Consider the following 140840-nt stretch of genomic DNA (forward strand, 5'->3'; position numbering starts at 1 on the left):
TGAAAAAGAATGAAAATCCCTGCCATAAAGGGTCAGAGACAACGCCAACAGCCCTAATTTAACACAAAAAAGAAAACATTTTCATGTAATATTGCATTGTCTGCCAATGACAAAATAAGGGGGCATTTGAGGGAATAGGAACATTTTATGAGGTAACAGAGTCTCTCCACTGGATTTGTCACTGATCTTCTACAATTACATAATGACAGGATTCAGTCACTTTTAGAAGTTGCTACTACTATATACTCTTTCACCTTAATTGCACTTAGTTTGTTGTGGCCAAGTAGATTGTAGATGTATGTAGAGGAGATCTTGTTGCACTTTGAAACTGACTGTAAGGTTTAATCCTGGGAGAGTCAGGTGCTTTCCTCAGCTGGTATGAAGGTTCATTTAATGGTTTTATTGTTCATGTGTATTGATCATGTCGAATTATGAGCCACAGCCTGCTTACTCAAAATGTCCCATGGATGTGCATTTCAGAATTTTACTCAAAGACCGATTACAAAAAAAATCAGACCTGATAGAACTCTTTAAAAAATGCACTATAGAAAATGACAAAAAAAAAATTAGTACATACATTTTAAATAACAATAGTTGTATTTAATAGTTTGCAGCTAATTCTTAAAAGTCACCTGACCGTCAGCTACTCAGGAGGTATATCCTTAGAGCTAGATAATAAGTTACTTTGTTTTCTTCGTTGTGTGACTGAGCAGCACTAAAGAACCTCAGAGATCACAGAGAGGGCACAATGTGCCTGTCTAAACCTTGGAAATCACTAACCAAGTTCAAAGCCTTCCCGGTGATACAAATGTTTGAAGAGAGGAGAGGTTAACTCAAGGACAGCCAGGCCCTGCCGTATTCAGAGCAGTCATGGAGGGTGTCGGGTTTGCCTGCAAGTCTAGGTCTGGACATTAAATCGCTGCTGTTTGTGTCCCAAATGTTACATCTTTCTCATCTGGGCCCTACAATATGCCTTCCCATATAGCATACAGCCTCTCAAGGGAGGCCTTCACTGAATCGTTTGTTCTTAACAGGCTCTTTTAGAAGAATCCATGATCACAACACATGTTCAAATTATACTAAACTACTTCTCTGTTTGATCATTTGTTTTATGAATGTTATTTGAAATATCACTGTTTAACCGCACTGAATTTTTTTTTTTGGCAAATTAAGAATGCAAACTCTAATAATCTTGTCTATGCAAAAAGAATGAAGAAATACAAGAACAACTGCAGTTCACCAACAATATCAAAACTCAAAAAGAGCTTCTGATCAGTCTCACCTGAAAAGTCGTGTTCACTTCTTTCAAAAGTGCTCTTGGTTTAGATGAACAGGTGTCCAGAAGAAGTTAAACCATTGTGGCTTTGACAAGCTGCCCTCGGTGTTCACTCACTAACTTCACTTTGCTGCTCAGGTTCAGTGTGCTGAGAGCTGCTAATACCTTCTCACCTTTTTACTTCCTCTTCTCTTAATTAATCTCCCTCCTTCTAAATGCCTGCTTTGAATGCAGCATCTCATGCTACAGGTGTTCTCTTTCACCTTCCTCTCTCTTGGTCCCTCCCTTCCTCCCTCTCTCTTTATCAGTCTTGTTTTATCTCCCTCTCCTGTTAAGACAGCAGCGTATAAAGCCTCACACAAACGCAGTCCAAGTTGAACATTAGGTCCAACCCAATGCAACATGAGTAAATGTTACAGCCATGTGACCGAAAGAGGGAGGGAAATCTGAGTGAACGACCTCATGGGAGCGTGAAGTTGGTTTAACATTTGCATGGTCAACCAAAAAGTTAGTCACCTTCCCAAATCAAGACCGACTGCAGATAAACCATTTCAATACAGTAAATATGCAGGTTAATTCAGGCCAGTTTTATTCTACATTAAAATAAAACAATAATATCTTTCCTATAACTGTTACAGAGGCCATAGTCCGCTCTCTTGGTATACCATGATAGATAGATAGATAGATAGATAGATAGATAGATAGATAGATAGATAGATAGATAGATAGATAGATAGATAGATAGATAGATAGAGACAGACAGATAGACAGACAGACAGATAGATAGATAGATAGATAGATAGATATAGACAGACAGACAGATAGACAGACAGACAGATAGATAGATAGATAGATAGATAGATAGATAGATAGATAGATAGATAGATAGATAGATAGATAGATAGATAGATAGATAGATAGATAGATAGATAGATAGATAGATAGATGATATGTTCAACCTGGTTTATTTGTATTCCATATGCTTTTCAAACTGCCAATGCAAAGGTCAGTGGTTTTTATTCACACATATTTTGTATTATGTGGTTTTTACATTAAAAAGGTTTATTTTGTTATTTGTTTATTTTTTTGTAAGTTTTTTTTTTTTATAACAACAGAAGGATGCTTGCCACCTGAGCTTATTCACAATTTCACCTCTGATGTTTAATTTCTCAACGCCACCAGACAGCTGATGCTTGCATTTGCATAATGTGGGGAAATCACAGACGGATACTGGATCCCCAGCTGAGATAGGAGCAGGTTTGAATGTCATTCAAAAAATATGAAAATAATGCATTGCCTATGGTTCCCCTTAACTGTTACAGCCATTGTGCTTCACAAGACCATTAAAGAGCTTAACCGGTTTAGGATTAAAATTCTGATTTCTTTTCTTGGCAAGGTGCAGAAATAGTCTTTGGAGTGATTAAAACAGCTCTGCTTGGAGTACAATATAAGTCTCTTTTGAAAGGCCTCTTCTGGGAAAGTTGGTTAAGTAGCCTATAGTGTTGCAGATGTTCATTGTCCAAGATATAGGCCTACATTCTCAGAAAAAAAAGGTACAAAAGCTATCACTGGGGAGGTACCTTTTCAAAAGGTTTTGTACCTAAAGGGTACATAGTGGTACCTTAAAGGTACATTAGTACCTAAAGTGTAAATATTAGTATACCTAAAAGAAACAAACTGTCATGCCCCAGTGACATCTTTAGTACCTTTTTTTCGGAGAGTGTACAAACCTTTAAAAGCAAGTAAAACAATCCTATCTTTGATTTTAACATTGCATAATAGTGTCACTGGCCTTTATTTCAAACATTAAACTATTACAGCTTTTCTTTCTTTGCTGATTTTAATCTGCTCTGTCAGAAAACAGACGGGAGGAGCCTCTTGTTGGAAACACCTGAGACACCAGTCATATTTACAGCCAAAGTCCCTTTGCCGAACACATTAGATAAGGTGAGCTGTGAACCGGCAAACAGAAAAATCTATATAACCACCTTGTTCAAATAAAACTGAGGAAAGAGCTGGATATTTACCATAAATGTTTGCACACAAAAAGTGTATGTTGAAATAGCCTACATTATGAATTCTGCAAGCAGAATTGTACAGTGTTGTACAATAGAAAATCAGCAAGTCTGATGCATATGCTGCAAGAAAAGCTTAAATTACTATTCCATGCAGTAATTATCCATCGCCAGGTCTGGTTATGAGTATAAAAGAATGTTTTTGTGTGTGTGTGTGTGTGTGTATGTGTGTTGGTTTCAGGTAGGTTTTTTGTGTGTGTGTGTGTGTGTGTGTTTTTTTTTTTTTCAGTTAGGTTTACTGTATTGAAACACACGTGTCAATATAAAGGAAGTCGCGCCATCTAGTGGTCTTTTTTTTTTTTACAGAACCAATAGCCTACGTAGGCTGCATACAGTACATGAACAGGTAACACTTATTCGAACTGTATCTATTCTTATTCGTAAGGACAAATGTATAATAAACGCATGGATTTACGCAAATAAATAGTCTAGAAGAAAAGCACAGTATTTAAGGTATCATATCATCATTGCAGCACGCAAGCTGAGAAACAGAATATGCTCTAAATTGTTCAGAAACAAAGATGACCAGCACTCTGTAATATAATAATGCATTTATTTTAATAACAGCAAGAGGTTGAGGTAGAAATGTAGAAAAGTGTTGAAATCGTCAGCGTTTTATTTTTTATTTTTTATTTTTTTACACCTCTGGTTAAGTGCAGGCATCTTGATGCTTAGACCTCAACAATCATAATCAATTAACACCACTTTTGCTAAAGCGCTAATACATAAGGTGGTGTAGAAAAAGATCCACAAGTAAAATACCGTAATAGATACACATACTGTCTTACAAAAACACATACAACAGCCTATGAACACAGACCAATAACTGAGGCGTCTGGGTACATCCCTCATCTTCTTGAGCCACTGTCATTCAGAAAATGTTGCTCTAGTCGTGGAAATTCACAGAAAAAAAGAAAGAAAAAGATTAGAAAACTGCTGTCCTGGTCCATTATACAGACAAAATGATTTGAGGCAGACTGCAGGTTGTCCACAGTATTTGTAACGGTTTTCAGCGATACATTTCTAACATTTCTATTGTGTTTAGATTAGAAACAAATCTCTGAATAGCATTTACACGGACTTTAAACTCTAAGCATTAAAAACATGGCAGGCTACTTTTATTGTTTCTGGATAAAACATTTAGCGTCGAAGTTGGCAATATATTCAAGATATAAATGATCAAATGTTTTTTATAATAAAAGACAAATTTGAGAACAATTCTGCTGTCTGTCGTTTGGTCAAAGGATAAGTCATTTCAGGTTTACCTTCTGAAAAGTGAAATAAATTAGTTTTTTTCTTTAATAATTATTAGGTCATATAAAAATTATCATGAAAAAACAAAACAGTTTATCCCAAACTATTTTAATAATATGAAATGTTTTATTGAAGGATATTTTCTGAAATGGAAATAATTATTTTACAAACATTTTAGAAATTAGTTTGGATTTGAAGCCTTGTGAATGTGATATATAATAACATTTAAATTATTAACCATTGAAACAGTGAATTTTGGAACATACATAAATGTAAAAGAAAAAGTATGGTAACTTTGCTAAGAGCTGTAGTGACTATTATTTTGGCGTTACAAGGAAGTGATTAACGGCTGCTCTATGCGTGTAGTTCATTGGTCTGTCAGCAGACGGTGCTTTTGACATAGAAGTATCGCGTGCGCTGATTGGTCAGTTGTGTATGTACGTGTCAGAGGAAATGTAAACTTGAGCTGTATCTCTTCGGTTTGATGTACAAGCATGGAGTCGTTTTAGTTATTCTTTTAGTAAAATAACGACAATAACGGTTGCAATGGAGGTAAAACAAATAATAACATTCTCTGGTTAAAATTGAATCTCACTGTTTTTTCTTGGTCTTGTAAGGTACTTCTTGTGTAAAGAAAAGTCAACATGCTTGTAGACACTGGCAAGCTGTCAAAATCATTTTAAAGAATATTATTGCGCATCATTGCATAGTTCTGTTCCTTTGTTAATTTAAAGACTGCATTGTTTACTTGCTTTACACCTGTATTTTTCTTCGTTTTTCCAGTAAGATTATAACACCATAATAATGTGCAAAAAGTTGATGTTATTGTTATTACAATGTGTATAATTTACCTTTGTTATTAAAATCCATTTAGCAGAACATCCAGAACCTCCCTATTGACATCCAAACCACTAAACTCTTGGGTAAGGGATACATGCATTTATGCATATTTACACATTCTTAAGCATATGGTTTGTAGTGATATTGCTTGTATACATGCACATTAGTTTAGATCTTGCACAAATATGTATTTAATATTTTGCCTTTGTCACCATCATTCAGACTGGTTGGTGGATCGGAGGCACTGCACACTGAAATGGCAAAGTGCAGTTATGACCATTAGAGAGAAAATAAATGCTGCCATTCAGGATATGCCAGAAAATGAGGAGATCAAACAACTGCTCTCCGGCTCATGTAAAACTTAATAATAATAATAATAATAATAATAATAAAATCATATTTCATGTTGTTTGTACGACTGTCATCTGTATTTTATTTCTTTTTAGGTATGTCCATACTCATTTATTGTTGCTTTTACAGATATTCACTATTTCCATTGCTTACAAATAATTGAAAAATTGAAAGGAACAGAAGCATCCACCAAAAATATTTTTGGCAGATATTCATCACAAAGGATGAAGGTGATGATGCATCTCTCTGCTGTTTAGTTTTCTTTTAAAGTGTAGTTTATCACTCTTAATATTGTATATAATAATAAAAATAATAATATATGCTGCACAGTGTTATTTTAGTTTTATAATAGTTTTATTAATATTTCGAATTAGCTTTTAGTTTTTAGCTTTAGAATTTAAAAAGCGTTTTAGTTTTCATGTTAAGTTAAGTTTTAATTTTTAGTTTGCAAATGTTTTATGTGCTTTTGTCATTTTATTCGTTTTTTTAATATATATATATATATATATATATATATATATATATATATATATATATATATATATATATATAATTTATTTCAGTTTTAGTTTTCATTTATTTCCAGTTAATAATTGTATACATGTATTTATTTATTTAAACACAAACAGGACTGGCAAGAGATAGTGTCCATGTATGAAAAAGACAATGTCTATTTAGGTAAGAAATCATCACAATTATTTGAGACAAAATTTACCTTTTTTTTTTTTTTTTTTGTTACACAAACATTGACATTATTGTGTGTGTGTGGTTTTTTTAACCCCAGCTGAAGTGGCCAGTATATTGATTCGTAGTGTAAGCTATGAAGGTCCTGCTCTAAGGAAGCAGGTGTCTAAAGCTCAGCAGCTTCAGCAGGAACTGAGCCGACGAGAACTGGAGTGTCAGAGTGGTGCCGCCGACATGAGGGAACGCTATTACGCTGCCTGTAAACAGTATGGGATAAGGGTGAGTCAACAATTCATTTTATTTTCAGTTATTCTAAGTTCAAAAGTATTTACACGTACTATCATATGACATATTTCACAGGGGGAAAATGTGGCAAGGGAGATACAAGCCCTGGTTAAAGATCTGCCTGTAGTTTTAGAAGAAACTGGCAAAAAAGCAGCCTGTCTGAAGGAAGCTATAGAGTTTTACTCAGTCTTCACAAACTTTGCCAGTGACTGGTGAGTGTAACTTCTAATATTGCATAAGTAAATGCCTGTTCACACCAAGGACAATAACTATAATGATAACAATATAGTTCTAAAAATCTTTCTAAATACTGTATAAAAGAATAGCAGAGTCCACACCACAACTATAACAATAAGTGCACAGAAAAGGATATCGTTGGAATCACTTTCAGAGTGATTTTTTCCAGCTGATGAATGATAAAAACATTGACAGCCAATCAGAATCCATCCTGCTTTAAAGAGCTCTAGCATTTAAAGTGGCAGACGACATAACCGCAGAATAAACAGAACGTTATCATGAGTTGTTGTGAACGCTAATATATTTATCTTAATAGTTACTGCTCTTAAAGCTGGTGAACTTTATATACCTGCATTCATGCTTTTGATTGATCTCCAACAGAAACCTTAAAATGTAATAATATGAATCTAAGTGTGAGCTTGTAATAATCGACTTCCTTTTTCAGGTCTGAGGTTGTATTGCCCATGCTGAGGTTTGTCCAGAACAAGGGGAACACTACTTTATATGAGTGGAAGACAGGAAATGTGCCCACGGTTGTAGAGAGACCTGTAATGGAGGAAGCCCCACCTGATGTTGTCACAGAGGAGACGGTAAGAGGAGACTAACATGACTTCAGGTTTGGGTTTTAAAGTCGGCATGAAACAAAAGTCGCGATGGTATTTTCCTCCCTTTTGTGACTGGTAAATGATTGGATCATTGTATGGTTGTGGTTTGCTTTTGCTGTGATCTCATGTGAGTGACAGGTTGTTGAGAATAGAATAGATGTTGTTGCAAGAGGGAGGGGAAGTTATTTTTATGAAAGATTATGAGGGCACATTAATTTTTCAATAAATGATATGCACGGATAAATCATAAATACGGCAATATTCCATAAAAAAAATAGATTTGCCCATTTAGATTTCATGGTGTTTGTAGGACATCTGTAAATTAAAGCAAACAAGGGATCAATGTTTTAACCTAGTATTTATCTGTAATTCTTGCTTTGTGCAGATTGACTGGGGTGACCTTGGCGGCGGTGCTGGTACTGAAGAGGTTAATTTTGGGATTTCTGTTGAGGATGGTGTGGACTGGGGTATTAGTCTTGAGTCTGGCACCGAGGTAAGTACTTAGTACAAATATTAAGATTATAACATTTTCAAACCCCTCATGATATGGAATTAACATATTCTACCAATCAACGTTAGGAAACAGTTGCGGGTGGTATCGACTGGGGAGAAGCTGAATCTACTCCTGTGGAAATCGAAGTTGTGGATGTGGGCACAGACTGTAAGTGTTGGGATTGACTGTAGTTGGGATAATTTTACTGACTCTCTTGTTCGATCTCGTTCATCAAAATGAACGAATCTTTTTTCGAGTCATTTCGTTCATTTAAGGGGCTTTAAATGTTATACTTTTAACAGGCAAATTCCCCCGAACACATCCACCTACGCAATCTTGATCATATTCTGAATTAAGAAATCATTATAATGCAGTCAAAAATAATTTACAGGGAACATAAATAATTTCTTTACCCTTCATTTGTCACATGACAGACGCAATGAACGGATCGTTCATGAACGACTCATCACTACTTGACTGAAATTAACTATTGATGTGTGTACATGAACATTGAGAATTTATGTTATACATTTTGGGGTCAGTAGGTTTTCTAAAAAAATGATTTTAATACTTTTATTTAGCAAAGATGTGGCTGTAAAGACATTTAGAATATTACGATAAAAAAAAATAAAAAAAATGTTGTTCCTTTGAACTTTCTATTAATCTAAGAATTGTAAAAAATAAAAATAAAAAAAAATTATAAGAATTCAACAAAAAATATTTAGCTGTACAACTTTTTTCAACATTGATAATAATAATAATAATGTTTCTTGAGAACCAAATCAGCATATATGTTAGAATGATTTCTGAAGGATCATGTGACACTGAAGACTGGAGTAATGCTGAAAATTGAGATTTGCCATCTCAGGAATGAATGACATTTTAAAATAATGTTGAAATAGAAAAGTTGTTTTAAATTGCAATAATATTTCACATTTTAACTGTATTTTTGAACAAATAATTGCTTCCTTGGCAAACATGAGACTTTTTTTCAAAAACATTTGTATTTATTTAACTTATTTTTCATCCCAAAATGTTTGAATGGTAGTGTAAGTTTAAATTAGAATAAATGAGTTTCAGTGCTTTATAAATATAAAAAAATCACAAAGAGCTAATTATGTTAATGTGAGATCTGGAATTGGTTCTAAGCAGGCACATTAAAACATATTCATACATTCTGTAAAAATCAATTGTGCAGAAGACAACACTCCAAGGTCTGCAGATTTGATCTGGGCCTGGTTGTAGGTCTCAGTACTTTTACTTTTGCAGGTCACTTATTTTTAATTGTTTTTGTCTAAGTTTGTTTTATTATGTTGTAATTATGATAATAAGTTTAAATTAAATATGTATCTTCCATGTAATAGTCGGTGATGCTGAAATGGCAATAAACTCAAAATACTACTCTTACTACTTTTACAGGTCCTGATGGTGTTGCCAGAGGTGAAGATGCTCTTTCTGTTCTGGAAAACTCACAGACACGTGTCCAGTTCATAAATGAGCTGATGGAGGTACAGCTGCTCATTCTTACAAGTATTAGACAGAATGTTTCATTTTTACCAAACTTTTCTTTTTCTTTTTTTCTATGGGTTAGTTGGAAATGTTCCTGTGTCAGCGGCTCAGTGAGATGCACGAAGGAGGTGACTTAGTGGCAATGAGTCAGTTCCAGCTCGCTCCCTCAGTAATCCAGGTCCAGACTCCCGAGCGTGTGCAGGCCATGCTGGCAGAGGTGCGTGACCTGCAGAATGGGCTCACCTCAGTACGAATGCAGCATCTCTTCATGATCCAAGCGTCACCACGGTAATTATACCCTTTCAAACCTTTCTAATGCAGAAATGCACTTCATATCTTTCATCTCTCAGCCAATATTACCACTTATCTTTTAAAAAATGCTGTTCAAGAACATGATGAAGCTGAAATCGTGCAGTCAGATAATGATACATCTGGTGTTGTGTGTGTTCGTGTCAGCTACGTGGAGCGTGTTTCCGAGTTACTGCGGCAGAAACTCAAGCAGGCTGATATCTTGGTGTTGAAGCGTGGCACGCTGGCTGAAAAGCGACAGGAGGCTTTAGAAGAACAGGCCAAGCTGGAGCCGCGCATTGATCTGCTGGCTGCGCGCACCAAGGAGCTCCAGAAACTGGTACAGTAACTTGTTATAATGATTTGTTTGTTAAGGTTTATCATAATGCATTTGACAATGATTTTGCTACTTCCTCTTTTACTTTATCTCTGCACATGTTTTTACCTCACATGTTCACACTCCCCTCCCTACTTTGTAAAAATGAGCCGATGCTTGACAAGTGTGTTGAATGTAAAGAGAGATGAGGTTAATAGAGCACAAAAGCTTCACGGTGGACATAACATTTACTGAAAATGAATTCCTGGACTGTCTGAGAATACATAGAAAGCTTCCTCTTTGTCTGTCTCTCACACACAGATTGAAGCTGACATCTCAAAAAGATACAACAACCGTCCTGTCAACCTCATGGGAGTTCATGTGTGACCAAGAAGAGTATTTACATGCTGCACAGATGTATCATTTCATAAATAAAATGTCTCTCATTTAAATAAGGTGGGTAATTGTTTTGTGGCGGTTCCTTTTTATGGTGGAATAAAATTGTTGCAATCACAACACCTTGAATATTCGAAGGCGGCTGTAAATAACTTGCGCTTGCACAGCTGGCCTCATTTGTTTGAAGTGCTGATTTCAGTAAATTAACTGTCTTAAGAAGCCAACATTTAAATATACAATTGCTAATCCTATTTTTTGTAAAGAACAAGCACACAGCGCCTTCCGTGAACAGGGTACAGAAGGGCATTAAATCTGTTTGTGTTTAAACAAAAATGTTTGTAAATGTACAATACAGTAATAAACATAATTTAAAAAAATAATGAAATATTAAATTGCTGAACTATTTTTTAAAAACAGGTCAGGAATGCAAATTTACCGGTCACTTAAGCAAGGGTTACTTAAGTTTGGAAAAAAATGCTGGTTTGTAGATGTTGGCCTATGCTCCTATGCTTGTAGATGTTGGCCTATTAGTCCAGTCATTTTCAGCCAAAATGGGGGTCAACCTTGAACAAATTGCAACAGAAGCAAACTCAACTGATTTTGTATCCTCAATATGTCCTGAGTAAGGGGAAAAAGACCCAAATATAGCCTATTCATTCTTTTTCTTACGTGAATAGGGTAACAATTTTAACCTTTAGATATCACCATGAAAATTACTGAGTTGATTACTTACATCAAGACTAACAAAAAATGTATTACAAGTTTTTGGAAATTGTTTGTTAACATGGACAAACGGTGCATAATCTAATTACGTATGTGCTAATTTGCATAATTACCACAACAGATCTAAACATTGGGTATAGCCAGGTGAAAATGTGTTGTTGAATCTTGTTGACATATAACAGTAAAATACTTCATGTTAAAGGGGTCATATAAGGCAATTTTTGTACAAGCTAATATGATTCGTTAGGGTCTAAATTAAAAGTTTGTAATATACTTTAATTAAAAATTCTCATTAGTATTGTAAGAAAACACTCATCTTACCTGGTCAAAAACAGCTGTTTTCAGCACGCCGTTTAAGTGCATGTGTCTTTAAATGATGATAAGCTTTGCTCACCCCGCCCCTCTGTTCTGTGCATACACCGTTTGTAACACAATAACCATAACGCGTTGTTCATTATAAACGTGGGATTATGAATTAAATCGAGAACGTTGTACATAGAAAACATGCCGTAATGTACCCTGAGTGTAAACAGCCACATTCATTGTGAAGCGTGCAGCAAGTGATTTGCAAAGATTAATATAAATATTAATATAAAGGTTAATAAAACGTTACACTCACTTCTTCTTCTGGAGGTGCAGCAGGAACACGAATAGTTGGTACCGATCCTTTTTTCAGGAGCAGCTTCTTAGCAAAACCAGCTTTATACTGACACTCGTTTGTAAAGCAGTCTGGTGTGTGAAATGATTTGCGCAACCATGAAAGCATTGACGTTGATCGTGGGGAATATTTCCTTCGAAAACAAACTCAGCCACTGAGCCACGTCTTCAGTGGTTCGGATTTAGGAACATCAAAATGACTGCTGTGTGTTCCTTATTACACCCAAGAACAGAACACCACAATCGCTTAGACGCCATTCTGCTCATAGACAGTGCTCTAGTCCAGCGTATCAACAATGACGCGCAGGCTATGATTGACAGCTCGCTCACGAGCGAGGGCGGGTCTGTGTTGAAACGCTGCTGTCAATCAACAATCGTGGGAGGGGCGTCGATTTTGTGACGTCACAAAATCGAACGGCTTGATTTGAGATGGGGGGGAAACATATAAGAAGATTAAAAAAAAAAAACACTGGATGGATTTTTATCATTTTATGATGGTTGTGTACAGGCACTGCCAACACACATTTCAGTACAATCAACTTGTAAAAGTGCATGTACCATTATATGACCCCTTTAAGGTCTGAATGGAACCCATTTCGGCTCCCCATGAGCATTAATACATAGTGGCAGGAAGAAGTACTTTAGAAACCAGCCTTTATTAATTTTTAAGAGATTGGGTTTGGGGCTGGGTCCGTGGGACTGTTTCTGGGGGACGAGTCTGAGGGAAGAACAGGAGACAATGGTAAGGAGAATGCAGAAGACAAAAGGTAGGCAAAATAAAAAGTGAATCCCCAGAAACAGTCCCACGGACCCATCCCCAAACCCCATCTCTACAATAATAATTAATAAAGGCTGGTTTCTGAAGTACTTCTTCCTGCCTCTATGTATTAATGCTCATGGGTAGCCTAAATGGGTTCCATTCAGACCTTAACATGAAGTATTTTACTGTTATATGTCAACAAGATTCAACAACACATTTTCACCTGGCTATACCTAATGTTTAGATATGTTGTGGTATTTATGCAAATTAGCACATACGTAATTAGATTATGCACCGTTTGTCCATGTTAACAAACAATTTCCAAAAACTTGTAATACATTTTTTGTTAGTCTTGATGTAAGTAATCAACTCAGAAATTTTCATGGTGATATCTAAAGGTTAATTGTTTTACCCTATTCACGTAAGAAAAAGAATGAAGAGGCGTATGAATAGGCTATATTTGGGTCTTTTTCGAAACTTTCCCCTAATGGGATTCTCCGGGGCTTTTTTTTCCTTACTCACGACATATTGAGGATACAAAATCAGCTGAGTTTGCTTCTGTTGCAATTTGTTCAACCTTTTTTCATAAAATGACTGGACTACTATGCTTTGAGGTGGAATAGGCCAAAATCACTATTTTCTATTCATATGTTCAGCACATGTTCTATTCATGAAATAAATTCTGGGGGAAAATGTAATATTTTCCTAAAAAATATTAAGCAGCACAACTGTTTTCAGCATAAAAAGTCTGGAGCACCAAATCAGCATATTAGAATGATTTCTGAAGGATCATGTGACACTGAAGTTCTGAGTAATGATGCTGGAATAAATCACATCAGCTTTGGTAAGCATAATAGACTTCTTTCAAAAACATTAAAAAACAATCTTACTGACCCCAAGCTTTTGAAAAGTAGTGTACATAACCAAAAATGTTTTGAAAGAATTCCAGTTGCAAGTATTCTAACAGATACAGTGAAATATTACAGCGTATGATTGTTATAGGAATTGCACCTCAACTAAGTGAGTCTCCCTTGATGCTTTATTACCATGTTGCCTCTGTTTTGCCCTGGGGCAGCTGGTTAAATCACATGGCAAAAACATATTATGCTCACAAGATTGAGGATCTATCTAATGGACATAATCTTTGCACACCCCCTGCATCTAATGCAAGGAACAGTGAAGCATTACAGCTCAATTTCAGACACAAGTTTTAAAACGCATTGGTATTGTAGACTTTGCGTCATTGATCATGGCGACATTTAACCAAGATAATATCCGTGGCTCATTCTCCCTTCAATGATTTGCAAAATGCACATGCAATCCATTCTTTTGTCTGTCTCCGCCTATCTCCTCCACTGTCTATGATGAAGCTATGATAAGTAGAGGGTGGCGCTCGGCCCGATCATTGCCTGTGCCATCAATCAGGCCAGACAGACTGCTGTTTACTGACACAGAAGCTTCAAAGAGCAGCCATTACAAAACACTTTGTTTTCCGCCCAGTCGACAAGAGCGGAATAACAAGACAAAGGTCCGTGCATTTTGCAAATATTCCACTGAAACATCATACTAATGATGAAATTAAGACTAAAATTGTCACTGGGTAACAGACCTAATCTATTTTTTTTTGTGGGGGGGGGGGGGGGGGGGGGGGATGGGGTGCCTAAAAGCTTTTTGCCTTTCATTTGTTTGTCAAAAAGCCCCCTCATCCCTGCAGCGGGCAGATGCTCTGAGGCGATGGCCAGGGTGAGACCCAGACTGCTGTGGCCCAGAAGACTGAGGTTGCCAAGACAACTGGCCCAGCACCCCTGCTGTTGTCACTCTGCCTGTGTCGCTCAGTCATTGATTCTCTCCATCTCACCAGCTCTCCACATGCAGCTTGTATTGTTCTCAATGGCCCTCATTGAGAAGGCATTGTGCACGACAATACACCTACCAACTCTCCCACGTCCATTTCATAATGTCACACATTACTCACCAAAAACCATATTGAGCAAAACATCTTTAAATAAATAAAAGCTTATACGAATAAGCATGCCTCACCCATTTGTGTTTTTGCTATTTAATAACAAAAAACTACATACATAAAGCGGTTGTCGTATAGACAAAACAACATCATCAAATAAAAAATACAATGTAAATAATGGTCACACCCTATGACCCTGGAACATCCTGAAATCCTACATCTGTTAAATACAAAGTATTAAAAAAAAACAGACGTTCACAGAGACACATCATTAATATCTAAACATCTCGATATCTAAGCGTCAACTGTGCTTGTAGCAGCCAGAGGCCTTTGTGAATGCAACATTTGGATTTATCTGGAATCGCTGATTTGCACTTTCACATCAGTAACGGCACAACCTTCAGCAGCCGAACGACTGCCACAAAAGATCATTGTGACTTTATTTGAAGACTATTGTCAATGCACATCAATTTCACTAGAGTCCAGGACTTTTAATCATAATTAACACAGAATAAGGCTAATTTAATGGAGAACACACAACTGATAATAACCGTATGTTTTAATTCTGGTCGATCATATCTAAGTGGGACATGGGGCCAAGTAGATTGAGACCTCTCGACTCATATTGGCCTGAGAGCGAAGGTTTCTTCCTCAAACTCTTAGCTTCGTTTTGCAGTTTCTGTCGGATGTAGCCCTTGATCTCTGCGTCGGTCTTAACAGGAAAGAAATACCGAACTGTTCCTGTATGGGAAATGTTTCAGGAAATTAGGTATAATACATTTGTGCAAGTGTAAATTTTAACACCGATCAAAATGACTGAAAAGCATCTTACTCAGGACTTCCTGGACCTCTTCGGTGGGCAGAGCAGGCTTGGGTTTGCCCTTTTTGTTGAACACGACTCCAGATATGGAGTGAGAAGCCAGGCATTCTCTCTCATAGAGTCCACGGAGCAGGTCGTTGGTCAGTTTTTGGGCAGTGGTGCCTGTGTTACACCTCTCCAAAAGGTCAGGAGTGATAAACTGAGAGGAAAAAAACCCAACTATATTTTCTGTTTAAAAACTGCTGCTGTGCATCTCAACAATAAAATAAATGTTATATATATAATATATATATATATATATATATATATATATATATATAGTGTCACACGACTGATGTGGATACCTGGAGCATATGCACTGAACTTCAGCACAAGACTGTCAAAAGTTTTTTTAAATCTTTCTCAAGCCACGAATATTTGAAGAAAAACAGCCACATTTTTGGCACTTTTGATCCATATACAGCACCTGCTGCAGTAAAACAGTGCAGACATTCTAACGCTTAATGGGAAAAACACTTGATGTATTAAAACAGTGATATTAAAAGAAAGATCAAATCAAATTCAGTATGCACCTTATTGATGATGCATGATACCATATACAGGCAAGCAGATGAGCCCAGAATTTTAATGCAAATGTGCAAAATGGTTAAGCGTTTTCTGTATAATGGTGTTCTATGAAAAAAGCTTAACAAGAAACTGTGTTGCATTTATATTCAGGGTTTGCCTGTACATAGTATGCATCATCATTAAGGTGCATATTAAATTTGGTCTTTTAATATCACTGTCTTTCTACATTAGTACTTAACACAAACCTGGTAAACATAACTGGCAGTCAATGGAGGAAAGCCTTGTTTTGCCCTCCAGGTAGGCATTCCTATAAAGGTGTGACGTCATCTCATATACACACACATAACTCAATCGGTTGTTTAGGGATAATGTTTATTTGCTGCACAACACAATCTGACTAACTCATATAGCCTACCTCTGTGAAGAGCCCATCCTTCAGAGCATTCTGAGTGGTCTCATGAGGTTTCTGTGGTCCTTGGCCCTGATTCAGCCATTGTCCATTCACAACAGCTGGAGGAGAGCGCACATCTGGTATCACAGCATCCGCCTCGGCAGGTGATTGTGCCGTGCCTCGAGAAACTGGGGTCCCGAGAGAGGTCCTGTTGTTCCCGTTTGACCACACTTGGGTCTTCTCGATCAGCGTTTCCAGGTTTCTTGCAAGTTTTCCACATGCTGTAGTGCGGAAATTGAATGTTAAGATTTGATTCATTCAATTCAATACATCAAAATACCTAGCAGACACAAACAATATTAAAGTGAAAGTGACACGTGACACGTGACATATTGACCTGTAAGGCACCTAAGTTGTTCCTTCATGTCCTCCATTTCCCTCTGCATGCACAAGACCATGGCAATGAGCTCCTTCTTCGAATAGGACTGTAAATAATGAGCCTCCTGCCACCATAAAAGTACACAAGCTCAGGTCTAGAAGTAAATGTCTTGCAAGCAAACAAGCAAATGTCTTGAATACTGAACACAAGTGACTCTCATCCTACCTCAGACTCAGAAGCAGGAGGACTGTCAGTGTAGAGGTCTGCGGAAGAACAATCCAGCTCATTAACCTGTCATGACAAGAAAGAGTCCTAATATTTTCTATTTACCCAGTCAGTTGTCATTGATAATTACACAACAGTTCATTTCGGTCCTCAAAACTGATTGCATTTGACAACAAGGAACAGGTTTTGAAAGTCAAAGCATGGATGTTTCCTCTCATTTCATGACCATTTAGACTGAAGTTACTCACAGATGATTAGCTGAAAAGGACCCAAAACCCCACTAAAACCAACAAGCAGTCCAGCATGGGAGACTAAAAGACCAGCAAAACAACTTGGGCCGATTTAAGACTTTGTCAGCAAAGTTAAGCCATTATTGTATTAAACAATAGAACATAAAAAAATTAAAGCTTCTGAATGTCCTTAAAATATTTAAATGAGAACACGTATTGTGGCTTCCCAACAGTCACAATGCTGGTATTTTCCATGGTATTTCCATTATTCCAAGTATCATGGTAAATTTGTATATTGGGTACCAACAAAATAATTTGAAAAGAAGATGCTTTCAAACTTTGTAAAGTTTCACATTTCAAAACTTTTAACTAGCTGGCGAGTTTTTACTTGGAAAATTAAAGGGAGTACTGGTCTTTAGTTGTGCATAGCGCCTGGTGAGCTTTCGATCAAATGGTGTATTGTACCATGCTTTACCCCATTGTTCTTCATTAGCGGACAGGCATGGCCGACTGCCCTGCCTCACACCACTCCTGCAGGATAGGAAAGCGTTCAATCTACCGCTTTACGGTGCGAAAAGTGCAGCAGTAAACCAACAACAGTCAATGATGGGTTAGATTGCGTAAAATGCTTATAACAGCCGACGTGGAACAACTGAGAGAATCATAAGAGAAATATTTCGCTGTCCGCCTCCTCCGTCGAAATGCATAAAAAACAACCATTAAACACAAATAATGACGAAAAAGCCCAAACCTTCATGTCTAACTTCTGAAGCCCGGCGTCGGATGAGCTATTTTCTTCTGCTTTTTCTTTGGAGGGATACATTTTTCTTCGTTTCTGTGAACCGTTCTGTTGGACAGTCGGGTTGACATAATACTAATTATTCTTTTTGGATCAAACATATGCCATTAACAGTTACAAACAAATAATGAGACATTAAACACTTAAAAAACGTTTCCGTCGATCTTCTTACACTGAAGCAGTCCGGTTTTTGTTCCTCTTCCTCATCCTCTTCATTTTCGTAATCAAGAATTCGCTGCGCTTTTGTTTTCCTTCTCATTTCTCTCCCATTATTTTATTTGCGAGCGAGAAAAAGAGGCTCCACTCTGCCTAATGCTGTATCAGACTAAAACAACACTATCGCTCTTCTTTAGATTCAGACGCTGCAGATCTACTACAGATGCCGACAACTATGTTCCTAGCGATTGTTCTACTTCAGCTCAAATACTTGTGTCAATCCATGGAAGGACAGCACTTTCCCGAGAAATGACAGGGAACACATTTGAGGCTAACGCACCGTAGCGTAACGTGGCACGAGCTCGAGTCCCGTCTAGATTCAATCTCCTCACAACAACAGGAAATCCCTTGCATTTTTTTTTTTTTTTTTACCATGGTAACCTTAGTTTCTGCCTAAATACCATAGTGACTGCGGTAAAATTGAAATAAAATCAATATAGATTATCTTTCAAACAGTTCAAGAAGCTTTTAGAATCTTTTTTTATTCATTTTTTATTGATGACACTGGTGCCAAATTCTAAATTGTAGTAACAGTAAATGCAGTAATTATCTTATGTCTGCGGAAACTATGGTAACCATAGTAAATATTTATAAGGGGTGCTCTAATAACGCATGTTTCCCCTCGATACGTAAAATATTGTATACGCGCTTATAAACAAAAGGAAAGGTAAGTTATCTCCACCACCGACGATCTTTTACACGTTTACAGAGTAATTAAACTGACAATTGAGAAAGTTAGATTCGTCATGCAGTTTTAAGAGGGGTTCCCCGAGGCGTCAAAAAAATTATAGTTTTCCCACAATAGTTCATCCTGTAACCTTGAAATTATTTTACAAAAGCCTTTATGCTGTATTAATTTCAGGAACAAACTTGTTTCTTGTTTCTGAACATCATTTTTAGAGTATTAATGCTTTAGTTTAGAGTATCCCATGTTCAATTAGAGCTTTCTGTATTTTGTAATTATTTGTAACATACATTCACATGTCTTAAAATGAGTTTCCAAAGTCTCAGAGAGTCTTAAGCCTGAAATAAATGCGTTTAGATTGATTTGATAAGGTGATGGAAGAAACAGTAGCAGCTAACACTATTTAGATCAATGCAGTCTCACAGACTAACTTCCAAGTATCCATAGTGTTTCCTAGAACAGACATTCTTTGAAATATTGTCTGTCTGATCCAGTGGTGCCCAAATGAGAGCTTGACGTCTAACAGTCTCCAAATGACATTTCCATTTCCAAGATTTTTTTTCTTTAGTAATCAATTGTAATGCTTTCCGCTTTTTCTTCTGCAACTCCTGACTAGTTCTGTTTTTGTTATAAGGCAATCAACTATGGTCAAACTTCAAAATGTAAGCATTCAGTGCCCCCTTTCAAGAGACCACAGTGTAACGTGAAAACTAATGTGCCCAAAAAGCTAATGAGCTTTTAAGAAAAACAAGATTTCTTTCTTTTTTTTTTTTGTTCTTTTTTTTTGTTGCATAAATATCATTTTTTATCTCAGAGAGAGAGAGAGACAGATGCCATTCAATTATCTTTCCCATTGCCTTTCAAGGCTGACTTACGCAAGCACTTGACACATAGAAGCATGTTTTATGTAGATATCTATTGAAGAACAAAATAGCTATATTTTAAATTTCTTCAAGCAAAAAAACGAATGTTACGATATGGAGGAAGTTATTCGGCCTGACCCACAGTCTATGGTCTGACCTATGGCCTGTCAAACAAATTCAGGCCTGTCAAACACGTTCAATGAGCGCCTTCCAGTGGCTAAAAGTAAATAATTTTTTTATAGTAAATTATTTTATTTTAAGTCAAGTTGTGTTTAAAGTGTTTTCATTTAATACAGTTTATTGATTACAATGTTTATTACAATGTCATTTTTTGAATAAGTTACTTTTTATGTGGTTTCTGATTTGTGTGCTTCTTAATAGTTTTAATGTTGAAATGTTGACGAAAAGCCTAGAATATGATATTTATATAATGGCAGTATAATAATAATTATTGTGACATTCACATTTGCAGTGTTTTAGTGATTGTCAATAATTTTGTGGTTTTTGGTAGGGTACCACTTTAGAATATCGAAAATATTACAAAAAAAGCTGATCAGAAAATGGAAGAAAAAGTTAAATCACTGGCTACAAATTTTTAATTATGTTACATAATTAAAAAATAATAATAATATATATATATAGTCTTATTTATTATAGGTTTGTATACAACTGGGAATTTTGATAAATGATCTCATTCCGTATGTGCACTAGAATATTCTACGCGTGCGCAGTGGCAGCATGTTTCAGCGCCTCAGTTTCAGCCAAGTTGTCGGCAAGAGGAAATTCTGCAAGTCATGGTGGGCCATTCAAAGCGAGAGGGGAGTGACAACCATAGAGAAATCTGAGGGAATAAGTTCGTAGTTAGTTAAAAGTGTTTAATGACAGTGGGCTGTGTATGCACGTGGAGACATTTTGAGTCATTTGTCAGTAAACTCTTCTTGAGTAAGTATGAAAAAGGACTATTTTGATGCTATGCTAGCGGGCTAAGTTAGCTATAGCTTTCGAAATTGCGAATGTGGGAGTGTGTGTCAGTGTGGCTGCTGCAAATGCACATGACAGCTTTGCTTGAACTGAAGGAACTATTTTTAGCGGTTAATTTTAACCATTAGACAGAACTGGGTATTTAATAAAAGTTGTTATTAGTAATTCTATGTCCCTGTAGAACCCCGCCAAGGCCCGCCTCCTTATTGGCTGTTGCTTGGAGAGAAAATGAGTGACAGGCATCTTAGCCAATCAGAGGCTGTTGCGCCACTTGTTGCTAACGGGCTGCTGGGCTCTGATAGCGGAAGTGTAAGAGGTCAATACTTCACAGTGCTTGGACAACTACAGTATTTTTAGATGAGGATTTAGAATGGTTAGATGAAAGTAGGCAGTGAATAACATTTGGCCGAAGCTCAGAATGGTGACGATCATGCGCGATCTCTTTACGTAGTTGTTATTTGAGGGTTACAGGGATGGATGGATTAATGTAAATGTGGGTGTGATTTTGAGGTGGGTGTATTTGGTGGGAGGTCATTAAGGCATTTATGTTTTATAGTAAGTTTCATTGTAGGCCAGTTAACTGTCACTGTCAAAATTGTATTTAGGTTGTGTTTCAAGCAGTTCGTTGTGATATTTGATGAGCTTTTGTCAATCCTGGTGTGTGTTAACATTAGAGTAAAAGTTGATTTGTATATCTTGCTAGGCTATGATGCAAGCATTTCATTGTGATCTTAGATGTTCTTTTAACTTTGATTAAGCTGTAAATACAATATTGAAAAGCATTATTTGCTAATATTTTTATTTATTTTGGTTAATTGTTCCTTCTTTTTCTATGCAGGCTGGTCAAACTTCCGAAGGTGTATGCTTATAGATATATAAGCTGGATATCATTTGGGCAAAAAAACGTACATCGAGGACCAAAAAAAGAGGATTTTCTATCATATACAAGGCTGACCATAACCTAATTTGTTTGTGTGCAATTTTTTGTTTTTGCTTTTTAGTTTCTTTTTGAGTTTTTTCTTTTTTGTTCCTTTGGAAAGAAATGCTTTACTTGAAAAAGTACTTCACAGAGGGTCTTATTCAGTTCACTATCCTCCTGAGTCTAATTGGGGTACGGGTGGACTTGGACTCTTATTTTAACAATCAGCTCCCCCCACTCCGTGAGATCATCCTGGGTCCCAGCTCGGCCTACACCCAGACGCAGTTCCACAATCTCCGTAACACCCTGGACGGCTATGGCATCCATCCTAAAAGTGTGGACCTGGACCATTTTTTTGCTACTCGTCGGCTGCTGAACCAGGTGCGCTCCCTGGACCATCTGCGTGTGCCCAGCACAGAGCTGAGTGCCTGGCTGGTGCATCGTGATCCTGAGACTGTGGTTTCGGCAACCAGTCAGTCAGGCCCCAGCATTGCCCTGGACAATGGGGGCAGCCTGGAGGACGTGAACAACTCCGAAGCCTCGGCCATGAGAGGGGCTGGCAGTGCTTCTGAGACCACGTACAGCCTCAGCGGAGAGGACAGCCTGGGAGCCGTGGCCCCTGAGGACAGTCAGGAGCAAGGGGAGAGAGAGAGCAGTGACGACCTCTCTAAAGAGGTACAGTAGCTGTGTTTTTAGCTTAGCAGACTGTAATTAGATTGACGTCAGTTTGTATTTGATTTCTTCAAAAAGAGAACAGTGTTATGCTTTTATCTCTAGCTATTAGATTAAGTGTATTGTATAGTGGGTGGTATTAAAAGTGTTATATGTGAGCTAGTAGTATTTTACTCTACATTATGAGCCTTACAATAGTGGCTGGACAGGGTGTGGTCTCATCGATAGAGCTTTCTATCTCTTAAAACTGTTTGTGTATGTTTCTAAGCTATTAGTAATATTAACACTACTTTTCTAGTGATGTCACTGCTTTGACATGTTGAACAAACAGTGCACTGAATTAAAAATAGAGATTAGTAGTAGTGATTTCAGTAGACTCACCCTTTAAATAGAGGTCATCTACTCTTGTGGTTGTCAGGATCTTACAGGATATGTAGCATTTAATTTTTTGAGAGAGAAGTGGTTCCTTTGTTATATTTTTATGAATATATGCTTGGAACAGTTAGACAAAATTAGTGTTCAGCTGATGTAATCTGCATCATGTCCCTCATTAAATGTAATTATTTGATGATGTTCTGTAATCTTAGACCTTTAATGACCCTCCCCTTTAATAAATATATTTCTAGGACATTGACCTCATAGACATCCTTTGGAGGCAGGATATTGACCTTGGTGCTGGCCGAGAAGTATTTAACTATAGCAATCGGCAGAAGGAGAGTGAGGCTGATAAACCTAATGAAGAGAACGAGGAGGCAGGTGGAAGAGAGGAAAGCTGGAGAAATGGACTTAATCTCCGAGCAGTGCAGAGCCAAGCTCATGTTGATGGAGAGACAGGAGAGAGCATACCTGAAGAGGTATGTGCTGTAATATGCTAGGATTACAGGAAGGTGTGAGGAGCACAGCAAGGTTTTGGTTATTAATGCTTGTAGATTATTCAAAAAGGCTGGTAGCTCAGTTGTAGATGCAAGTGAATTCTTGTCAACCTTGTAATTACATAGATTTTTCTTGTCGTATTTCCTAGCTTACCAGTCTCGGTGCTCAGACTTCATTATCCCTGCAGGAATGTCTGAGGCTTCTGGAGGCCACCTTTCCATTTGGAGAAGAGCCAGAGGTAGTGAAAATTCATATTAATGTGCATATTAAAACATGACTTTTTGTTGATTGTCATTTTATGTTGTATTCTACCATTTTTAGTTCCAGGCCACAGGATCCACCTCCCAGCTTAGACCTTCAACTGAGGAAACTCCTTCAACGTCACAAGGGATCACCCTACAAAGCCCTCTGCCACAGTCTGATACACCACTAGACCTGGAGCAGCAGTGGCAGGACATAATGTCAATTATGGAACTGCAGGTTTGTAAATTTATTACAATCAAGTCGATAGAGGAAATATGAAGTCTTAATTTATGTGTCAGGGACAATAATTATAATGAGTTTCTATGGTAAAGTAAAAAAATCAATATAATGACTTGTGTGGTGTATCCATTGAGTAAAAAGTAAAAACGTTTTCTTTGTCTTGAATATGTGAAAGCATCTTAATCATTATTTTAAAAATGTCATGAGGATCTGTAGGGTGCTATATGATATGATATAATTTCCTGTTTTTACACATGTTGGTCTTACTACATGACTGATTTGGCAGACAAATTCGTTTTTTAAATAATAATAAGCAGTGAAAGTGTAAATATTTTTGTTCCTAAGAATTAATAATAAAATATGTTTTTAACATATTTTTTTCTCATTCTTTAATAAGAATTAATAATAAAATATGATGCTAAACCACGTAATAAAGTTGTCCTCTCAGGTATTACATTTTTAATCAGGCATTTTAGTGTACTCTTTAGTAAATTAACAGATAGTACAACAACAATAATAATAGAACCCTATCTAACATTTATTACCTCTTTTTTTAGGACATGGAGGTAAACAATACTGCAGTAAACGTCAGCATGAATAATGACCCCAATAACAACAATGCCAGCACCACAGAATCAGTCACAATAGGAAGTTTTGAACTCCCACGGTCCACTCTCATTAACCAGGATGTTAGTCTCCACCAGGCTTCGCTGCCCAGCTGCAGCCAGGACTTTCCCACACTCTTCAACCCTGAGTTGGATTCCACTGGTGGACAGCGGCCTACCTTAGTCAGGGTCTCTTCCAGCAATTCCTCCAACATCAATTCAACATTTGGAGCTACTAACTTGACCGGACTCTTTCTTCCACCAGCTCTAAATAGTACAACCAACCTAACCACCACTCCGGTACTGCCAGATCCGTTTTCCAGCCTGCTGGAGGAGTCTATGCTGGATGAAATTAGCCTGCTAGACCTTGCGATGGAAGAGGGCTTCAGCCAAGCCCAGGCTTCTCAGCTCGAGGATGAGCTTGATTCAGACTCGGGTCTTTCACTGGACTCCAGCCATAGCCCGGCCTCTCCTAGCAACTCGGAGACATCCTGCTCGTCAGCCGCATCATCTTCATCCACCTCTGCTACATTCTCAGAGGAAGGGGCTGTGGGCTACAGCACCGATTCGGAGGCAGCTGCAGCAGAAACAGAGGAAGGAGCCGTCGGAGGCTACCAACCGGAGTATAGCAAGCTATGCCGCATGAGCTACCAAGATCCATCTAAGTTCCATGGCATACCGCAGTTGGAAAGTGTCAATCACAACCACACCTACAACCTACCACTGGCATCATCCTACTCTGAGCGCTCTCAGCTCTCGGCATCCTGCAGCAAGAAAGGCAGAGACAAGCAAATGCAGCAGACAAAGCTCCAGCCACCACAAGACTATGCTGACAGGCAGTCGAGCCGTGATGAACGTAGGGCAAGGGCCATGGACATCCCATTCTCCAATGAAAAGATCATCAACCTCCCCGTTGAGGAGTTCAACGAGCTTCTGGCCAAGCACCATCTCAATGAGGACCAGCTTGCTCTCATTCGCGACATCCGCCGTCGTGGAAAGAACAAAATGGCAGCGCAGAACTGCCGCAAACGCAAGCTAGACACCATCCTTAACCTCGAGCAGGGTGTGCAAGACCTGCAACGCGAAAAGGCTCAGCTGCTGAAGGAGAAGATGGAGTACGACAAGTGCATCAGACAGACGAAGCAGAAGGTTCAGAGCCTATCTCGGGAACTGTTTGCACAGCTGCGGGACGAGGAAGGCAGGCCCTACTCAGCCAGCGAGTACTGTCTGCAGTATGGCCCAGACGGCGTTCTCCTTATGCCTCGTAACATGACCACAGAACAAAGCAACAAGCCTGACAAGAAGCAGAAGGACAAAAAGAAGTGAGGAGCTTGAACTGCTGCCCTTTTATTTTTCGCAAAGGCACTACCATACAAAGTATTTCGGAAGGCAAAGGAAGCCTTTTTCTTTGAAACTATTGTAGGGAGGTGAAGAAAATTGCATCATTGATTACTCTTCCTGCATTGGGTTTTCTTTGTTCCTTTTCGGTTCAGAAGTTTTCTCTTGAAAGCGGCATTGAAGCAGACATGCTTTTTGTGGTACTGATTTCTCATTGATTTACTGAAAGATATGAGCGAAGGGATACTTTCAGATGCCAACTGAAGGAACTGTCAAGGAACGTGAGGTCATGGAAGGACACCGACAAGATGTTCTTAATTGAAAGAACTATTCGGTAATGCTCCCAAAAATGTAGTCGATGACAAAAATACACCATAATAAGATGATGTTGACTGTAAGGATACAAAAATTGTTACATTTTCAGCATTAGCCCATGCTGTATTTGTGTGTACCCTGGGATTTCATTGGTCATGGTGGGTGAGGAAGAACCCCTTGATGCTGCGAGATGGTTGAAAAAGAGTCTACTGAATGCTAGAAGTGAAGCCAAAAGAAACTCCAGGTATGCCAATACTAACCAAAGGTTGTGTTGCGCAGTTCTCTTGTCCTCATAATGAATCATACAGGTCACCCCGTGGATCTAAATTCCTGTTTTCACTTGGAAAAAGAACAAAATAAGTCTGTTTGTCTTGATGGACAACAAAGTCACCTGAAATTTATCTGGAGGGTGAATGCCATTTGCCAAGGAACTTGGACAGCGAAACAAATAGTGCTAAAGTGTGAGTATGAATTTAGCTTTGGCTTTAGGAAAAGCATTGGAGGTACAGATAGAGGATGGATACACACTGCATTACTAATAAATCCGCTTCTGTACCCTTTTCAGCACTGTAAATCAACACTGTAGTTTGCCTATAAGCTTTTCCTCTTCTGCTGGGGAAAGGGTCTCTCAGGCCCTCCTATCAGCTTTTAATGTTACTCTCTCCCATGTGCATAAACTTTTTAATAAGCCATCAGACATGGACATCAGTGCAGTTTGAATCATGTGATTAGGTCTGGTGTGTCTTGGTATACAGGATTAATTGAAGCGAACTGATTCATTTGCTTTTAAAGGTCATCTTTAGCCTTTGTTGCAGGTCAAAATGCTCTGTTGCTATTGCAACTTATGCCAGTGACTTTTTTTCTGTTGTAGTGGAGAAACATAACAAGGTGCTTTTGTTTCAGTTGTACTGTCACCTAAAAAAGGAAAAGAATGCGCACCAAAACCCACAAACAGTAGCAGGCACAGCACAGGTCATTCTTACGTTTAAACTACAAATTCTAATTAGCTGGGTCAGCATCTTAGGTTTGATGTGATGTGAACCTGAATTTGTTTTTTTGTTTTTTTTTACCAAATACACTACTTTTAGTAAAAGTAATTGAGTGAAGCCATGAATGATCTCCTGGCAAAAAAAAAGAGGTTAAGCTTGTGCCAATAACCAACTGGATCGTGCTTTACTTCAGCCTGAGGACACAGCTGACCTTATACACTGACATATCAATGAATGGGTAGGGGAAAAAAAAAACAGCAATGCTGATGTGAATGTCTAATTTACATAATGTTCAACTTCATCCTATTCTGTCAGTCTGTCGTTTCCATCTACACTGTTCATAAAGCACCATGAGACACGGTCAGTGTCCGTTTTGGCGCGACATGAATAAATATGCAAGAAAAAGTCATTTTTTTTTTGTCTCAGAAATGGAAAAGAGACAATCTTTATGTTACCGGTTACAAATACTTAGCATAGTTCAGGTAGAGGTAATGAAAAAAGATGAGTGATTCGTTCAATTAGATCAGTGTGTTCTCAAACCTACCCTTGTGGACCCCAAACACATTTTGGATGTCTCTCTCTTCGGACATACCCAATTCGGAGTCTTGCACTATCTACTAATGAGCTGGTGAGTTGAATCAGGTGTGTTAGATGAGAGAGACATCCAAAAGGTGCAGTGTTGGGGGTCCCGAGGACAGGTTTGAGAAGCACTGACTTGAGAATCCCTGTTACAATGTCATAACTACTTGCCATTAAGCACTGTTGTTTTTGTTCGTCTTGTTGGTTTTGTAAATATTTTTGTGTTCTGTATGTCTCTCGTCCTAATTGCTTGGTTCAGCCAGGCCTTTTTGCACCTTCTTTGAATTTGCCTGTTGAGTATTCCTATATGATTTATGTTGAGATGAGATTTGCTGGCAATCTGGAATTGTTCTTTTATTAATTATAATAAACCTTTGTTTCATTTCCTTGGTTTTCCTATTTGAAAAAGGCAGAGGATTTGTGATTCTAAATGAATGGCAAAAAATAAAATAAAATGGTTAGATTTGGTAATACTGCAAAAAAAACTCTCATGATAGCTATATAAATATGAGTCGTTTTGTCTTCTTTGCTGGTGAAGCTCAATTTCCCCTTATATAGCTTCTAAGGTAAATAAAAAAAAATTAATTACAATATTTACAGCATTCAATAATTAAAAATAAGTATACCATGGTCTGTCTGAATACTCAATTCTGATAGGCACGGGTAGTTCCTAGAGCCGCTGAAAAACTAGTTCCAAGTCAATTTAATCACTGTACTATATTAATGCGCTGCTTTCATTGAAGCACACACACACACACACACTCCAGATTGGAGATGGCGCTGCACACACAGAAACAAGAGCACAGAAGCTTCTTGTCAATGCTGCCCCGTGACTTTTATTAATAAATTAACTTCGCTACTCAGTCGGTACATTATATTACTCAGTAACATTGCTGTTTTTGAAGTAATTAAACTTGCAGCTTCATTGCTAGTAGAGAGAGGTTCACAGCTTCTCTCTCTCTCTCTCTCTCTCTCTCTCTCTCTCTCCACAGACTGATGATGCGTTTTAACGTTCATCAGCATCGTAAATCCTGCAATGTTTTTATATTGTCTTCTTTTTTATGTATGTACACTTATAACAGTTTACTTTGTATTACATTATCTTTGCATCAAATTACAAAAAAAAACAAAAAAACTAGTTAACGCTGCTGTGACGGTAAAATTGATATCTTTCTCTCTTCTGACTGCCGTTATCAATCTCAATCTTGAGATTCTTTTTTTTAGCAAATGGAAACACAAAGCATTGGCCGTTACATGAGCAATGAAGAAAATTATGATTTCTTTATAAACAAGAAAATGATTAACAATGTAAAAAAATAAAAAAAAATAAAAAACCTGTACATACATTCAGACGTGGTAAGATGTAAGAATATTTCTGACTTTAGTTTTATCCGCTGCCTGACTTGTTTTGTGGCAGGCTGCTACATGTTTTGCTGCTGTTGTGATCAAAATAGGTCTGAATTTTTCTGGATTTGGTAATGGCATAAAATTTGGTGCTATTTGTTGAAATTTTGTGAAGTAGCAGATCGAATGTTGTGATAGTGATGACAGTGCAGCAGGAAGTGTTCTTCTTAACAGTCTCTATCTTTCCCTCTCTCTCTCGAAAGGGTAATTCGTTCAAATAAATGTTATAATTCAATCATATACATTTAAAGCACTACTTTATCTCTGTGTCTGATTATAATACTAGATCTAAGGAGTGGTAGCTGACGAAAACAACCGTCATTTTAACCCTTAGCGCTGCAAACATCAATGACAGCTTTAGTTTGTCAATGCTGGCAAATGTCCATGGTATAAACGGGATAATCCACGGCTAGCTGTGTATTAAATTACTTTTAATGCAAGACGTGAAGGCAAAGAACCGCCTGATGCAAATGCCTCCGTGGATTATCACTTAATGCTAATTTGAAATATTATACACTATACCTTTCAAAAAAAATTTGGGGTCGGTAAGAATTTGTTTTTGAAAGAAGTCACTTGACGTAATTTATTTAATAAAAATATAAATTCAAAAAATACAGCAAAATAGTAATATTATGAAATATTATAAATTAAATTAATAAATTATAAAATGTAATGGCAAAGCTGAATTACTTCAGTATCACATGATCCTTCACATGCTGATTTGGTGCTCAAGAAATTTCAAAGTTGAAAACGGTTGTGCTGCTTAATATGTTTTTTGGAATAAAACAATGAATTGAACATTTAAAAAAAAAAATTTGGAGAAAATTCTTTACTGTCACTTTTTACTGATGTAATGAATCGATGTTATCCTTGCTGAATAAAAGTATTAAGTTCTATTGAATGAAATATTACTGACCACAAACTTTTAAATGCTAGTGTAAAGAAGGCTCATGAGTTAATACAATTTTAATAATTAAATAATAAAAATGCACAAAGTAAATCATTCAAAAATAAAACACTAACAAAGATTAAATATTTTAATTATTTACCTGCACATCATGTGACCATTAACCAGCATAAGAGGGCCATGAACATGCAAATGTTTTGGTAAATTATTCAAATCTAATATAATCTAATTCTTCAGTGGGCACTAAAGAAAATAATTTGTCAAAGGGGATTGTCCCTGTTTATGTAGAAAATATTATATACAATAAACTAATAAATTGACCTTATTGAGAGTATAAGCATAAATAAGTGTAAGTATGACCAGTTTTGACAGAATTACAACAAAGATTTTTATTTTTGAAAATGGCAATTCAATGGCAAATGCTCTGATAATATGCAATAATAACATGGTTAAACAAAACTAGCATACAATCGTTAAAGCTCAAAACATAAAAACATACTTCAAATGTCTTGAGGAGAAAAGGAGGTTACAGTTCTTCTACTTTGCTGTGTAACAGTAATAAGACAAAAGAGTACCAAAGTAAAAACCAAACTTCCGCTGACTGTACACAGTGATACTGATGTGCAAGGAAATGGTATATTTACAAACACAACTGTCAAGAAAGACCGTTAATATCCAATGGGGCTGACTCACAAATAGCACCTATGGTAAGACCAGACACGTAATAGTTCATGGGCAAATAAACACTGAAGAGTTAACAGCTGCTGGCATGACTTTATAAAACCAATCATATCAAAGCCAGTTCCGAATGTTTAATAAGGCTTATATCCTAAACCTTTTTCCATGGGCCCAGATACAGTCATGCATTCAATGACCACCTGCATTGACAGATGTATAAAATTGACATTTTCTTAATAATCTGTTAAGGCAGTAATATTTTAACATTAGTTATATATACATAAAATGAAGGATCATGGAATACATCAGGACGTTTTAGAGACAGCTACAGCATCAAATGAAACCGACCCAGTATGATAGACTAAACATTGTAATTACACAGGGTAGGGGGCATTTCTAACATGTAAATATGTTTGTTTTTTTAATCACATGTATGAATATCAGACTGTGATGCTTTTCAATATGTTGTATGAATTTAAATCTGAACATGATTTGAACGTTTTTGTCAATAGAAAGCATAAAGAGTACATTAAAGGTGCAAAGTCACCTTTCTAGTGTTCTATTCGCTTCATCTACGGCAATGGTGCCAAAACTAAAATACGCTGAAACCTATGTAGATTACAGTTTATACTGTTGCTTTTTACAAGTTTGTTTCTGACAATTTTCCTTTGCCATCTTTTAAAAAAAACAACAACAAAAAAGCTTATCAATGGCCACGACTGATATCGACTGTCCTTACATCAATTTTGTTTTCGTTGTTGTCGTTTAATTTTTGTCATCCTTCTTCTCTTCCTCTTCAGTGGGGTATGAATGCCAGGTGAGGCGTTCCTCGTAAAAGGAGATGACCACTTGTGGACACTTTACATTCGCCTCCTTGGCTGGTACTAGATCAGCTTCATCAGAGTTTTTCCTGTAGTATAAAAAAAAATACAGAAGACATTGGCAACCACCAGCTCAGCTATTTTTCATCCGAGATGGATTTCTAAGTTGAGGAAACCGAGGGCAATTGTAATAATTAAATTTTCCTTCAACTCACAGGCAACTCAAAATATACCAGCTATCTTTTGGTATATGAAGTGCATTTGTGCCTAAATATATTGTAATAATATCAAATTTCATACCAGAAGTCAATAACATTACAATTGTCCCCGTTATGGAGGTGACTGTAAAGGTATGAATGATTTTAGAGCATGCAAAATTTATTTGCAATGAAGTTTGGCAACAAGATTGGATGCCATTGTTTTTAATAAAGTAACAATTAAAAGAAATTAAAATATCCCATCTACTTCACTTTCCGCAAAACTCTATTCTTAGTATTTAAGCCAAGAGGTCAATTTTGTGACTAACATAATTAAAAACGTTGTTTTTTTCTGTATGAATGTGTAGATCACAGTTCACTAAACTTGAACTTTAGTATGCAGAGGAAGATGAAGCTTGCATTTCGCATTCACATGCGTGTGAATGAAAGTGAATGGAGTGGATAGTTCACTCAAAAATGAAAATTCTGTTATCATATTCACATTCTCATGTCATACCTGTATGACTTTCTTTTTTTGGCGGGATACATAGTATATATATTAATTATTATTATTATTTTTGCCCATACAATGCAAATTAATGGAATTCAATGGACCCCAATGTTCTGCTTTTGTGTTTCACAGAAGAAAAAAAGTCACAGGTTTGGAATGACATGATGGTGAGTATGTGATGACAGGATGTTCATTTTTGGGTGAACTACCCCTTAAACAGTGGTTGGGGGAAACTGTAACACAAATAACCCATATTACAGCACTAGCAAAGCTCGGTAAGTTCATGGCTTTGATTCCCAATGAATGCATAAACTTCTAAAACGTATAACCTCAAATATGCTGTATAGACTCTTTTTTTTCAGATAAGTGTCCAGAAAAGGTATTTGCCCCTTTATGATTTCCTTGATATTGCATATTTGTCAAAGTGAATGGTTCCAGATATTCATACAAAATTTGTATTGAATTATATTTTGTTTAATTAAAAACACTAGGGCGCCAATGGTTTAATTCGCAAGGAATAATATTATGTGTTTAAAGCAAGTCTAAATGGTACCTACACAACATAATTATAAATAAAATATTTTTTCATTATTAAGTGTGTGTTACTCCAGTCTTCAGTGTAACATGATCCTTCAGAAATCATTATAATATGCTGATTTGGTGATCAAGAAACATTTATTATTATAATCAATGTTGGAATAGTGGAATAGAGTAGAATGTATATAAAGTTTAAAAGAACAGCATTTATTTGAAATATAAATCTTTTGTAACATTATGAATGTCTTTACTGTCATTTTTTATCAATTTAGTGTTACAATTACCCCGACCTCACAGCTATGATAAAATGTTGCATAGCTACATACTATCTGTCATTCCTGTTAACTTTTAACCAACAACGTCAAGATAAAATAGATATGTTACAATATGAAGCCATCAAAACTTAAGATAGCAAAAGCAAAAAAAAAATCGAACAAAGTGATACAATCCCCCATATGCTAAATAGGTGTGATTGAAGAAATTTAGTGTGTTACAATTGCCCCCGATCTCTCCTAATGCTGCTCAGGAACTGTCCCTCTAATCCAATACTTGTTTGTACCTTACGGGTAACAATTTCCATACAAACCATTTCATGAGGAACATGAGTTCTCCACTTGAGTCTGTAGCACCAATAATCCTCTCAGGATCCAAACCACGTGCAAAACCTCTGAGTTTCTCAGGCTAAATTAAGAGAGATGGCATGTAAGACACTGTTTAGCCCATTCAATCTCTTTTGGTTTTCTAATGTTTTAAAGACACTTCCTGACCAGCTTACAGACATGGAATGATGTAGACATCTCAGATGCTCAGATCTTCATGGCTCTTACCTCATCCTTGCGCTTTTTGGTCTCCTTTCCATCTCCGTCAGACTCGGCCCGCCTCTTGCCTCCAGATTCAGCCGATTTCTGCGACTGAAGGAATTCTGCTATGAGGTCAGGACAGTCCAGGTTGTCCTCAGGTTCCCAGGTGTTGTCCTCACTGAGCAAAAAAATAAATAAGCACTAAGATTTACACCCAAAACCAGCTGAAATCTATGGAAGCTTGTTTTCACCACAGAATTTAAAAAAATGGTCAGAATCACCTAATTAATTTTTTATTCTGTGGCAGAAACAAGCTTCCATAAAAATCTAACTGCAGCTACTTACTCGGAAAAGCCTTTCCACTTGAGGAGATACTCCACTCTTCCCTTCACCACGCGCCGATCCAAGACTTTCTCCACAACATACTCCTCTTCTTCTTCTTCCACCACTTCCTCTACTTTCTTTTTGTTCTGTTTCTTCCCTGCTGTTGATTGTTTGGTTTCAGGTTGAGAAACTGGAGCTGGATACAAGAATGGCGGGTAAATAAATAAGCGTTCAAGTTAACCTAAATCATTTACCACAGTTTATGCCAAAATACCAAAGTTACTACAATTGTTGTTTTGGCAACAAAATAGTGGAAATATGATACTTGCAACTGCTGCCTTAAAAAAAATTAAAGGGACAGTTCACTCAAAAATAAAGATTCATCCATTTTATGCTAAATTAAATGTTAGGTAGAATGTTAGAGGCGGACAGCCTTTCCATATTTTTCTCTTTCATTTTATATTTTTCCATACAATGAAAGAGATGTCATTCTCCATAACAAAAAAGTAAGCCTACTGGTTTGAAGATAACACTGTACAATAAGATCCCATTAGTTAACATTAGTTAATGCATTAACTAACAATGAGTAATACATTTATTACAATATTTATTCATCTTTGTTGACGTTAGGTAATAAAAATACAACTGCTTGTTGTTATTTCATGTAAGCTCAAGTCCATTAAATAATATTACCAGATACAACTTTTGATTTTAATAATTGTATCGGTAAATGTTAAAATCATCAAACCATTGATTTAGAAGCATTTTTCACTGTTAGTTCCTGTAGTAAAATAATGTTAACGAATGGAACCTTATTGAAGATGTGCTACCGGTCTGAAACATGGCGGTGAATAAATAATGGGTGTACTATCCCTTTAAACGCTTCTTATATATACGAATGAGATGTATTAATAATTTATAATGGTTTTATAGCAATAATAAAAACTATGGTATTTTGGTTTCCATTGCAAACTAATAAAAAAAAAATCCAAACCTTCAGTCACAGCAGCATCGGCTGAAGGCTCTGACGTTTGGCTCATATTTCCAAGGGCTCTTAACAGCTGGAAATATATAAAGATCCTTATAAATATGAATAAAACAAATAAAAAAATGGTATCAATTAGATATATAGATCAGAAATACTTCGTAAACACACTACACTCATTTAATTTGAACGTGTGTTGGTTTACCTAAGGGGTGCAGCTGTACGACACATCTGCATGCATAATATATGGCAAACACTAGGACTGTTATGCATTAGCGACTGGAGGCCAGCGCGCGCGACAAAACCCATTCCGAATAAATGCATTGCATGCTTCACGCGCTGTGCTCGATAGGATGGATAGGGCAGGACGCCACTCTTTTACTGAATTTTGTTCCTCCATGTTGTTTTAGAGGGACAATCACGCTATTCAATGTCTGCTGTGGTCAAAACATCTTGCATCCTTTGCCGCAGCACATTTGATCGCTGCGATTCTACCACAACAAACACTATGTGCACGAGCCCGCATATCGGCGGTACCCAGAAACAAACGCACTTACTTGTATCTCGCGGAGATAAAGATGAAATAAAGCTGATCTGCATATATTAAAGTCCGAAATGAATAGGTTGCAGTGATTAATTATGGGACGTATACAGTGATGTGATGCTGCTGAATGTGGCTGTTATTCACGCCCACTTCCGTATTAGAAATGAGACAAAACGGTGACTTCCGGTGTATTATATCTATGGTTACTTTCATCATAAAAGTAGATGTTTTGGAGGATTAAATTATGACTGGTGTTGATCAATACTTGTCTTACAGCTTAATACCTACCAGTTAGTCCATTGAAAATCCTTTCTCCCCATGTTGCTTAAGCAGCTTTACACAGCCGTGATGCAGCATCGGTGCCGCCTTTGCAGTGCAAAGGTGTTGGATGATATTCTAGCTTCGTGAATATCAGAAGGGAATGTGTAAAATGTAGACTTCACACTTTGAACACAGCAGTACATTGTAGTTTTGGTATTTACGTGTCTTTCTTTACTCATTTGACTGAGTTAAGTCTGTTCTGAGAGCATATGTGACGCCTCCAAATGAAGACACAATGCTTCTTTGCCTCTGTTTAAATGATGCTGAATGCAAGCTTTAATTTTATAGTCACAACCGTTTATAATTTCATGTTATAATATCCATACTTTCATATTTAAAATGTTACTTTCATTACATTATTTTGGGAAATTGTATTATGTAAATGCATCTGTGCCACATCTGTGAAGCATTGAACTTGCACGTGTAAATGCACTTTTTTGTGGTAGCCTATAAATATTCAGCTTCACATGCAGCTTTGTTTCTGTTGGAAAACTCTTTAAATATGCAATATTATGTAGGCAGTTTCAAGCCCATAGGAGTGAGTGTTTTGTCCATGGAAATTATGACAGATCAACCAATGAGAGAAGGAAAAGCACACCCAGAAACAAGGACCCACTCGGTCCAAGTCCAACCCAGTGCTTGCCTTGCTGCTGTTTATCACTTTATCATTATTTAGTCAATTAGAGCTGTTCAGTTTAAAGTCCAAAACGTAGCATTTTAAATTTGTGAGTTCCAATGGAAATGGTCTTGCTTTACTACTGAAAGTGTTTTACAGCCTAATGGTGGATACCAAGAAAAAGTAAGTAGTGATCGCAACATGTCGGCCCCACTGATCTATATAGAATGACATTATATAGATCAGTGGTCGGCCCCCATTAGGTGACTCACTCCTTGTAACATAAAACAGTCTTTATTAAGCCACTGATTTGACTGGACTGTGATTTTCTACACATATTTTTCAAAATTATTGTTCATTTTCGTATGTAAAACATTATTATTATTTTTTAAACAGTTTTTAATTATATTTATGTTGCTATATCATAAACTTACTTTTCGTAAAAAAACAGGAAAAATAAATAAATAACATTTTTAGTAAATAGTCTGTGCCGTTACCCGCTCCGTCCTGTAGGTGGCAGTGATAAATACCGAGTGTAGTGCCGCTGTCATTTACAAGGCAGAGAAGTGGGTGTCGACGGTGTTGTTGACATTGCCCACTGCCGACTGCCCTGGAGCACTATAAAAGTTCTCAACAGTGATATGGCAGTATTGTCAACCGCTTCAAGTAACTTTACATGTCTTCAGCCGGACAGTTGAAAACACAGAACCGTCAGATGACTGTGCACTTCGGCTGATTTGTGGAAGTGGTTGTGAGTACATTCTGTTTTTCAGGGTTGGGACAAGACAGCATACGAGGTCAATGATCGCAACGGCTCGTTTCTCAGAACAGTTAGACTGTTTGTCTTGCTCAATTACTACTGAAGTTAGCTGTTATTTCACATGTATGTGGGTATTACGCTGATTTATTATTTGCATTTTGATGCATTCATTATTAAAAAACAAGGGAAGTGATTTTTATCATTTACTTTTTGATGAATGAATTACTAAATCACTAAGGAAGTGATTGTATTTTGCTTCAAAACAAGAATATAATTATTCAGAATATATTTTTAAACGATGTATTTTGATAGGGGTACTCATTTGTCCGCTGTAGTCGACACCATTCATTTAGGGTTGAAATGTAAACATATATAACCAGTAAGAAACTAGTACAACTAGTAAGAAAGCATGTCCGTTATAATAATTAACTTGCAACATTTATTATGAACATGTAAAATAGCATGCTATAATGAATTATGATCGATCCTGAATAAAAAAAGATTGCAGATTGTATCTGTAGGAATTTCACACATACACATACACAAACCCCCCACCACACATGCACGTGCACACGTCCTTCTTGTGTACGTGCTGTTTCCTGCATGTCCATATTTCTTTATTTCCACAAAATAATAATAATAATACACTTTATTCTATAAAGCGCCTTTAAAAGCAGCTTCTCAAAGCACTGGAGGCGCACGCAATATTGTTAACCTAAAACAATTTTATTTTTAAAAGATATTTATACATTATACTTACAAATACTGGTGAAACATTTTAAATACCAATACTTCTACTAATAATAATACTTTATTATTATGATTATTTTTAAATAATGATTTTAACAGCCACAGTAGAGCTTAATTCTTTCTACCTTCTCTTCACTCAAGGTAAATAAACATGTCTGTTTTAGGTTATCAGTATGACTCGCGATATCATTCTTGGAGATGAGCTGCCTGACTGGGTGGGGGCAAAAGAGTTTTATCAGAAATATGATCCCAAAGAGGTGATTGGCAGGTGAGTATTTGTACTATTCAGCAAGCGTTTTAATGTAATTTATTGAGATGTCTTTACTAAACTGTCCCGTGTGCAGAGGTGTGAGCAGTGTGGTGCGCAGATGTGTCCACAAACACACAGGACAGGAGTTTGCAGTGAAGATCATTGAGATCACTGCAGAGAAAATGACAGAACAGCAGTTAGAGGAGGTGAAGAGCTCCACGCTGAAGGAGATCCATGTGCTTACTGTGGTGAAGGGCCACCCGTCCATCAGTGAGTCTGAATGCTACTGCTTGATATGATGTGTTCAGCCCTTTCTGAGTAGCAACTGACCTTATTTGTGCTTTTTCAGTCACACTTATTGATTCTTATGAGTCAACAACCTTCATATTTTTGGTATTCGACCTGTAAGTATATTATATTATTATATTATATTTACATCGAAAATTCCAAACAAAATTCACACACAACTTTTCGTTCAGCATGAGGAGAGGAGAACTATTTGATTACTTGACTGAAAAAGTCACTCTAAGTGAAAAGGAAACCAGGTGAGTTTTTTTTCTCAAATCTTGTTTAAAGTTTCTGTGGTTGCAAATTTTTCTTCTCGTACTATATTTTGGCTGCAAATGTTCTTATTTTAGGAGTATGATGCGTGCTCTTCTGGAGGCTGTCCAGTATCTACATTCTCGAAATATTGTACATCGTGACCTCAAACCTGAAAATGTGCTGCTAGACGACCATGGACACATCAAACTTTCGGACTTTGGCTTTTCGGTCCAGCTGGGGCCTAATCAGAGACTAAGAGGTGAGAAAATCAACACTGTCCTTTAACAGCGACAAATCACATCAAAGCCCATTTAACTGAACAACATACATTGTTTGAACACTGGGCTTTGTCAATTTCCCTTGTTAGAGTTGTGCGGAACACCAGGATATCTGGCACCAGAGATTCTGAAATGCTCCATGGATGAGACGCATGAGGGATACGGGAAAGAGGTTGACCTGTGAGTAAATAACACTCATATTCTGCTATTAAACCTTTCTTTTGCGTCACAAAAGCATTGTGGATGGTTCATCGTCCCATGTTTTCCCACAGGTGGGCTTGTGGTGTGATCCTGTTCACCCTTCTTGCTGGGTCTCCACCGTTCTGGCATCGCAAACAGCTGCTGATGCTGAGAATGATCATGGAAGGCCGGTACCAGTTTAGTTCTCCAGAGTGGGATGACCGATCTGACACCGTCAAAGACTTGGTGAGATGCTTTGCATTGTCTTAAGGCTGGTTCACACGGGACGATTTTTTCCAAACCTGAGAGACCCCACACACGGAGATAAAAAATCACGGGTCTAACAGTTTTGGTCGTACAGTGTGTGGTGCGCAGCCACACGGCAAAATCAACACATCACACACGAACCGATTTGACTCCCGAGCATTCCCAGATCAGACGGGAAATCGCGCAAAATACCTCGAGAAGATCAAACGTGACTTCAGAGTAAACAATCATGGCGGACGAAGAGGATGCAGTGGCAATAGTTTGTAGTTTGTTTTTAACCGAAAAAAAACGTTATCAAAAGAAAAGGCGATGATCTCTGACGTCCACCGGACTTTCTGGTGCGCCATGCCGCCAGCTGTTTTGATTATATTTCCCGGTGTTTCCTCGCCGCCTCGTCACCTCGCTTTCTGATTGGCTACACTCCACAGTCCATAGGCTGCGTGCTCGGGGGACACCACACACGAGAAGAAATCGGGCCAAATAAATCCAACATGTTGGATATCCCCGATTTGAGATCGGAGCGGTCCCGACGTCCTTCCGAGCAGACGAGAGCAGTCTTAACACACCACACACGGCAGGAATATCTGATCAGATTATTTTACGATAATCGGAGCATCCTTAAGATTGTCGGAAGGGGTGAATCGGGGCTAAAATCGGCCTAATTATCCTGCCGTGTGAACCAGCCTTTAAGGCCAGTACACACCAAGGACGATGACTATAAAGATATAGTTCAAAAATTAATTCTAAATATAAAAGAATAGCCGGATAAAATAAAAGAAATTTTTTTTTTTTTCAGCTGATGAATGATAAAAATATTGACCGTCAAATCAGAATCCATCCTGCTTTAAAGAGCTCAAGCATTTAAATATATAAATACATTTTAAATGCATAAATAAATACATTAGAATAAACTGAATGATATTGTCTGCTGGTGTGGATGCTAATATAGTTATCTTTATAGTTATCGTTCTTGGTGTGAACGGGCCTTTAGCATACAGGCTTGCTGTCAATATTGAGAAATGTACCCATGTGTGCGTTACACTCTTTGCTTAAAAAGTTGAAATTCCCTTAGATCTCAAGGCTTTTAGTGCTGGAACCCACACTTCGCCTCACGGCCGAGCAAGCTTTAGCTCATCCTTTTTTCCGTCAGTACCAAAAGGAGGATGTGCGGATCTTTAGCCCCAGGAGGACATTTAAGGTGTGTTTTTTTATTTTATTTTTTTTTTTAGAAATCATTCTAATATGTTGGTTTGCTGCTCAGGAAAGGATTATTATTATCAATGTTGAAAACAGTTGTGCTGCTTAATATTTTTGTTGAAGCCATGATACATTTTTTGGGGGATTCTTTGAAGAATACAAAGTTCAAAAGAACAATATTTATTTGAAATGGAAAGCATTTAGAACATTATAAATGTATTTACTGTCACTTTTGATCAATCCTTGCTGAATTAAAATATGAATTTCTTTAAAACAAAATGACTGACCCCAAACTTTTTAACTGTAGTGTATGTTTATTTATTTATTTATTTATTTATTTATTTTCTGGTTTTTGTTGGTTGTTAGAATTACAAATGCAGTCTGGCATATATAGTATGTATTTTTTTTTAATTGTGTCCACTTGTCATTACAGGTTCTTCTAAATTACAAAGAAAAAAAAGACCTAAATCTTTTTTGTGGACAACAGTATAATTATACTATGCAAGTATAATTCTAATTGTAATTCAAAACTGTTCTTTGCATCTTCAGGCCCTGATCTTGACAGTGTTGGCTTGTATACGAATGCAGTGCTGCTGCTACCGAGCCAGACCATTAACAAAGGAGCTCCTAGCAAGAGACCCTTATTCCATCCGCGGTGTGCGCAAGCTCATTGACGGCTGTGCTTTCCGCATATATGGACACTGGGTCAAGAAAGGGGAGCAACAGAATCGAGCTGCTCTGTTCCAGAATACTGCTAAAATCATTCTACTGGGCCTTGAAGACTTTGAAAACTAAAGGTCATATTTTTGTTTCTAAAGATGTCCCTCATCTGTCCATTTACAGTTTTATTGTTTGTTGTTTGTATGTTTGTTTTTTGTGGTTATAGCCTGCCTGTCAAAAAGGCACACAAAACACAGCAGTTTGATTTTTTTTATAGATTTTTTATTTTTTTCTTTAAAGAGGGATGGTGCTTTTTGATTTAAACAGCATTTTAACCTAATTTTAACTACTCACTGTGGATTTTTTATTTTTTAAATGTATGGGCAGTGGTATCTTCTAATATTGCTTATTATATGGACCAACTCGATTATGAAGAGAGAACATTTTTTTTTAAAAATGACTAGGATTTACAATTAACTATCAGATTGGACAGAGCTTGTTTCCTAGTCAAGCTCTTTAGCCTTTGTCTGTTATTGACACAAAGCAGATTGTATATTTGAATTTATTATTACTGTTATACTTCGAAAACAATTCCAGGTTGTTGAAGCCTAAACCATAGATGGACAGGGAACATTTAACAGGATTTTAAGACTTTCAATACAAAGGATAACATACTTGAAACATCGCATTACTACTGAGAGTTGTTTTAAAATCCTTACAAAATTGTATGTACAGGTTTTATTCCTTTTTAACCTCTACATGTGTTTTACCACTTGTTTCTTTTTATCACAGTTGACTAGACATTATCCATTCATCATCAAGGTACTGTAGTAATTCTAAACAGGTATACATAAATTAATAATATAATTCATGTTTTTTGTGCGTTTTTACTTTTTGAAAGGAGTGGTTTCAAAACTAAAGATGTGGAACATATTTTCTTACTTCTTAACTTGAATCTTGGCCTCCAGTTAACTAATGGTATCATTAAGTTGATCAGCACTGTCCTGCAGACGTTGTTGTAGCTGATCAGTCAAGCGCATCACTTCATCCCTCACTTCTTTTTGAACTAGGGACCTGAGCTCAGACTTTTAAGAAGAACCTTGTGGAAACAAAAACATACATAAACATATACTTTTATTTAATTTGTGGTATGCAGTGAGTATTACATATTAGAGCATGCAGTCTGGCATAAATACGTAATCTCTATTTAAAAAAAAAAACTACAAAAATACAATTTAGTGTACAATGGGCACAAAGGTATAATGCCACTCAAACATTTAAATGTTGCTTTAAAATTTTTATATATATATATATATATATATATATATATATATATATATATATATATATATATATATATATATATATATATATAACAAAGAAGATATTAACTAAAATGTTACATTATGCATAAATAATAATTGGTAACACTATACATTAAGGTCTTGTTAGTTAATATTAGTTCATGCATTTTGCTATCTTTAACAATGGGCAATACATTTGTTAGAGTATTTATTGATCTTTATTAACATTATTTAATAAAAAAATAAATACTGTTCAGCTGTTCAATGTTGGTTCATGTAAGCTCAGATCCATTATATAATATTAACAGATACAACTTTTTTTTTTATTAATGTATTAGTAAATGATGAAATTAACATTTATTGAGATTTAGAAATGCTTTAGAAGGGTTTTTCGTTGTTAGTTCACGTTAATTAATATAGTTAACTAATGTTAACAAATGGAACATTATTGTAAAGTGTTACCTAATCATTTGTCAAGTGGGAGGAGAAATGGATGAACTTATACTCTGATTTGTACTAACAGAAATAGATATTTAGAGCCTATGCCTTATTTATGCGTGCTGGTTTGTTTTTTGAGTTGTCTTATTTACTTAAGGAATTAAATTAAACCAGTTGAATTAAAACATGCCGGAATATATAACTACCTTGGTTGGGAATGTCTGTCTCTGTGGTCTTCATTTCTGGTAGTGCAGCACTTTGTTGAACTTCTCCATCCATTTCTGTCTCCCTTTCAGTTTCTTTTTCTCCATCTGCAGTACTTTCTTTAAACAACAGATGACAGTATATACTTTCAAATATCAGTTGTATGTATGTAACTGATAGATATATATATACATACATACATACATACATACATATACATATACATATATACATACATACATACATACATATATATATAGATATATATAGAGAGAGAGATTTTATCAGGTGTGCATTAGTACCAGATTGGGCAGTTTCCTCTGTGTTGGTGTCCTCCTCAGGTATTCCAATATATGACAAGGATATATCCAACTGTACCTTACCATGCAAGAGGATGAGGTCATAATGTTAATTGTTCTGTCAACATAAATTAGAATTTATTGCTAGTACTAAAGTATCTGGCTTGACAAATCCATAAACTCACCTCTGGAGTAAAAATGTATTTGTATAAAAAATAATGTCTCATATATGTGTTGATGAAATAGTATAAAATTTGCGTCATTTGCTCCAAGCTGAAAAGGTCGATACTGAAAGGAGGCCTCTGTGTTTAATAGGGGAAAGAACAAAAGAGGTTTGAGCACAAAAACATTTGTTAACTTCCCAACAGTTATTATTTCAAAGCAGATATATGATTATTACACAACTGTTTAAAATTTGTGGTTATGTTCACCAAGGCTGCATTTATTTGATTAAAATACAGTACAAAATTAAATAACTGTTTTCTCTCTTTATACATTTTAAAATGTAATTTTTCCTGTGATGGCAAAGCTGCAGTTTCAGCATCATTACTCCAGTCTTCAGTGTCACATGCAGAGGTGGACAAAGTACACAACTTCCTTACTTGAGTGAAAGTACAAATACTACACGTCAAATATTACTCCGTTACAAGTAAAAGTACAGAAGTATTCGTTTTTAAAAGTACTTAAGTATCAAAAGTAAAAAAATGTCAATGCATTGTTTTATTATTGTTGCATTGTTGTAATACAGTATCTTATGCCTCTGAATCTATGCCTGCCTACCTACCCTCATATCAATATCAAGTTTATTTCTAGAACACAGTTCCAGTAGTGGGATTGAATGTGAGATTGAATAAGTGCACTCAATAACGTCCACAATGGTTTCGGACACCCAAATGGCTGTTCCCTCAAATAGTACCCTATTTAAAGTTTGTTGGCTTTTAGTATGAACTAGTGCAAAATGCCCGTGCAAAATCAGTTTGTGTGTGTGTTTTTAGTAATTGTTGGTTTGGTGTGTTTGAGTGCTCATTGTTACAATTACACAGCAAAAGTTCAGTGACATTTTTATTTGTGCATGGTAGAAAGCACACAGTGAACTCTGAGAAAACGCTATGCTTGAGCAAACAGTTTGTGAATAGGCTACTACAAATGATGCCCGTGAAAGAGACTGTGAACGCATTGAATAGGATATGTTTAGTTGGTGAATAGCATAGGCTACTATTACACAGTAGCGATAACGTTAAGCGCACCAGAATGAAATATAATATTCAGAAGTAAACAGCATAGCTGACTTACAGATTCAGTTAACATCCACAAATGAATAAGCGCGTCGATTCAGGGAGCAGTGCAAAAGTGCCCGTGCAAAATCAGTTTTTGTGTGTGTTTTTAGTAATTGTTGGTTTGGTTTTCTAATCCAAACAACGTCAAACTTGGCACTGCACTTACTCATGCCTGTAGCAAGACACCTGTCAAGTTTGAAATCCATCGGACTAACGAGAGATATGCGAATAACACACACACACACACACAGAAATACGTTCCCGTAATTTATAGATAGATATAATATACAGAAGTAAACAGCGTAGGTGACTTACAGATTCAGTTAACATCCACAAATGAATAAGTGGGACAATTCTGGGAGCAGGCTACACAGTGAACTCCTAAAAAATGCTACGCTTGAACAAACAGTTTGTGAATAGGTTACTACAAATGATGGCCGTGAATAAAATATTTAGAAGTAAACAGTGTAGCTGACAGAGTGTTTATGTCAGAATGTTTATTTTTAAACCACAACCTTCTTGGGGCTTCTTTTACCGATATATTTACCGATATCTTTAGCATTTCTAATCCAAACAACGCCAAACTTGGCACTGCACTTACTCGTGCCCGTAGCAAGACACCTGTCAAGTTTGAAATACATCGGACTAACGGTTCGAGAGATAGGCTATGCGAATAACAGACAGACAGACAGACAGACAGACAGACAGACACACAGACAGACGTTTCTGTAATTAAGTTGGCTTGGAAAAGCCAACTTACTGATATTGTACTTAAGATTATTATTATTATTCTTAGACTAAATTTCTCCACGTAACTCCTCCTAAACTGTTCAAGGTACAACCACTAAACTCAGACTAGACCTTCAAACTGTTCTTACTCGAGTTAATTTATCTATTTAGACTAATCAGACTTGCTGTTTTCCTAAAATTGCTGATAAAAACGTGGAAAAATCCCATAGACTTTCATTGCGGAATGTTCAAATTGAGCCAAGACTATTCAAACTTCAACTGTATAAATTCAAATTTTTACAGTTGGAGAGGTTCATTAGACTCCATCAGCTGCCATTATATGTACTATTTCTAATTCATTGAGACTCATTTAAGCTTTCTTTCTTTCTTTCTTTCTTTCTAACTTAAATTTCTTTCTTTCTAACTACAAACTAAATTCAAATTTTGACAGTTGGAGAGGCTCATTAGACTCCATTAGCTGCCATTGTACTATTTCTAATCCATCGAGACTCATTTTCCATTCTATCTAATATTTCTAAACTGAAAACCTAAACTAAAACTTAAACTAAACTAATTAAAACTAAAAACCTTCAAGCTTTTAAAAATTCTTCAAACTTTGGTATTAAACTTTCTTTCTTTCTTTCTTTCTTTCTTTCTTTCTTTCTTTCTTTCTTTCTTTCTTTCTTTCTTTCTTTCTTTCTTTCTCTCTAACTTTATCTATCTATCTATCTATCTATCTATCTATCTATCTATCTATCTATCTATCTATCTATCTATCTATCTATACACTACTTTAAACTTCAAGCTTTTAAAACTCAAACTTTGGTACAAACTTTCTTTCTATCTATCTATCTATATTTCTTTCTTTCTTTCTTTCTTTCTTTCTTTATCTATCTATCTATCTATACACTACTTTAAACTAAGCTTTTAAAACTTCTTCAAACTTTGGTACAAACTATCTTTCTTTCTTTCTAACTAATTAATCTTTCTTTCTTTCTAACTCCAAACTAAATTCAAATTTTGACAGTTGGAGAGGCCCAATAGACTCCATTAGCTGCCATTCTATATTTCTAATCAATCAAGACTCATTTAAGCTTCCATTCTATCTAATTTGTATAATCTATCTATCTATCTATCTATCTATCTATCTATCTATCTATCTATCTATCTATCTATCTATCTAACTAATCATTCTTTCTAACAAATTTTCCCTTCTTTCTTTCTTTCTTTCTTTCTAACTAATCTTTCTTTCTTTCTAACTAATCTTTCTTTCTTTCATTCTAACTCCAAACTAAATTCAAATTTTGACAGTTGGAGAGGCTCATTAGACTCCATTAGCTGCTCTTACTAATTCTAATCAATTGAGACTACTTTTAAAACTATTAAACTAAAACTTAAACTAATTAAAACGGAAAACATTCAAACTTTTAAAACTACTAAACTTAAACCAATTAAAACTAAAAACTTCAAACTTCCAGCTTTTAAAAATTCTTCAAACTTTCTGGCAAGGCTTTTTCATGCCAACTTAAAGTTTGTCTAACTTTTTCATCTAGTTTATAGATTGATGTTTTATCCTTACTGTTATCTATAAGCTAGTGTGCTCCATAACAATGACAAAATTCGCATTTAGAAGACCAAACCCAACGTTGAAAATCGGGTTGATGTCAGAATCCAACGTCAGATTGACGTTAATCTCCAGTGTTGGACAGACGTTGTATTGTGGTTGAAAATGAAAATCGGGTTGATGTCAGAAACCAACATCAGTCAGGTTCTTACGTCAACACGACTTTCATTTCCAACCACAATGGATGGTGACGTCAATATGACGTCGGGTTCTGACGGGTATTGTGGTTGAAAATGAAAATCGGGTTGATGTCAGAAACCAACATCGTCGGGTTCTGAGGTCAACACGACTTTCATTTCCAACCACAATGGATGGTGACGTCAATATGACGTCGGGTTCTGACGGGTTCTACTCAAGGACCTTGACAGAAATGTAGTGGGGTAAAAAGTATGATATTTGTCTTTCAAATGTAGGGAAGTTAAAGTAAAAAGTTTCCAGAAAAAAATAATACTCAAGTAAAGTACAGATAATTAAAAAGTGTACTTAAGTACTGTACTCAAGTAAATGTACTTTGTTACTGTCCACCTCTGGTCACATGATCCTTCAGAAATCATTCTAATATGCTGATTTGCTGCAAAAAAATTTTTTTTTTTATTATCAATGATGAAAATCATTGTGCTTCTTAATATTTTTGTGGAAATACATTGATACATGTTTTTTTTTTTTTTGGATTCTTTGATTAATAGAAAAAATATTTGAAACACATTTTTTGTAACATAAGTGTTTTTATAAATTTGTATAAATTTGATGACTGAATTAAATTCTTAAATTGATTTCTTCCAAAAAATAAAATCTTACTGAGCCCAAACTTTTGAATGGTATATTTACATACCCTGACTGAATGGCAAAGCAGAAGTTCACTGCAGTAGGTCAAACAGTGATCTGTGTTATTGAGGGGTGTTTCTGAAAATATTTTACAAGAATGTTTTAATATTATATATTAAGTATGAGAATATTATCTTGTACAAAATTATAAAGATATTGTTAATTATACAATAACATTATTACTATGGCTGCATCACCTGTGTTGAACTGATGCACGTTTTTTATAATGGAGATGAGAACAGAAGTTTGTTCCCTGTTGAAATGTTTCTCTCTGCAGAACAGCACTAGATTTGTATACAACTCAAGAAGTACTCCCTGTCTTGGCTGAGGCACATCAGAGATCAATAATGCACGGCACAAAATCCTAGAGGGGAAGCAAACAATGTGCATTCACGTAAGATCAAGCAATGTCATCAATTATGATTAGCATCATTCCTGTTATGCAGCACCTTTTGTAATTCAGGGTAGATTTTCTATAAAAATGTATTTGGTCTATCTCAGGCATTTAAACTTGTTAATTATAGCTTGGTTATTTACACAATGGTAGGAAAATTAGCAGGTTGCCTAACAAGATAAAAGAGGTAAAGTTAGCCACGGTTCACCGATGGACTTAAAAGATAGTTTTGCCTACACTGTATAAATAAAAGGTGCCTGGAGGAACCTTTTGGGGTTCTTCACTTTGCCACACCGACGGAACCGTCTGTAGATCCTCTAGGCACCCTTTAAAAAGGAGTGGTTCTCTGAGGAACCACACAGGTTTCCTGAGGAACTCTTATATTAGGCACTGTGTGGAACCACTTTGGGTGCCTCCAGGAACCAAATTTCTCTTTTTTTTTCTTCATGTTGTTACTATGGTTACCTTTGACTTCTATTATAATAAACAAATTGAACCAAATACAAAATAAGAATTGTTTATTACATATTTGATATTCATTTTTATACATACACTTCCATGCACATGGGGGAAAAAAGCTAACTATAGATTAATATCAATGAATACACAAAACAATTGTATAATACATAAGCAACATGAATAATCAACCATGTATACACTCACCTTAAGGATTATTAGGAACACCATACTAATACTGTGTTTGACCCCCTTTCGCCTTCAGAACTGCCTTAATTCTACGTGGCATTGATTCAACAAGGTGCTGAAAGCATTCTTTAGAAATGTTGGCCCATATTGATAGGATAGCATCTTGCAGTTGATGGAGATTTGTGGGATGCACATCCAGGGCACGAAGCTCCCGTTCCACCACATCCCAAAGATGCTCTATTGGGTTGAGATCTGGTGACTGTGGGGGCCATTTTAGTACAGTGAACTCATTGTCATGTTCAAGAAACCAATTTGAAATGATTCGAGCTTTGTGACATGGTGCATTATCCTGCTGGAAGTAGCCATCAGAGGATGGGTACATGGTGGTCATAAAGGGATGGACATGGTCAGAAACAATGCTCAGGTAGGCCGTGGCATTTAAACGATGCCCAATTGGCACTAAGGGGCCTAAAGTGTGCCAAGAAAACATCCTCCACACCATTACACCACCACCACCAGCCTGCACAGTGGTAACAAGGCATGATGGATCCATGTTCTCATTCTGTTTACGCCAAATTCTGACTCTACCATCTGAATGTCTCAACAGAAATCGAGACTCATCAGACCAGGCAACATTTTTCCAGTCTTCAACTGTCCAATTTTGGTGAGCTTGTGCAAATTGTAGCCTCTTTTACCTATTTGTAGTGGAGATGAGTGGTACCCGGTGGGGTCTTCTGCTGTTGTAGCCCATCCGCCTCAAGGTTGTGCGTGTTGTGGCTTCACAAATGCTTTGCTGCATACCTCGGTTGTAACGAGTGGTTATTTCAGTCAAAGTTGCTCTTCTATCAGCTTGAATCAGTCGGCCCATTCTCCTCTGACCTCTAGCATCAACAAGGCATTTTCGCCCACAGGACTGCCGCATACTGGATGTTTTTCCCTTTTCACACCATTCTTTGTAAACCCTAGAAATGGTTGTGCGTGAAAATCCCAGTAACTGAGCAGATTGTGAAATACTCAGACCGGCCCGTCTGGCACCAACAACCATGCCACGCTCAAAACTGCTTAAATCACCTTTCTTTCCCATTCTGACATTCAGTTTGGAGTTCAGGAGATTGTCTTGACCAGGACCACACCCCTAAATGCATTGAAGCAACTGCCATGTGATTGGTTGATTAGATAATTGCATTAATGAGAAATCGAATAGGTGTTCCTAATAATCCTTTAGGTGAGTGTATTTTGAATCATAAAATGTTGAAGTCTGGGATGCCGTTAGACTGGAGACTGTAATGTACACTATGGCTTTTGAAAAGCTTAAATGTGTGACTTGAATCAACAGTGTTCATAAATGGTTGTTGAGTATTCTCATGAAACAAGATAGAGGAAGTAGAAGTAGAGGCTTCGACCCGGAAACACTATTAAGGTGCAGTTAAATTATCTGTTGTTCTGTGAATGTTCACTGGTGAATTCCAGTCATTTCAATAAGAATCCACACGATCAGCGATTTGGTTTGTGGCAAAAAATGTCACTATGGGACCAAGTTGGTGTGAGGTTTAAGAGTTAGAAAAGTGAAAAGGTACAGCAGATTCGTTTTCCGTTTGTTTTTCCTCTTTTCTGGTGGATGGTCCAGGCACTTAAATGATTTTCAGGTCTACAGGAGGATTTTTATTCTTGTTCAAACTTGTATTTCAGCTTACCGAGATCCCTGCAAAGTAAAAAATGTACCGTTAGTAAGGTTATTAAAGTGATAGTTGTGAAATTTAAATAATTTCCTCAGCCTTGTGACGTTCCAAACCATTCACCATTCAATTTCACTGCATGAAACACAAGCAAAAAAAAAATGGTGTAAATCATTCATGAAACCATTCTTATGTACACTTGTCTAGTTCAATTCAATGCAACAATTTATGTAAAAATGGTTAAGCTCCAAAAATGTCCCAGAAAAGATCCTAAAAATAATCAATGAGTTCACAACTCATGTGTTATGGGTTGTGTTGTAAGTCTTCTGAAGCCATATAATAGCTTTTTCCTTCTTTTTTTTTTTTTTTGAAAAAGACTAAACTTGAAGTTATAATTCAGAGTTAAAATGTCTTATATTCAAATGCAAATGATAAAGATATAAGAACAAATGCATAGCATTATTTGTGAACCAAACCTGTGATATTATTTTTCTGAGTAACATGAATGAGATTTGAGAGCATGAGGGAAGATTTTCAGAGAATAACTGATTAAAAAACACAAGTACACAGTCATACAATACAATTTCACACAGAGAAAGTACATAGTAATAAAGTACTTGCATGTGGTGTAGTAGGTAACTTACTGTAATTCAATGTTGCCACTGAAATGTTCAGATTATTTTAGAAATGTACTGGTTGTTCTGGGGAACAAAAGAACAAAGCTGATTATTCACAACATAATATTTATTGACCAGTAAATGGCTTTAAAATGGTATTTGAGAGAATGAGGGCACCTGTAGTAAGTAAAGTTAGGCTAAACAAAAACAGACCAAACTATATTAACCTGCTTTTGTTATTCATAACAAACACCAATGACGACAGCAGGAATCAGCTAAATTAGTTAGGCTATATCAGCAATTTGAAGACACAGTTGTACAGAATATATTGAACTGAATGACTAAATCAATCTAAGACAATAAGTCAATAATTTCCATTTGTTCATTAGATCAACGTAGTTAGTATCGCGGCTAAAACCTTCATACCAGATATACTGTGCAATAAACGAGTGGTAAACACTGTAAAAACGTAGTAATGTATAATACATTTAGTTTATATATTTGTGTGTTTGAATATATAGTGAGTAGACTGTATTTATATTTATTTGGCGAGTTTACAAACCTTGTAACGGAGAGCCGAACAAACGGCGGAAGCTCTGATGAGAGGAGCCGTTACTTTCTCTCCCGATGACGTCGATCAGCTGAGCTTTATTGCGCGCGAGCATCACTGAAGCGACGACAGCAGAGGAACAGCAGCAGTTTCGTGACAGAACAAAACTTCTCTCCTCCTGGTTCTTCTTCTTCATATTATTAATATTATTATTATTTAGTGTTGTTGTTTAAGGTTCAAATTACTTAAATTACTGTTTTAATTATTCTTATTTCTTTTTATTATTTTAATTTCTTCTGTAAAGCACTTTGAATTGCCATTGTGTATGAAATGTGCTATATAAATAAACTTGCCTTGCCTTGCCTTACTTAATAAAATAGGCCTATACTAAATAAATGTAAGCTACCCAACTGAAAAAGACGTAGGCTAGCCTACTGTTAAATGTATTAAAAATGCATTAAAGTATATTTGTATTGTAGGTCTACTAAAAACACACTCAAGTACATTTTTAATACATTTAATAGTACGTCTTTTTCACCTGGGTATGTATACTGAATCAAACGTAAGTAGCCTATAATAATAATAATAGGATAATAATAATCTTATTCTGGCCTCACTGAACCATTTGGTTCCTCCAGATGCTGGCTTTACATAAGAGATCTTCCAGGAACCACTTAAATGTTAAAAGATCTTCCAATAACCCTTTTATCGCATTCAAGTTCCTCTATTTTCCCCCAAAGCACTTTGAGGTCTCATGGTAATGAAAAGGTGACTCCAGAACCTCTGAACTAAATACAAAGTGTTTAAAGGATCCCATAAGTTCCAGCAAGAACCTCAAAGATTGTCAATGCTCCTCCAGTAACCCTACTATCGGAGAAAGAGCTTTGAGGCACCTAAATTACATTTTGAAGTTCCTTGAGTATCCGACTGGATATTTGAGGCTCCTTTAGTTTTTACAGTGACATGAGGGTTTCACCTTTAAGTTAATCTTGATATTTTTAACTATTATATTTTATAATGTCACACTAATTTATGTAATAGTATAACATGACTGACTGTTTAAAATTAAATAATAATGTAGACGTTATTCACAGCAGCGCCATCTTTGATAAATAAATAGGCCTAAATAATTAAAGCGAGGCTGTGAGGGATAAGTTAGACATGCATCTCGTCAGTGGTGGGTTTTTGGATTGTTCTGCTGACGAAATCCTGCAAAATATCTTAACAAGAAATTTCAGTAGACAAAAAACTCCAAACAACATGAGCTGTGGAAAATGATAAGTGATCTAAGAGCTTTATTCAGCGGATGCCATTGAAAACACGGCAAGTTTATCCCTCCCTCACAGCCTCGCTTTCTTACTTGTCATGGCGCTGCTCTGAATAAGGTCTATAGAAATGAGCATAATATACCAATATTTGTAATATAAATGTAACTTGTAAACCTTTCAATCTCAGGTATGGAATTGGTCTTCTCAATCTCTTCCATATCACTGTGTTTCAGATCTGCCCTAGAAATACAATCAACAAGAATAATTGAGTATGTTTGTGTCTAAAGATGCTGAAAAATGCAAACTGCATTGGATTTTTTATTTATTTAACGTAATTTTTTTTGTGGGACCTAACGTTACCATAACAACACCCGTGCTCTTGGAGGCTGGGTCTCCTAGAAAAGATTACAATTAACGTACAAAAATGTATATTTTACATAAATGTATATATATCACAAGTTATTCCCGATCTCTAGATTCCATGAAAAAGTATAGCTTTTACCTTAATGTTCTCAAAAGGCATAATTTCTCCCCTCTGACAGCCTCTGAAAACGGCTCTATAAAAACATTAATCTAAACCACCTGTGTTGTGTTACATCGTATCCTAGCAACTACATTTCCCAAATCCGAGCCGACGTCACAGTTACGTCACGGCGTTAGCTGGTGGCAAAACAAAGGGAAAACTGGAGGCGGCTAACACAAACCAGCACAGATTCGGCTACATAATAAGGAGCTTAAATTATTATTATTGTTATTAAATGTCATCTTGTTGTGTTGTTGGGTGCAACCGTGCAAGAATCGACGGATTATTTGCGAATCATCTATGATTGTATACATTGTTTTGATTGATTGTGATTAGACTTTTTGAAGAACCTGGTAAGAAAGGGTAATCAAATGCATAATTAAAAAATGAATATGCTGTATCTGGAATTTTTATTTCTCGAAAATATTCACATTATTAAAATTGCACCGTAATGTCACTCTTTACATTGTCGTCTTCTGTCTGTCACTCAACCGGAGGTAGCTGTCAGATCGTCGTGGACGGGTCAAAATACTTTACGTTAAAATAACTTTTGCAAATAACAATCGCGTTCCTGGACAGTGAGTGACCTTGCACATTAAGATAAAAACGGATTTTCTCCAGTCATTATTAAAAAAACAAGCTAACAAAACTGGCAAACTAACGTTAGTGAAGCGGCCAGAGGGATCGTTCTGCCGCCACCTAAGCTCCGCCCACAAAAAAACGTCACCATGTTTACCAACTGAAAGGGGGTACCACTAACCACTGATCAGTCCCTCCAACTTAAAAGCCACGAAAACTTCACTGAGGATGCACGTTATTATTTTTAATATGACATTGAAACTATCAAAAATAGGAAATAAATGTAAATATTGTTTTAATTTCACGTGTTTTAAACAAATCAATGAATAAATTAATATTAAGAACAACATTTAAGAACTTTTATTTTCACACTGGGATGTAGAGGAAGTGACGTAAAGTATCAGACTAGCACGAAAGAGTCCACTACCAAACGTTGTTCAAATAGCTCACTTCGAGCAAATACGTCTGTGATCACAACAAATGTCTAAAAAGGTATGAGTGCTACAAACAAAGTGTTTTACATATATGTTAGGGCCTGTCTATACCCGCTCACTTTTATTTTGATAGACAAAAATGTGTCCTGTAGTGTCAGTGTTCACATATCTACTGTTCTTCCTGTTTTCCGGTCGGAGCAGAGGTTTGTTTCTGGTTGCGAAAAAGTCACTAACACAAATCTATTTTAATACACGTTTTTAACTGCGGAGTACCTAAAACGTTGTAGTATGACGTGCGACATATAGTTCTAACATAATGCAATTTATAATGTAAAAAAGACCCATGCTTTTGACCGTTGTATCTCGCTTGCTAGGCTTTAGCTAGCATCGAAGCTAAACTCACTCAAAGCGTCACTGTTGCCTTAAATTAATTGGAAAAAAGTTTTACTGCATAAATATGTGCCCTGCGTATTATGACTATGAAATCTTCTTTATAGTTTGTTTCATTATGTAATAATCCAATAAATATGAAATAGATCGAAGACGTCCGCCGTGTTAACCAGCATATGACAGAAAATTTCAAAACTGAATTACACCATAAGTGTTTCAGCTTAAATCTTCTTATTGTTATCGTTAAATAATATTTTCAATTTTATGCCAGATAGAAATTACCTGCGCAAAATCTCTTTAACGGTGGTCTTTGTTTGATATCGTCAGTACTAATAGCTGTCTTGGAACTATACAATGTAAAATTATTTAGTTAAAGTGATAGTTCACCCAAAACTAAAAAATATCAATCACTTCCTTTTCCTCACCATTATGTTCAAATATGTATGACTTTCTGGTTTTCTTTAGAACATAAAAGGAGATGTTGTGCAGGCATCTTTGTTTTCCCCCATACAATGAAAGTGAATGATAACTGAGGCTGTCATTCTGCCTAACATCACTTTGTTTGTCCCACAAATGAAAAAAAGTCATACAGCTTTGGAACAACATGGGGATTAAATGATGACAGTTTGGTTGAACCTTTAATTTAACAAAACTGCCTGTGCTTTTTAAGAAATTGATGCTTACCCTTACATTTGCATCTGTTGTAGTTCTGAATAATATAATAATAGTCTGTCTAACACTGTGAATTTTGTAGGGAAGCATGTCTGGCACAGGGGGTGGGAAGCGCCCCTCAGGAGGGGATAGTCCTCCTGGCGCACCTGAAAAAAAGATGAAGAAAGAGGAGAAGACTACCACCACTCTCATTGAGCCCATCCGCATTGGAGGAGTTTCTTCTACGGTATGTTTCATGTACCAAAACAAAATGCGTTGTAGCTGTTGGGTGCAGTCTTGCAATATTTTGTGTGTTTTTAACATAGACATCATTAAAAACAATCACCCTCAATTAGGGGTGTATCGATACACTCATGTCACAATTTGATGCAATTCACGATACTGAACTCATGACATGATACTATTGTGATACTTTAAGCCAAAATAAAGAGTTTTTATTACATATGGTAAAAAGTTACAATAACTTTTTTACTGAATTTGTTATTTAATCAGAGGTGAACTTGACTAGGATTAGACTTGGTCTTGGTCCCCAATGCACAGGGCAATGGTGACACCAGAATAAAAATATTCATGATTCTGAAGCTAAAAATAAAGAATTGTGTTAGACACACATGCTTGCACTCGTTCACGGAATAATAATAAAAATAATATTGGCCCCTTTTTAAAATCAGACATTTGGCATTTTCAGCACCCGCAAATATTCCACCATTGCATTATTATACATTATATATAGTAGTTTAATGTAGTTCAGTCACTGAAACTCCATAAAGTTTCATTTTTTTCTCATGCAGTACTACACTTTCAGTTTGATCTCTTACACAGACAAGCAGCGCACACACAGATACTCCTGATAGTTCCACTATGTCCTGTCTCTCAATACCACTTAAATTATAAGAATAAACTATCTAAAAGTCGTCATACTACAAAAACTAAAAATGTGATATGGTGATTTAAATGATGTTTGTGCTTTCACTTTGAGGAGTGTCGCTCCAGCACATAAACACCCCAGATGATCAATGCTATCAATCACAGTTCTAATCGCAAAGCATGTCAAATGACTATTCCCCAACTTTAAATTGTTTCTTAATTTATTCACCCTCATGTCATTCTTTCACGTCATACTACTTTACTACAGTATGTGTGTTGATCAGTTTTATTATCAGTGTTGAAAACAGTTGTGCTGCATAATATTTTTATCAAAACCGTGATATTTTTTTTTCCAGGGTTCTTTGATGAATAGAAAGAACAGCATTTATTTGAAATAGAAATATTTGAATCTTTTGTAAAATTGTAAATGTCTTTACTGTCACTTTTGATCAATGCATCCTTACTGAATAAAAGTCTGACCCAATACTTTTGATTGGTAGTGTTTTTTAAACATTCTGTCATAACCTTCAAAACCTTTGTAGATAAGATTGACTTGTGTCATTTTACCCCAAATATTTTTGTGCAGGAGGAGATGGACATGAAGGTCATTCAGTTCAAGAACAAGAAGCTCTGCGAACGCCTTGAACAGAGGCAGGCTTTGGAGGATGAGTTGAGGGAGAAGATTGAGAAACTGGAGAAGAGGCAGGCCACTGATGACACCACCCTGCTTATCGTCAACCGCTGTTGGACTCAGGTTCACCACTCTTCTTTTCTTCCAATGCTATACAATGACAATAATAACAATACAAAACATGAAAGAATCAAAATATACATTCCATATATGACATCTATTATAACAGACTAGTGCAAAATGCCCGTGCAAAATCGTTTTTTGTGTGTGTTTTTAGTAATTGTTGGTTTGGTGCCCGTGAAAGAGACTGTGAACGCATTGAATTCAGGGAGCAGGCTAGGTTACTACAAATGATGGCTGTGAATAAACTATAATATTCAGAAGTAAACAGTGTAGCTGACTAAGTGTTTATGAATACCACAACCTTCTAAGTGCTAGTGCAAAATGCCCGTGCAAAATCAGTTTTTGAGTGTGTTTTTAGTAATTGTTGGTTTGGTGTGTTTGAGTGCTCATTGTTACAATTACACACATATTTGTGCATGGTAGAAAGCACACAGTGAACTCCGAGAAAACGCTATGCTTGAGGAAGCTTGTGAATAGGCTACTACAAATGATGCCCGTGAAAGAGACTGTGAACACATTGAATAGGATATGTTTAGTTGGTGAATAGCATAGGCTATCGTTACACAGTAGCGATAACTTTAAGCGCACCAGAATGAAATATAATATTCAGAAGTAAACAGCATAGCTGACTTACAGATTCTGTTAACATCCACAAATGAATAAGCGCGTCGATTCAGGGAGCAGTGCAAAGTGCCCGTGCAAAATCAGTTTTTGTGAGCTGATCGCCGTCAAAAAAGTTCAGGAGATATTTCTTAGTGATGGCTGATTTCAACAGTTTCAATATGATAGCATTTTGAAAAAAAAGTGTCTTGAATTTATTGCATTTTTGGGGGAAAAAATCCGTTTTTATAATAGATCTTTGAAAATCCAAATCTGGATTAGAATTTTTTATGATATTATAACCTAAAGATACTATGTGAAAGTTTTAAACAGAAAATAGTGTTTTTCATCTTGCCACTTTCTTGGTAAAGAAAACACATTTTTACTCAAATTAATCAAAATGGATTTATCACATTCTGGAACCAAACTATAATATTCAGAAGGAACCAAAATATAATATTCAGAAGGAACCAAACTATAATATTCAGAAGGAACCAAACTGTAAAATTCAGAAGTAAACAGTGTAGCTGGCAGATGTCAGAATGTTTATTTTTAAACCACAATCTTCTTGGGGCTTCTTTGACCGATACAACCCTCTAATGTCAGAATGTTTATTTTTAAACCACAACCTTTAAAAAAATGATATATTTAACAATATCTTTAGCATTTCTCATCCAAACAACGTCAAACTTGGCGCTGCACTTACTCGTGACCGTAGCGAGAACGGTTCGAGAGATATGTGGTTAACAGACATACACACACACAGACATACAGACGTTAATTTATAGATAGATAATAGTAATATTGTAAGGACTTATTTGAACTCTGTTTTCACAGCTTGAGGAAAATATCCATGAATTGCTGCAGCATGTAGAGCCCAAGGATGCCCCAGCTCCTGTCCAGACCCCTGCCACCCCTCCTGTTCCGGCAGACGTCCCAGTTCCTGCTGTAGCTCCATCTCCTGCTCCTGAACCTTCTGCTCCTTTGCCGGCCCCAATGGAAGTGGATGATGGCCTACCCCGGCCTCCACCTGAGGGGGTGGAAGAACCACCACAACAACCAGTGCAAGAAAAGGAACAGACACAGGAGCAAGAGAAGCAACAGCAGCCGCCTGACTCTGAGGAGAAGCTGGCTGATGTACCAGTGAAGGATGGAATTCCCGGTAAATATACTGAGTTAGGCTCCGATGCCATTTGCACAACATTTAAAATAAAGAGTTTATTCATAGTTTATACCAGTGTTACTTAAGTCTTGGTCTTTTTTTGAAGGTCTCGTTCTTGACCACATTTGTACTTGGTCTTGTCTCGGACTAAGAGGACTTGATTTTATCTCAACACACATCTGTGTTTCCTTACTGAATGAATCAGCTGCTTCGAACAAATCGTTTGAATATATGATTCCGTGACTCATTAAGTGATTTGCCGCCACCTACTGGCGGGTTTAGTATCATTTTATTTTTCCATCATATTTCTTTATTCAGAATGTTATTTTTAAAACATCTCAGCATTATTTATGCAGTTGTAATTGTACCAATTCAGATGCAAACTTCTGTTTATTCTTACTGTATGTATTGAGTAACTATAATACATTTGTCAAGCAGTAAATGTGGACCTTTTAAGATGAAATTTAGGAGTGCTGGTCTGGTCTTGGTGTTGACTCTGTCTCACCCTGTCTTGGTCTTGGTTTGGTCTCGACACACGCTGGTCTTGATTTGGTTTATGTGGTCTTGACTACAACACTAGTTTATACATTTATCCTATTAACCCTATAAAACTTACTGTCCAGGAAAAGCTTCGGCTGAAAGGAAGTAAAAATGGCACGATTTTCTATGGATGCAGATGAAATGATAATACAAGCTTTTGCTTTCTGCAACATCTTTAAAGGTCAGCAAAACATTGGTCTCTTATGGCGGAGAAAAAAAGAGGAGAGCCCTTGTTGCAGCCTGGGCATTGAAAAAAGCAGTTGGTGTCCACCTGAGTTGATGTCATTTGCCACTGGTGCTTTTTCAATGATGTACGACTGGCATTGATCGTAATATCTGATCTGTCAGCTTATATGGCAGATGCAAATGCTCGTATCCAATTCATATCAGATTTATTTCCTCTTATGAATGAGGCCTAAAGCCAATATCAGAATCCGTGTGCTTTTTTCCTGCTTAAGGCCCGTTCACACCAAGAACGATGACTATGTTAGCGTCCACACCAGCAGACAATGTCGTTCTGTTTATTCTAAGCTCTTGCTCGTCTGCCACTTTAAAAGCTCGAGCTTGTTACAGCAGGATGGATTCTGATTGGCTGTCAATGTTTTTATCGTTCATCAGCAGGATAAATTGTCCTGAAAGGGATTCCAGCGATATAGTTTCTCTGTGCCTTTATTGTTATAGCTGTGGTGTGAACTCTCCTATTCGTTAATATTGAGAACGATTTTTAGAACTATAACTTTATTGTTATCTTCATAGTTATCTTCCTTGGTGTGCACGGGCCTTTACACGTTTGTGGGTCATATCCGATCTGTGCCGTATGGGAGGAAAAAAACGGAATTGGGTCACTTGAACCATGTAATGTAAATGCGGCTATTGATTTACATTACAATTGGTCAGAATTTCATCTTATTTTTTTGGGCCATAACAGCAAATGCACCAAATTGCATATTTTTGCTCCGTTTTGGCCTCCGAGTAAAATTTAGATTCTCTTCGAGTGTGAGCTCCATATTCTCATAACATAATACTTTATAAGCCATAAAAGCCTCATGTATCAAAATAAATACTCAAGATACTCAGACCATAAACGAAACAATAATGCATCTAGTTTCTATTAGCCTGCCTATAGCAGCTTTTACCATTTACATTCATATTGCATTTGATCTGTTTTGTAGCCCCTCCACCTCCACCACCTCTCAGCGTGAGCGCAAAGGCTTTCCTGGCAACTCTGGATAATAGCAGCGAGGAGGAGCTGACACTGCAGCTACAGGACAGGATGCAGTTCAGCAAGGGTGGTGTGGCCTGCATGGTCTGCATCTTTGACCGCCTGCATAGCAGCATTGACGAGCTGTGTACTAGAGTGGAGTCAGCTGGTAAAATAAGAGTTCATTTGCTATGATTTTCAAAGCACAAAATGTTTATTCCAGAATAAAGTTTTAGTTTGATCACTGTTTGAACAAACACTAAACTATCGCTCTTGTACTTTACGTTCTAATCAGTTTGTGAAGATGACAGTCAGCGAGAGATAATTGCCACAAACCGCACACTTCTAGAGGAAAATATTCGACTGCAAGACCTTGCTTCCTCCCTTCAAGGGAAACACCACAAAATGTCATTAGAGGTATCTGATAGCCTAGTTTTGTTTGACCAAATTTTATTTACAGTATATTTACTTAGTTATACACTACCATTGAAAGGTTTGGGGTTTGTAAGATAAAAAAAAAAAAAAAACGAATTTAAACTATTATTCAGCTAGGAAACGTAAATCCTTAACGTTAAAATGTAAATATTACATTTATAATATTATTACAATAAAACTGTTTTAAATAAATGTTATTTTTTTAAAACTTTCTATTCATCAAAGAATCATGAAAGAAATGTTATTGGGTTTCCACAAAAATATTACACAATACAACATTGATAATAATAAGAAATGTTTCTTGAGCACCAAATCAGAATAGTAGAATGATTTCTGAAAGATCATTTGATACTAAGAATGGTTGCTGAAAATACAGTAATGTCTGCTGAAAATGAAAGTAATAATATTACTGTTCTTACTGTACTGTTCAAATAAATGCAGCCTTAGTGAACATAAGTGACTTCTTTCAAAAACATGAATAAAATCTTACCAACCCCAAACTTTTGAACAGGAGTGTGATATATGTGATATGTGTTTTGCACCCTTTGCACTGTCCTTAAGACCAGTCTTTGCTTCCACAGTATAATGAACTGGTTGACAAAGTTACGAGTTCTGAGACTAAAGTGTCTGAAATGGAAACGGCTGTGGAGGACCTGCAGTGGGACATCGAAAAACTCCGTAAGAGAGAGCAGAAGCTGAATAAACACCTAGCAGAAGCTCTGGAGCAGGTCAGCTTTCCCTTTATCTCAGAAATCACTGTTTCATCTTGTTTAATGCTGAGCAATTAATTTTATTTAGCTTCCCTGAATTTGAAATAGAACAAACATTTTCAGTTTTCATGCAATGTATTTCTTTGCCATTCTTGATCCTTCGTAGTAATCAATGTATTATGTGCTGTTTGCTCATTTAGCAGTACTTCCTGTGAGTAAGGAAATTGTATTGCAGGAAATTATACTAATCTTGTTTCATCATTAACTGTAGACACAGTTTAGTATTACTAGCAATACGATTGTTATTTATTCATTGCTTGAATATGTGTGTTTTGTTCCCCCCAAATTAGCTTAATTCCGGTTACCATGCCACTGGCAGTTCTGGTGGGTTACCAGGTGGTCAAATCACACTCAGTATACAGAAGGTAACAGTGTTGTTATTTAATAAATTATATAATGTATACATTTAGAATTTTAGCTTTTATCTTTTTATATATTTTTTTAGTTTTCCTTATTTTAAAGTTTGTATTATCTTTCTGATTGTCATTTTTATTGTTTTATATTTCTATTTAACTTTTCTTTTTATTTCAGTTTTTGAAATTTTAGTACTTCAACTTATTTATTTCAGTTAGTTGGCAAGGCAACATTTCTATTTTTCATGTTATATATATATATATATATATATATATATAATTTTTTTATTTTCACTTTATTTCAGTTGTCTAAAAGGATTTATGTTAGTTTTAGTTAACCATAACAAACAATTGTGTGAATATATCATGAGATAATTTTGATTAATTAGAATGATGTAGACCTGATTGCAATCTGGGATTTGTACGTCAGTTTGTCTAACGAGTAATTCTCTACTATCAGTTTGAATCTCTGAATGCCGAGTTAGAGCAAAACCAGGAACTTGCCAACAGCCGCATGGCAGAGCTTGAGAAACTTCAGCAAGAATTACAGGAAGCTGTTCGGGAGAGCGAGAAACTGAAGGTGGTAGAGTTCAATGAGAGTTCAATAAGAGTACAAAAAAAGGATTACATTTTTTACTGACCTCTACATCCCTTTGTAGATGGATCTGAGGAATATACCAGAGGAAGTGTTGAAGGAGACGCCAGAATACAAGTGCCTCCAATCACAGTTCTCTCTGCTGTACAATGAGTCTCTGAGTGTGAAGACCCAGCTGGATGAAGCCAGAGCTCTGCTGCTGACAGCCAAAAACGCTCACCTGCGGCAGATAGAGCACATGGAGGTGAGAGGGATGATTGGACAAATGATTGGACAAATGATTGCTGGTAGTCATATCTGAGCATGTTTTTTGTGATTGTTTGAATGTCATTCTCTCTGTTTGTAGAGTGATGAGTTGTCTCTTCAGAAGAAGTTACGCACTGAGGTCATCCAGCTTGAGGACACGCTGGCCCAGGTGCGCAAGGAGTATGAAATGCTACGGATAGAGTTTGAACAGAATCTTGCTGCCAATGAGCAAGCAGGTAATGTCACTGATACAAGTAATTTGATTTTATTCTTTTCGGTTGCCATGCCCTGCGGGTGAGGTGGGATTCCTTAGTGGTGAATATTTCCAAGGCCCATTTGCTTTACAGTAACCATGACTGTAGCGAGGAAGTCTGTGGGGGTGGTGTATCCTGTCATCACTTCTCTGATTGTTCAGTTTTGGCTGGTGTTCACTTTTTATCTAAGCATCATGAGCCGAGACGTCTGTAATTGTATTAGAATGACTATCAGCATACCCATCTCTCTCTCTCTTTTTTTCTTTTCTTTTCTTTCAGGCCCAATAAACAGAGAAATGAGACACTTAATCAGCAGTCTGCAGAACCATAATCATCAGCTGAAAGGGGATGTGCAGAGATATAAGAGGAAACTACGTGAGACACAGATGGAAATAAACAAGGTATTTCTCATACTGGTCTTCGTTGACAGTTTTCCCACGATCATAGAATTTTGAGTTGGAAACATACAATTACAAATATTATTTTATACCACTAAATCACACACAGATACATCTCTCTCTCTCTCTCTCTGTATATATATATATATATGTGTGTGTATATATATATATATATATATATATATATATATATACAGTGAGGAAAATAAGTATTTGAACACCCTGCTATTTTGCAAGTTCTCCCACTTGGAAATCATGGAGGGGTCTGAAATTGTCATCGTAGGTGCATGTCCACTGTGAGAGACATAATCTAAAAAAAAAAAAATCCAGAAATCACAATATATGATTTTTTAACTATTTATTTGTATGATACAGCTGCAAATAAGTATTTGAACACCTGTCTATCAGCTAGAATTCTGACCTGTTAGTCTGCCTTTAAAATGTCCACCTCCGCTCCATTTATTATCCTAAATTAGATGCACCTGTTTGAGGTCGTTAGCTGCATAAAGACACCTGTCCACCCCATACAATCAGTAAGAATCCAACTACTAACATGGCCAAGACCAAAGAGCTGTCCAAAGACACTAGAGACAAAATTATACACCTCCACAAGGCTGGAAAGGGCTACGGGGAAATTGCCAAGCAGCTTGGTGAAAAAAGGTCCACTGTTGGAGCAATCATTAGAAAATGGAAGAAGCTAAACATGACTGTCAATCTCCCTCGGACTGGGGCTCCATGCAAGATCTCACCTCGTGGGGTCTCAATGATCCTAAGAAAGGTGAGAAATCAGCCCAGAACTACACGGGAGGAGCTGGTCAATGACCTGAACAGAGCTGGGAACACCGTTTCCAAGGTTACTGTTGGTAATACACTAAGACATCATGGTTTGAAATCATGCATGGCACGGAAGGTTCCCCTGCTTAAGCCCAGCACATGTCAAGGCCCGTCTTAAGTTTGCCAATGACCATTTGGATGATCCAGAGGAGTCATGGGAGAAAGTCATGTGGTCAGATGAGACCAAAATAGAACTTTTTGGTCATAATTCCACTAACCGTGTTTGGAGGAAGAAGAATGATGAGTACCATCCCAAGAACACCATCCCTACTGTGAAGCATGGGGGTGGTAGCATCATGCTTTGGGGGTGTTTTTCTGCACATGGGACAGGGCGACTGCACTGTATTAAGGAGAGGATGACCGGGGCCATGTATTGCGAGATTTTGGGGAACAACCTCCTTCCCTCAGTTAGAGCATTGAAGATGGGTCGAGGCTGGGTCTTCCAACATGACAATGACCCGAAGCACACAGCCAGGATAACCAAGGAGTGGCTCTGTAAGAAGCATATCAAGGTTCTGGCGTGGCCTAGCCAGTCTCCAGACCTAAACCCAATAGAGAATCTTTGGAGGGAGCTCAAACTCCGTGTTTATCAGCGACAACCCAGAAACCTGACTGATCTAGAGAAGATCTGTGTGGAGGAGTGGGCCAAAATCCCTCCTGCAGTGTGTGCAAACCTGGTGAAAAACTACAGGAAACGTTTGACCTCTGTAATTGCAAACAAAGACTACTGTACCAAATATTAACATTGATTTTCTCAGGTGTTCAAATACTTATTTGCAGCTGTATCATACAAATAAATAGTTAACAAATCATACATTGTGATTTCTGGATTTTTTTTTTTTTGGATTATATCTCTCACAGTGGACATGCACCTACGATGACAATTTCAGACCCCTCCATGATTTCTAAGTGGGAGAACTTGCAAAATAGCAGGGTGTTCAAATACTTATTTTCCTCACTGTATATATATACACAATAGAACAATAGACAAAGAGAAAGTCACTCTTTGCAACTTTTTGTAACTAATTGTAAGCATTACTCTGTATTTATTTTTAAAATGAAGACTTTTCAGTGTTATTTAAACATTTGATTGCTTTAATTTCTGTAGTATTTCTTACCCAAATACTACCGTTAGACTCACATGAAAAACTTTAAGCAGTGTTTTTGTTTAGTTTTTTTCTCTTTTTTCGATTGTACTTATTTGTGCTATATAGCCTCCCTGTGCTTTGTGTATGCTCCTGCAACAAAAGTACCCAAATGATCAAATTACCATATTTATGAAAGCCCATCTTCCCCCTTTATTCAAATATATTATTCAATTTGTTAAAGATTTTGTAAGAATATTGCATAGTTGTGGAGTCAGTTGTTTTATTTGTGATATCACAAAGAAATTATGAACGCGTGTAAAAACAAAAAGAGAAACAACAAATGTGTGTGTATATTTATTATTAGTATTATTTAATATTTTTGTATAATAAATTACCATTCTTCATTTGTAATTCTCTTTAAAAAGTAATTTCTAAATGTAAAAGAAAAGGCATGTATGATTCCCCCCCTGCCCCCCTCAGAAAAAAATATTTGACTAGCTAATTTACCATTCAGTGCACTTATGTTATTGTATATGTGAGCTGTTACTTTCCTCAAAGTCATTTAATTTTCACTAAATATTGTTCTCTGTAAAAAATGTCACTCCTGTTGTTTTTCAGTTGAAGTGCCAGAGTGGAGATACAGGTGCACTGATGTTGGACGAAAGCGTGGGTGATGGAGGACTGGAGGTAAAGAAAGAGGAAGATGAGGACCAGGAGGAGGAGGAAGAGAGGAGGAGAGAGCTGGAAAGACAACGGGCGCGGGAGAGAGAGAGGGAGGCGGAGAGAGAGAGGGAGCGAGAAAGAGAACGGGAGAGACAGCGCAGTGATGAGCTGAAAAGGAAGGACTCTGATGCGCTGAAGATGCTGAGAGGAGAGCTCAAGTACATCTTTCAGCCTTAATTATAATTCTCAATACTGCTTGATTTAATATTATCTGCTATTTTATCAATCTTGCTGGATATAAATGGACAATCATAATTAATATACAGTGGCCCCAAGAAGTATTTGCTCTTACCTAAAAATTAATTGCATTACATAACAAAATATCAATGCAAGTCACACACACACACACACACGCGTTTTCTTTTTTTATAAATAATTAATAATAAAACATACAATTTAAAAAGAAGACAAAAAGCATTTCACTTTGTGTTGTATTTTAATGTGCTTTATTTTTGGCAGCTATAATATCGTCTTTTAAATGCTATTATATAGCATTTAATGAACTTAAGATCTGTCACCTTACCCCCATATCAATTGCGTCACACCAACAGAAAAGCTCAGGAGTCTCAGAAGGAAATGAAACTACTGCTAGACATGTACAAATCAGCCCCAAAGGAGCAGCGAGACAAAGTGCAACTCATGGCCGCAGAAAAGAAGTCCAAAGCAGAGGTACGTGAGCCCACAAAGCCTTGTTGTCTTTCTGTGAGGCAAAACCATTAACATGCAGTTCACTTAGGGTGGTCCTTCTCTTAATTCTAATATCAACATTGTCTGGTAGGTGGAAGAGTTGAGGCAGCGAGTGCGGGAACTCGAGGAGAGGGAAAGGAAAGAAAGCAAGAAACTGGCAGATGAAGATGCCCTCCGCAAGATCCGTGTGGCCGAGGAGACCATCGAACACTTACAGAAAAAACTGGCTGCTACTAAACAGGTGGTGTGTCTAGTTGGTAAACCTAGTTATTGTAAACAATTGTGTTAGAATCTTTCTAGTTCAACAACCTCTGTAGCTTTAAAGCTAGTGCACTGACAGTGCCCGTGTGGACCTTTCAGGAGGAAGAGGCTCTGCTGAGCGAGATGGATGTGACGGGTCAGGCGTTTGAAGACATGCAGGAGCAGAACAGCAGGCTCATGCAGCAACTCCGAGAGAAAGATGATGCCAACTTTAAACTGATGAGTGAGAGAATCAAATCCAACCAGATTTACAAGCTTCTGCGGGAGGAAAAAGAGGAGCTGGCAGACCAAGTGCTCACTTTCAAAACTCAGGTGTGCAAGAAAAAAAGCCATGTGTCCAGGCAAGAATTTACGGATTAACAAAAACAAACATGTTCTCATAATCTACTTGTTGGTGGGTTTTATGAAAAACTAGTCTACTAGGCTGCGTCCAAAAGCTTAGAAAGCTTTTTTCAACTGTTTTTGGACAGGCCTCTGAAGCAGTATAATGGTCTAATGATTTACAAAAACAATGTTTGCCGTTCTTTTGAATAGCTGTAGGGAGCACAACAGATGTCTCAACTTTTTTTTAATTTGCAGTATTTTTTTAGCTTAATGTTCCTCTTTACTCAAAAATACACACATCTGTCCTTTAAAAATATCCTTAAAGTTTTCAAAATGGAGACCAAAGTACTGCAACTAAAAAATAAAGCAAAAATCTAGATAAACTAATTGACTAGTTGGTTTATAGTCAACTAGTCGGCCCATCCCTGCTAGAATGAAAGCTAAAATTGATGGGGCCTTTCCATTTTTGAGGGAGTAAACCTGCATGTAATATGTTTAATAACTTCTGTTTTTGCAATAATGATTTAGTTGCATCATCTGCTCTTTTTACTGCCCTTCCCAGGTGGACGCTCAGCTGCTGGTAGTCCAGAAACTAGAAGAGAAGGAGGGTGTCCTGCAGAGCACACTGGCCACTCTGGAGAAAGAGCTGGCGCTGCGCACTCAAGCACTGGAGCTCAACAAGCGCAAGGTAAAACCGGAAAGATCACAGACGCCCACCTCTGTTCTGATGTCCATGACAACCATGACTCAGCTTAGCCAACCATTAGCATGTTTTTCCAGATGTGTGTTTAATGCTGCTTTTTCTGCACAATGGCTCAGGCGGTGGAGGCGGCCCAGTTGGCCGAGGACCTTAAAGTGCAGCTGGAACACACTCAGAACAAGTTGAGAGAAATCCAAGCCTCAGTACTAGACAACCGCACTGCCCGTGAAAGGGAGAGTGCCAACCTCAAGAGAGCACAGGTACATGGACACGTGTGTTGTAGATATGTTTGGGATACAAATGAGTGGGAACAGTGTGTGTAACTCTACAACTATGCTGTTTTTTGTTTTGTTTTTTAGGAGGACTTGTCCAGGCTGCGGCGTAAGCTGGAGAAACAGAAGAAGGTTGAGGTGTACACAGATGCTGATGAGATTCTGCAAGAAGAAATTAATCAGTATAAGGTGAGGATTGGCTTTTCAAAGATTATTTTCATGTAGACAACCAGTCAAACATAAACTAGTGCCCTCAGCTAGTTCTTTTACTGGAGTCAGTAGGATTCTCTTGTATTCAGCAAGGATGCATTAAATTGATCAAAAGTGACAGTAAAGAGATTTTTACTATTGCTGAAGATTTCTACAGAAACTTTCTGTTCATCATAGAATTCTCACCAATATTCAGCAACACAACTGTTTTCCACATTGATAAAAATGTTTCTTGAGTGCCAAATCAGCATATTAGAATGATTTCTGAAGGATCATGTGACACTAAAATTATGTAATGGCTGGTGTAAATTCACAGGACTTCTTTCTTTTTTTTAAAACAGTTATTCAAAATTGTGATATTTCACAATATTACTGTTTTTACTATTATTTTGAGCAAATAAATGCATCCTTGGGAGCATGAGACTTTCCAAAACAAAGAAAAATCTTACCAATCCCAAACTTTGAACAGGACTGTATATAATATTTATTAATTTAAATATATAAATTAAAAGATTAAATATATATCTCTGTGTGTGTGTATATATATGCACACATGTATAATATATATTCTATATTGTAAATTATTATTTTTTTTTATAGAATAATAGTGAAGTCATCAAAATACTGAAAATAGAAATGGAAGAATGAGAAATTTGTTGTTACCAAAAAGCTATAATATAATTTTAGCTTCTTCAAAGTAGGCCTGCGTTGCGTAGATTACACACTGTGGCCATTCTTTCAGCCATTCTTTCAACCATTCTTTCATCTTGAGGAATCCAGCTGGGATGGTGTTTTTTTTAAAGGAGTTCCCATGTGTGCTGGCCACTTGTTTTCCTGTACTATTTAGTCCAACTCATACTTTAAAATAAAAAAATTTAAACAAAATTTTAGTTTTATGGAGAATTTGTCTATGAAATAATTTTCAAACATTTGAAATTGACTGTTAGAGTAGCTTTATAAGTGTATTATTTGTGCCTGACCTGACTGTTGTCTCCATTCTAGGCTAAATTGCGTTGTCCCTGTTGTAATACACGAGATAAGGAGACTGTCCTCACCAAGTGTTTCCACGTCTTCTGCTATGAATGCTTGAAGACTCGCTATGACACTCGCCAGAGGAAGTGCCCCAAATGCAATGCTGCATTCGGAGCAAATGACTTCCACCGCATCTACATCACCTAATTTAGAGTGGACTTCTTGATGGACTGAAAACAATAGATGAGAAAAGAAGGGATGAAAGTGGACTTGAAGCACAGGATTACCATGCTGTGGTATTTTTAAATGCTCTAAAGGGCCACTTTTGCCCATCTGTGATAGGTGGTGCTAGTGACCAAACAGACAGTGACAGAATGGAAACTGTTGTGAAGTAGTCATGGTCTATAGCACACACGCAGTGCTCCTTCATTGCAGAGGAATCCATTGAGTTTTTTTTTTTTTTCTCTTACTTTTTTCTGTTTTATACTTGCATTTTTGAATCTTCATGAAAAAAAAAGACTGTATCTGCTCAAATTTCTAAATATCATAAACGTCATAATACCACAGAATGTGACAGACTTTTAAAGTTCACAGAAACTGTTTTGTTTTGACAATTATGGCCTTATCCGTTTGAGTCATACAGTAACTCTATCCAGTAATGTAGTTAGTCAGTCAGTCAGTCAGTTTCTATGGTGACACTCAATGTTATTGAAGCCCTTAAAGTTAGTAATGAACAGATGTGATGGGTACTGGGTGGACAGAGGAGAGCTGCAGAATTAGAAACATAAGATTGTGGTGCAGTGACTTTAAAAACACAAAAAACAGAGAGACCAAGAAATATTCATGCAAAAGAAAATTTGTCTCAACTGATTCAGCTTTAGACAGGTACCATTAATGCCCAAACACTCAGCAGATAATACATCACCAACATGTCAATAACTATTGCACATTTTCCTTTAAAAATAAAAACTGGATACAAGTATTTGTGAACTCAGCTCTTTGCTTTGATGTCAACCTATACACATCTTATAGAGTCATTACGCAATGTGTTTAAGCATTGTTTTCCCAATGCAGTTAAAGCTATTGTTAAGTGTTTGTTTTGATTTTGCAATGAATTGGGTAGATGAAGCTGAGTTTTCATTTTAACAGTGATGTGAAAAAGATGAAACGGGATGTTCCATGGACATACCCTGAAATATTACAGTCCATATGCTTTCTGCCAATACAATCCTATTTCCGTAATGCATGTTGATTTAGTAACTTCAGATGGTTTAGATATGCATAGTTGCATATGATTAGGCATCAGAAGAGGATAACAGGAGAGAGAATAAACCTACCCTTTGTGTATGTTTTTTTTTTTTTTTTTACTGCAAATTCTTGCCCGGAATATGTATGTAAATATTTTCCATTATATTGCGCAATTGACCTTATGTTATTCCCCACACCCATGCTCTTGCTGTTCTGATCGTATTAATAATAACTGTCTTGCTGCTTTTCCTCTCAGTCTGCGTTGTGTGAGTCTGCCTGCCAAACACCGAACTGTTGTTTGCTCCCTTGGACCAGAGACAGTGAATTACGTAGTTGGGTGGGGTGACTTTAATGTGCTCATTTTGCCCAAACATACTTTGCACGGGGAGACTGGGGTCTCTCGTTTGTGCTTTTACAGAAAGTACTTATTTTTCACATATTGTCTTCGTTTAAACTCTTATTCCTTGAAGTAGTTTTTCCTGGTAGATCTGACATCAGATATTTACGTCAGTAAGATCACCAATTTTATAATGGCGGATATTTCCTAGTAATAGAGTTGTACTCTTTCACGTAAATGTAGCTTCTCTTGGAAGTAAAAACGAAACTGTTCGCAGAGAACATGCTGTGTTGTTGTGCGTCTCTACCATCATTGACTGTTTCATAATCGTCGTGCTGAATACAGAGATTCAGTGGCCGTGTTTCAAAACCTAGCAACTACCCAGCAAAAAAAAAAAAAAACGTTTTGCGAACCTTACTCGTCATGAAATGTTCTCTGAACGTTCAAATCATCCAGTTAAAAAAAAAGAAAAGAAAAAAAGATTGGCTGTGCTAAGGTTAAACCAACGTTCAATTGAATCATTTTGCAAACATTGTGAGAATGTTACTTTTGAATGTTCTCTGAACATTCTGAAACAATTAAGTGACATTTAAAAATGTTAGAACGTCCAACTAAGATGTTTCGGGGGGGAAAAACCGTTACATGAACGATCTTTGTGCTGACGTTTTGAGAACTGTCTATCTATTACGTTACTGTAATAATGTTTGTTCATAACTTAACATAACATTTAAAGTTAACATTTAAACTCTTTTTTTTTTTTTCAGGAAGAAATATTTTGGAATTCTTATCCGATGCAATGGCCTATAGGCTAAAGTTAACATTTTATTCATTCTGATTAATTCAATAGCCTAACAACTGCGAATTTTGGTTAAAAGAGAACCGATTTATTTCGCAGGGAAAGGACTCGGCGTCATTCGTTTTGTGAATCTGATGCACTAGTATGACTGGTGGTCAAGCAGTATGGGTTTGATTCACTAAAATAACAGACTTGGTGTCTTTCCATGCTCAAAAATGACAGGAACCGGCTCTAGGTCGCAACTCGAGCTGAATATTTCGCATGCTCTGTGAACAGTAGGCTATGAATTAACAACAAACCGGATCTCAGCCCTGATTTTAATTCACACGGATGTCCTAAACGCGGTCTACATAGGCAGCACACGGGCTTCTGGAGACACAGCCATGAATCTCAGTACAGTACATAGGAAATGACTCATAGAGGAGTTGAACCCAACGCGTGGGTGTGGGCGCTATTAAAACAAGACTGAAAGTTTGGGGTGGTTCATTCACACGCGCGCTCTTGCTATGCTATAAACCCGTTTGTGGCTTTTAATCTTTTGAAGAAATCTTTTTGATTTCAATATAAATAAAGATCAATGGATTCCGGTGCGCTGCGTTGCATCTATTGGATTACTCTATTGGTCGCCACGCTTATTAATGGAATAAACGCGGATAAAAGTAAGAATATTCACATTTACTTGCTTAATATCTTCATGTAATGACATAGGCTAGCCTAGCATATGTATGACGTATCTTATGGATTTTCCGTGGCCGAAGAAAGTTCCAAACTTTTGTCTCATTTGTCCTCTTGCTATGAACATGGGAAGACGTGGAGTCAGTGGCGTTAATGACGATGAACTGCCTCATTCGTAATAGCTTCCTTTACCAGTTGCAGTTCCCACCGGTTCCGCATTCCAATGCTCTTATTTCACTCCCACCCACTCCATGGGTTGTATTGTGCCCAGCTGAGAACAGTGCAACACAAGAGGCTTCAGCTTTCCATGAGGAACATGAGGCTTGTAGTGTCTTTGTTACTTTGGCATGTGTATGTTACTTCTGGAACAGTTTTAATTATAAAAACACTTGCAGGAAAGAAAAAAGAAGTGCATTGTCTGCTATGGGAAACTATTAGGCAATGCATTGGAAAGCGCCCATATGCCCTTGTTATATTCAGTGGCTTTATAGTTAAGCAGTAATTGAATGCAGTCAGTAAACTGTTTCATGTCATGTCACAGTTACATTATAAGAAAAAATTAGATTTAAAGTCTTATGGATTTAATCATGCACATCAAAACATGCTTAGATCATCACAGAACTACTGTAGAAGTTCTCTACAGGGGGGGGCTGAGGCCCAATAGGGGGCCTCAGTAAACTTTTAAGGTGCCCTCAAGATATCATCATAATTATTTATTTAACAAATAAAACATGAATTATTTGAATACAGTCAGGAATTTACACATTGCTCAGCTCACCACCAGCTATACAAACTTAAACATTTGTCCGTTTTGTTTTCTATTTCATCCCCACAAATATTTTATGTTTTATTTTAAATGGGATTGGCTGGAGCGGTGTGTAGTGAGTATAGCCTATACTTTATATACAGATATGTAATCTTCAAGAAGTTAGAAAAAACAAGCACCTCTCATTTCAGCAGAAGAACAAGAGGAAGAACCTTAGCCTGGGGGCCTTCAAATATTAACTTTGACAATGGGGGTCCTTGGATTACAAAGGCTGAGAGCTAAAGACATTGCAATCTGAAATTCAAGTTTATTTTTACTGATAATTAAGCTTGCTATGCTAAAACATGCAAGGCTTTGAACATATTATTCTATTTCTCAAGTGTGAAGTTGTGATGGGACCATGATTTCAGTATTCCTCTGTATCTCCACAGTCTATCTTTATATGAGCAGCCCACATTCTCAACCTCAACCATCAGATAAGAATGCACTGAAGTGTAAATCATTATACCCTGTACAGTTTTTTTTTTAAATTATATGCAAATGTATGTGCTGTGCTTGAATGTATGACATGCATGCAGTGAAACACTTGATGAGTCATGCATCCTTAAAAGTCTTGTCAGATTATAAATCAATGTGAGCAGTGCACATTGTTCTGCTACGTCCCACGACACCTCAAAAAAAGATGTGACATTCAGTAGGCTATGCGGTTTCACTCATTTTAATTTGGTTGCTAATACCAATCATTTACATTTGATGGCATGTAATCAATGGCTACTACACTTCACAAGGATTAGACATCAAGACGTCCCCTAAGAAAGGTCTTCATTAGAATCTTCAGTCACGTCACATAGTAGGTTACTGCAGCAGGTGATATTAGCTTGCAGATGTTTATCATCTAGACCGCAGCTGTGAGTTTTTCGTGAAAGGCTTTCTGTGGTACCTGCCTTGCCGCATTTTCCCTTATGTACCTCCCCTGATTGCAAGCATGTGCGCAAGACAAACTTCAACTCTCACTGACGACACACCGACCCATTAATTCTCTTAAAGTCACTTTTCCATGTCCTCAGTTCTCGCAGTGGGACACTTTGCATGCACTCAGGGCCACATCATAGTCTGGCCGCCAGCTTAGACTTGCTTACGCACACAGAGCATGAGTAATATCGTTTCCCCGCGAGTGCACCACCACATCACTTCAACGGAATTTCCCATCTCATTTCATATGAAAAAGAGGCAGAGCGAAGAAAGCCCTTGGATCTTTTCCAGTAGTAAAACATAATAATTTAACCATGTGCAAAACCCCTAAGTTATCAGGAAACCTGTGCAGAGAGGTTGTTTTTGACCGTTTCATTGTAATGTGGTATCGCTACCTGACACCTTTTTGTGTGCTTCTTTGTTCAGCCCCCTGTCAGAAATCTGAATTCTGGAATAGAGATGTCTCAGTGTGTGTACCTTGTTCTGAATGCAAACAGTACCCGAAAACTCCATCATGTGACACATGTGAGTATAATGTAGCCTGTCAAATTTAAAATTGTTCTGAGAGTAGCGATATTTATCGCGTTATAGCTAGGCCTATCACGTGCGATAGGCAAATTAACGAACGACTCATAATTTATCATAATTTATATTTGGTTGCATTATGATTTCCCTAATTCCTAATATGATCAAGATTGCATATGAAACGGAATTTGGCTATTTAAAATAGGTTAACATTTTAATTAAAATCTGCTCAAGTGATTCAAAGTTGGTAAGCTTGTTCAAGTTGGTAATATGGTCTGATCTTCCCATTTGGCTATTTAAAATAACTCCACTCAAATGAATGAGATAACTTGAATAAAGAGGAATTAATTTTGCTGAACAAGACTCAAATATCCAAATCAGTAAAATGGTCCATCCTTCCCATCACGAATGCGTTTTAACAATCATGAGAATGCATTGTAAGTAGGTCTACATGGTTTTGCAATAGGTCAGAGCTAACATACAGAGAAGGAGTGGCCAGATTCTTTCTGTATGATCTGAAGAGCTGGAGGACTTCCAGTAACATTGTTCTGTGTTTTTTAAGGCCCACCCATAGAGCCTTCAGATTCCTGGAGGGTGGCAGCAATTACAAGTTTGTCTGTCCTGGCAGCCGTAATTGTTTTCGGAGCCTTGATCATTGGAGTTCTAGTACATCAATGCAGGTCAAGGAGGACCTTACGTGGTGAGATGTTAACATTATATCCTCTTTTTAACAACAAAAATACTCTTTCAGAGCAGGACTCAGAACTTACCCAACTTTTTCTGTCCACAATTCAGAGCCGATTGAAGAGACAACAGGACCCCTCTATCCAGTATAGGTTCTTCGAGAGGTAAGAGTGGAAAAATGCAACGCATTTTAGTATGTTTTGAAATGCATTAAGGAAATTAATTTTCTAAATGTTTGCAGCTCAAGGAATTCAAGCTGACAGCATATGAAAATGGACTGTTACTCCAGTGAATTAATGCTCCAGTTGGTGGAACACTGGCTGGTACCTCAACCACAGTGTTCTGGGTAGCATCTGATTTGCCTAATTTATTACATTAGTAAGCTATGTCATGCATAGTGAATGGTTATGCACAAAAGCTGCACTGAGACATTGTCGTTCACTGTGCAGAATGGGTTTGCAAACCTTAGGTGCTAAGTGACATCCTATGGACAGCATGATAGCATATTTTATATTCCATTGTTGGAACCCTTAAAATGCTACACTGTTTTTGTAGAATTTAGTTTGAGGCTATTAATTTTGCACTTATGGTGCATTGTAGATGCATTCCCACTTGAATATCCAGTTAGATTAGTTAGATTTGTGAACGTGATAAACACAAATAACCTTAACCTGTTTAATATAGTAGAATTAGTCAAAGATGATCCTTTTTACACAATTATGCCTCCTTAACAGATGTAGTATGGCACATAGCCATTTGAATGTATTTGTAATAATCGTTTGTACAGTTTATCTATTTTTATAGTGTTGGAATACTACGCACTGTATAGATGTAGCCCTTATAACAATGTTGACACCGACTGGCTCAGCACAGCAGCCTGTCAATGGCAATGATGAACGTTCTGGAGATGTGGGGACACTGAAGACCATCAAAGACACAGCAGCCAATTACCCGAAAGAGAAGAGTCGCCAGCTGACATTAACTAATTTTCTAAGAGCCGCAGGTGTCAGATTAAATTTTCCTGGCTTTATGCGCATAAGAGATTAGATAGTTTAGAGCGATATTTACATACTTGTATTTCAATACATTTAATATCTAGTGTCTAATCAGTTCATCTTAGTAAAACATTACTAAAGGATAAAATCACCAATTTTAGATGAATAGCTAGCAATGGGCATTAAGAAATGTATATATTTATATACAGCGGATGCTAAGGAGAAAGTTACTTGTTTGAATGACTTCAAGCACATTTAGCAAGAGTAAAGGGGTGAATCTCACCAAACCTGATAAGAACATGAATATTTTGCTTAAAGAAATTATGTTTTCTTTGCATTGTTACATTGTTTCCAGGAAAACTAAGCACATTTTACACCCCAATTCACAAGAAGACTACGTACCTCATTGCGAATCACTGCCATGTTTGTCAGAAATCTAGAACATCAAGGCCTGGTTTCACAGACAGGGTTTAGATAAAGCCAGGATTAGGCCTAAGTTTAATTAGGACATGAGTAGCTTTTATAAACATGCCTTGGAAGAAAAAATAAACATTACTGATGTGCATCTTGAGACAAAACAATAGCACAGACATAGGTTAAGATATGTCAGTGCAAGTTGCTTTCAGTTAAAACAGCTCAAACATGCATTTTAGTCTGGGACTAATCTTAAGTCTTGTCTGTGAAACCGGGGGCAAGAAACTAGTCCAGAATCTTGCTAAACATAAACCTGTGAAGCATGCACGGCGCTGACAGTCTTGAGTAAAGTTGGTTGTGTATATGCCTTTACTCATTCACGATTACTCCAACAAGACTGCAGAGGAAACTATGCATTGTAATGCAATAAAGATAACTAATGTATTTTATTAATGTGTTGACAATTTATTTTTCCTAAATGTGTTCTTGAAAGCATCTTTTTTCAGCATTCACACTTTAAAAGAAAATATGAAAGCAAAGCGAACTCATTTCTCATTTGCATATTCTAAAGTAATCATGTCATGCTCTGCAACTGCAAGGGATTCAAGTGTTACAATAAAGATAAGGGAAGGCAGAAAAAGAAGCCAAAACACACTGTTATATTGTTTTTATTCAGTTCAAGAAAGTGAGGGTATCAACACCTACAAATAAACATCATCTGCTTATTAAGGTCCCTACTTGAGAAAGAAACATTGATCATGTGAACAAAAATAAATAATTTATATTTAAGATATATGCATCTGATTACAAGGAGTCTCAATTGTCAGTTTAAGTTCTAATGAAGCCATTAATACATAAAGGTTTGCAACTCCTACTCTTAAATAATCAGTAAGCACTGATCTATAGGCTTAAAAGGAAACCATCTAACACATAATTCTAATCCAAGTAGGGTGGTGATATGAAATGGCACATTGAAATTCAATCTGGCATTAAAGACAGACATAGAAGCCTTGATGCCAGAAGCATCAAGCTAAATGTATTTTCTTACATTGCGTCTAGTAAAGTTGCAAGACCTGAGCATTTAAAAAAAAAAAAAAAAAAAAATTGTTGCAAAACGTTTAGTCTGTGAATTCCTGCCCTAATTGAGCCCGACCGATCATGGATTTTTGGGTTTATTAATTTTTTTGTGCTCCAACATCTTGTGAAGAATATACTTCCACATCATAAAACATTTAGTATAAAAGTATGCGCTAAGAAAACTGAAATATTTCTGTTGTTCTTTCAAATACACTGCTGTGAATGCTTTTAAAGAGGTAAAGAGGTATTTCTGAAGTGTTTACAACCATTATCTAAAATACCTACGTACTCAACCAATCTAGCATTTATCACACATTTAATACCATGCATAATGTGTACCACATTTAACAGTAATAAAGACAAGAAATATGCTTAAGGTATAAATGGTTATTTTTAAATAAATAAATATCTTTGAGATTTTCTACAGGACAGGCCTTAGGGTAGGTTGCTGTTTGACAGCTTTACCAGTGTCATTCATTGTAAAACTGCAGGAACATCATGTGTACAGTGGTCTTAATGAGAAGATGACGTGATAACAGCAAATTTACCATGAGCAGTATGATAACCTGAAAAAACGGAAGCACTTAATATAAACATAATGAGAAGGATAGCACATATCCTTTTACCCCCCATAATACCCTTCTTTAAAAAACAGAACACCGTATTCTGTTCCCCCTCCGATTACGCCAACTAATCGGTCGGACTCTTGAAGGCAGCACTGGGTAAGAGTTTGGACAGAAATACTCATCCAAGCTCTCAGTCTGAGATCTATCATAGTACCATACAATTTGTGCACTGTGTGGGAACACAAAACAAATGAAATAAAATAAAAAAATTCTAAAATGGTCTCTGACAGGCACTGTCACTTATTCTAAAATGTCTACAGTATTACTGTCCCTACCAGAGGTAGTATCTTATCAATGCCAGCTTTAAGTGTCCTTTGAATAACTATATTTAAAAACACAACAGTAAAAGAGGCAAGCCTCGCCGAGATTAGCATCTGTGTGCAACACCATCTGGACAAGCACAGCAAAAAACCTGATGTTGTACGATTATTGGCATTAGGCCTTGGGTGGAGAGAGTCTTCCTCTTGTAATAGAATATTGTTTTGAAATCTTCCCTTGGGGTGACAAGACTGAACTGAGGCCTCAGAGGAAAGGGTCCACACCCAGTCCTATTAATGCATTATCATCCATATTGAAGGAGGACTCGTAGGTCTGTTGGGTATTCTGATGCATCTTCTGATGGTGCCGGAGGTTAGACTTGCTAGAGAAACGTTTGTCGCATAGGAGGCAAGAGAAGGGCTTCTCTTTGGTGTGGATGCGCCTGTGGCAGATAAGCTGGGTGGAGACCCGGAAGGCTTTGCCACACTCCAGGCACTGATAGCGTTTGGGTTCTGTGTGAATGCGTCGGTGATTCTTCAGTGCCATGAGATTGGTGAACTCCTTCTGACAGACCGAGCAGAAGAAGGAGCCGGTCTTGTGGCTGTTCTTGTGGTTGAGCAGTGAACCAGCGTGGCGATAAGTGCGCCCACAGTGCTCACACACGTGACTCTTCTCCTCCCTACCGTATTCCTCACTACTTTCCTGCTGGTCTTGCGGCTCAGGGAAGCCATGTACTCGGCTAAAAGCTGAATCGATCTTAGGAAGGCTCTGAATTCCTATCTGCTGGTCCAGTGTAGAGTCCCAGTCTAAATCCTGCTGCATCTGCATACCTTGCTCATGGTGCGACTGCCCTTGTAAGCTGCCATGGAGCTCCTGGTGCTGCTGAAAACTAGCCAGGTTTGGGAAGTTCTGTTGACATATGTTGCAGTAATAGGGGAGTCCCTTACTATGCACCTCCATGTGGCTCTGCATGTGTGAAAACTCACAGAAGGTTTTCCCGCAATCTGGGCAGCAGTGGCGAGCCATTTGAGAGTGGCTCTTTAAATCCAGAGGATCTGTGAATGTTTTGAGGCAGAGAGTGCAGTGCAGGAGGTCAGCAGAATGAGTCTTCTTGTGGTTGAGAAGGGAACCGGCGTGTCTATAAGAGCGTCCGCATTGATCACATCTGTAACAAAGGACAATACTGGCATAAGATACAATGAAATTATGAAGGATTGAAAAGGATAGGTGTTTAGATAACATTTAAGAAACAATCTGACTCACGTATAGCATTTGTCCACACCATCTTGATTTACAGTAGAGTTCGGATTTCCGTTTCGGTAACAGCGATGTCTCTTTAGCCCAGACTTTCCCTGGAACCTTTTACCACACGTTTGGCAGCTGTAATGAGTTGCTCCCCGTGCATGGATTTTTTGATGGTTGTACAGGATACTGGAGAGACGAAAAGCTTTACCACAAGTAGGACAGACATACTTTTTCTTCTGCGTGTGAATGCGTGTGTGGTTTCGTAAAGCCATGGGATTGGAAAAGGGCTTGGCACAGAAGGAGCAGGTAAAATTGCCTGTTTTGTGAGTGTTCTTATGGTTCAACAAGCTACCGGCGTGACGGTAACTTCGACTGCAAATGTTACACTTGAATGGTCGTTCCTCTTTTCCTAGGGCCGTACGGTCTACATTTCCTGGGGGGACAGAATCAGAGACAGTCTCTTTGCAACAGGTGTGTCCTTGAAGTAGTTCGTTATCTGGAAATACAAGACGGCAAGTCTTGCATTTTAAATCCTTTTGTTTGTGGCCCCTGACCTTTCTTCTTGCTGCTGCATTTCTTTTAGTGGTCGAACAAGTGTGGTTGAGTAACTGTTTGTTTCCTCTGAAGGCCTTTCCACATTCTTGGCAGCGGTATCTTTTGACGGCAAAGTGTATTCGTAAATGGTTCTTCATTGCTAGCTGGTTGGAGTAAGTGTTGTTGCACAAAGCACAGTAATATTCACCTGTCTTGTGTGAGTTTTTGTGGTTGACCAAGCTTCCCGCATGCCGATAGCTTCGCCCACATTGATCACAGACAAAAGGACGAGGGTCCTTGGGATCTCCTATCTGGCCCTTCGGATCTCCTATCTGGCCCTTCTTTTCTTGGCTAGACTTATCACTGTTAGAGGTCTGCCGTTGCTTATGGCGTCTGCTCATTCTCTTTCTGCCGAAATTAAGTGCCTGCATTCCACTCCCTGAGGCATTTCCACTCATCTGCATGAGTGTCTGAATTTGTTTGTTGAGCTCTTCAATCTTAGCCTTGTTTTCTTGATGTACCCTCTGGTGGTTCAATAGTTGTTTATAGATTTTGAATGCTTTCCCACATTCTGTGCAACTATGCCTAGAAGAGAAAGGGAATAAAAAATCAGATAAACAAGAACTTGGCTAAAAAAACAGTACAGATGAAGTATGATACTTTTTGCAAAGCAATCAAATTCAGAAATTTTATATACTTACTTCTTAACATCGAAGTGTGTCCTCTGGTGATTCTTGAGGGCCAACAAATTATAAAAACGCTTTTGGCAAACAAAGCAGCGAAACACTCCAGTTTTGTGAGACTTCTTATGATTGAGCAAAGATCCAGCGTGTCTGTATGAACGACCACACTGGTCACACTTGTACTGTCGTTCTCCATCATGTTGACTCTCCTGTAAAAGTTCTTGTTGAAATGCATTTCTAAGAAGCGGTTTCTCCTCACATTTCTCCCCCACTTGTCCATCTCGTTGTCCTGTGCACTTGTGGTTATTGAGGTGATAAAGATCGCTGCAGCTTATGCCACATTTCCCACAAATAATACCTTCCATTTCCACTTTTGGTTTGAGCTCATTCTGGTGGTCTGTTACAAATTGATCTGGCGTATTACCTTCTATATTGCTATGCAAGAGCTGGTGGGCTTGTAGGTCTTTTTTCTTTGTAAAGCTCTCTCCACAAGTGCTGCAGATAATCAGACTGCATTCACTCTGCTGATTTTCACACTGTTCATCTCTCTTGACCTCTAGAGAAGACACAGATGACGGGCCAGATGCTGAAGGTGCAGCATGGGTTTGAGTGTGACCTCGGAGATGGCTTCGCAGTGCACGCATGTTACTATAGTGATTCCCACAAACTGAGCACTGATACATCTCTCCATCATCCTCTTCACACTCAGCTTGATCTTCACTGTCACTCATTTGTCCATGAATGTTGTCATGAAAGGTCTGCTGTCTAAAATAGGCCTCAGCTGCACTGCCATTGTGTTCCTCAAAACCAATATCCTCACCCGACTCTCCTAAGAAATGTTGATGCTTTGTGTTTTGAAAGTCCATGTGACCGGATGAGTCGTTCGTCATGGTCTGATACTGCTGAATCAGGAGGGGACATGTGTGTGACTTGATTCCTGCAATATCAGTAAATGTCTTACCACAGTCTGCACACATGTGCCTCTCCATGAGGTGTTCGTCCTGAGGTAGGTGCTCATCTGGGAAGGAATTGTCAAACTGCTCATGAAATTCAGTAGCATTTGTCTCGTCCACATACTCCTCGTCTGATTTATGCTGCACAGAGTCTACCAAGTCATGAGGAAGGTCTAATATTCCACTTACATCTCCCTCATGTGATGAAAAGCAGCCCTGTTGGTTCTCATGTGTTAAGGGTTCTGAGGAAAGCCAGTCACCCTCAGAACTAGCAGGCAAAGATGTGGGTCTTCCCTTATGAATCCGAAGGTGGCTTCGCAGAGCCGCCAAATGTGGGTAGCTCTTGCGGCAGATGGAACACTGAAAGATCCCGGTTTGATGGGATCGTTTGTGATTTATAAGACTGCCTGCATGCCTGTAACTTTTGCCACAAATGTTGCACCTGAAGCGGCGACCAGAACCGTCATCATCTTCTACTTTGATGTTATCAGGACATGGTTTTGAATGATCAGGGTTGAGGTCCTCTGATGGTAGGGCCATAGGCTGTCCCTGAGCATGTACGGTCAATGAATTGTCATCCAAAGGGTTAGGTAGATACATTTCCCCATTTTCCATTGGCCCATCTGATTGGTCATAATCAACAACTTTATTGAGTAACTGAGGCAATGGTGGAGTGTCACTAGTGGGGGGATAAGGATTAGAATCTGGGGAATGAGTAACACTTTCATTGTACGAGAAATTGTGCTCCTCTGACAAACTGGTAGGGAGCTCAAATGACACAGAAGAGGAGTTGTGCAACAGAATATGATTTTGAAACTCATCATCATTAGCAAAAGTAACCTGACAAAGGTGACAAAAATGTATATCATCATCACCATTCTGTGGCATAACTTGTGGGGCAAGTTCTTGCTTGCACTCTGTGAGGGCAGCTTTAGAGTTCTGTCCACTGAGACGACCTCGGGTTTTACTATGGATTCGCTGGTGACTATTAAGGGCAGCAAGATTGTTGAACTGTTTAAAACAGAATGGACACTCAAATATTCCCATTAGGTGAGTTTTCTTATGATTTATGAGGCTGCCATGATGTCTGTATGTCTTGTCACATGAGTCACATTTAAACGGCCTGTCTCCAGCATCATCTTCAGCTGCTGTGTCACTTTCTGGGGTTGAGTTTGAAATGTGTTCGGACTCTGCATCATTACAAAGGCTGCTCATTGGAGCAATATTCAGCTTCATGTCTGGCTGCAAATCTGGCATAATGTCAAAATCCACATCATCTAGATGCAGCAACTCGTCATCTTTATAACCACTTTCAATATGACTTTTTGCAACATCGTTTGTCATGACATGAGACTCTTTATTGCGATGGACCTTTTGATGGGTGACCAGCTGAGTTGCCAGACGAAAAGCCTTTCCACATTCTGTGCAAGAATATTTCTTTCTAGATGTGTGGATGCGCAAGTGGCTTTTGAGAGCCAATGCATTGGAGAGCTTCCTGGAGCATATATGACACTGAAAAGAGCCAACCGTGTGTGTTTTTCTGTGGTTAGCCAAGCTACCAGCATGCCTGTAGCCTCGTCCACATTCCTCACATTTGAACTTGCGTTCCTCTTCTGACTGATGAAAAGTGTCTATATGCTCCAAACGACTGGGCATGCCTGGATCTTGCATAGCCATAACGTTATAGTATAATAAGAAATGTCAATAAGAGCCAGCTTGAATGAGTGTGAGGGACACACCTGTCCTAACTATTATCAAAATGGCTTGTTCGGTGAGGCCTGAACGTGAAGGCAAAAAATTAGCTGAGAATACATTCTGTTCCATTCCATTGAAAAAATGTCATTGGGAGGATGGTGCAAGTGCAGGCAGTGGATGAAATCTGTAACAGGAAAACCCATACATTATTTACTATTAAGTTCACACAAGGCAGTAGTGCAACAAAAAACTAAAAAGTCAATCATGATAAAAAGCAAACATTAGCATTGCTTTCTCTAATGTGACAAAAGCTCAGAGTTGACAACCAATGAGTCATTATATAAAATAAGTAAGCTAATTAAACAAAATTAAGTATTTTAACATTACTGTACAATAAAACACTGCACTGATTCATAGGGAAAATTCATGCAAACATAAAAAAATGATATCATTATTTACACTCATGTTGTTTAAAAAAAAGTCTCACATTCACTTTAATTGTATGGACTAAATGGTCATTCTGCCTGACATCTTTCATTTTTTATGCTGTTAGGAGAAAATCTTTCCTACAGGTTTGGAACATCATGAGAGTGAGTAAATAGGACCCTATGATTTAAATGACGAAAAAAAGAAGAAAAAAAACACAGATGAAATTGCGAAATCCAGTGATTAAATATACAGTAGTCAACATTTGAAGAGGATCAAAAAAGTTCATCAAAGTTGTCCTAAGACAAGAACAGATAGGTCAAAATTTATGTATAACTTTGATGGAAGGTTTTGATCCACTTCAAATATTGACTACTGTATCAAGCACCTTGGCAAACTGAAATAATTATCAACTGAATTAATAAAGCAAAAGTAGGCCTGTAGAATTAATTAAAAGTCAAACAATGTTGTGACTATGACTAGTGCATGGCTCATAAACTTCGGTTCTGGAGGGCCACAGTCCCACAGAGTTGAGGTCCAACCCCTAACAAACTCACCTTCCTGTAACTTTCTAGTAATCCTGAAGGCTTTGATTAGCTTGATGTGCTTAATTAGGGTTAGAGCTAAACTCTGAAGGACAATGACCCTCCAGGACAAGAGTAGAAGAGTCCTTGGCTTGAGCCCTAGTGTTTGTGATTAAACCACAAAGAGACAGCTGTTTAAATATAAAGTGTGAATGATGTGTGCAACTTCATCTACACATACTCAAAATAAATTAGGACAGAATTTGATTTCCACAGTTGTTGATAATACATTTTTAAAAATTTGTATTACATAATGAAAACACCAAATAACCAAAAATTGAATATTTGAAAATACATAAAACAGATTTCATAGGCCTCTATTATTGTTAAAACTTTTAATGAATTATTCATTTAAGTTTTAAATGGAAAACAATTAAACCACAGAATTTGGGACAAAATAAAATGCATTTCAAAGGGCTCTTTGTAAATAATGACTTTTCATGTCAGGGTGAATTGCTCCTTTATTAAACAAATATGGTTTAATTTAAAAGAAGTGTCCATTAAGCATAAAACACAGGCAAAAACACCTGATTTTTTTTTTTTTTTTTTACAAACAACAATTAAACCAACTTGAGGTGTTCTATAAAATCAAAGTACATGGAGGGGTTTCTATATCCATAAAGACCATTTACCATCCATCATGAATCTTAAACGTTAAGTTAGTTGGTCTGAGTTCTAGTTTTTAATCTAATAGTAGGTCTAATTTTTAAATATAACATCATTCCACAAAAATAACGCGGTATATCTATCGGAATCCGACAGCATGAAGGATCAACTGACTGACGGGCTCCAGCAGTTAGATGACAGGCTACCTCACACAATGGAGCTCTATTGACACACCAAACATTCTCCAGTACATTAGCTTAACAGCTAGCTACGCAAGCACAATCTCGACAGTGTATTAATCGATCGTTGTAATAGTCCTCTAGTAGTTGACTAATTTAATATATGAGACAAAACGCTGAGATAAGAGGAATAAAATATATTTTTGGGAGAGGCAGTAGCATCCCACTCCACTGCGAGCTTGTTAGCAATTGGCGGCTAGAAACTGCGGCTATATCTAGCCAACTGATACAGCAAAAAATAACGTTAGGAGTACACATACCGAATGTTGAGGTCTCCCTATGTGGTGTTGGTGCATGTAATGTTGGCACTCCGTCCACTTTATTTTAGTTTCAGGACGGGCGTGTTCGTCCCCCCTTTTCTAACAATTGTCTTTTCCCCATCCCACTCTCGACTCACTTCCTGCTTTTGTTGCTAGGGAACAGGAAATGTGCATCAGTGAAAAAAGTCCGTACGTTTTCCTCTCAAGAGCGGTTTTCTTTTAACATACGTTTTTAAATAGTTAAACGTTGCTTATGATATTATTTATACCCCATCCGCCACTTCTAAAATGTGTTCAACCATTAACATGAGCCTTGTTTGTTCATTCTTTAATGCTGCCATTAATTTTAATGACAGCTTGCATTTTTAAAAATGTTCAATTCGACTGTATTTGGCAACTCTTACAATAAAGTAATAGCAATAATTTTTTTTTTAACAAGCATAACCAGTTACACGTTATTATAACCACACCATTTTTTTTTTGGTCCCATTCACATTTTTGTTATGTAACTTTATGCACAAAACAAATGAACATCCACATTGAAGTGAGCATGCATAATTTCCCCTCCCACAGGTTTTTTTTTTTTTTTTCACTCCACCCCATTCTTTCCCTCTTACCATGCACGGTAGTCAGCAGAAACTCTTCAGCAAGAATACCAAAAGAGCAGAGTGATGAATGCGAGTTAATGTTGTAGGCATTCCCCAGGTGGAGAGTGAGGAAGTCATGAATGCTAACATCTACGCGTTCGCAGGATAATTTCGTCGTGGTCCTAAAGCCGCCGACCTTCTGCTGAGATTAAACGATTTGCAATTCATTGTCAAAAATACAACCGTCTCTCTTGGTAGCACAAAAGGTACGTAACGTAAGCCATCTTTTTTTTTTTTTTTTATTCTGACGAGATATAAACGGACACGTATTGTTAAAAATGCAGCGATTATGATGAAGTGACAGAGGCATCCGACTGCGAATTGCTTCGCATCTTCAGCGGTCCTAAAGCCAGCCATTTTGTGTTATAGTGCTTGCTGAAATAGTAGTTGTATGGGTTAAAGGCATGGTTATAAGCTCTTTGAATTGCATTTGCATTGCTTCAATTTGATCATGGTTGTTATGTTTAATTTTGCTTAACATCGAAATGTTATTCAGTTATGTACATTGGCAGTCCAGATGGCAACTTCCTTTGAGAACGAGCGTCTTTCCTATTTGTCCCTGAGGTCCTAATGCCGGCCATTTTGTGCTGCCTTCCCCATCCTTTATAAAATATTTACCGTGGTAATAGTTTCTGCCAAAAGGCTATATACTAGTTTTACAATAAATGTGTTAACTTGTCATTCACCACCATTGTCATAAAACATTAAAGAATTATGGAATTTGGAAAGAATTGATTACCATGGTAAAATTATGTAATAGATTACTTACCTGCAACTACAAATCACTTTTTTTTTGGTCAATTGTAAAGTGCAATGGTCAAGTTTAAGAGTAAAAAGAGTAGGATATTATTGTTAATTTTAATTTATTTATTTTTGCAAATTCTTAGTTATTGTTTATAGAAGTATTGTTTATTAAAAGAAAATAATTAAAGAGATGGAAAAATGTAACGACGAACAATATAAGTTACAATAAATAAAATCCTCTGTCAAATGCAAATTTGAACTCTAAACTCTAAGTTAAAATATAAATTCAAGGCACTCATTTGTGTATTTTGTTGTTCTCCCCAGCATTGTCAGGATGGCTTCACCGCAACCAGGTAGCCCACCGACTGCAGAGCAGTATACTCCACCTCCTTCTGAGACCGAGCCCAACAAAGAACAAGACAACATATCAGAACAGCCTACAAGAAGAAGAGGCAAAGGGAGACTGCCAAAAACTCTGCACACTTTTAAATGCTCGACATGTCAGGAGGTCTTTGACAGCCCTTCAGCTCTACAGAGCCACAAGCTGTCAGTACATGGTAAAGACAAACAGCAGCAGTACACCTGTGGTAAGTGCACTAAGACGTTCTCCAGCCGAGCACAGCTTTCCAAGCATCAGCGCTCCCACTCTGTTCAGCGTCCGTTCCAGTGCCCACAGTGCCATAAGGCTTATAAGACTCACTCAGAGTTGCGCAACCACAGCCGTTCACACACAGGGGAGAAACCATTTGTTTGTTTTGACTGTGGCAAGGCATTTATGCAGGCCATTTGCCTGCGTATCCACATGACGCAACACAGTGGCGAGAGGCCCCACTCCTGCCCTCATTGCTCTAAGAGTTATCCCACATTATCGAAACTCAAAGTGCATCAACGATCACACACCGGGGAGAAGCCTTACTTTTGTTCCGAGTGTGGGAAGAGTTTTGCCGACCCTTCAGTGTACCGCAAGCATCGGCGTAATCACCAAGGCCACCGGCCGTATATTTGCGGCGAGTGTGGTAAATCGTACACCGAGCTGAAGGACTTGAAGAACCATCAGCGCTCGCACACGGGCGAGAAGCCTTACCTGTGCTCTGACTGCGGCAAAGCCTTCTCCCGGTCGTCCTCTTTGGCGTGCCACTTGCGAATCCACTCCAAGAGCAAGCCATACCAGTGTGAGCAGTGCGGCAAAGGTTTTACTCAGCTGTCTTCGTACCAGTCCCACCTTCGTACCCACTCTGGCGAAAAACCCTTCTTGTGTCCACAGTGCGGCAAGATGTTCTCAGATCCCTCTAGTTTCCGCCGACACCAACGGGCGCATCAAGGATTCAAGCCGTACCCTTGTGATAAGTGCACTAAGAAGTTTCGGCAGCCGGCGGACCTTGCTGTGCATCAGCGTGTGCACTCCGGTCAGCGGCCCTACAAATGCCAACGTTGCGATAAAGCTTTCGTCGCTTCTTGGGACCTGCGGCGTCACATGCTAGTGCACTCCGGGCTGCGGCCTTTCTCTTGCACCGAGTGTGGCAAGTCGTTTACGGAGCGCTCCAGTCTGAACAAACACAGAAGGGTGCATTCAGGGGAGCGTCCTTACAAATGCCAGCTGTGCTTCAAGTCATTTGTTGTGTCATCAAGTTTGCGCAAGCATGAGAGGACACACTTATCCGAGAGACCGTTACAGGTCCAGGCCACTCCTGAATCAGCTCAAATGTTTCCCACCACCCTTCCTCAGTTCTCCTGCTCTCACTGCGATATGATATTCGGGACGTGGGAGGAAGTACAGGCCCATACCAGCCTTCACACTATCTCTCCACCGTCTGATTCTACAGTTTCGGCTTTACCTAACGGCCCTTACGTTTGTGTGACCTGCCAGGCAGAGTTTGCTCAGGTGGCTGATTTGCAGGCACATGAGAAACTGCACCCCAAGCCACGACCCCACATTTGTGACCAGTGTGGTAAGGGTTTTCTGAACAAAGCTGGGCTTCGCAAACACCAGCGCATCCACTCAACGAGTCGGCCACATTGTTGCGCTGTTTGCGGAAAGGCTTTTCTTTTTGCCGCCTACCTACGCAAACACTTTCGTACCCACCGTGACACAGACTCGTCATCTTCCCTGCCTCAGACAGACATAGCGCCCAGCCAACCCCTGCCATCCCCACCAAGTGCTGCGTCACCGTCGGAATCTGAGCCCACCGCTATTTCCCTGACTGTTCCAGTGACTGTGCCGGTGTCTGCATTTCAGACAATGCCAGACCATGTATATATGGACAAGGAAGAGGGGCTCTAAACTTATTGCTGACTGTGTCGGCTGCTTTGAACACCTGGTACTGCTGTTCTATAATAACACAAAAGAGAATCTTGCAAAAAGCCTAAACACCAATAAAATTTCATTTTTAAATAGGATTAAATGCATCAGTGCATTAATAGTAAAAAAAAAAAAAGATGCCTTTAATTTGCCTTGATATTGTAGGAAAATGTATTTATCTTTAGATTTGTGCCAAGATTGCTGAAAGGATTTATTTTTTATTTTTAAGGTATGTCTTAGGTATGTTTAAGGTATGAACTGAATCAAAGTGTCAGTTCATGTTGCTCTTCAGTATCATAATCACAGATTTAATCTGATGTCATGTTTATACACTTCAAATCAGTGTAATATTTGAATGCTGATTTTAATCACAAGACCAATGACTTTAAATCAATAAATCTTTCTCCATAAACTGACCAATAAAGTTTATATATTATTTTATTTTTCTTAAACAGTTTGAACAGCTTGTATTGTTTGAATAGTTTTTTTTAAAAAGCAATAAGCCAGTGAATGTGGTGGTAAATATGACAGTGATTCTTCTTGGACCTGCTATAATGCTCTTATGGTATACAGTAAAACAACAATATCGCCTCTTGTTCTTTATCTGTACCCCCAATGTCCTATAAGCTAAATTATAGGCTACTTCATAGATTTTTGGCAGTTTGGTGTATTTTGATATTTATGATAGGCCTATTTAAAAATGGTTTCATTTACAATACCCAGTCACAAGTTTGGACACACTTGACTAAAGTTTTGATTCCTATTATTTAAAAAAAATTTTATCTAGTTTTGTTGACAAATATAAGTAGGCTAGTACCTAGATATGCTTTCTACACAAAATTTTAATTTTCTAATTTATTTATTGTAATTACTTTTTATGATTAATTAAATGTATGAGTAGGCATGGACAATGAAAGAAAGCAGCCAACAAGTTCCATATTTTAAATTACTTTGATTGTACTGTTTATATAAATTGTGGGGGGAAAAAAGTAATTAAATTAGTATTATAAACAAAATAGTATGTGTGTCAAACAATTTAACCAGTGGTGAAAGCCCTTGTATTCAAAATTTACCATTTAAAGTGTTAAAATTATAGTTCTAGACAAAAACTTGCATTTCAGATCTTCGGCCCTAACCCTAAGTGAAGAAACAAGTTAACTGTGGATAAATGTGTGAGAAACAGTTTTTGATGACACATACAGTTTAGAAGGCTATATATTCAGCGAAGCTCAAAATGACATCAACTTCCGCATTGGACAAACTCTACATTCCCTCTAAAAAAAAGGTATGTTTGGTTTATGTTCTTTTAAAAAAATTCTGCACTGCTGTTTTGAAATCATGTTAATGTTGTATCACACAATGTACCAAATAGAGTATTTGTAATATGACTGTAATTGAAAGTTTTCCTATTTTGTGTGCAGATACATTCTTATTTGCATTAAGAAGAATCATCCACCCGAGAGCAATGGCAGCGATAGTTACCGGGCTCATCCCAATCCTCCGCACTGCAGTGGATTCCACCACCTCCTATAAAGGTCGGACCATGTGGTTCGGCTTGCTCTGCATCCGCCTGGTGACCATCTTTCTGGCTCAGTTACCATGGAGAAGCCTAAATGAGGATTTCCACTGTAACAGCTCCTTACCGTTCTGCATTAAAGCATGCTTTAATATACATTTTGACAGTTCTATAGTGATGGCATGGCATTTCCTCTTCGTCCTTCTTGTGCTCTCAGTCCTTCTCATGGAGCTTTTTTCTTCCCATCTTCGATATTCATTCCAGAAGAAGAAAGAGAGAGAAATGGCACCTCAAAGCGAGCAGGGAGGTGTCGAAGGTGATCCCACCATGACTGTTGGTGGTAGGATGGTGATAGACCTCCACAAGAGCAAAAGCAGTGTGGTGGTGTACCTGTTGACCGTGGTGGTGCGGATTGCAGTGGAGCTTTTCTTCGTATATGTCTTAGTCTTCTGGGTTCTGCCTAAATTGGATCAGCCGTCATATGTTTGTGATGCAAAAAGTTTTCAGGGATGTTCAGTAGAGCAGTGTGTGGTCCGAGGAGCAGCAGAAAAGAAAATGTCTGTCCATGGACTGCTGTTTATATCTGTCTTGGTTATTATTACAAGCAGTGTGTTTTGTCTCTACTCAATAGGCCACTATCTCTGTAATGGTTAAAAAAAGGTTCTTGGTGAACACAAGCATATTTAGCAGCATTAATGCAACCGTTTATAAATTATGCCCTTATGATTTTTTTCTGAAATGCTTTATTATGGCTTACTGTGTCCGATACTGTAATCAATATGATTGTATTTTTAGTCCCAATTTATATTAGGCGTCTTTAGCTACTTATGTACTAACATTTAAATGAATAATTTGATACAATGCACTTATTGTGTACATACATAATTTTACATTGGACATATTTTAAAAATACCTGCATGTAATTACAGCTGTAATTACACTGTTGACACTTCTCTTCGCCCTTAACCCACCCTTAAACCACCTAACCTGTCCCTAACCTTACCAGTATCCCACCTCAATAGCAGCGCAATACAATATGAACAGTAAATTGTACTTTTTTTTTTTTATGTAGCTTCATGCGTATTTGAAGAAATAAGCAAGATCAACTTAATTTTTTTCATTTACGCATGAAGTTTACTACGTAATAATTTTAAGGCAATGGTTTTTCTCACTTTTTTTAAGTTAAGGCAACTGATCACTCTAATATAAGTGTGCCCGTATTTTTATTTAATGTGATTGAAATTGTAATTTTGCAATAACTTTGGAATAAATCGCATACATTTTTGAAATTTTTTTTAAGAGGTGTTTTGAAGAGTTGTTTTCAAGTACAGATATCTAAACATTCTTAAATCATGATCACATTTGGAGAAGCAAAATGACTTGATAAGAAGAAAAAATGATGATATTATGATAATTAAAATATTTCCCAGTGGGGTCAGAAAATAATCTTGTTTTCCCTTTGAATTCATTTTATTTTTCTGACCCCACTGACTGATAATTTTTCTTGTTTTAACTTTAAAACTTTAACTTTAAAACAAAACAAAAACAGGACTTTATAGTAATTTTGCTTAAGTAAAGGCATCTTGATTTAAGAATGTTTAGATATTTCACTGAAAAACAGAAAGGAAAAAAAAAAAGAGTAAGAAAAATATTTTTTGCAGTGCTAGGACAAAAAAATGTGTTAAGAAATTGCTTTTTGGTTTTGCATGGTGTTTTTGTGTCTGCAGTTTTGTGTTGTTTGGGCTGAGAAGTCATTTTTTATGCATCATGTGTGAATGCTGAGTGAGCTGTTCTGTTCAACTTGTTCTTTTCAAATCTCTGACAATACACAACAAGATTAAATGTTTCATAAAACACAAAGAGTCATCTTTTTTACCCCGCTGGTCAGAATTTATTTCTTTATAATATATCTAATGACATATATATACTAAATATTATATTAAAGACCATTAATATATGCTAGCTGTATGTTTTGAGCATTTTAAGTAGCATAAGATAATCACAGACCAAATTGTAAAATATATATGCTGATAGAGCAGATCAGTTGCAGAGGTCTGTTGTGCAGCAGCTTATCTCCACCTGAGGAGGCACATCTGCAACACACTCCGTAGCTTTGGCACATCTGCGCACCTCACCGTCTACAAAAAGAAATACACACAATAGCTTTCACAAAAGGCTTGGGTTGAAAATAGTAGACTTCATCAGTTTATCATTAAGAGCCCCCTGTATCTCAGGTTTAAACATGAACTGTAATCTGCAGTACTGGCACTATCCTATGTTTTATGTTCTGAGAAAATGAATATGGTCAACTCACAGGCTGGAGCGTGCATTTTGATCTTAATGCAGGAATCGAGACCACTGGTGCATTCTATCTCCTTTATCTCATCACAGTCGGGATTCGTTTTGTCGATCTTGTCGCAGTGGTTGCATCTCAGTGCCTGTGCAACTAATAGGATCACAATTTTGAAATGTATCTTTGTTATCATTGTGATGGGAAAAAGGTTAAGAAAAGCTTCTGTTGTGTGCTGAATTCATTGCAAAAAAACGAAACAAAAAACGGCTAAGCCAAAAATAGCTAAATATTTAGTAACCTTTTAGTCGTCTTAACCATTTTGATCACAAATCACTGGTCAGGAAATGAGCAAGAATTGTACAAATACTGTAGATAAAGTAACTTAGAATATCCTTCCCTAATTTGCAGACAGCTTTTTACTGGAAGACGAGTCAGTGTTGTTCCACTCTCTGTTAATGGCTTCAAACAGTTCAGTTGTTGAAAAATGTCTCCCAGTTCCAAATCTGGACTCTGAACAGGACAAAAAATGAGCCTGATGGACTTGTTCTCAAGCTCCCGGTTGTCTTTGCAGTGTGGACAGGAGTATTGTCTTAAAATAACATCTGATCCTCATTGAAACTACTTTTTCATAGGAAGCAAGCCATCATGCAATATTTTCATGAACTCCAAAGCATTAAATGCCTTTTCACAGTTAAGTAGCTCACCAATACCAGCAGCTTAAAAGGCTCCTCACATAATAACACCTCTCCCTCCATGCTTCACTTGGGTATGCATTAATTATTATACTTCTCACCAGATTTTCGAAGACACCGTTCTGGAGCATCACCATGCAACTCGTGTTTCATTGTGATTTATCACTCCACACTAAATTCCCATATTCTGCTAAAAACTTCATTCTGTCTTTGATGTTTTGAGACCGCAATGGCTTTTTAAGTAATGCATTTGCTTAAATTTTGCTTATTTCCTGACCAATAATTTTTTATTAAGACGATTAAGAGCGTAGTGTTTAGCCACTTTATGGAAATCATATAAATATACGTGTGTGTGTGTGTGTGTGTGTGTAAGAATGTCTATATGTAAATGATGTTCTATCTAAATTACATACATTTAAAATATGTACATGTATTTTAACATATATATTTTAATATTACCGGTTACCTAATATTATAAAAAAGCACAACCAGTTTACTGTAATTGAGAAATCCAGAGAACAATGATCTGAAAAATGCACTCACCACAGAGGGCACCTAAAATCATGATCAGAACCAATGTGTGGGATCCCATCTTTCTTTCTTTATTAAACTGGCATAAATGAATGATAAATAGTTATTAAATACAAAAACATAAATAAATGTAAAATCAATATATTTATTTATGCATTAAGACTAAAATGACTGTAATATCTGATAAAATATCTTTCTTACCTTCTTAGTCTGTATAGTGTTGCTCAAGAATGAATCAAGGAGATGAATACAGCATGTATATATATATGTGACACCTGATAACAAGTGTCCTCCTCCCTGCCCTAACAATAACTTGCTATGGGGTATAACATGTCCTATGTACCATTTAGATCCTCAGTTTAAATAAACACATAAATGCAGTCGTTATGACAATAAATGAAAATCAACTGTATAGTATAATAGAATGTTTTATTTCTTTTAGCAACAGCAGTTTTATTACAATTACCCTGTGTATTTGGATATTTAATTTACTTACATTTAAATATAGGCTTTTTAAAATATATATTTAAAAATGGATTATTATGTAATACTGATTGTCATCTTACATAAAAAACAGCATATAATTAAGAACGATTTGAGTTTTAAGATATGAAAGACATGAATAATGAGAACAGTATCTCACACATTGCCTCAGTATTGAGGTCATTTGCTTTGTGTGCACAACAATAGTGAAATATAACACTGTCACACCCTAATGTTCCATGTCCTTTCTTACCCAATGGCTAAACTGAACAAATGAGAAAATTCAAAGTCACATGCACAAATTCTGAGAATCAAACAAAAGTTTATATCATTTAAAAATTATAAGAACAGGTTCAAATTAATTTGACTTTTCATAAACAAACAAAAAAATAAACAAAAAAATAAAATAACACATCTGAATAACAAGGAAAATCAACAATTAACTGTCTTACAGGATTTAAAAAAAAAATCTGTATAAAACAATCAAATACCGTACAGAAAAATAATAATCTCATTTAAAAAGACATCAACAAAACATCAAATTTATGAATGAGAGAAAATGAATACTTGACGTTTTCCCCCTCACTGATCCTGGTCATCTTATTTTAAAACTATGTTGTAATCCACAGAATCCTGTTTATACAGAGACATCGAAAGGACCATACCACATATCTGCAAAAAAGAAAGAAAGATATTTTTCATTAATGAACCATCCATGGTTCAACCATTCAGTTAACCATTAATCATTTAGGCCTGATATCTAACAATAGCAATGCCCTCAATTATTGATTTCGGTCAAACATTGCAGATTCAAATGCTCGGAGTCTGGGATCAAGGATGCATGAATCTTAAAACCATACACTAGGCTACTATTATAACAACACAAACAACATATACCTTGCCAGTATTCCACAGTGAAATCTCTGTGAGGGAAGATACAATTAAAAGTAACCACTGAGACCTTTGTACAATCATATTCTGTTACTCTGAGCTCACAAAACAAAGTTACAAAGTCACACAAAACAAAGTCACTGAGCTCACATAACCAAAGTCAATCCTGTTAATTAGTTGCTATGTCATTTCCACACCAAGTAGTATCATGCATTAGCTATAACAAAACCTATTACACAGCACTCTAGAATGCTCGCAGCATTCAGTGGCAAGAAATTTCTTAATATACACCATCGTCCATAGCAGCTCCGCTCATCCGGGTAACTCATATTAAGGTGCGATCACAGTCATGTCAACAGGAATCCATTTTCATGCAGGGCAAAAGTTTTCCTGAGAAGTTCTGTTGTTCATATGAATGCGCCGCATTGAATGCAATTCGGTGTGAGCTGTGTTTCATACATTGAGAACACACAATGGATATTTTTTACCCATGAAATTCCACTAATTTGATCACTCTCTCTGTTTGTTTCAAACAAATGCAACTAACGCAATCTTGAGACGTAACAGTTAGGAACTTCATTTTAAAATAACTGTATAATTCATTGCAGTGTTCGTCTTACTGCTAGGCCAACTGAGTTCCACATTGTAGTGTACTTTTTTCCCATAATGAAAGATTTAAGATTATATACAGGTATAAAATAATTTTTAATCAATATTTCATCTCCATGCATTTTATATTTGCGAGGAGCTGTGTAATAAGTGTTATAATGTTTACTCAATATTTCGTTATTGCAAAATAAACCCATTAAGGCTGGAATACACTGTTGTATTCAGAACGACTTGAAAGTTTGGTAGTGTCTGGTAATCTGGCTTCATATGATGCTCGTCGTTTAGTGTATGAAATCCAGTTTTTCTCTGTAACCATTTACAAAGTTGGCATGTGTATGATGCCTATTGTTTTAAAATTGGTGCAGTGTATTCCAGCCTTTATGGGTGATACAAGTGCCGACTGTACATTATTCCTCCATGCAAAAATGAAGCACTCAACCACATCACACTAGTCACAAACAGAGACCTGGAGAGCTGAACATGGCTGCCATGTGACTTTCTAGGGCAGCAACGGTGTGTGCGATTAAGACAACAGTAAGATACGAGGCAAATCCACTGTAGACACTATGAGACAAATGGCCAGAGGTGGTAATTAAAACATTCAGCAATTACACCATCAATTCCTTCCATTACACTTAATTTATTCTCATTAACACTAAGTTTGGACAGTGAAAGCTTGTACTTATTTGCATTATCTGAATTGGGTTTAATGTGTTTGGTGACAGCTTGTTTACCTCCACCAGACAAATGGCCAAAATAACCCCCAAAATTAAGAGGAGATTTTCGTTCAGCCATTTCGTAATATGTTCACTGCAACCCTATGAGAGAGAGAAAAGAGGTACAACTCAATTCATTTTGTTGGAACACAATTTTTAAAATGATTACAGGGCAGAACTGAAACCGTACCTGTTTATAAATCCTGCATGTGTGGTTTGAAATGGAAACATCTGAGAGACATGGGTGACATAATTTTGAAGGTTCGGAATACGTCGAATTGACAGTGGCATTGCCTGTGTCGAAGCAGGAGCAAGGTAAATGTTCCCAGTCTTCTTTCCCCTTCCAACCACAGCATTTTTTCTGCAAAGATAATAATGGAGGTGATATTTTGTTTCAAACTTCCCAATGTAATTGTCAAAGTTTGCTTTCAAGTTCTACTGATATCATGGCATATACTAGGCATGTAGCACGCTTTATGCATTATGTACACGTGGCATGTATTATGCTGATAATTTTATCTAGAGCTTTACTTTAGAAGTATTGCATCTTCATGAAAGCTACTTTTGTAATCAAACATCTTCTCTTAAAATGTTTTAAGCTGAATGGAATGTCCTATTATCCAAAACTGGGCCGAAACTGTCCGGATCCCTGCATATACACTGGGAAAAAATATTTTTGCTGCTTGTTCAATTAATTAAAATGAGCTAAAGCAAAACAATTGCTTGATTTCATTTTGTTTAGCCCACTTACATGTAAAATCAATTTGTGTACGTGCATAATCTTTGTCGCATTAATAATAATAATACATTTTATTTGTAAAGCACTTTACATCAATTCAATGACCTCAAAGTGCTTTAAAGTGCAATGACCTCAAAGTGCATTAAAGGGTTAGTTTACCCAAAAATGAAAATGTTGTCATTAATTACTCACCCTCATGTCGTTCCAAACCCGTAAGACATTTGTTCATATTCGAAACACAAATGAAGATCTCTTTAATTAAATCTGAAAGCTTTCTGTCCCTCCGCTACAGTAGGCCCATTTTCAAGCCCCAGAAATGTAAAGTAAGTCATGATTCCAGTCATTTAACCTCAATTTTATGAAGGGACGCGAGTGCTTTATTTGCGCAAACAAAACATAATTTAACACTTTATTTAGAAAATATTAATCTCAAACGCGTGTTCAACACGTGTCAACACAACACGCGTCAACACAACACGCGTGCGCGTTTACGAGAGCACCACGACGCATGCGTATCATGTTGACGCGTTTTTTTTTTGCGCAAACAAAGCACTGACATGGCTTCATAAAATTTAAGTTAAACCATACACTGTAAAAAAAATAGGGTTAAACCACTGGAGTTACATGGATTACTTGAATGATGTATTTACTACCTTTGTGAGGCTTAAAAATGGTAGTTTACTTTGATAATACACTACATTTCTGGGCCTTGAGAGAGGTAGTTGTGTAGGCTGTCAATGGAAGGACAGAAATCTCTTAGATTTCATTAAAATTATCTTTATTTGTGTTCCGAAGTTGAACGAAAGTCTTACGGGTTTGGAACGACATGAGGGTGAGTAATTAATGATAGAATGAGGGTGAACTAACCCTTTAACTGAAACTGCATGGGTTGATCTTTAGTTCCCAGCATGCTTTGCATATGACTGGATTGGGAGAGTGTTGAAATTAAGTGTTATTTTATGCAGTTTTGTAAAGACAAAGATTTGTTCATGTTTAATGTTCCTGTTATGTTGGATATTTAAAAGAGTTTCTGGAGTTGGAAGGTTTTGGTTACCATTGTGCTGAAGAGTAAAGCTTGTGAATAGGCCTAAAATGTCTGAGCCCGTATTCATAAAACTCTTAATTTAGCTTAAAAACTTTAACGTAGGAGTCTTAGCTTAAGAGCAATTTGGGACCGAGCTGAGAGCAACTCTGAGTAAGGAAAAGACAAAAACTTTCATCTTAGTAAGGAGGCGGGGTTGACCCCGTTGCTATGTATGACACAATCTTTTGACGACTGTGATTGGTTGGTTGTCCAAGAAGAAAAAAAAAAGTGCTTTTAAGTATAGGGTCTATTCTAAGCCTTCACTTTGAAATTACATGCGTAATTTTTCCTATTTGACCGTTCTCTCTCACACACACACACTCACACACACATTATATATGTGTATATAAATCCTTTTTATTTTTATTTACCATGCTGTTAATTTCCTATAAGGTATTTGCTTGGCTTAGAATGATAAAAATTGTTCCACTCTTTCCAATTACACTGATTGCTGGCATGTCTATTTAAGTGGTGGTTAGAATGTTGGTTTTAATGTATCAAATATGGAATTTTCCCAGTTGCCAAATATCGTAATTTCTGGCGCTATGGCATATGCGCTGTATCGGAGATATTAGAGTGTCTCTAATAAGATCTGTCAAAAACATGATCTCTGCATGATCTAATCTATAGCGTCTTATTAACTCACTGTCATCCATTGTCTGCAACACATTTCTTCTCCCTCTTCGTCTTTCTGACATGTTCTCCTCTGCTAAAGAAACTCTTAAGCCTCTTAAAAGTCCTCGTCCGTGCTCCTAACAATTTTGACCTGAAGACCTCTTTTAAGGGTTAAGATGCTTTCTGAAGTACTTTTTTCTTTACTAGGATTTTTTCTTTAATTTTAAGAGTAAACGCCCACATTTCTAAGAATTTTCTTAGAATTTTGTCACTAGGAGCTACTCTTTGCATTAAGATTCTTTATGAATACGGGCCCTGGTGTTTGTTGCTACATTTAGTGCACACAGCTGTGATAATATCAGTTAAGTGACAAACTATAACCGCCTAAAATTAAGATAGCATTTGAAAAAAAGTACTTATTCAGTTTGTTACTTGTATATTACTTAAATCCATGTGTGAAATGTACTTGAAAAATCTGATTGCAAAAAAAAAATTGGGTACATTTTACATCTTGTTTTCTCATATATAGTTTTCTTTTTGTTGTGTACTGTACTGTTTCTCTCACCTCCACCTGAAGATTCTCTTTAAAATCCTTGAGATTGGAGTTATTCCTTCCAAATGACTCTATTAGTTTAAGAGTATGCACCCCTAGTGAACCGAGCATCTGATTAAGGGGGACAAGTTAAAGTTATTTTGGTCATGATTTTATCTTAAGTATTAGCTTCAGACATATAACATTTTAAAAACAGAAATCAATCAAACTGATTAAAAACTTGACACCAAAGAGGATTATTTATAAGTAATGTGCTAGATCTGTATGAAAAGCCCAATGCCAAACTGGGTGGGACTGCAGATCTGCATGCTTGAGTTACCTCAGCCTTCTGAGTGTAGAAAAGAACCCCACCCACTATCTGAGCCGCAAGAAGAACTGTGAGCAGGATGAAATACTGTAGATAAATAAAGGTTATTTTAATACTGTTACAGCTCAGTGGAGCAGATCGACTTACTGCTGCATTACAAACACCAATACCAGGAACATGCACAATTCTCAAGAGGTTGGTGACTAGTACTAGACTCTTAACATTTTAGGGGTTGTCCTAACAAGCGTATGTTAAATGGCGCAAATCTCAAATCCGTCACATCAATGGCATTTGAATCCCATCAAGTTTTGTTTTTCTGAAAACTCACAATTGCCAGCAGGCATCTGACAGTCTTCAGAGAACCCAGACATCCTATGAAGCCTAGTCCCATGGTCACAGAGCCACTGATGATCAGCAAGTAGGAGAAGAGAGAGGTGGACATGTAAGGAGAGGGTACTGTAGAAAAACATGGAACAAATGCTTTAATAGTTTGCAATAGACGAAGAATCCAAATAGCACTGTCTGTGATTTCCATACACAAAAAAATATAAAACTTACTGAAAATGTTGGCCTCAGTAAATTTTACCCATAGTCCCAAAGATAAGAGGAGGGATCCTAAGAGCTAAATGAGAAAACCACAGTTCAACAGCAATCTGACATGTACATTGTATATAATGTAAAAGTTTTGCCTTGTTAATCCAAAAAGGGAACATATATTATACAGTAGGCTATATGACTGCAAGGAAAGTGCTGTTATATTTTTATATTCATTTCATTTCGGGTCTTAGGATTAATATGCAACTTACAAAGAATATCAAGTTGAAGAGAAAGAGGAAGTATTTGGTGAGACTGAGACAGAACTCAGATGCCATATCTGTAAGCACAAAATCAAAAATAAATGAATATTGAAATCATCTACTGAGAACCATTGAAAACAAGAGACAGGATGAGATGCAGAACATATGCACTATGTTCCACTTTTATTGTTCACAGAACTAAGAATCAAGTTGGTTTCACACAGTTCAGTGCTTTTTTCTTTAAGAACATGTGTGTTTTATTTGTTTTCGTATTTGTTTACATGGATTTGCTGCTCAAAAAAAAAGAAAAAAAAAAGCACAAAAACAGAACAGGGTACAGGAAGTGTCTTGTACTCTCGTATTTCCTTGCCTTTGGTAACGAAACCAAAGATATCGTTTTACACAGGCATGCATTAACTATTCAAGCACTAGCTAACACATGGGACAAAAGTGCTTTGTTTGCTGTTATGAACATTTGAGAATATATCCTTCGGGGGTTAGGTAAATTCAGGTTTTTTAGGACTACATCATGTTAGACGGTTCAAACAGCCAGTGATATATTTGTATTTATAATGTTTAAACAACAGAAACTATTATTGTTAACATTTATGCAATAAAATCTCGCTTTTTTTAAGAAAATAGTATCTCAGATAAACGTTTACATAATCACCATCTAATTGGAATTTATCAAAACATTTCAATGATTTGACTGATGTCTTATAATGCTTTAGAATAAATGGTTTCACCAAAGAAATAAAGATGTAAAACTTACCTTAAACAAACTGGGCAAAGTCAGTAAGATTACACGGTGGGAAAAATAAAACGTGGCAGCCTCAAATGAGATCATGTGAAAAAATAATTTTGCATATGTAAAAGGTTTAATTCTGATTCGCTGTATTGCTTGAGAGCTCATGCCTGTAAGCAAAGCATGACTGACTTCTTCAGTAGAAAGCAGGTGTATACAGAACACCCACCATAAATAAAATATCAGCCCTAGTCACAGACTCTTTTACATCCACATATCCCCACTTACTTCTCCGAATTAGCAGCATTTAATTTAAAATATGTAAATGATTTGTCATGCTGTGACATTTTGTGATGTTTTCATGTTTTACACAGTCTGCAATATTTAGAAATTGAGTTGACATTTAGAAAAAAGCAACAATAAATTAAGTTTCATTTGTTTTCATCTAACTATTCCCACATGCATTGGGATTTCAGTTGCTGCCTAAGATTTCCAGACATCGATTTCTGAGAGGGGACGAAAGAAGTGACCTCAGAGCATACCTGCTCTTAACAGTAGACGAGTGCATGAAAATAAAACACAGGGGCAGAGATCGAGGTTAATTCATCTGAGGTCACTGTAATGCCTCCGAGGACACTGAAATTTCAGCTCTCATTCCCTGTTTCAACAAGCTTCCTCATCGGCCTGTTCCCCCTCCTAAATACAGCTTTAGCACAATTAGTGGTAGATAATTAGGTGGAATGTTTTAGGGCTTCCCTGTTAATGGATAGAACGGGACAGAAGGTGCTGTAATTATATCGAGGGCAAAGTGCTGTTATTAAATGGAGGAAAGCATCATGGATTGAAATGGATTTCAATATTACCTCATGTGATCAGATACACAAGATAGATAGGTAGATTGCACCATTCCTTCTCTCTCCCTCCTGTACTGTATAACCTTGCTAACAGTCTGATTAATTCTGTCTCATCATTCTCTGTCCTTCCTCCCTCTCCCGTCTCTGTAAACAGCACCAGTAATTATGAGAACTAATAGAATCGTACTAATAGTTTCATTATGTTAATATGCTGTATGCTGCTGGGTGTATAAAAGACAGACTGTCCCTCATTCAGACACAAACCTGCAGCAACCCTGTTATTTGAAGGTTATACAGGCTGTCTCATTTCCCACCCCTGGAATTCTGTTTTTTATTTATTTATTAATATTAAACAGCAACTGTTCTCTTAGAAGGTAAGGATTATTTGTGTTGTGCGTGTTCGTGCTTTAACCACTGTACTGTTTTCAGGATTGTGTCTTAAATGTTCCTCATAGAATAAGGTAAAGTAAAACGTTGTAAAGAAAATCTTCATTTTTATTTAAACATTTATAAAACATCACCTGGGTAAAAAGTAAGCTCAGTCAGTCTTGCTATTACACATTGGTGAACAACTAACCCTAACTGCATACAACAGCAATAATTTTTTTTCAAATAACATGTTTTTGTTTTACAATGCTTGGATGTACATGTTACATGCACTGTTTTTTATTCAGATGCAGACGAATTGTGCTCTACTCTGTATCTCACTCTGTGTATTGACTGCACATCTCTCAAGGATCCATGGCATGACCCTCACGGTACATCTCCTATTACCTCTTCTCTAGCTGAACTAGATGATTGTTTTTTCATCGTCTCTTTTATGGGTCTCTGTTAATCCCACAGAATCCAGAGAAAAAAGGCTGGACTCTACACAGTGCTGGGTACCTACTAGGACCTTGTAGGTGCATTGCATTCAAACAATTTGACAGAGCTTTGTTCAAATGTGTATTTTGACTACATTTAATATTGGTTTTATTGCAATAATTTTGTGGTTCTCCTCTTGCAGATGCTCACAGAAGTCTTAATGTAAGACACAGAGCTATGGGCAAAAAAGACATGTGGGACGAGAGTTCAAGCGTGCCAACATCTTCATACAGTCAGTCCTTAAAGCATTTATTATTTGTATTATTAATAGACAACCTTAAAGTGACTAGTGATATTAAGGAATAATCTGAAATATTATTACTTTCCTATTTATTTTCCATCCTGTTCCATTCTTAAATGTTATTCTTCTTTGTAAAATAATATTTTTTCTGAAGTTTTAGTTTTTTCTAAAGTAGTCCAATTTTTTCCTATGATCCTTTTTCCTATTTTCCTATGATCCATAGATGATTCTTATCTTCACTCACTGCTGGGTCATCTTGCATATCTGCGATTAAAAGGTGAATCACATAATAGTTTAATTGATTTGTTTCCTTTCAGTAGTAACTGAAAGAAATCTGATTCTAGGCAAGTAATGTACTATTTTTCTTTTTCAGAAATGGGAACGACTGAAGATTTTAGTGGCTCTTTAATGAATGGCCATATGAAGCAATAACAGAAATATCCCTGTTTAACTGTTTTTCAACAGTTGCCCTCTAATAATGTTTTGCGTTTCATCCTTTTTATTATTATTTATTATGTATTAACAACTATTTAAAATTGGTAAAATGCATAGGATTAATAGGCTAACCCATGAATCTGATTTGGCTCATCTCACCACTTTAAACAGAACCATTGTTGGTGCATAATTTCCTGCTTCAGAGTTCAAATAAAGCAATTCATGACAAATGTTTTAAAAAGCTCTTTATGTTTATTTCATATAAAAAGTAAATTGAGGTAGCTAATCTGGGAGCAGCAATTCACTGTAAAAAGAAAAAGAAAAAGAAAAAAAAGCTGCTGCCTTAAATTTTTAAGTACAATCACCTTGGATGTTTAAGTCATTTCAACTTAAATGGCATTAAACTGACTTAAAAATGAGTTGAATATTGAATAACTTATTAAATTTTTTTGAAAATTGCTTAACCTATTTTGATAAGCAATGAGCAATGTAATAACATTTCATAACTTATTGATCATATCATTTTTACAGTGTTGTGTTGGTGAATAAGAGGTGAAAACTATAATGAAACCTGTTGATTTCACCATTTAAACAAATAGCAAACTAGCTCGCTGATTCCAATAAGCATTTTATGACTTAACACAGAGAAAGAATAATAATAATAAAAAAATTGGTAACACTTTATTTTACGGTGTCCTTGTTACATTATGTTACATGTACATATATAATAACAGTAAATTATGCATAATTACATGCAACTAACCCTCAACCAAATCCTAATCCTACCCTAACCCTATAGTAAGTACATTTAGTTGCTTAATATTACTCAGTACTTAAATATATAATTACATTGTAACAAGCACCTTAAAATAAAGTGTAACCAAAAAATTAAACGTTCAAAGGCTAGTGGGAGTGTATATATTTATATTAAGTGTAATAAAGTGACATTGGGTCAAGATTCATTTGAGACAAGATATCTTGTGTCCAATGTGTTTTGAATGTCGTTCTCTTCAGTCGAAATGTAGCATGATGTAAGGTAGAATCAAAGATTTAACACTTGGCGCCATATTGTGGCAGAAAAAGGAAATTACATGGTTTAGAAACGATTTTCACTCAGTAATTGCTGGTAAATTTCACTGCAAGTAACCCATTGAATTAAACGTGAAATTTTGAAGTGCATTTTGAAAATGACATTTTGACACATTACTTGAAGTATATTGATGCCTAATGCATCCATGTTCTTTTTTTTTTTAAGATAAGTTTTAGGTTAAAATCTATATGAATTTAACTAGTACACAATAGTGGTGTGGTGTAAATTACTTTTTCAAATGTAAATTTTCATATAATATGAGGTCATAAATCTCATGCTTAATACTAAATAATAATAAATGCTAAAAATAGTTGTAGATGGAGTATAGCATGTCACACTGTGTGTATTTATATGCTACTAAAGTGAAAAACAACACCTAAAATGTTTCACAGATTGCAATGTATATTATTAAGATTAAATCTATAAGCCATCTCTGAAGTTGTTGTAACAGAGAGACATCAGAAGAAAGCTGGAGGCTGAAAGAGGCAGATGGGAATGGGGTGATTTAGGGCTTGGGGGGCAGATGGGGTCCATGGAAGGATGGCTGCCTACTTCCACATGGTGATTATAACAACATCTGAGCTTTTCCAGGAACTATTTTAAACATTATGCCTCTGCTTAATATGCTCTATCCCATCAATCCAATGCTAAGGCTTTTACCACTCATAATAAATGGAGTTTTCTAAAATAGCGTATTACTCCATATGTTTGTGGTCAAAGAAATAATTGATTTGATGATTGGTGATTGAGACAACAGGAATTCACAAGATAATGAGATTTTGTGAGATTCAATCAGTTGTCTTCCTAGAATATGAGCTGACATTTTTCATCTTTATGGTAGAAAGGCCAACCAACTGTGGATTGTACGTGTAATGGTTCTGTGGTGGAAAAGGTTGACTGACAATCACTGTGTTTACAGAAATTCTTGCACTCAGCTCACTCATAGCTCCAATATGAGCTCAATAATGCTCAATAAATGTCGCTTGGATTTGTAAAGGTTATATTAGACTTATACAATAGTGTTTGCATTAAACTGCAATTGTTTTGTTTATTTCTTGACAACTGCAAAGTTATAAAATTAGTAGACCACTTGTCATAAATGCCACAAATGGCAACAAAAAAACAAACAAACAAACAAACAAACAAGAAAAAGGTAAGAACATGAAAGAAAATAAGTGAGTAGTAAATAACTCAGGTCAATTCCAGACATCACAATAATCCATTAACCAGAGGGTCACGGTAATGCCATGATTTAAAAGCGCAGGTAATAATTAGGCCATTCTTATATGACGGACAGCCTGTCATCTGCAGGGCTGAGCCAGAATACTGATAAGAAGGTCCAGGGTAAATGAAAATGTTTAACTGCTCAGCAGGACTAGGGTCATTTTAATGCCACTGCTACCAAGCATATGAAAGAGTCTGCAGCTGTGAAAAAAAAAAAAAAAAAAAAAAAAATCAGACGGCTTTTTTTGACGTGTCCCATTATGCTGTGAAAGGTCGAGAGAGCCGTATGACTCAAATAGGAATGTCAACTAATCGACTAGGCACAACCCGAAATTAGTACCACTGGAAATCAAAAAAGTTGATGACTGTGGCAGACACACACACACACACACACACACACACACACACACACACACACACACACACACACACACACACACACACACACACACACACACACACACACACACACACACATAATCTATCCTCAAAGAGAAGGATCCATATTCAAAGATTCCTTGCACTGGAACCTACTCAGGTTAATTAAATTTGCTCAAGATCAATTGACCCTTCATTACAGAATAGCAATTAGGATAAGTTGAACTCCTTTATTTCCCATCATGCCTGTGGTTCTGTGAAATGTAAATCAAATTTTGCTGTTGTTGATTGATCCTCATAAGATGCATAAATTGCTTACATGTGCAAGGGCAGTGCGTGGTAGTGTGTTGTTTCTAAATGTCTGAACAAATGTCTCAGTTTCTTTGCATTTCCTATTTGCTTAATTATTTCTCCTTTGGAAAGCTGCACAGGTAATCATGCCGTTTAATCTTGTAGCGGATGAATCACTCCTGGTATTTTTTCCTCTTGTCAGTTTGAGGCAGGAGACATTTCAGACATTATCTGTGGAAGAAGATCATGAAATAATCTCGGATGTCAAAATATTTTGCAGTCAAAATTATGCTGTGAAAAGTTATCTTTTGCTTAACATGACTTTTTTTAAGGAAAACTTTGCATTAAGAATAATCATCAGAGCTGAATTTTGATGTATGCAATAGCCTCACTGCCAGTAGGCTAATCTGTTTAGTTTAATTGTGCACTTTTCCATTTATTGGCCTATTTATCTGGCTTTATTTTAGTTCCCAGTGTTTTTTTATTTTTTTAAGTGGATTTGGACTCTATACTGCCACCTATTTTTATGGATAGAGCAGGACATTCCCATCAGACAGATATATCTTGTCTTGCATATGAAGTGAAGTGCATATGATGCATACCCCAGTTTTGCACCTTTTTAATGAGACAGCTGGTCATGTGATATAACTATGGCGGTGCCCATGAGGGGGCAACCCACTCCATGTAAAAAAAAAGAAAGAAGAAAAAAGCATTTTCCTCTAGCTTTTTAGCTTTTTCTAAAAGACCGATATGTCTGGAGACCTCATCTCGTGTGAATGTGTATCATTAAGTGATAGTTTACTGTGTGTGGAAAACTTTTTTTATTGGGTGAAAAACCCCGACTGCGTTCAGCTTTAAGAGAGTAAAGCGCGTGACGCCGCTCTGAAATGTCTCAGTTAACTTGGAAAAGGGCTTTTCTCATTACCTCGAGGGATTGAGATGGCCATGCCGACGGACTGTTGGCTATATAAAGGAGAACAGCACGAACATGCCTATGCTCAGCCGTGGACGGAAAGCGAGCGGACCTGTGACGTTTCAGTGCAACCTTTAGGCAAAGGCGCTCTTCTTTTTAAGGACTGTTGTCTCCTCAAGTGGATTGTTGTACTAGAAAATATTGTTGTATTTTCGAAATTAAAAGCATTAAGAAACCGTATACCATCCATTTAGCAATTATACAGGTGTGTTTCTGCACATTCTGTGTCGGTTAGTAGCCTGTAAAAACACCTGTCTTGGACTTTCAAGAAGCTCCCAAGTGATGATTTTATGAACTTTTCTTGATCGTTTTTTTCCCTCAATGTCAGCCCTAAACGCTGTCATGGAATCGTTTGTGTCTTCAGTCACCGAGTCCACCGACATCACCCCACCGGACGATCCGTTCACGGGTCCCATCAAGTCTATTGCGCCCTGGAATTACACTTTCCTCGCCTGTCTCATGTTCGTAGTGACTTCACTGTCTCTAACAGAGAACTTCACCGTTATGTTCGTGACGTTTAGATACAAACAGTTAAGGAAACCGTTGAATTACATCATTGTTAATTTATCTGTTGCCGATTTTTTAGTTTCACTGACAGGAGGCACTATAAGTTTTTTAACTAACGCACGAGGCTACTTCTTCCTGGGTGTCTGGGCGTGTGTGCTGGAGGGATTCGCTGTCACTTTTTTCGGTGAGTTATTATAACTGTACCAAGACGTGGAACATTTATTCCTTTAGTTTAAACGAAATATGAATTATTTTGTGTTACTAAAACAATTTGTTGTATTTTTTTTTGTCATTTAAGTATACTTACTTAGCCCATTTGTAGCCTTATTCCTTTGCTAGTAGCCACTCCCAGTGACAATAAGTTATTTCAATGTTATTAGTAAGAAATTTCTTTTTTTTAAATTTTTTTTTATTGAATTCTGTTGTAGTATGTATTCCACTTGTTGCTAGTGCATATTCGAGTTTTATTCATTAAATATGACTATTATTTCTTATTCACTGCTTACCAGAAACTCTCCCAAATTTATTAGTAACCAGTACTTGTCACTGTTGGGCTAGCAGAGGAAAAAATTGTAATAGTTACATATAGTAAAAGTAATAGTTACTTATTGAATAGTCACTATTAATTTTTTTTGGCATATTGTTTATCATTTATATTACCTTGGCTTACAAATATCAATGTAAAAAAAAAACAAAAAAACATGATACTCATTGTTTGTGTGTGAAGTAATTGCTTTTCTGAAGAGTAAACAGTACATGGGTGTACCTTCTTGCTTTCTAGGGATTGTGGCTTTGTGGTCTTTAGCAATCTTGGCATTCGAGCGTTTTTTTGTGATCTGTCGTCCTCTGAAAAATGTCCGTCTGGGAGGCAAGCATGCAGCTATGGGTCTTATTTTTGTTTGGACCTTCTCTTTCATCTGGACAATCCCGCCAGTTCTGGGTTGGAACAGTTATACAATCAGCAAAATTGGCACTACCTGTGAACCCAACTGGTGAGCTCAAAATACAATTTCACTGAATGTCCCTTCCTTCATTCACTCTAATTATCCAGTATTCGTTCTTCTAAGACTCACACTCACAGTCTTTCAAACTCTGTCTGTGTTTCACTGTCATGCACATGTATTAACAGAACAACATCCACAGTGATACAATATTACATTATTGATGAATACCAAAATGCACATGTTCCTGAAAGTAGCATAATTTGGAATCAAACAAGTAGCTGGAGTCAAGGCCTCTTCCTGTGTGTTATATTATGACAGAAAAAAGAAACCACTTATAACCCCAAGGCTCATGCCATGCAACCATCAGTTGAAAAATTGCTTTCAAGAAACTGGTGGGTTGGCCTTGGCCTTGGAACACAAACAGTGCAAAAATATTTGAATAGGGAATGCGCACTGACACGTAGATGGGGGAATATTTTTTACCATTGTCGGGCATAGTTGCATCCACATTGATGTTCAACATTAAGAGTAATGTAGTATCTGCAGTTGAGATCTCTGACAGCAAAGCAGTGAATATAACGTTTTAAATTCTGGTTTCTATTTATTCTCAAGTGATCCAAATTTTGGCACTGCCTTGAGCTTGCAGTGGGAGCTTAGTACTCAATTGTTCTGTTGCAATGTTTTTTTGGACAAACAAAGCACTCAACAAAACATATTATGCAAGTGTCTAACATACACATGTGCTTTTATTGTTAAAGATTTGTGCACAACTGATTACCTAAGCATTCTTATCCACACTAATTTTTTGTGCTCAAAGTACCTGCTAGATGTCATGTAGGTAAGATTGAGGAGGTCTAAAGTCTCTGTTTTCCTCCTTTAAGGTACTCAACTGATTACTATGACCACACCTACATCATCACCTTTTTCACTACATGTTTTATCCTTCCTCTTGGCGTGATCATTATCTCCTATGGTAAACTTATGCAGAAGCTCAGAAAGGTTGGTCAAATACTCATATCTTGATTTTCATTACTTGCTTCATAGCAAATCTTTAGATGTAAATGAATAAAGAGCAAAATAAAACTAGCAAAAAACTTAAAGCCTTTTGAGATTCTGTTTGGTTGTGTATTGTAATTAAAGGGATAGTTCACCCAAAAATGAAAATTCTGTCATCATTTACTCACCCTCAAGTTGTTTCAAACCTGTATGAATTTCTTTTTTCTGCTGAACACAAAAGAAGATATTTTGAAAAATGTCGGTAACCAAACAGTTGATGGACCCCATTGACTTCCATAGTATTTTTTTTTCCTACTATGGAAGTCAATGGGGTCCATCAACTGTTTGGTTACCGACATTTTTCTAAATATCTTCTTTTGTGTTCAGCAGAACATTTGATTTGAACTTACTCTTGGACTGTAATTAACCTTAGAACTTTATTATGTCTAATAGGTATCGAACACTCATGGAAGGCTGGGTAGTGCGCGTAAGCCTGACCGAGAGGTGGCGAGGATGGTCATTATAATGATACTTGCATATATGGTTGGATGGACACCTTATGCAGCATTTTCAATTATTGTCACAGCCTGTCCCACAATTTATATTGATCCTCGCCTGGGCTCAATACCGGCCTTCTTCTCAAAGACTGCAGCTGTATACAATCCCATCATCTATGTCTTCATGAATAAGCAGGTACATCTTTGCCATTTGTCATCCTTATCTGGCCTTTTCAGATCACCTACACATCTTATAAAAACAATACTTCTGAGTTTAGGGTGTCGTGCTGAGAAAAAAAACAAAGAGGATTTTATATTTTATACATTAAAAATCAATTTCTGGTGTTTTATCCCATCAATCAATAAAGGAAGAAAAGCAAGGAAGAGCAAAGGCAATGCATCTTAGCACTATGGGAATGTTGTGGTTTATGGTTATTATAGCTATCCTGTCGGAATTCAGTATTCTTTTCAATAAAAGTCATAGAATGAGCATGAGGTCTGAACTGCTAAACTTTTTTCCCCTCCATTATATGTCAGGGACAAATGACAGACATCTGATGCTCTTTACTCTTGACAGTGTTGGTTGAGGAGATTCAGTTTTTTTCTTACTTCAAAAAAATATTACATTTTTAAAAGTTCAAATCCACAGAGGTAGAGTGGTCCGTGTATACCCAATGAAAAATGTATCATATCTCTAATGTTGGTTTAAACCTCTGATTATTTCCAATTGAATGATAATCTGCTTTCTCAGTGGATTCATGCGTAATAAGTGATACAGTCTGCACTTTTGCTCCATGATATCCCATTATTTTTTGAACATGGTTGTAGAGGGAAATTTCTCCTCAGTATCCCTGTAGTGTGTCGTTTGATGTAAAGAATGAAGCAATGATCTTTTGCAGTCATGTGACACTGATGACCACCCCTAGGATGTGGGTCCCAGGTGGTTTGGAGCGGAGGCTGCTGGACCCCTTGAGCTGTGCACATCTTCCAGAACTAACCCAGGTCCTTCCCAGCTGTTCCCAGAATAAATTCAGAGCAAGGGTCACAGCCAGGGTCGCAAATTTCTCTGATGTGTGAGAGAGAAACAGACTACATTATAGAGAGACGAGAACAAACACTTGAGATTAAGAATAGTGACGGTTTCTTTACCCATATAGCATTGGTAATGCTGCATTGTAGAGCCCTTGTGAAAGTTTGCTGTTATTTGGCGTATTCAATGAGGATGCAAAGTTTACTGTCAGTCTGTCTTTTCTGAAATGGATCATATATCGATTTGAGAGATCTGAACTAACATTGCGTGGGCTTAGAATTATAAGGTTCTATCTCCGTTTAGGGTAGTTCTGAGATATTGAGCATCAAAGTTTTTACATCCCAGCTGGCAAAACTGTTATGTAGTATAATCTACTATTATAGCTCAACAAGACCATCACCCTACAGGTACTTTGAGGATAGAATATCAAAATCCTGGCACATTTGGAAATGGGATTTTTTAAGATGGCCCAAATGGAGATAGAACCTTATAATTCTGAGAGCTCTGATTCTGTTTGGAATTATAAGGTTCTATCTCCACTTTTACAAATAAAACCCCACATTTCAAAGAATAAATGTATATAACCATTGATTTGAATCAATTTATATATTTATAATACAAACACACAGCTTGATTGGATTTTTGATTTTGATTGGATATTGAATCTACTGGAGATAGAACCTTATAATCCCAACTCGGTTTATGTTTTTGTGAGATAGAACCTTTTTATTTGATTAATTATTAATAACTACTAATTTTTTTTTTTTTTTTTACAAAAATAACACCACACAGGCATTAATAAACACCTAATGGATCAGATTATGTCAAAAACTCAATTTCGACCAAAAGTGGAGATAGAACCTTATAATTCTAAGCTCACGATTGGCTGCTAGGTTTAATTGTCTTTTTTCAATTGTTCTGGTAACACTAATATACGGCTACATTTGTACAATTTATGTTAGTTAATGCATTAGGCGCCTTGAACTAACAATGCACAACACTTTTTCAGAATTGATTAATCTTTTAATGTTAATTTATTAATATACTGCTGTTTGTATTTGTTCATAAAACACTGTTAATTTATGTAAAAAAAAAAAAAAGTTAATCTTAGAAGAGATATTGTAGAATTCAGAAGCCCTTTTTTATTAGCGAAACTGCTGGCCATTAAGTGAACTGCTGCCAGCAACTTATTGATACACATAACATACAAGAGATGCGATTCAAGGCCCCGATATACTCACGACGTCACAGCATAGTTCTTTTTCGTTCTTTGCTTAGGAGTAAAAGGAAGTTAGAAATAATACCGTTTCAGCGATATACTGTTAGTGAACATCCAATGCCGTCCACGCTGCTGAGAGCGACATTTAGATGAATATGTACACTGTAAAAAAAAGTTGCTGCCTTAAATTTTTAAGTACATTCAACTTGGATGCTTAAATCAACTTAAAATGTTTAATTTAAAAAACTTTAAACTGGCTTAAAAACATTTGTTTAATCTTGTATAACTTTTCTTAACTTATTTTGATAAGTTAAAGCAATGTAAAAACTTATGTTGTCATATATTTTTTTATAGTGTAAATATGTGCTGTGTGCTTTACTCTCAATAACAAAATAAACACACAACAAAAATGTCAGTGGTGAGAAAACAGCAGTTACGAAAGCATCTGATCATAGTTATGTGGATATGTTTGCACCACCATCATGTCGACAGTTAAAATGATACTATTACGATAGTTTGATTTTGAAGTATATGTGAGACTAGACTAATAGATCTGGCTATGTGAGACAATAGTTTAATCCCTTTTCTTTGCATGACACTTTGACATTGCAGTACAGACTGGCTTTTTCGACATTGTCCAGAACATTGTATAAGAATTCGCTTAATGTGTCAGGGAATGGAAGAGAGGCTCTCGGGAATGCACGTAAACGTCACAGCCTTTTGATTTTCCTTGGGAAATGTACCTAGTCCTTTTTATAAAAATCTGTCTACAGGCTCTCAGAGAAGGTATCGTTTTTGCTGTTCACACATTGACAATAAAAAAGCGAATAATATATGAAACTTATTACAAAGGCTATAGCCCCTTTAAATGAAATAAAAAAATATATTATTTATAAATGAACATTATTTTAGACTAATAAACACTGTAAAAGTATTGTTATAAGCAGGTTAAGCTTTCTATGACTTTCCATTTGAGATGCAGTTTGTCTTAGTATGTTCTGTCTGTATTGTTCTGTAAATGTATCCCCACTGTAGTGGCTCTCTGCATTACAAATTTGTCAGAGAGAGGCAGTAGCTGGTATTATAATTACCCAGGGTACCTCATTTTCATCCAGTCCAACCAAAACCTTGAGGAAATGAATATATTTACTTCCCATGACCTTATCTGCTTTAATTAAGGCCAAAATGTCCTTGTTTTACATAGAATACATCTTGCTTAATGACCTTTTCCTTGTTTCAATGCAGAGGTTGTGCAAAGGGCTAACTGCTGAAAACAAATCTCTACATGGTGTCACAGAGACAGAACACATTAATCAAAGCTTTTCTTTTGTGTCTTGAGTTCATAACAAGCATAATTACTAGCAAAATTAAAGTCATGATCCTTATAAATGTTCAATCTAATGCTTTTTCTCTCAGTTCAGGAAGTGTCTGATCCAGATGTTTAGAGGAAATGTCGCCAATCTGGATTCCACCAATCTGAACCAGACATCAGACAAAGGGGCCATCACTGCCACAGGAGACAGTCAACTTGGAGAGATGTCCACCATTGCTGTTCGTGTGCCCATGTCCATGTGCAACATGGAGAAGTGTAAGGATGAAGAGGAAGAGCTGGAGCAGAGTGGGAATGGAGGTCCAAACAAGCTCCCTTTATCAGATAGTCAAGTATGTCCTTTGTAGAGAAGGACTAGTCTGACTGAATAAATGTATACCTTTATTGTCTCCATCCAGTAGTCTAACCTGTTGTCTAACTGAAGCATAAATCCTGCAGTCATTACCTTTATTGGAGTGCAAATGTTAGAATTTATGGTTTGTGTTTTCATATGTTCTTGGTTGTTGTTCGTATTTTTTATGTTGTGGCGATTTGCAGTCTTGGCATATCTGTTCTTGTCAGTATCGCATTATAACCTAACATGAAGGAGGCAGGCAATACATTTCTGTAAAGTCCTCTTTTCAGATCTGTGCATACTCTCCTCTCACTATATTGCTGATTGCACACTAGTATCAGTGCAGATGTAGTGTTTTTTTTTATTTTATTTTTTTATGGCAATAATATTGCAATAACTTTCAGTTTCAGAGTTGCTAAAGTAGATTTTATATTAAAATTCAGACTATACTGAGGTCCAAATACAGACTCTCACTTAATAATCATTAATAGTCGACTTAAAAAAAGAGTTTGGTTAAAAAATCAGAAGATAAAGTGATCAGTTGAACAATATGAACTGAAGACAAATGCAAGACATGGCGCTGGAACATAGTAATAATAAAAAAAAGCACCGCGCAGAACGCAGGGGTCTCAGCGCTTTTATGAGATGAGCTCAGGCAAAAACAAACTGGAATGAACAGAAATAGCCGAACAGCAGAATTAAAATCTGCTGTTTTTGAAAGTCTAAATAAATAAATATTTTTTTATTTAAATAAATTAAAAACCGCCCTGGCTTTAGCTAATCGTCTCTGACATTCTGCCGATACAAAGGTTGCTGCTCTCCCTGGCATTGGGGTGTCCAATCCTGCTCCTGGAAGGCCACTGTCCTGCAAAGTTCAGCTCCAACCCCAATTAAACACATCTGAACCATCTAATCGGGGTATAACTATAAGCATACCAGATCTTCCAGGCTGGTGAGTTAAGGCAAGTTGGAGCTAAACTCTACCGGAACGTGGCCCTCCAGGAGCAGGTTTGGAAACCCCTGGTCTAGTGCATGTTTACATAGAAAAACTACGACTCAGAATCTAACATACTGCTGTATTTGATATCATAATTAATTTAGTGAACTAACAGGTCAGACATGACTGGTTTGGCAGCGTATCTGCTTTGCAATACAGTAATAAACCATGCAATTAATGTCCTCATCTCATGAAATTAGATCCTTGTCTGTTGTTGCATTTTGCAGTCTTGTTTTTGAGAGGTTTAATGAAGCAAAAATGTTTATTATAAATTGTATTTGTTTAGTAGCCTATACTGTATACTTTGATATATGAGTGCTTGTGAGTTTGAGTGAACAGTCTGGATGTCTTATTAGTCTATAATGTTTAGTGTTTCCTCACGGTTTCTGTCCAAAATGAATATTGATATTGATGTTTGTCTGTGGCATGCCAGTGAATGCTTTACTTATGTATTTATTTGTCAATGTCTTGGATTACTAAAATCACGTTTCTTATTTTTAAAAACATGTCAGCATTGTAGAACATATACATAATAAAACAACCTGCAATAAGAGTGGTCACACTACTGATGATAGTTCAACACGGAGGCACATTGTGAATCCGAATATCAAAATCGTATATTGCAAATCCAGTGTGTTTATTACATCACACAGAGAACCTGAAATAACAGAATCTGGACTGAGATATGAGGTTCCCTTAAGCTCAGAAGCACTCTTTCAGCATTGCCCTGGTAAATGAAAACATCTGAGTTCAATTTCTCCTGGCCATGGTTTGTTTGTTACACCATGGCGAGAGGCACATAGTATCAGAGTACAAAAGAAAAATATCTCACTCGTAAATTGAAAAGTCAGGAGGTAAACAATTTCCGCTTGGAATGTTTGACAACATTTTCAAGGCTCTTTGCATCATGTATATTTTTCAAGCACTCTTAAAATGAAAGGTCGTGAAGGTTTTCACAGTGATGCCATAGAAGAGCAATTTTTGGTTCACCAAAGAACCTTTCAGTGAACAGTTCTTAAAAGAACCATTTTTTTCTTGGTGTGAAGAACATTTTAAAAATCTAAAGAAGTTTTCCACAATAAAGGACCTTTCGTGGAATGGAAAGGTTCTATGGATGTTAAGAGTTTATGTTAACTAAATCTGCAACAAAGACAGTGTTTTCAGAGCTTATGGTAAAATAAGGAAGGTAATTGAATAATTTTAGCAATTACAACCTCAATGCTTTCAAATTAATTTTAATGGTGGATACTACATCATACAGCAGATGAAAGTGGCACTTCAGCAAAGATGCCTTCTGAACAAAATGTGTTACCTTCCCCTGAAACATTTGCAGTCATTCCAAGGCATTCAGTTGGACTTACGAATTTTATTCCTACAATTCTGTGCGATCAATAACAATTACAAAAGCCTTAAGATTAAAGTAGATGGGTTTAAAGGATTACTTTTTTCCAGCTCTTTTGAGTCTCTCTATGTGTACCAGTAATGTAGCCATTAAAATAGCTCATGCTGTGTGAATGCATCATGCCCTATAGCATATACATTTTTATAAATGACATATACATCCAGGATATGAATGTCAGTATCTTCAGGGAACATGCCTTGTGTTTTTGAGTGTATGTGTTAAACATTAATGCAAACAGACAGAATAATGATATCCACCTAGTTTTTTATGTGCAATAACATAGTATGTAACATGTAACTGCAGATTCTCATTACAGCTTTACAAACATGAAATTATTATTTAATTGCTTTAATTGTTTGTAATGAAATCTTTTCTTGGTCACAGATGAGTGATGACCCTGTGATGCTGTTCTCTTTGTCACAATATCATGAAAATCACATAAATGTGAATGATGGAAACTGTGCATATATTATTTGACATGCATTACTCTTGAAAAAATATCTTTGTTCACCTTTTTGTCAGTTTTGGTTTAACATAATTTCTTGCTCCGAATGCCGAATTTGATCGGTCTTTGTCTAATTTATATGTTAATTTTCAGAGCCTGTATTTTTCTATAAATACACTCAGATTGGTAAATTTCAGGATTGCTTGCTGTAGAAACTTGCGCTGCCTGAGGTATTCGGTTAGAATTCATCAGGCATGCTGAACTTTTTGGTGGAGCACTACTAAATCGAATAGGAAATCTCCAAAGCAATGTGATAAGAACAGGCTTAGCTTGGTCATGAGGCTAACATGCTTGTTTACACAAACAGCAATCAGGTGACCATATGACTTACTTGAAATGAATTACTTTATACAGCTTTCTCTATCATTAGATGCAAGTGGAATGTCATAAATGTGTACTTTTCCATGCTATGTTTCTTTTTTCACCATTTACACATAGAATGCACATTGGTTAAATTCTCTGTCATTTTTATTTTAAATTTTTTTGCATTTTCAAGACTTTCAGGGATCCTGGAATTGATTTTGAGACTTGCAAAATTATAAATGTTTGTTTACAGTATATCTTAGAAGTGAATTTTCTATATAGAACCTTAAAAGGTTCTGTCCCCTTTTAGAGGTTCCCATTATGGGATCATTTTATGAATTTAGATTTGATTTTGTTTTGATTATTTTTTTCATTTTTATGTAATTTTATCAATTAAACAGCTTGTAAACATTTTATCACTAGAAAAATTAAACAAGAAAGTATTATGCATTCATTAGACATTTCTCCTTTTATAAAAACCTTTTGGCAAAAACAATTTGGGTCTTAAGTAGCATTCAGCTCTTAAAGCAGAACAAATAGAAATTTTAAACTAAACCATGGCTTATTTTCCTCTTTATGGTAGTCCAAGAACATTGAGTTTGCACAGAAACAGCCCTTGGGTTCCCCATCCAAGGAAAAGCACATCTGTCTTATATAAACACACTTTTAAATCTGTGGAGTAAGATATGAGGTAAAATCAAACTACAAATGTGCACGGCCATATACATGGCAATTCCAATCCACAAAAAAAGAAGCCAGCAGCAACATAATCCAAATATATAAATATATAAATAGCTGAAGTGCTCCTAAATTAGTTTTCAATTTAAATTGATTTATAAACAAAATGGGATGTTTAAACAAAAATGTAAATAAATAAAACGCTCACTTAAAAATAAAAAATAAATTCCAGTCCAATGTGCATATTAATGAACAACAAAACCAGTTATAAGGGTCAATTTTTTACATTGATATATATATATATATATATATATATATATATATATATATATATATATATATCACGCGAAAGCTGAATAAGCTTTCCATTGATGTATGGTTTGTTGGGATAGGACAATATTTGGCTGAGATACAACTATTTGAAAATCTGGAATCTGAGGGTGCAACCTTTAAAGTTGTCCAAATGAAGTCCTCAATGTTGCTGCATCCACTCACAAATATAAATTTGATATAATTAACAGTAGGAAATTTACAAAATATCTTTATGGAACATGCTTTTCCTAATATCCTAATGATTTTTGGCATAACATAAAAATCGATAATTTTGACCCATTCAATGTATTGTTGGCTATTGCCACAAATAATACCTGTGCGACTTATGACTGGTTTTGTGGTCCAGGGTCACATATTAAAGTTCTCTCTGAGGTCACTTTCAGTACAATCGAAATGTTTGTATGGTGTGATGCGAGAGATTTAAAAGAAGCACTGGTTTCAGTGTCACAGATGAGCGGACTGATGTACAGCATTGCTATAGACCAGGGGTGGGCAACTTCGGTCCTGGAGGGCCACTGTCCTACAGAGTTTAGCTCCAACCCTGAAAAAATCACCTGCCTTTAATTTTCTAGTAATCCTGAGGACCTTGATTAGCTTGTTCAGGTGTGTTTGATTAGGGTTGAAGCTAAACTCTGTAGGACAGTGGCCCTCCAGGACCGGAGTTGCCCACCCCTGCTATAGACTGACCAATCAGAGCGTCTAGGTTACGAATGTAACCCCAGTTATCTGAGAAGGGGAACGAGACGCTGCATTGTCATTCGACGCTATAGGAATGCTCAGAGTGAACCGGTGTCTTAAGCATGTGTATACATGCCAGTCTTGATTGGCTACTGCAGTCAGGTGACTCACATGCGTCGTCTGACTATAAAAGGGCACCTAGAGAAGACGTCATCAGCTTCAAAATTCTGAAGGAAGAAGTGCAGGCATGCCTGAAGTATGGCAACGCGACACATCGTCTCGTTTCCTTTCTCAGGGAACCGGAGTTACATACGTAACCTAGACATTCCCTTTTGAAGTGGAACTCTACATTGCTTCATCAGTCGATACTATGGGAACAACAATACCCACTGCACCATCCTGAACAAATGCCTGCCCACATAAATGTGAAATCCCCAGTGAACTAAGCCGTAGCCAGAACATTGCCAGATAATGCACCTAGTGACCAAGAGCTTTAGTGCCTGTGGTCAAGGTCCACAGCTCAATACCCTTAATACTTAACTGTATAACTGTCCCAGGGTAGAGCAAGTTAGGGAGGCCGCAGCAAATCCTTGACCTTGCTCTAAGGGGCAACCTCACCAAAGGGAGTCAAATTTTTTTCCCATCGAAAGAACTGGGGAAAGGCCTCAGTTGAGAGAGCTATGCTCCCTCAACTGCCGCTTTATCTAAGGAAAACATCCTCTAAACTGAATTTGCTTTTGCAAAGTCTGGTGAGAGAGTACTGAGAATGGGGTGCCTAAAGCAGCTTCCGCACCTTCTACTCTCTATTGCAGACCATCAGCAAACGGGGAGTTGACCCTACTGACTGCCAACCTCCACCATACAGCGGGAGCAACAGAAAAAGAGGGGCACCCTTGGCGAAGAGCGAAGACCCATTCTTTTTTTCAATTGCTCCATGGGACGCCAGTAGCGGTATTGCCCAATCTCCTATTGTGTACTGCCCAGTCACATGTAAACGCATGGGGTGCCAGATAGGAAACTGGGATGCTGTTAGCAGTGATGCCCATCTTTCCTAATCTGTAAATTGCCCTTTCCCTCCCAAGGGAAGTAGCATAATGATTCCATACTACCCACACATACATATGAATGTGATTCCATAGGAAGTGTATCTTCCTAGGACTCTAAATACCAGAGAAGGCAACAGATGAAGAAGTGGGATGCAAGTGGTGGTATTGCCATCCAATCATCTTATGCGGATACAGAAAGTGCAAATTGCTACTACCTCGTACTCTCTGTACAGGAGACGGTGAAATGAGGCAGTTTGACGCATGCGGCTTTCTCCTCTTCAGTGTCAGCCTACCAGAGAGGGAGCACATTTGCTGCCACCTCTGATCTGTCAGTACTGCATCATAAGCAAATACAGGAGCATAATGCTACTACCTCCATACTCACAGTACTGGAGCGGGCACCAGTACTGGAAGGTGATAGATGAAACAGTTGGACACAAGCGGCGGTATTGCCCATCTGCTTCATCTATACCAGCCTAATATTTATGATTACAGAAGGAGAATATCGCTACTATATCCAGCATTAATGCTCACCCCCACTCCCCCGCGGGCCCGGCTACAGGATCAGAAGAGGGGGCTGAAGGATGATCACAGCAGGGGATGTAGCGCTCGAATGCTGCCAACTTAAACCTTCACCTCTCTGGACGTTTGGACCACCGTCTCAACGGTGGACGGCACCACCTGCCTGGCCCATCATCATGTATGCCTTGCCTAGAAGCCATGATCTAAACTGACAGGGCTTTGAGTGCAAGACGGAAGCCTTCCAGGAGGATGCCGGTCCTGAATAGAGGTAACCCGGTAGAGATTCCTGTTTTCTATTTCCTCAGAACTAGAGCAGGCCAATAACATGCTCTCTGCCAAACCAGAAGAGGCCGAAGAGCGAGCTTCCTGGTCTGGCCTAAGAGCATCAGAGCTGGCGAGCGAGGCTTGAGAAAGGGATAAACCCATCTCAAGCTCCTCAGCCAACTCCAACGGCAAACTCCACAATCTCAGCAACATCGGGACCTGACCAGCGGGATGTAGACGCCTGGCTCCCATCCCCCTAAAGAGAGCCAGGTGGGAGTGAAGCTTCCTTACTGTGAAGCGATCAAAGAAAGGACAGACAGCCCCTCCAGGGCTGACTGAGCGTGCTCCGATCCTACAAACACAAATCATGTGTCATTTGGTGTAATAAATCTCACACATGGTGCAACACATCGCCTAAATTGTCATAGTTGAATAATTTTATAATTCCTGACACAGAGAGATATTCACACGCACACAAACAAACGGCTTCTTGAAGATAAAGAAGCTGAAGACGTCTTCTCTAGGCACCCTTTTATAGTCAGCCGGCGTGGCTTTGATGTCCCCTGACTGCAATAGCCATTAAAGATTGGCATGTATTCACACTTGCTTCAGACAACGGTTCACGCGAAGCATTCCCATAGCATGGGCTGACGACGAAGTTTCACGAGTTCACACTTACATACAATTAGAGAGAGTAAAGTTTAATGCATATTTGGCGTGCTGTCCGGGGGGAGGGCTACGAGCTCGGAGTTTGGCCCGAACCTAGAGTGAACCTCTGAACGTGCTCCTCCCGAACTTTGTTAATAAAACATCATGTAGTTTGCTATTGCTGTGATGTCATGTGAGTGACAGGTTGTTCCACCCTCACACCAGTAAACACAATCAGAGAAAAGAAGAGATGTTGCTGCAGGAGGGAGAGGAAGTTTTTTTATTTTTTTATTTTATTATGAAAAATAGATCTAGCAAGCCCAGTCCAAGTGAGAAAAAGTAACGCAAAAGTAACGTAATGCATACTTTCCATACAAAGTAGCTCTCTCACTTTCTTAGTGTTAATAAAGTAGGCTAACTAAGTAACACAATAATACATTTTTATGGAGTTATGCAATAATGTAATGTATTACTTTTAAAAGTAACTTCCCCCAACATAGCAGATCAGGAAGTTTAAGAATTGATCTGTAAACGCCCAAAATTATCAGATAATCTGGGCCAAACATCGAATGCCATTGATGCATTTTTTTCTCTGAATGTCGGTAGGGGTAATCGGCCTAAAACTCCTTTAGTCTGAGCCGGCTTAACTTGATAACACTCAAAACAATCAGTAATAAATTAAGGGGCAGGTTACACATCACCGTTTTCAACTAAAAACTGAAAACTTTTAAATGCATTTTGACCGTTCAACTTCACGACAATGCGTTTTGGAGGCCTGAAAACTCCAACTGTTGAAAACGGGTTTCAAATTGTACGTTTTTGAAAATGAAACCATTATTGTCTCTGTGTAAACTACCAAAAAATTAAATTAAATAAAAAATACGTTTTTTCGTATTCGTCATTCGATGTCTCTGAATTGTCAAAACACCTAGATCAAAATGCTTGCTACTGCTACGGATGCGAAAAACGAAGAAAATCGTTTTTAAAAAAAAAATTTTTATGACGGACTAAAGTTTCAGAGGCAGTGTGTAAGCGTGCTTGACATAACGTGACATAAAATTTCGGCCAAGAATTTCAGTGTACAAGGACCTTAACGTGTTCAGTCTATAGGCGCATATTTCTTCTTTACGAAGTGACCTCGCCAATTATAGCCTAATAGCTGCATGGTGTGGCATGCAAAATACAGTTAATAGTTTTTGCAGATCATTTTGAGGATCATTTTTACACTCGTTGTCGTGTAAACGTCGCGTGAGAATCAGATAAAAAAAAAATTCTTATAGGTAGATAAATGAGGAGTAGGCCTAGCTCATGTAAATTTCCCTTTTTAACTTGTCATTGAACTTTTCTGAGGAAGTCACGGAGGACATTGTTAGTGCTGTCAATTCAATTACTCCTTCATCATAACTTAAAAAAAAAGAGAGACACATGGTGAGAATAGGCTAATTAGTCCAATAATGACAGTATGTGTTGAAATGTGACCTGAATGGATGATGTGATATGATGATGATGTGATAAGAAATTAATGCATCTTGACACCAGCAGTGTTACTGTTTTTCTGTTGTTGTTTTTTTTACATGATTTACTTGTTAATTAATCCATTATCTGCTTCAAAAGGAATTATAATTTACATAGCTGGTGTTTTTATTTTTTCTATGCAATCCTCTGTTGGCTTTTTCTACGCAGGACTTAAAAATCTTCTCCTCCTATGTACAATCTGGCCATTCCACTGTGGGATAATTAGCTCCAAATTGTCGACTTTAAAAATGTAGAAATAAATGGGATGAGAATCCTGTGGAGAAACAAGCAGGCATTGTAATGAGGTTAGCAGGGACGTGAATCAGCATCGGCATGCAGAGATCTGTGAATGAATGTCGACGTGAGCCTGTGGTGGTGATGGTGCATATATCAACACCATCATCATTGAAGAGGTCAAAAGATAGTCTTGGCTTCAAAGACAGTTCATAAGTAAATAAGCATTTAAAAATAGACGTAAGGCGCATACATCTAAAGGCAAGGATGACATTTGAGTATGTCTCCTGACCTGGCATCGGTGATTTTGGCAATTTGTTTGTATCTGAAAGTCAGTACAAATGGCAGACCAAAGGGTGAGAGCACAACAAACACCAGTGGGATCAAAGCTAATCCATCAAAGTGTGTTGGCCAAGTAAATTAGTCTGGGACGGAAAGATAACTTCATATGTCTGTTCATTACTCTCTGCCTGCTCAGTCCTTACATAATTGCAAATTCATTCAGTTTTGATTTAAAATTATGCATGTCTCTTCTAATATAGAAGTTGTTGTGGAAAGTCTGTGGTTCATTTAGAATGTTTTATTTGATTTATTACATGTTTTTGCTGTAATTCTGGTTGAGATCTGATTGGATTTCCTGCGACCAGAGAGGTTATGATTATTATTATTTTTTTCATTACTGTATGAACAACTCTCACTCAAAGATTGAAAACATTTGATCAAAATCAGAAATGCTCTAAAAAGCATACATGACACCTAGAGAAGATCTATAGCAGCATTAAAGGGGTGGTTGATTATGATTTCACTTTTCTAATTTTAGTTAGTGTGTAATGTTGCTGTTTGAGCATAAACAACATCTGCAAAGTTACGACGCTCAAAGTTCACAGCAAAGGGAGATATTTGCTTTTACAGAAATCGCTTTTTAAGGACTACAACAAACGGCTGGTAGAGACTACACCACATTCCTCCAGGGTTAGTGACATCACCAACCCTAGAATTTACATAAACCCCGCCCCCGGGAACGCGATTTATAGATTATCATGACAGAATATGCTAATCAATGACTAGAAGATAACTACACATAAGCTGCATAAATTCATCAACTAACCATTCATAAATGTCCTGTTGCTTCTACTTCTTCTTGAGTCTCTCCATCCTTGTCTGACTCTGGTTTGAACATAAAAGGCTAAAAGTTTAGAAATTTCAGTGTGTGTGTGTGTGTGTGAGGTAAAAGGACACGAGCTCTTGAAGCTCCGCCCACTGTGGCGGTTACAGCAGCATATTTGCATTTAAAGGGACAGACACAAAAACAGTGCGTTTTTGCTCACCCTCAAAAAGTGACAATTTTAATATGCTATATAAAAATATCTCTGGAGTATTTTGAGCTAAAACTTCACATACACACTCTGGGGACATCAGAGACTTATTTTACATCTTGTGAAAGGGGCATTACACCTCCCCTTTAAGTCTGTGTAAATCAGTTTCGGATGTCCTGAGCAACAGATGTATCTATACATTTTCACAAAAAAAACGAAATAAATCAAGGGACAGGTCAAAGTGTCACAGTTTCATTAGAATTTTTTTCTTCTTCATTTAATTCTATTCTTGCTTTTATGTCATAATTTTTAAGGCAACATTAATTATTACTGCTTAGTTTTGGTTACTCATAATTGTCATTTAATGTTTGCTTCAAAAATGTGCTTTATGGTACTAAAAATAACTTTAATCAAATAATTGCTTTGTAATTATTACTATTACAATAATTTTTGATGATGATGATGATTATAATTTTTCTTTTTTATTAAGTCTACTAATAATGATAGTGGATTTTTTTTTAACTAAGGCTGTGAGTAGATAAAGCATATTTAAGTAGGACTAGTTGTTCGGGGGACATCTCAACAACACCCAGCTAAATCATTCCTTTTTATTCACTATACCAGTAATTTTTATTATTATTATTTAAAATAATATTTTTAATAGTAACGTTAATATTAACGTTAATAATGGGCTAGGCAATTGTGTTAGATTAATTTACTGAAAGGTTGTGTGAATGTAGCCTTTTTTTGTTTTATGGTTCCTTCTCAGTCCACTAGAGTGCACTGTTACATCACACACAATGCATTAGTTTCAGCTTTATTCTGCAGCACGTCATATACCGTCCGGCCATCGCTCTGTTCTCACGAAATTGAATAACAATTACACGTCAGACATTTATTATGCCACAATAAGCCATTACACGTTTACACACAAAGCATAACATTTTCAATTTCAATAACCACACACTGACTCTTTGCTGTATAATGAATTCATCATGAGTCAGTGAATCATGAAATCAAAGCATTTCACCGCCAACAGAAGAAAGGCTTGCTCAATAACTCACCATGCCCATAGTGAGATTCAGTTGCAGTTACCAATTTTATTTCTTTATTTTGGCTGAAAGACGGTCCTCGAGTGTATATCCGGCACATTCTGAAATAGAGAGAAAATCCAACAGCATTTTACATCTAACAATCTCACAGTAGCCTATGATAAATAATTCACTGATTAGAATCAAAGACAAACTTAGATGCCATAAATGAACATGAATACATTGTGACATATGCATATATAATAGGTGGAAAAGATGTTTTTCTCAGTGGGATAGTGTGTCTGTTTCAGCTGTTTTGAAAATCTGGCCTACCTGCTCAAGACACCAGTAGGCCTAGACTAGTTAACGTCTGCATGAAACTGAAGTTGTGATAGTCTTTTCGCCCCATTTGTGACGTGAAACAGTGAAACAGCTTTTAGAACAAGAAAAAATGTAGGGCGTGACTTGATTTTATCCATCTGGAATTAATTTGATCGTTGGATTGTTGTGGTTTGCTATTGCTGCGATTTCATGAAAGTGACAGCTAGGTGGCGCTGTCAAAAAAAAAAAAAACAGGGTCCTAGAAATGCAGTCCTGAAACTGCAGCCTATTGCATGAATTTGTGTCCAAACTCAGCCCTGGAGGGCCCATGTCCTGCAGAGTTTAGCTCTCTCAACACACCTGGCCGGAGGCTAAGAATGCCTAGTAATACCTTGATTGGCTGGTTCAGGTGTTTAATTGGAGCTGAACTCTGCTGGACAGTGGCCCTCCAGGAGCAGGATTGGACACCCCAGGTCTTGTAAGTGTGCATGGCTACGTCATAAATGTTCCCTGCTCCCCATGGTCAAGGTATGAAAATAGTATTAAAACTTAATTTTTGGAAAATACTTTGTATTAAAAATCTGTATATCAACTGGCTTTCTATTAATACAGTACAGTGAATGACATCCATCTGTCGTCTCCCAGCGGCTTACATTATCGGCTTACATTATTTAGTGTTAAGTGATTAATTTACATCAAAACAAAAGATAACATGTATGCCTTCATTTTTGTCCTACATTTCATAATGAACTCAGACAAGCTCACTGCCGACTCGTTTCCATCGGTTCTTTTCCTTGTGTGCAAATTTGGATGGTGGGTTATTTAAGGATGCGAAGGATACACTTGGACTGTCCGAAATCAATACTGAGACGGCCTTTAGCAGCGCTTGATAACGTGGCATCCGAGATATGCAGCCTTAGGACACAGCCTTCCATTTGAGAAGCAACTGTACTATTGGACAGACATTACTATATTCAAGGCGGTAACTCAACATTACATAATGGGAACTCCTCCCTTCTCCACTTTCGCTGAAATCTTATTGGCTAACGCCAGCTGGGGACAGCTGGCCAATTGACGCGAAGCATGCAAATACTGACCATAGACAGTAAAAGAAATGGACACAGCGACCCCATAGACTTCAACGGAGAAAAGTGAAGCAAATTAGAAGCACTCACTTCCTGATGGCTGAGCGTACTGCGCAGACTCAAACTGAGCTTGATGACGTAGATGTGACGTGAGCAACCTGTCTGACAGTTGTAAGTCTTCTAGTAGCTGTGCCAAGAGAAATCTGAATCATTCCCTTCCGAATCTTGCAGAGACAGAGAGCGTAAAGTAGGAGCTGTCCATGAGCTAGGAGCAGGAGCAACTTTATGACTCTCTATGGGCTTCTCCCTTGACTTAATCGGACTTTATGCCTCCACGTCCCCCCGATTGACTGCAAGCTTCTCCTCCTGTCTATACAGTAATTTCCAGAGAGTCGCGTAGTTATGACGCAATCGTTAGCCTATTTTTTACAAAAACTGCTTCAACGGGGCCATAACATAAGATACAAGGTTATGGAGCCTTTTATACATTGTCGTGTTTCTTTAGAAATAAACAATGGACAAATAGAGACTTTAAACGCCTCAGATGTAAAGTTATTCGCTGTCAAAGTAACGCCAAAATGAATGGGAGTCAATGGGATGCTAACAGCAGGTGATGGCTTGTTAGCCAATGGCGGCCCCCGGGGATGGTACGCTTTCCGGGTGCTGGATTACCCCCCTGATACTGACAGGTTAGTGGGCTGTATAAATTGCATGTTCTCTCTTCTCGCAGTGGATCTGACACCTGCGAGATCAAAGATGGATATCGTGGGATTTACGCTCGTGCACAGTGTTGCTAATAAACTGGATGTAATTTAAGTTCTGTTGCTTTTATATGAAAATAAATATAATGAACAAGACACTTTAATTCCATTCCAAATACATGTTTATCAATAATTTTTTCTTTAATGCAGACATATGTTGTTGTTGTTTTAAAAAAAATTAAATTACATTGCATAACCCATAGAGATCGCACTGTCAGATAGTTTGGGAATATTCACACATAATTTATACACATAAAACATGATATCAGAGTTTTAAAATCAAACATTTTAAAAGAGAACAATACATCACGGTTGTTTAAACCAATGAGCATTAAGCTGTGTCGTCAAGCAAGTCGTTTCCCATCGTGCTTTTGACCAGCGCAGTCGGTGGAGAGCAACTGCGTGCGACTGCAGAATCCGACACGTCCGCCTTGCGCTCGCGAGAGATTTTTGTCATACGTCAGCAAACCGGCATGCATCTCGCGCTGATCACCGGTGATCGGTTCTGCGCAGATTTTGCTCATCTCAAACAAGCCTTTTGTTTAAAGATTACGATGGCACGTCTTGTATCTTGTCATGCAGGAAATACACATCAAGATGTGCTCACCCAACCTGTAGGCTACTCCTAAATAAATTAGCCGATATAGTGAGGGTATACTCAGATTTTTAGTATGCCCTGTCCGTGTATTTTGTGTGTTTGTGAAAATGAAAATGGAGAACAGGAGTGGGAGACGGAGGCGGAGGCGACAGAGAGAGATTCATGGCTTCGAGTCAAAACGCTGAGCCCTCAGGGATGGAACGGCCTCTCTGGTGCTGCTTTATATGCGCTCAACTCATTCATAAGCCAACGTGCTGCAACGTCACATGGTGCAAATGACCAAACCTGTCCCCAGATGGTTCACATTAACTTCAGCACTAATAAGCGGTTGCTGTCCTTTTTGATAGTGTGATTGAGTGTGTATTTAATGTGAAACACAGCATCTGCAGAATTGTTACTACACTAACTGAATGGTTTCATGCAGGTTGAGAAAAACACAGTTTCATGACACATTTGTAAAGCTTTTGGCAAAATTACAATACAGATTGTTTCAGATTACAGCATGTCATCAACACAGTTGTCCAGCCCACAGACTTGCCTAGCCCACAGACTTGCCTTAAGGCATCATAATGTTTTTTTCTACCTGCAAAATACGTAGCCTAATTTAATAAGAAACCATGGGATTATTTATAATAACATTATACCATGATATTGCTGACAAAACTGATTCAAACAAACACTGATGAAGTGGCTGACAGGAAGAATTCTAACCTGGTTGGATTTATATTTAAAAATAATTTGTACAGCAGTAAAGAGCTGCAAGTTGTTCATGTTCATTAAGAACAACAAGACAACAACAAGATACATAACCTGCCATTTAAGGACAATCTCATGCTCAGTTGTGCAGAATGAACACATTGCACTCAAACTGTGTGCTTTATTCCGCCATATAACACTTATCAATAACACATCAATAATACTTTTATTTAGTGGGCTTATAAATGGTTTAATATAAAAATTATATTTTTTAACTTCAACACAAATATAATTTACTTAATCAATATTCAAGATCTTGACCAAAAATCGATGGAACCTCTTGATGGAAATAAGTGTTGTGATATTATTTCCATCAAGAGGAGCATCAGTTCTTGGTCAAGATCTTGTATTGACAATGCAATCCATCACTCTGTAAAGTCTACTCAAGCACTGTCAGGCTTGTGTAGGGAGCCAAAGACGAGGACACAGGAACTGTGGTTTAGGTAATTTACAAACTTAACTTCTATGAACATACAGGAACAAGGGAAAGGACACTCCAGGACTTCAAAACACACAACCATGAAATGACGACGACCAACAAACACTGAGGGAAAACACAGGGCTTAAATGAACTGGGATTAATGGGATTAATGAGATAATTAACAGAACACAGGTGATGGGAATTTCTAATCAAACAGACAGGGAAAAACTAACAGGACTAAACCTTTCCAGAACATTCTCATTTACAGTTCCATGCTGGTGGAACGCTCTCCCCACCCTCATCCGGAATGCAGAATCCCTGACAACATTCAAAAAACAGCTGAAAACCAATCTCTTCCGTGAGCACTTAACCTTATAAAAAAAAAATAAAAAAAAAATAAAAAAAAATCCTTTCCCTTTGAAACATCACTTATCAGGCTTATGCTACTCTGAATAATACCAGAACTTCGTATTTTGAGCACTTCCTGCGTTGTTGTTGCTTTTGCCTCTTTATGATGACTCGCTGAACTTAGTCCTAATTTGTAAGTCGCTTTGGATAAGGGCGTCTGCTAAATGACTAAATGTAAATGTAAATGTAAATGTAAACCAAAATCACAAAGACAGGGGGAAACGGATCACAGAAACTGAAAACACTGAAAAAGATTCATAAACAGAACTCAAAAACCTCAAAATGTCACAAGCACATCCCAGAGACTTTCAATGAATTTAAGGCCTGGACCAATGTGAAAATGATTCTTCATGCTCCCTCCAAACGAATCTTTCACAATTTAAGCCTGATGAATCTCGGCCTTGCCATACTGGAATATGGCCATGATGTGTCTTCCTACATGTTTTTTTAAGAAATGAAAAGCTACACACTCCATCAATTAGGGCTAAAAGAACTGGTCCCAAATAACATGCTAGAAACATAATGATCAGAGAAATAATTAAGTATTTGCCTATTTAAATCCAAACAGCGATTTTTTGTTGTTGTTTTTTTGGCGGGGCAGTGTGTGTATATGTGCAGCTATACAAAAGCAGACAAAATGATTTTAGGTTTGGTGTTGAAGAAGCCCTACTGACAGAGCTGTATAGGGTGCAAATGAAAAATAGCTTGGGAAACACTGTTTTTTTTAAACATAGTCCTGTCTGCTGTAATGAGATCTGCCTGTGTTTGTGTGCACACCTGGTTTCAGCATCTACAGTGACTCTTTGCCAGGGGATATTTTCATTTGTAGTAAATAATAAGTCTATTTCTTGAGTGGATCATAATCCTGTTTTCTGAACTAGCATTTAGACAGACCCAGTCATACTGTATGTGGATTATCCAAACTCATGAGACATCTTCTTCACTGCAATGTGGCCCATGGTTTGAGATGAAAACCCTTAGATAGTGGGAACAGACAGCATGAGGAATCAGCTTATGAGGTGGGAGTAGAAGCCTATCATCGACCCTGTCTAAACCCATTAGTCTTTATCAGGAGAAAAGGTCTGAAGTTCTCCACTGAGATTGTAAGAGAAAAAAACAGCCTGAGGATTTAATGAAAATGACGAGAACTAACAGAAAATGTTCTACCGCAGAAAGCAAACTACAGGAAGCATATACAAACAACACATAATTGGGAACAGGTTGAGATTATTAAGCCAGTCATTACTCCAAATCTCAATAGTTCAGTGATTATGACCTCTGGTGTTGAGACTGTAATATTACATCTATGACATTTCACTAATGCTTAGATATGTAGCACTTTTTGAGTGTGGTGTGGTTCATATTTATGCACTGCTTTAATACATAAAAAAATCTGGTCAACAGTATAGTTTTAGTTTTACTAGAGATGTGTCCGAGGGAAACATGGTTTAAGGTCTGGAATAAGAATGAAGAGGAGCTCTATTGAATACTGTAATGTGGTAAGTCTTCTGCATTTCCACAGACAATCTTGAACAGTGTAACTGCGCAAGGCTTAATACATCTAATTGTGAGCATGTGAGCCATAAATCCAGCAAACCTCCTGCTCATTCATTACATAATGTGTCCATAAAAATTATATTCATCTGTCAAAGCTAAACTGACTCTACAAACAATTCAAAGTGTCTGTTTTTCTAAACGATTACCAACTAATCCAATTACACTAATTCACTCATATAAATACTGCTAAAAGCATTAGTGAATGCCTGAATTTATGATTTGCCAAGCTGATATAACAGAGATGTTATACCAGTTCAGTGAGACTCCCTCCCTATAAAAATTCTGTGCATATGCATAAATCTGTTTGAAATTAAATCAAGAGGCTTGGATGGATGCCAGTGCACGCTATTGCACTGATGCACATGTTATTAGACATGTAATTGTTGAGAAGACTATTTTCTTAAAGGCTGGTTCACAATGCCCCAACAAACACCAACAGGATTAACAAGAAAAAAACGAGATGTATAACCAGACACTAGAGCTTCTGGCAGCCTTTCTGAGGAATCTTAGCTCATTCCTCATGAGCAATGGCCTCTAGTTCAGTAATATTCTTGGGTTTGCATGCTGCAACCGCCTTCTTCAAATTACCAAAGGTTTTCCACGGGTCTCAAGTCAGGTGACTGATGGCCACTGTACAATCTTCCAGGAGTTCTTCTGCAACCAAGCTTTGGTGGAATTTGAGGTATGCTTGGAATCATTGTCCTGTTGGAAGGTCCAATGACGCCCAAGCTTCAGCTTCCTCACTGACGGAATTATGTTTTCTCTTAGGATTTCCTGATACTTCAATGAATCCATCTTGCCTTCCACACACTGCAGGTTTCCAGTGCCAGAGGATGCAAAGCAGCCCCAGAGCATCACCGAGCCCCCACCACGCTTAACTGTAGGCAGTGTTCTTTTCAGCGAATGCTTGATTCTTCTACCTCCACACATACCGCTGATCCATAGGGCCATTTTTTTAATTATCGCTCCACAGAACAGAATCCCAAAACATTTATATGATTTTGAGCAAATTGGAGCAGACTTTTCTTGTGCTTTTGGGTCAGTTGTCTATCTTTTTGTATCCTGGTTTGTAACTCGCTGCTTCACTACCATAGTACGATGCATCGTTAAAGAAATCAACTGGCTAGTCACGACTGTTTCCCAAAACCGTATTGTCGCAAAGTGGTCGTTCAACCACGTTGGTTTATGACGTCATGTACGTGTTTGAGTAATAACTACTTTTAATGAAACTGTTTGAGATAGAATTAACGCTAGATGTTTTGATATAAATTACAGACATGGCATCTGAGGACTATTTCTCATTTTTCTCAGTTATTTTGCTTTATTTCCAGATTCAATCATATGCTTGTTCTAAGTAGAGCACGTTCGCACATGCGCACTCTTCAAAAACGGTGCATTAAATCTCTCGACAAACTAAACGACGTAAATGACATTTGTATGTATTCTAAATAAAAGACACAGGTTGTACTGAATGTCAGCTTGCTTATTTTGCTTAAGATAAGGATTTATTAAGTCCACATGTCGTGCAAACTAGAAACTATGCTAACCACAGGTCGAGAGCTGTCGTTCCAAACACACAATTTTGCGATGCTGTTTGCGAATGTTAGTTTGAATATGGTTTCGGGAAACACTGACCCGTTGAACTATGCTGATAACGACGGAACTTGCAAACATAGTTGGCTAATGATGCTTTTGGGAAACGCACCCCAGGAGAGTTCAGATATTGCATGTGCTCTAGCTCAAGCACACCTGGTGCAACTACTGAAGCCCTTGATTAGTTACATCAGGTCTGCTTGAAACAACACCTGTTTTGCAGATTTGTGCTGTTGTGAGGGATTCTATTCAGGGGGTTGAATAATTTTGAGACTGCAGAAGTCATTAAAAGTTGCATTTACAGTTGAATTTGGGAAAACCACTTGAAATATTTGTTGTGTTGAGCTATTTCAATTACTTTTGTTTGATTTGTTCATTGCAAACAGCTGAAAGTTTGTAAATTTTGCCAATCAACCTTTGCAATGGGGGTTGAATCATTTTGATTACAACTGTATATAGTTCAGTGGTGTTCAGAAATGAGGAGGCAAAGTCTTCACTTAATTTTTTTTTATTTTTTTTTTTACATTTTTATAAATGAAATGCAAATTCATGTCCCAGTTACACTTAATGTTGTCATTTTCCTGGTTAAATAAAAATGTACTTTACATTACATTAAAAAACAACAACAATAAAAGCATTTTGATTTTTACATTAACAATATGATTAATGTTCTATTTATTAAAACCAAGTATAAATCTAACATATGATGTTCAGCTGTTCTTTTTAATAATTAATTAATTACAAAAATGACATGACAAATTGCAGCCTGTATAAGCGTATGCAGAGTTGGCAAATGAAAGAGCTAAAACGTGATCACCTGCAGAGTATCTTTAATGTGTTTTAACCAGTGTTTTGGGAAGTTACTTTTTAAAAGTAATGCGTTACAATATTGTGTTACTCCTTAAAATATAACTAATTGTATTACTTAGTTACTTTTTATGGAAAGTAATGTGTTATGTTACTTTTGCGTTACTTTTTCTCATCTGGACTGGGCTTGCTTGTTTGATTTTTTAATAACAGATAAAAGTTCTATTTTTGGCAAATGTAAAGGCCCTTTCATACCAAAAGTGAAATGAATAAAACTCAGACAATTCAAGTGCAGGTTGATTAGCTAGGTTGGGTGAGAAGGGATGTTTCACAAACAGTTGTGATGTTGTGATAAAACCAAAGAGACACAGTATTTACACAGACTTTTCAGACATAACAACCTACAAATGGCTTACTTATAGCTGTCTCTGCCTATTAAGCCGAGATAGGAGAAAATATTTTAACATCGAAAAAATTACACACTTCAGCTCTTACAAACCTCTGCTCTTGGGTCCATCGGGATGTCTGCAGCAATAAGAAGTGTGAAAAGTGATGATGCAGTAGATGTGAGACTGGATAAATCTCACCCTGTGGCTGATGTAAACTTCACCTCTCTCAGAAGAAAATGCACTGTGCTGTGAAATCATCATCAAGAAATGCACCACTACACCATAATAGGTTGTGAAAGCAATCATTGCCCTTAAGCATTAAACTCAGGTTATCACAGAGGAAGTGTAAGGGAGAGAATGCTGACTGGAGAGCTTAGAATGAATTAGAGCCCGTTAGCTCTGTGGAAACCACTGAACTGAATGTGATAACTTTTCTTTAGCTAATTTAAAGGCTTAGAACAGGCTAAACTCAACCCAGGACTTAAAAAGTTAATGGGCCAAGCTAAAGGTAAATCTGCCAAATGAGAAATCGGGCCTGAAAGTGTTCATTCTCTTAAGGTATAATTCCAAAGACATATCAGCAAACCCTAAGGGGTCAAGTTTTGGCTGATTAGTAAAGGCCAGTTAGCCCATGCATGCTGGTATAGATGCTTTACAGTCTTCTCTATTGACAGTTATTCATAAGTAGCCATGCCCTCTAATAAAATACATTTCAATCAAAATTGAACTTTAAACTTTATTATTTTACAAATTTATATATAACTTGCTTTACCAGTGACATCTTTTACAGTTTTTTTCGATTGCTAAACGACAGTGAGCACAACTGGAGCTACATGTGCAAAACTCTAACTACAGTCTGCACTACCAACAGTCACCTGAGCTAAACAGTTCACATCACCTGCAAAACTCATTCCAAGCAACACAACTCTTAACACATGGCTCAAAACAGGCTCAGTGCAGACAAACACTACACACAACCCTCACTGAGATAACACACACTGTCACTCAGAACACACTGAGAGGAAAAACACTAGCATCAAACACCATTACATAAAATACTAACTTTTCATCTTTACAGTTTGAACAATTTCAGTGACTTCATACAAAGTAATATTTTCTTCAAAGAAAAGAGTGACATTCTTTCACATGATTTATTTACATTTTTAGAACAGAACAATTCTTTAAGCTAAATGAAAATTAGCAGTTTGCTTCAATAGTCTGTAGTAATTTACGGAATTACAGTAATGAGAAAAAAAAGGTAGAAGGGCAATTCTTAGACTACGGGCACTTTCATGTCCTTTGATCATATTTTATAAAAAACATTTAATTTTGAAAAATTAACACTTTCATAGTTAAATTTACAATGAAAGTACTTTAGGAACTTTTTACCGGTAGTCTACGATGATTTTTTACCTTTTTAAACATCATTATACATGCAAATATTGCTGTTTTGTGCTTGTCCCACACCCAGACTTCTGATCTTCAATAATGAAAAAGAAGTGTAAAAAAAATATTTATCTATTTTTTTTTAATATGACTGAATAAAGTATCAGTAAAAGAATCAAAACATAATTGAGGTATTTAAGGTCAGACAACTATTAATGTGATTTTATATACAAAATGTAGTTGTCCCACAGTATTGCCGTAATTTCCACCACAACACTGTAATGTCCCTTTAAAAAGTTTTTTTGAAAGATTGTTTGGATAGTTTCTATGGAGATGAACAATGACATCACAGCACATGTCTGACATGGAGGAGATTTAAAATTTATTCAGCAACTTGGAGAAGAAAACTCAAGGTAAATGTTGCTTGAAATGAAAATATTTTTATTGTATGTCCTTTCCAAACATGGCGTAACAATAAATGAGTTTGTAAATACATTGATTTTTTAACACAAATAGATGTATTTTGCATGCATGCAATGCTAACTACCAATTCATAGCTAATCTGTAATACTAGCTTGGATTTTTTTACAAAATACTGTAGGATTGTCATTTCCACCACCGTCATTTCCACCACATTACCTTCTTGGGTGGAAATGACAAAGGTGAGGTGGAAATGACATTTATGCTTACAAGGTGCAATTCATAGATTGAGTGGCTGCATATGAATATTTTATTATTATTAGATAATAACTTATCTTTTTAATAAAGTTTTATTACAATTAGAATGTTACAATTACAATTTATGCGTAACTTACATTTTTTTGTGACTATTTGTGGTTAAAGTTGTTTACAGTAAGACTGTAACTGTTCATCTGGTTATGGAACCAAACAGACTAATGGATAATGATTTGTTAAATGGGTTTCAAATAAATGTTTTCTGTTATTCTACATAGACGTCCATTCATTGTCATTTCCACAACACCCAGTCATTTCCACCACCTCATAACTTTTTAGAAAATATGTACAAAATTCGAATCACTCATTAAAAATGTCTGCATAGTTTATGGGATAATGTTCCACTTAATGTAATAACACAAGTAGTTATTTTTCTGAAATGTATCTAACCAATGCAATATTATATTTCAGGTTGTGGTGGATGTAAGCTTTGTGTTTGGGCCTCATGACAATTAATTTACTTAATCCACAAATCTATGGTAATTGCAATATAGGTATAAATTGGTAAAACTATGTGTGAAAGTGCTCTTACACTATTAAGAAATTATGTATATCATAATAATTTTAAATAATAATCAAATATTTACATGTGATGGAAATGACATTTGTTCAGTGCGGATCGGAAAATATGTAAAAAAACACCAATTTGTCTTATAATGTAAGTGCGTTCTCTTATGGATCATTAAACTAGACTAGTTATATTTAACTGTTAGACTGTGACAATTTTGATTTGAACACTTTTTTTTACCTCAAGTTCACAAGGCCAAAATTGCCCGTAGTTGAAGAACCACCCAGAAACTAAAAGTACAAACTGTAATTCGAACAAATAATTGAGGGGCTAATCCTGCCTCTCTCTAGCATCAGGCCACAGGTTTTCATCAACATCACATCTAATGTTCTCTCTTGCCATGCACCTGGGGAAGAACCTTCTGGAGTGCCTTATCCATCCCTGGCAGTCCTCTGGACTCGTGTCCTCACATCCGGCACACATCCGCCCTCTCCCTGCCACCCTTCTCCCTCCACAAACCCGTCTTCCTTGTTCCATTTCCAAAATTAGTCTTTCTGAGCTCTACCTCTATATATATATGTGTGTGTGTGTGTGTGTTCACTAACAAGTCTAAAACAAGACCCCTGCTTAGCCTTTCAGCTGAAATTGCACTCAGCAGTATTTGAAAGGCACAAGGCTGAAATCTACTCTGTTTCAAATTCTGTTTCTAAAAATCAAATTTTTTTTTTACTCGAACTCAACTGCTTTATCACTGCATCAAAGATGGACCAGACCTTCTCAATGCGAAGACGTGAAATTGTGGATGCAGATGGAGCAGTGGCCAGCTCTTTTTACAGAGAGACAAGTAAGTACTTATTCATACCCTTTTCCACCATGAGAAACCACATTCTGTTTAGGTTTGGCTTTAGAATTGGCCTATTGGCCTGACCATGCATTGAAAGATATTTTTTATAAAGATCAGAAAAATCAAAAATATTTGTTCATTGAAAGATTTCCACACTGTCCCATGCCTTTTTTGTTTTTGCCTGTGTTGTAGGTGTTTGCAGAGTTTAACAGGATAGTCCCCACAGATCTGCAGACTGCAGAGTAACTTTTATGGTGCTGTAAATCGCTACACACCACGCTTTGTCACAATCTTCAAGTCTTCAAGAAGCATTGGAGAGAAATTAGATGAGCTTATGCAGCAAATTAATACAGGGGTGAGTTTACTGCAGGCTTAATTTTTTTATTATTATTATTCTGAGTTGATCATGGTTTTGCTTACAATCTATCTAGCTGTTGTCTAAAGTGTTGTGGGGTTTTGTTGATAAACTCTTTAACTGTGGACTGTAATCTTAAAGGATTAGTTAACTTTCAAAAAAACATTTCCTGATAATTTACTCACCCCCATGTCATCCAAGATGTCCATGTCTTTCTTTCTTCAGTCGAAAAGAATAATAATAAATAAATAATAAATAATAATAAATTAAAACAAAGATGTCCGCCCTTCCCTACCTTTTTGAACCGGAGTACACAGACAAATAACTTGACGCTTTAGCTTTCCAACGTGATGACGCAATGCGTGGCACATCTCAGAGATGGTACACGACGAACATTTGTGGTTAAAAAGTATATAATTGTTTTTTTGTGTGTGAAAATGGCCGATTGTTTCACTGGATAAGACCCTTATTTCTCGATTGGGATCGTGTAGAGACTTTGAAGCTGCATTCAGACTGAGATTTGAACCTTCTTTGAACATTTGAAAAGTTGGTTGCCATTGAAGTCCATTATATGGAGAAAAATACTGGAATGTTTTCCTCAAAAAACTTAATTTCTTTTCGACTGAGGAAAGAAAGACATGGACATCTTGAATGACATGGGGGTGAGTAAATTATCAGGACTTTTTTTTTTTGAAAGTGAACTAATCCTTTAATAGTCACTTCTCCACTTAAAGACATAATGGTAATGACAGTTTTTTGATCTTCAGATCTTTTTTGATCTTTAGAACAAAAAATTAAGATACTTTTAATGATATCCGAGTCCTTTCTGTTCCTCAATAGGCAGCAATGAAATAAATCATTAAAGTAGCTCATCTGACTCCAGTGATTTAATCTCATTTCATGAAGCAACATG

At 37.1% G+C, this 140840-nt stretch overlaps 13 protein-coding genes and 2 long non-coding RNA genes across 27 annotated transcripts; 8 read left to right on the top strand and 7 right to left on the bottom strand.

The window, feature by feature from the left end:
• Positions 1–5020: 5020 nt before the first annotated feature.
• Positions 5021–10668, top strand: cdk5rap3 (CDK5 regulatory subunit associated protein 3). 2 transcript variants are annotated; one of them, XM_082151592.1, is made up of 14 exons: positions 5021–5157; positions 5480–5528; positions 5668–5799; positions 5926–6026; positions 6426–6474; positions 6581–6759; positions 6841–6977; positions 7448–7592; positions 7993–8100; positions 8187–8268; positions 9520–9608; positions 9692–9897; positions 10066–10237; positions 10535–10668. In XM_082151592.1, exons 1-14 carry the CDS (start codon positions 5152–5154, stop codon positions 10598–10600), a joined length of 1521 nt encoding a protein of 506 aa, XP_082007718.1. In that variant the 5' UTR covers positions 5021–5151; the 3' UTR covers positions 10601–10668. The 2 variants fall into 2 exon arrangements, with proteins under 2 accessions (XP_082007718.1, XP_082007719.1); XM_082151593.1 differs by having other exon boundaries at positions 5047–5157; positions 5483–5528.
• A 4124-nt stretch (positions 10669–14792) lies between these two features.
• On the bottom strand, positions 14793–18997 carry LOC309485025 (uncharacterized protein). Its single transcript, XM_082151594.1, has 7 exons — positions 18296–18997; positions 18076–18171; positions 17095–17160; positions 16888–16993; positions 16515–16771; positions 15545–15731; positions 14793–15453 (listed from the first exon to the last, which is right to left on the bottom strand). The coding sequence occupies exons 1-7, from the start codon at positions 18380–18382 to the stop codon at positions 15272–15274; spliced, it is 981 nt and encodes a 326-aa protein (XP_082007720.1). The 5' UTR covers positions 18383–18997; the 3' UTR covers positions 14793–15271.
• Positions 18998–20625: 1628 nt separating this feature from the next.
• Positions 20626–28027, top strand: nfe2l1b (nfe2 like bZIP transcription factor 1b). 3 transcript variants are annotated; one of them, XM_082151781.1, is made up of 6 exons: positions 20626–20829; positions 21707–22462; positions 23086–23313; positions 23481–23570; positions 23654–23812; positions 24373–28027. In XM_082151781.1, the coding sequence occupies exons 2-6, from the start codon at positions 21911–21913 to the stop codon at positions 25744–25746; spliced, it is 2403 nt and encodes an 800-aa protein (XP_082007907.1). In that variant the 5' UTR covers positions 20626–20829; positions 21707–21910; the 3' UTR covers positions 25747–28027. The 3 variants fall into 3 exon arrangements, with proteins under 3 accessions (XP_082007907.1, XP_082007909.1, XP_082007908.1); XM_082151782.1 differs by lacking the exon at positions 20626–20829 and adding an exon at positions 20849–21378; XM_082151783.1 differs by lacking the exon at positions 23086–23313.
• A 2299-nt stretch (positions 28028–30326) lies between these two features.
• On the bottom strand, positions 30327–36073 carry cbx1b (chromobox homolog 1b (HP1 beta homolog Drosophila)). 5 transcript variants are annotated; one of them, XM_082151788.1, is made up of 6 exons: positions 35363–36073; positions 34815–34900; positions 33842–34016; positions 33524–33674; positions 33283–33377; positions 30327–31540 (listed from the first exon to the last, which is right to left on the bottom strand). In XM_082151788.1, exons 2-6 carry the CDS (start codon positions 34858–34860, stop codon positions 31396–31398), a joined length of 612 nt encoding a protein of 203 aa, XP_082007914.1. In that variant the 5' UTR covers positions 34861–34900; positions 35363–36073; the 3' UTR covers positions 30327–31395. The 5 variants fall into 5 exon arrangements, with proteins under 5 accessions (XP_082007914.1, XP_082007913.1, XP_082007912.1 ...); XM_082151787.1 differs by having other exon boundaries at positions 34815–34881; positions 35363–36068; XM_082151786.1 differs by lacking the exon at positions 35363–36073 and adding an exon at positions 35011–35344.
• Positions 36074–36827: 754 nt separating this feature from the next.
• Positions 36828–42466, top strand: phkg2 (phosphorylase kinase, gamma 2 (testis)). Its single transcript, XM_082151785.1, has 10 exons — positions 36828–37037; positions 37961–38064; positions 38141–38316; positions 38396–38450; positions 38526–38591; positions 38685–38848; positions 38957–39047; positions 39140–39293; positions 40387–40512; positions 41061–42466. Exons 2-10 carry the CDS (start codon positions 37970–37972, stop codon positions 41304–41306), a joined length of 1173 nt encoding a protein of 390 aa, XP_082007911.1. The 5' UTR covers positions 36828–37037; positions 37961–37969; the 3' UTR covers positions 41307–42466.
• Positions 41720–54272, bottom strand: cfap119 (cilia and flagella associated protein 119). The gene is made up of 9 exons (XM_082151793.1): positions 53524–54272; positions 53382–53416; positions 53196–53261; positions 48069–48235; positions 47879–47949; positions 43602–43718; positions 43420–43495; positions 43120–43236; positions 41720–42270 (listed from the first exon to the last, which is right to left on the bottom strand). Exons 1-9 carry the CDS (start codon positions 53542–53544, stop codon positions 42260–42262), a joined length of 681 nt encoding a protein of 226 aa, XP_082007919.1. The 5' UTR covers positions 53545–54272; the 3' UTR covers positions 41720–42259.
• On the bottom strand, positions 48767–53189 carry LOC309485141. The gene is made up of 2 exons (XR_014201075.1): positions 51231–53189; positions 48767–50612 (listed from the first exon to the last, which is right to left on the bottom strand). It is a non-coding gene; the product is annotated as an uncharacterized lncRNA (long non-coding RNA).
• A 319-nt stretch (positions 54273–54591) lies between the features above and the next one.
• On the top strand, positions 54592–77726 carry rnf40 (ring finger protein 40). Of its 3 annotated transcripts, none has more exons than XM_082151774.1 (24): positions 54592–54615; positions 55702–55845; positions 57073–57240; positions 58678–59002; positions 60715–60912; positions 61039–61160; positions 61760–61906; positions 62239–62313; positions 62762–62881; positions 62961–63140; positions 63243–63378; positions 63676–63797; positions 66335–66597; positions 66991–67108; positions 67218–67370; positions 67487–67699; positions 68274–68399; positions 68531–68671; positions 68771–68872; positions 69896–72905; positions 75086–75184; positions 75747–75884; positions 75980–76032; positions 76110–77726. In XM_082151774.1, the coding sequence occupies exons 1-20, from the start codon at positions 54604–54606 to the stop codon at positions 70070–70072; spliced, it is 3042 nt and encodes a 1013-aa protein (XP_082007900.1). In that variant the 5' UTR covers positions 54592–54603; the 3' UTR covers positions 70073–72905; positions 75086–75184; positions 75747–75884; positions 75980–76032; positions 76110–77726. The 3 variants fall into 3 exon arrangements, with proteins under 3 accessions (XP_082007900.1, XP_082007901.1, XP_082007902.1); XM_082151775.1 differs by having other exon boundaries at positions 67218–67367; XM_082151776.1 differs by lacking the exon at positions 54592–54615 and adding an exon at positions 54713–54760.
• A 201-nt stretch (positions 77727–77927) lies between these two features.
• znf646 (zinc finger protein 646) lies at positions 77928–87218 on the bottom strand. Of its 2 annotated transcripts, XM_082151772.1 has the most exons (5): positions 87081–87211; positions 86464–86615; positions 81719–84532; positions 80502–81602; positions 77928–80403 (listed from the first exon to the last, which is right to left on the bottom strand). In XM_082151772.1, exons 3-5 carry the CDS (start codon positions 84328–84330, stop codon positions 79503–79505), a joined length of 4614 nt encoding a protein of 1537 aa, XP_082007898.1. In that variant the 5' UTR covers positions 84331–84532; positions 86464–86615; positions 87081–87211; the 3' UTR covers positions 77928–79502. The 2 variants fall into 2 exon arrangements, with proteins under 2 accessions (XP_082007898.1, XP_082007899.1); XM_082151773.1 differs by lacking the exon at positions 86464–86615 and having other exon boundaries at positions 87081–87218.
• Positions 87177–90589, top strand: znf668 (zinc finger protein 668). The gene is made up of 2 exons (XM_082151784.1): positions 87177–87316; positions 88179–90589. The coding sequence occupies exon 2, from the start codon at positions 88189–88191 to the stop codon at positions 90133–90135; it is 1947 nt and encodes a 648-aa protein (XP_082007910.1). The 5' UTR covers positions 87177–87316; positions 88179–88188; the 3' UTR covers positions 90136–90589.
• Positions 90590–90723: 134 nt separating this feature from the next.
• gjz1 (gap junction protein zeta 1) lies at positions 90724–93196 on the top strand. The gene is made up of 2 exons (XM_082151792.1): positions 90724–91438; positions 91575–93196. The coding sequence occupies exon 2, from the start codon at positions 91619–91621 to the stop codon at positions 92321–92323; it is 705 nt and encodes a 234-aa protein (XP_082007918.1). The 5' UTR covers positions 90724–91438; positions 91575–91618; the 3' UTR covers positions 92324–93196.
• A 143-nt stretch (positions 93197–93339) lies between these two features.
• LOC309485140 lies at positions 93340–95372 on the bottom strand. The gene is made up of 3 exons (XR_014201074.1): positions 95198–95372; positions 93984–94115; positions 93340–93807 (listed from the first exon to the last, which is right to left on the bottom strand). It is a non-coding gene; the product is annotated as an uncharacterized lncRNA (long non-coding RNA).
• Positions 95373–95597: 225 nt separating this feature from the next.
• cd37 (CD37 molecule) lies at positions 95598–102907 on the bottom strand. Its single transcript, XM_082151791.1, has 9 exons — positions 102752–102907; positions 101989–102056; positions 101741–101804; positions 101511–101638; positions 101195–101269; positions 100888–100986; positions 98075–98245; positions 97903–97986; positions 95598–96340 (listed from the first exon to the last, which is right to left on the bottom strand). Exons 2-9 carry the CDS (start codon positions 102052–102054, stop codon positions 96269–96271), a joined length of 759 nt encoding a protein of 252 aa, XP_082007917.1. The 5' UTR covers positions 102055–102056; positions 102752–102907; the 3' UTR covers positions 95598–96268.
• A 940-nt stretch (positions 102908–103847) lies between these two features.
• Positions 103848–105337, top strand: gall (galanin-like). 2 transcript variants are annotated; one of them, XM_082151042.1, is made up of 6 exons: positions 103848–103952; positions 104253–104336; positions 104422–104476; positions 104585–104674; positions 104907–104960; positions 105057–105337. In XM_082151042.1, exons 2-6 carry the CDS (start codon positions 104253–104255, stop codon positions 105113–105115), a joined length of 342 nt encoding a protein of 113 aa, XP_082007168.1. In that variant the 5' UTR covers positions 103848–103952; the 3' UTR covers positions 105116–105337. The 2 variants fall into 2 exon arrangements, with proteins under 2 accessions (XP_082007168.1, XP_082007167.1); XM_082151041.1 differs by having other exon boundaries at positions 103862–104336.
• Positions 105338–108793: 3456 nt separating this feature from the next.
• valopb (vertebrate ancient long opsin b) lies at positions 108794–118779 on the top strand. Of its 2 annotated transcripts, XR_014201261.1 has the most exons (6): positions 108794–109765; positions 110363–110573; positions 111407–111524; positions 111975–112214; positions 115684–116740; positions 116940–118779. XR_014201261.1 is itself a non-coding variant. In XM_082152639.1 (5 exons), exons 1-5 carry the CDS (start codon positions 109396–109398, stop codon positions 115942–115944), a joined length of 1200 nt encoding a protein of 399 aa, XP_082008765.1. In that variant the 5' UTR covers positions 108794–109395; the 3' UTR covers positions 115945–118779. The 2 variants fall into 2 exon arrangements, 1 of the variants encoding a protein (XP_082008765.1); XM_082152639.1 differs by having other exon boundaries at positions 115684–118779.
• Positions 118780–140840: the final 22061 nt, after the last annotated feature.

This window comes from Leuciscus leuciscus, assembly GCF_965113295.1.
Source record: "Leuciscus leuciscus genome assembly, chromosome: 21".
NCBI classification, from domain to species: domain Eukaryota; kingdom Metazoa; phylum Chordata; class Actinopteri; order Cypriniformes; family Leuciscidae; genus Leuciscus; species Leuciscus leuciscus.

What these genes read in the sequence shown, in the direction of transcription:
- cdk5rap3 (XM_082151592.1), top strand. An exon ending in TGTGGATGTGGGCACAGACT is followed by an intron (nt 8,269 to 9,519) that starts GTAAGTGTTGGG and finishes CTACTTTTACAG; the next exon opens with GTCCTGATGGTGTTGCCAGA. An exon ending in TCATAAATGAGCTGATGGAG is followed by an intron (nt 9,609 to 9,691) that starts GTACAGCTGCTC and finishes TCTATGGGTTAG; the next exon opens with TTGGAAATGTTCCTGTGTCA.
- LOC309485025 (XM_082151594.1), bottom strand. Translation starts at nt 18,382, where the DNA reads ATGAGAAGGAAAACAAAAGCGCAGCGAATTCTTGATTACGAAAATGAA. An exon ending in TTCAGAAGTTAGACATGAAG is followed by an intron (nt 17,161 to 18,075) that starts GTTTGGGCTTTT and finishes TTGTCATGACAG; the next exon opens with GTTAATGAGCTGGATTGTTC. An exon ending in AGAGGTCCAGGAAGTCCTGA is followed by an intron (nt 15,454 to 15,544) that starts GTAAGATGCTTT and finishes TTTCCCATACAG; the next exon opens with GAACAGTTCGGTATTTCTTT.
- nfe2l1b (XM_082151781.1), top strand. Translation starts at nt 21,911, where the DNA reads ATGCTTTACTTGAAAAAGTACTTCACAGAGGGTCTTATTCAGTTCACT. An exon ending in CATTTGGAGAAGAGCCAGAG is followed by an intron (nt 23,571 to 23,653) that starts GTAGTGAAAATT and finishes TACCATTTTTAG; the next exon opens with TTCCAGGCCACAGGATCCAC. An exon ending in TGTCAATTATGGAACTGCAG is followed by an intron (nt 23,813 to 24,372) that starts GTTTGTAAATTT and finishes CTCTTTTTTTAG; the next exon opens with GACATGGAGGTAAACAATAC.
- cbx1b (XM_082151786.1), bottom strand. Translation starts at nt 35,129, where the DNA reads ATGCATTTATTCGGAATGGGTTTTGTCGCGCGCGCTGGCCTCCAGTCG. An exon ending in AAGTGGAAAGGCTTTTCCGA is followed by an intron (nt 33,675 to 33,841) that starts GTAAGTAGCTGC and finishes TTTTTTGCTCAG; the next exon opens with TGAGGACAACACCTGGGAAC. An exon ending in CCAAAAAGCGCAAGGATGAG is followed by an intron (nt 33,378 to 33,523) that starts GTAAGAGCCATG and finishes CTCTTAATTTAG; the next exon opens with CCTGAGAAACTCAGAGGTTT.
- phkg2 (XM_082151785.1), top strand. Translation starts at nt 37,970, where the DNA reads ATGACTCGCGATATCATTCTTGGAGATGAGCTGCCTGACTGGGTGGGG. An exon ending in CTAAGTGAAAAGGAAACCAG is followed by an intron (nt 38,592 to 38,684) that starts GTGAGTTTTTTT and finishes TTCTTATTTTAG; the next exon opens with GAGTATGATGCGTGCTCTTC. An exon ending in GCCCCAGGAGGACATTTAAG is followed by an intron (nt 40,513 to 41,060) that starts GTGTGTTTTTTT and finishes TTGCATCTTCAG; the next exon opens with GCCCTGATCTTGACAGTGTT.
- cfap119 (XM_082151793.1), bottom strand. Translation starts at nt 53,544, where the DNA reads ATGCCTTTTGAGAACATTAAG. An exon ending in TGCCTTTTGAGAACATTAAG is followed by an intron (nt 53,417 to 53,523) that starts GTAAAAGCTATA and finishes AATCTTTTCTAG; the next exon opens with GAGACCCAGCCTCCAAGAGC. An exon ending in AGAGGAAACTGCCCAATCTG is followed by an intron (nt 43,237 to 43,419) that starts GTACTAATGCAC and finishes TGTTGTTTAAAG; the next exon opens with AAAGTACTGCAGATGGAGAA.
- rnf40 (XM_082151774.1), top strand. An exon ending in TACTAGAGTGGAGTCAGCTG is followed by an intron (nt 60,913 to 61,038) that starts GTAAAATAAGAG and finishes CGTTCTAATCAG; the next exon opens with TTTGTGAAGATGACAGTCAG. An exon ending in TGCTCACTTTCAAAACTCAG is followed by an intron (nt 67,700 to 68,273) that starts GTGTGCAAGAAA and finishes TGCCCTTCCCAG; the next exon opens with GTGGACGCTCAGCTGCTGGT.
- znf646 (XM_082151773.1), bottom strand. Translation starts at nt 84,330, where the DNA reads ATGGCTATGCAAGATCCAGGCATGCCCAGTCGTTTGGAGCATATAGAC. An exon ending in ACACACTTCGATGTTAAGAA is followed by an intron (nt 81,603 to 81,718) that starts GTAAGTATATAA and finishes TTTCTCTTCTAG; the next exon opens with GCATAGTTGCACAGAATGTG. An exon ending in GGTGTGGACAAATGCTATAC is followed by an intron (nt 80,404 to 80,501) that starts GTGAGTCAGATT and finishes CCTTTGTTACAG; the next exon opens with ATGTGATCAATGCGGACGCT.
- znf668 (XM_082151784.1), top strand. Translation starts at nt 88,189, where the DNA reads ATGGCTTCACCGCAACCAGGTAGCCCACCGACTGCAGAGCAGTATACT.
- gjz1 (XM_082151792.1), top strand. Translation starts at nt 91,619, where the DNA reads ATGGCAGCGATAGTTACCGGGCTCATCCCAATCCTCCGCACTGCAGTG.
- cd37 (XM_082151791.1), bottom strand. Translation starts at nt 102,054, where the DNA reads ATGGCATCTGAGTTCTGTCTCAGTCTCACCAAATACTTCCTCTTTCTC. An exon ending in TCAGATGCCTGCTGGCAATT is followed by an intron (nt 101,270 to 101,510) that starts GTGAGTTTTCAG and finishes ATTTATCTACAG; the next exon opens with TATTTCATCCTGCTCACAGT. An exon ending in AAGAGAATCTTCAGGTGGAG is followed by an intron (nt 98,246 to 100,887) that starts GTGAGAGAAACA and finishes TTATCTTTGCAG; the next exon opens with AAAAAATGCTGTGGTTGGAA.
- gall (XM_082151041.1), top strand. Translation starts at nt 104,196, where the DNA reads ATGTTTTTGTTTTACAATGCTTGGATGTACATGTTACATGCACTGTTT. An exon ending in TCCATGGCATGACCCTCACG is followed by an intron (nt 104,337 to 104,421) that starts GTACATCTCCTA and finishes TTAATCCCACAG; the next exon opens with AATCCAGAGAAAAAAGGCTG. An exon ending in TGGGTACCTACTAGGACCTT is followed by an intron (nt 104,477 to 104,584) that starts GTAGGTGCATTG and finishes CTCCTCTTGCAG; the next exon opens with ATGCTCACAGAAGTCTTAAT.
- valopb (XM_082152639.1), top strand. Translation starts at nt 109,396, where the DNA reads ATGTCAGCCCTAAACGCTGTCATGGAATCGTTTGTGTCTTCAGTCACC. An exon ending in ACTACCTGTGAACCCAACTG is followed by an intron (nt 110,574 to 111,406) that starts GTGAGCTCAAAA and finishes TCCTCCTTTAAG; the next exon opens with GTACTCAACTGATTACTATG. An exon ending in ATGTCTTCATGAATAAGCAG is followed by an intron (nt 112,215 to 115,683) that starts GTACATCTTTGC and finishes TTTTTCTCTCAG; the next exon opens with TTCAGGAAGTGTCTGATCCA.